At 42.4% G+C, this 115,721-nt stretch overlaps 12 protein-coding genes across 22 annotated transcripts in view; 4 read left to right on the top strand and 8 right to left on the bottom strand.

Annotated features, from left to right (window-relative positions):
• Positions 1–3,462: 3,462 nt before the first annotated feature.
• Positions 3,463–14,467, bottom strand: LOC146669270 (blue-sensitive opsin). Its single transcript, XM_085405788.1, has 7 exons — positions 14,408–14,467; positions 14,270–14,320; positions 5,683–6,095; positions 5,039–5,207; positions 4,748–4,913; positions 4,309–4,548; positions 3,463–3,752 (listed from the first exon to the last, which is right to left on the bottom strand). Exons 3-7 carry the CDS (start codon positions 6,059–6,061, stop codon positions 3,651–3,653), a joined length of 1,056 nt encoding a protein of 351 aa, XP_085261914.1. The 5' UTR covers positions 6,062–6,095; positions 14,270–14,320; positions 14,408–14,467; the 3' UTR covers positions 3,463–3,650.
• On the bottom strand, positions 10,507–14,274 carry LOC146669271 (blue-sensitive opsin-like). The gene is made up of 5 exons (XM_085405790.1): positions 12,343–14,274; positions 12,059–12,227; positions 11,796–11,961; positions 11,289–11,528; positions 10,507–10,731 (listed from the first exon to the last, which is right to left on the bottom strand). The coding sequence occupies exons 1-5, from the start codon at positions 12,719–12,721 to the stop codon at positions 10,630–10,632; spliced, it is 1,056 nt and encodes a 351-aa protein (XP_085261916.1). The 5' UTR covers positions 12,722–14,274; the 3' UTR covers positions 10,507–10,629.
• Positions 14,468–24,384: 9,917 nt separating the features above from the next.
• hcfc1a (host cell factor C1a) lies at positions 24,385–37,615 on the top strand. 7 transcript variants are annotated; one of them, XM_085405780.1, is made up of 28 exons: positions 24,385–24,537; positions 25,680–25,880; positions 26,417–26,565; positions 27,476–27,636; positions 27,745–27,953; positions 28,187–28,271; positions 28,382–28,488; positions 28,591–28,770; positions 28,854–29,096; positions 29,198–29,346; positions 29,441–29,623; positions 29,709–29,933; positions 30,307–30,411; positions 30,524–30,740; positions 30,856–30,992; positions 31,078–31,225; positions 31,310–31,530; positions 31,798–32,890; positions 33,137–33,276; positions 33,824–33,967; positions 34,070–34,277; positions 34,454–34,729; positions 34,829–34,935; positions 35,030–35,164; positions 35,261–35,446; positions 35,556–35,853; positions 35,949–36,012; positions 36,112–37,615. In XM_085405780.1, the coding sequence occupies exons 2-28, from the start codon at positions 25,685–25,687 to the stop codon at positions 36,149–36,151; spliced, it is 5,406 nt and encodes a 1,801-aa protein (XP_085261906.1). In that variant the 5' UTR covers positions 24,385–24,537; positions 25,680–25,684; the 3' UTR covers positions 36,152–37,615. The 7 variants fall into 7 exon arrangements, with proteins under 7 accessions (XP_085261906.1, XP_085261910.1, XP_085261912.1 ...); XM_085405784.1 differs by having other exon boundaries at positions 31,801–32,890; XM_085405785.1 differs by having other exon boundaries at positions 24,386–24,537; positions 33,824–33,958.
• A 613-nt stretch (positions 37,616–38,228) lies between these two features.
• Positions 38,229–41,969, bottom strand: LOC146669273 (ras-related protein rab7). Its single transcript, XM_085405789.1, has 5 exons — positions 41,819–41,969; positions 41,440–41,566; positions 41,111–41,329; positions 38,707–38,832; positions 38,229–38,590 (listed from the first exon to the last, which is right to left on the bottom strand). The coding sequence occupies exons 1-5, from the start codon at positions 41,878–41,880 to the stop codon at positions 38,504–38,506; spliced, it is 621 nt and encodes a 206-aa protein (XP_085261915.1). The 5' UTR covers positions 41,881–41,969; the 3' UTR covers positions 38,229–38,503.
• Positions 41,970–47,910: 5,941 nt separating this feature from the next.
• On the top strand, positions 47,911–52,251 carry gata1a (GATA binding protein 1a). Its single transcript, XM_085405791.1, has 6 exons — positions 47,911–48,047; positions 49,840–50,071; positions 50,160–50,660; positions 51,113–51,258; positions 51,372–51,497; positions 51,594–52,251. The coding sequence occupies exons 2-6, from the start codon at positions 49,858–49,860 to the stop codon at positions 51,879–51,881; spliced, it is 1,275 nt and encodes a 424-aa protein (XP_085261917.1). The 5' UTR covers positions 47,911–48,047; positions 49,840–49,857; the 3' UTR covers positions 51,882–52,251.
• Positions 52,252–55,813: 3,562 nt separating this feature from the next.
• On the bottom strand, positions 55,814–58,388 carry LOC146669275 (bcl-2-like protein 1). 2 transcript variants are annotated; one of them, XM_085405797.1, is made up of 3 exons: positions 58,289–58,388; positions 57,149–57,723; positions 55,814–57,045 (listed from the first exon to the last, which is right to left on the bottom strand). In XM_085405797.1, the coding sequence occupies exons 2-3, from the start codon at positions 57,698–57,700 to the stop codon at positions 56,917–56,919; spliced, it is 681 nt and encodes a 226-aa protein (XP_085261923.1). In that variant the 5' UTR covers positions 57,701–57,723; positions 58,289–58,388; the 3' UTR covers positions 55,814–56,916. The 2 variants fall into 2 exon arrangements, with proteins under 2 accessions (XP_085261923.1, XP_085261922.1); XM_085405796.1 differs by having other exon boundaries at positions 58,193–58,343.
• Positions 58,389–58,840: 452 nt separating this feature from the next.
• adnpa (activity-dependent neuroprotector homeobox a) lies at positions 58,841–63,330 on the bottom strand. The gene is made up of 4 exons (XM_085405792.1): positions 62,958–63,330; positions 62,408–62,521; positions 61,667–61,759; positions 58,841–61,542 (listed from the first exon to the last, which is right to left on the bottom strand). The coding sequence occupies exons 2-4, from the start codon at positions 62,513–62,515 to the stop codon at positions 59,209–59,211; spliced, it is 2,535 nt and encodes an 844-aa protein (XP_085261918.1). The 5' UTR covers positions 62,516–62,521; positions 62,958–63,330; the 3' UTR covers positions 58,841–59,208.
• A 218-nt stretch (positions 63,331–63,548) lies between these two features.
• Positions 63,549–65,931, bottom strand: LOC146669277 (DEP domain-containing mTOR-interacting protein). Of its 2 annotated transcripts, none has more exons than XM_085405793.1 (9): positions 65,845–65,931; positions 65,557–65,735; positions 65,296–65,419; positions 64,962–65,140; positions 64,601–64,810; positions 64,349–64,483; positions 64,154–64,224; positions 63,845–63,949; positions 63,549–63,735 (listed from the first exon to the last, which is right to left on the bottom strand). In XM_085405793.1, exons 1-9 carry the CDS (start codon positions 65,925–65,927, stop codon positions 63,610–63,612), a joined length of 1,212 nt encoding a protein of 403 aa, XP_085261919.1. In that variant the 5' UTR covers positions 65,928–65,931; the 3' UTR covers positions 63,549–63,609. The 2 variants fall into 2 exon arrangements, with proteins under 2 accessions (XP_085261919.1, XP_085261920.1); XM_085405794.1 differs by having other exon boundaries at positions 63,597–63,735; positions 63,845–63,956.
• Positions 65,932–67,948: 2,017 nt separating this feature from the next.
• On the top strand, positions 67,949–69,894 carry mafbb (v-maf avian musculoaponeurotic fibrosarcoma oncogene homolog Bb). The gene has a single exon (XM_085405798.1). The coding sequence runs from the start codon at positions 68,301–68,303 to the stop codon at positions 69,264–69,266; it is 966 nt and encodes a 321-aa protein (XP_085261924.1). The 5' UTR covers positions 67,949–68,300; the 3' UTR covers positions 69,267–69,894.
• A 16,682-nt stretch (positions 69,895–86,576) lies between these two features.
• On the bottom strand, positions 86,577–90,540 carry sack1d (scaffolding CK1 anchoring protein D). Its single transcript, XM_085405799.1, has 4 exons — positions 89,903–90,540; positions 88,255–88,422; positions 88,025–88,149; positions 86,577–87,910 (listed from the first exon to the last, which is right to left on the bottom strand). The coding sequence occupies exons 1-4, from the start codon at positions 90,386–90,388 to the stop codon at positions 87,043–87,045; spliced, it is 1,647 nt and encodes a 548-aa protein (XP_085261925.1). The 5' UTR covers positions 90,389–90,540; the 3' UTR covers positions 86,577–87,042.
• A 1,830-nt stretch (positions 90,541–92,370) lies between these two features.
• On the top strand, positions 92,371–105,985 carry zhx3a (zinc fingers and homeoboxes 3a). Of its 3 annotated transcripts, none has more exons than XM_085405800.1 (3): positions 92,371–92,695; positions 100,964–103,868; positions 104,414–105,985. In XM_085405800.1, exons 2-3 carry the CDS (start codon positions 101,161–101,163, stop codon positions 104,448–104,450), a joined length of 2,745 nt encoding a protein of 914 aa, XP_085261926.1. In that variant the 5' UTR covers positions 92,371–92,695; positions 100,964–101,160; the 3' UTR covers positions 104,451–105,985. The 3 variants fall into 3 exon arrangements, with proteins under 3 accessions (XP_085261926.1, XP_085261928.1, XP_085261927.1); XM_085405802.1 differs by having other exon boundaries at positions 104,417–105,985; XM_085405801.1 differs by having other exon boundaries at positions 92,421–92,507.
• Positions 105,986–106,918: 933 nt separating this feature from the next.
• The window catches only part of top1a (DNA topoisomerase Ia), an 11,446-nt gene continuing 2,643 nt past the window's right edge, over positions 106,919–115,721 (bottom strand). Inside the window, exons 3-21 of the mRNA XM_085405803.1 lie at positions 114,757–114,853; positions 114,538–114,658; positions 113,392–113,444; positions 113,200–113,295; positions 113,014–113,083; positions 112,811–112,899; positions 112,553–112,668; positions 112,352–112,473; positions 112,123–112,245; positions 111,581–111,768; positions 111,347–111,491; positions 110,884–111,027; positions 110,552–110,737; positions 110,404–110,472; positions 110,140–110,254; positions 109,853–109,980; positions 108,742–108,836; positions 108,475–108,624; positions 106,919–108,274 (exon numbers count right to left, since the gene is read on the bottom strand). Coding sequence (XP_085261929.1) covers positions 108,172–108,274; positions 108,475–108,624; positions 108,742–108,836; positions 109,853–109,980; positions 110,140–110,254; positions 110,404–110,472; positions 110,552–110,737; positions 110,884–111,027; positions 111,347–111,491; positions 111,581–111,768; positions 112,123–112,245; positions 112,352–112,473; positions 112,553–112,668; positions 112,811–112,899; positions 113,014–113,083; positions 113,200–113,295; positions 113,392–113,444; positions 114,538–114,658; positions 114,757–114,853 — 2,210 coding nt within the window. The 3' untranslated portion in view covers positions 106,919–108,171. The remainder of the gene's footprint in view (positions 108,275–108,474; positions 108,625–108,741; positions 108,837–109,852; positions 109,981–110,139; positions 110,255–110,403; positions 110,473–110,551; positions 110,738–110,883; positions 111,028–111,346; positions 111,492–111,580; positions 111,769–112,122; positions 112,246–112,351; positions 112,474–112,552; positions 112,669–112,810; positions 112,900–113,013; positions 113,084–113,199; positions 113,296–113,391; positions 113,445–114,537; positions 114,659–114,756; positions 114,854–115,721) is intronic.

Raw genomic sequence — 115,721 nt, forward strand, 5'->3', positions numbered from 1 at the left:
CCTACTTTTAGAGCAGGTTAACTAATGTGATCATTGTTAAATTTGATAAGAATGTTTTGTTTACGACTGCAAAACCAATCCGACGCTTTAAGTGACCCACCGGGTATGCTCCCGAAAGTCCGGATTTGCCACTGACTGAGGAGGATGTGTCAGTATTAACTGTTCCAAAACACAATTGAGGTAACAGGTCAGCGCAGTAGGTTAATAGTTCATTTCTGTTGTTAATGGGCTGTTTAACTTATTTTCCAAAGCCTGTTGTCTCCGAGGGGACTCATTGTAATGCACTAAATATAAGTGTGACTCAGCTCCTTGGCTGTAAATCACAAAGTAGCTGTCAGGTTTCAAATATCTGATTCTGAAAGAAATTCCTCATCTGCACAGTTTCATTGTGGATCTTTCACTGGCTACAAACATTACCATAACTGTAACATTATATGATAGCAGCACTGCACCAGTGTTCCTAGCTGAGGACGTTGCAAGGACAGCAGCTGTGTTGCACCACCTTCTCCTGTCTTAGCCGTGAATGTCTAACCCAGGGGTGCCCAATCCCGGTCCTCGAGAGCTACCGTCCTGCAGCTTTTAGATGCATCCTTGTTCCCACACACCTGAATCAAATGAATGGCTTGTTATCAGGCCTTTGCCAAACATGATGGCATGCTGAAGAGGTAATCAAACCATTTGATTCAGCTGTGTTGGAGTAGGGATGCATCTAAAAGCTGCAGGATAGTAGCTCTTGTGGACTGGGATTGGGCAGCCCTGGTCTAACCTATTTGACACAGTGAAAAGTGAGCGAAGATTTCTCATCTCCAAGCAGGCCAAAGCAGATTATACGGACAACTCAGGTTCCTCCACAAAACAGATTAACACAGAGTAATTACTTTTGGCATGCTCGCTCCGTAAACACTTTAATCTCTCCGGAACAGCGGTTCATTTCAGGGGAAAGCTAAGGGTCCTCAAAGCTGCTGTAGTGGTTTACCTTAATCCCTAACTCTGCAGTTTTGTTGAGTCCACTTCTTGCACAGGTAGCAGACATGCAGATTTGATAAGAACCCTTCCTCGGACAAGGACTTTACACCAGGAAAAGGATGGACCCCAAAACTGGAGGGAGTTGTAAATTTTCTTTATATTTTTCTACTTTTGTATTTCCAACTGTGTCTCTCTTCATGTTAGCACTTGCTAAAATTTTCCACCTTAGATTAGGAAGCAACAGTGGGTTAAACAAAGACATTTCTAAAATGTGAAGTTAAGTAGGGATCTATCTCTTAATGTAAATTTACATATCACCTGAGAGGTAGAGATGATGCTAGGTAAAGGGCTTTTTGGTTTTGTTTTACTCTGGCTGTTTTTCCCACGTCACAGCGAGATGTTTCGAGGGTAGGTCTGGAATTCCGCTAGTTCTGAACTATTCGTGTTTGTCAAAAGTTCACTACTAGCAGAACTCAGATCTGCTCCCGACTATCGACTGGTATCTCCATGACCATAGTCACTAAGAGGTCTGGTTTATTCATTCACTGTCTTAGGTAATTTCCAGTCATTAACTTGCAGTGACAGGAAATGACTGCAAATTGCTCCACTGGTGTGACGTGAACCAGCTCCATCTTTGCCAATCTTTACTTTCTTGTGTTTACTTCACACCAGATAATTCTGATTTATTTCAAATCTGTGTTTGAGGAGGATTTGATGATCAAAGTTTTTACTCCTTCTCTCCTGCTGTACAGATGTGCAAAAAAAGAGATCAATTCCAGAAATATTAGTATGATGTGTGATTGTGTGACTTTCACTTCTTAGCAACAATGTTTCTCAGTAATCTTAGTTTTTAGTATTTTGGCAAGGACTGTTTTTTTTGCAAAGGGTTAACAGAGTTATAGATCCAAAATGTAACTTGCAATTTTCCTTTAGGTTTTTGATTTTTTTTTTTTAAAAAAAGCACCAAAGGAGTAGTTATAGTTCCATTTTTAGATTTGTTTGTGCTTTCAGTTGCAGAAAATCCCTGATATGAGTCACTGTGAGGTCAACAAACCCCCTTACATCAGTTAATATTTTGATTTCAAGCAAGCAAAAACAGAGAATATTTGGCTGCAGCTGCCTGAAAGATTTGACCTTCAACCATCACAATCATCTGGAATATAGAGTTTCTTATATGCATGTGTAGGTACATATAAGAAACTGCATGTTTTGATCTAATCGAACATTTGTTATGATTATGGTATGGAGGTGGATGCCTCAGAGGCACAGTGTCCTCTGATTGCTTCCCCATCAGCATGAATTTGAAGAAATCTACCATTTTATGAGGAAAAGGGCTTTCTCTGCAAGAAAAACCGTTTTGTATTTTTATTTTACAAAGATAAAAGTTGATCTTTTGTGTCTCATCCCCATTCGTTCATAATCAATAAAGACCATCTTACAAGTACACTCTAGGTGAATTGTAAGCCAATAGTGCTGCAATGGGATTAATGGGTTCTCTGTTAATCTCTATTGGGACTGCTGTGAAAGGTCATTAATTATGACACTATCTGTAGGCCAAATGCTGCAGATCCTCACCTTTTGCAGCACAGTAGCAAATTAACAATTATATTTAAATTTAACACACAAAGTGGGTGTTTCCTCAGCAGACTCAATAATATTAAACACTTACTGAAAACTGTAATGTGGCTTTTGCATTATGTTTGAATTGCATACAAATGTCCTGAAAATAAATGTAACCATTTTCTTTACCATATTTAGCTGTGATTGATGCAGGGTTTCAAATATTAACAAGGACTTGGAGATAAATGCTGCTTTCTGAGCATCTATAAATAGAAGCTATGAAACAAATCCATGAGCTGTGAATAAATCAGAAGAGTGAGGTTGGTTTGCATCATTGTTAAAGCTTTTTTCTTTTCTTTTCCCACTTCCATTTCAATGTGAATGTTTACAGGAGTGTGTTTCTGCTGTACTTGTCTTCACTCAATAACTTTTACAGGCTTGCTAGGTGTGTGCATGTGTTTGTGTTTCTGCATAAAGAGTACACCATGAAAGACTAAACTAAAGTGCGAAACTAGAACCATTTCCTTCACTTCAATAACATTGATGTGCATTTGTGGATTTTCCTTTTACCTCAAGTATATCCTGTTGATCCCACGAGCCCATCTATGTGATGAGCTGATCCAGGAGCAGTAAATGTTGTAAATACAAGCAGCAACATTGTGTCCAGTTTATTGGTTTTCTCTTGCACTACACCACTACACATTAAAAAGATAAACAAATATATTATTTCGGGCTTCCTATAATAACTGCAGCACAACTTATCAAACATATTTACACATATTTCTATCATACTGTAAGTATTTCTGAAACCTAATATGGGTTTTCATGACCTGAATGTTATACTGGAAAAAAAAACAACTAAAAACTAAACAAAACAAGATTGTTAAAATAAAATATAATGCTAAAAAGGTATGCTTTAGTATCATGTCCATCATTATGTGCAGTGATGAGCCTTTTAAAGACACAAATAGTTGCTTCATCAATGAAATTTATTTCCTTTTTGTTAAACATTTTTACTGCATAAAACTATGTATCTGTAACAATAGCAAAAATACATTTGTCACATTATTAGCATTTCTGTGCTATGTTCAGTATGCGAGCTGTCCAAATTGGGCACGAGTAACCTATGCAGGTGCAACTTTAGAGACTTCAGTGGTGGATTGACTTGATGACTCTTCATCGTCACCTCCGCTCATTCCCAGCATCTGCCTTATACACGAGCGGAACTAAAAGAGAACAAAGAGAAAGGTTTTGGTCACTTCTTGTTAATCTTTTTAGTAGTCCTTGTAAAAAGCCATCTTAGTCACATTAAAGTGTCTCAGGGGAGATGGAGGGGACTCACAGACCACCACTCAGTGCAGCATTAGCATGTTACCAGCAGTGATGGATAAAAGCAAAAGCTGGCACAACAAAAGTCAGCGTGATTGGAGGGTAGTAACTTATTATTTACTCCCTCTTGATGTTTTTTTTTTTTTTTACATTTTCATGAAAATTGACAATAAATGAGTGTCTTCTTTTTGTTCCATGTTTATTTAGGCTCAACTGTCTGTCAGATTTTGTCTTGGAGGATGGGTCAACCCTTTTGTATTTTCTAACAGCCACCATTAGGGGGCGTCCGTGGCCGACTCAGTCACAAGCTCAAATAAAAACAAAACAAAACACAAAGCTGATGATCCATGTTTGTTACCCTGCTTAAACTAAGCAAAGCTTCAGTTTAGTGAAATGGATTCAAATTTAGGCTAAGTTAAATTTATTTCACTTTGAGCTGCCAAAGATTTTTACCTGCTTATTGAGGAGGATGTAAATGACTGGGTTGTAGACTGTGGAGGCCTTTGAGAAACAGGAAGGAATGGTGGCCAGTCTCAGGTCGAATGGCTGCCCACGGTTATTCACAACCCAGATGGCAAAGGAGGCATATGGCATCCAGCACACCAGAAAGCCCAGCACCATAATCACCACCATCCTGGTCACTTCCTTCTCTGCCTTCTGGGTAGAGGCAGACTCTGCTTGGGCCTTTACTGCCTTTTGAGACAGATCATTTGTCAGAATCAGCATCAGACTGGAAAATTGTAAGTATAAAAATATATTTTTTCCTTCATTCCCACCCCTTCCCTGGTTTGTTTTGCCTTCTAGTATTTCCTTTTAATAAACAAAACTAAACACAACACAATCACCCTAAACATAGGATACGACAATTGCTAACCAATGTCATATTGCCTACCGCTTTCAGCATGAACAGCAGCTGTGAGTAGCAGAAGACGATGGTGGAGAAAGGGACAGCAAAGCAGAAGCAGAAGAGGAACATCACGTAGGTTTCATTGTTAAACTTGTTGCCTGTTGTGTACCAGTCTGGGCCACAGGAACACTGCATGCCCTCTGGGATATACCTAGAAAGAGAAACAATTATTTTCCGCTGTGGTATATGTATACATATGTTATTAGTCCTAAGAGAACCATTTACATCAAGGTTAGAGCAAATTAATTATAAAGTGCTTAATCTATATGTACTCACCTGCTCCATCCAAACAGAGGTGGAAGTGCAGCGCTCAGACCGCAGACCCAAGTCAATCCACAGCATGCTATAGCGTGGCTGGACTTGAAGGCAAAGTTCCCAAGTGGCTTGCACACAACCAACCATCTTTCAAATGCTACCACAGCAAGAGACCACAAGCTAACCATACCTGCAAGAGGACAAAGATAACGATAACTACGTTAATATTTAGAAACAGCAGCTGCTTTTTATATATTGGCTCACATAACCACATAACCAACAACTTCTTTAACAACAACAGTGCCTTATGTGGTATTCTTTGAAAAAAAGAACATTTTGATGTTCAAAATAAAGTTAGCTTTATATAGTACCATACGGTATGCAATGATACTGGCACCAGTACACTGATAGCTCTATTTCTCCTACAAATAAGGACACAATATGTATTTTATGTGTCATGTGAAAAACAAATAGCTTATTATTATTATCATTATTATTATTGCAGTTCAGATTTTTAAAAAAATCCCTATTGAGAGCGCTTTGGTTGACAAAAACTGGCATAGGTCAAATCTCTCACACGCATCATTTTAATTCGAGTGTAATAATATGATGCATGATGTAATCCTTTTTTCTTACTTAACAAAGTCTATAATTATGCTCCTTACCACCAAGAGTTGCTGTAAATCCTTCAATCTTGCATGCAATTGGACCAGGGAACATGTATTTAAAAGCAAAACAGATGAAGCAGGTGAAAGAGCCCACAGAGGAGACGAGGAGGTTCGCAACAGCCAGGTTCACCAGGATGTAGTTTAGATGAGACCGGAGCTTCTTGTATTGGACAGTACATGCGATAGTGAGGACATTGATGATTGTGCCGGCCACCCACAAGAAGAACATAAATGCTGACATGGAATAAAAGATCATCGGGCTTCCTAAATGGTCCTGGGGAACCAGGTATGGGCTGAAGGCTGTGATATTGTTGGTGTCCAGAGGGACGGGGATCCAGAAGTCATCTGGGAACTCAGTGGGACGATTTCCTCTCATTTTCTTAGATGGAGTTTGCGATCAAAATCTATATCTAAAATATAAAAAAAAAAAACAGTTTAAAAGACTTCAAATAAACTGCATCTAATTTCAAATAGTACTCAGAGATTTCATTTTTCCCTCCGTCTTATATCTGAGATGCTCGTCTGTCTGAAGCAGAGTTAACAGCGGCATTTATAGGAACTTTGATGATTGCTGAGGCTCAACATAATTGGCTAAAGGACAGGATTTAAAGCTTTCCTTGCATTCCGGTAACAACATACCCTACCCAATAGCTAATACACAGATTACTATCGCATTACCAGACTTGGCAAGGATCATCTCATTACATCCTAGTGTAAGGGCAGTGTGTTTGTGAACCATATAATCTGATCTACAGGGACTTCCAAGAGGTTAGTGCATGCATCTCACCCTCAGTACTCCTTTTTTCTGGCACAATTATTTTTCACCAAGAAGGAGTAATCAGACTTATGGAAAAGGTTTTTCTATCTGTCTCTTCATCCCTTATCTTGCTAACTACTCATCAGATCTACTTTACAGTTGGTGGTTACAGGTCCTTTGAATGAGTCATTGGTCTCTTTTTGGGGGTCTTCCCTCTATTGATTGGCAACATTATCAAACCTTTAAGATCAAATTTCTTCCCCTGCCGAGGATATCACATTCCTCTGTGACCTCTTAATTATGTCACCACTTCAGACAGCATAGTTTATATAAACTTCCACTGCAGTGAACACCGCTCTAGGCAAAATGTTAAACCACTGACAGGTGAAGTCTGTAACACTGATAATCTTGCCAGAAACTTTCTTGAACCATTGGATTTTGGTGTTTATGTGGATGTTATTTTTGTTTGTTCCAGAACAAGCAGACCCCCCTCCCCCCAGCACTGGAAGCAGTCTGACCCAGCAGGACAATGTCCTGGAGTAGGTACTGTCACAAAAACATCTTAGGATTGGCTTGAGTTACAAAACAAAAAGTTCAAGCTGTTGACCTGGCATCCAAATTCCACAGATCTTAATTGGATGAAGCATCTGCCTGTACTTGACCTATGAGTCAGGACTGTCTTGGTATCCATCCATCCATCCATTGATTTTCCTCCACTTATCCAATTCTAGATTAGGAAGGTGGTGACTGGAGTCTGTCCCAACTACAATAGGGACAGATCACCAGTCTGTGTATTGTATATATTTTATTTTCTGCCTGTAAACTCCATTTTGGCAGTTTGCATTGAGTGACAAACTTACAGACTCACTTTTAGAAGCCATGCAAAAAAAATACTTGCTCATCCTACTCTCAAACCTTTACTTTTACTACATAGTAAATGTTCTCTGTCACACACACTCACACACACACACACACTCTGACTCACTCACTGGCCTGCACCAGTTACCAGTCACTTTGTGGAGCATTGGACTGCCATTACCTCATAAGACTTTGTGTTACACTATCTCATACCGTACATTACCAAATCTCCATTTGCACTATTTGCCTATTTGCACTACTCTGCCTGGTTTGCACTCAATGTCATTTACCCTTATATTGTATATTGTATAGCTTTCTTGTTATATGTAAAATTGTATTATATTATTTAATTTTTTTTACTTTAAAATATTTTACTTGCATTTTTAATCACTCTTATATTTAAATGTTCATTTTCTATTTTATCTAGGGATTGAGAGTAACGAAGTTTCTATTCTCTGTATGTCCTGTACATGTGGCAGAATTGACAATAAAGTTGACTTTGACTTTGACTTGACTTGACTTTCTATACAGCTGATTTCTAGAGGTCATCAGAGGTCAACCAGCCCCCCCACATTAATGGAATCAAACAAAACTGGTGTCAATCAACTGTGCTATGTTTGTGCTGCTTGGTGCTGCTAAAACTGTCGTTTGTGCTGCCTCTGTTTTAACGATATTAATGAAAATGTAAAGGTCAAAAGGTCAACCAGCCCCCCCCCCCCCCCCCCCCCACATTACCCAAATCAAAGAAAAATGATGTCAAACATTTGTGCTACGTTTGTGCTGGTTTGTGCTGCAAAAATTTTCATTTGTGCTGCTATCATTTCAAAAATATTAATAAAATAATGTCTTGATGCGTGCTCAATCATCCAGGTAAGTAAATTCCAAAAGGTTGATTCTGTTCATCTGGACATTTTCAGTGGGAGAAATGTTTTGTCACTCATCCAAGTGACTTCTTCAGTCTCAGCTGACTGCAGGTTTCCCCAACCTTATAAACAGTGCATTTGCACAGCGAATTAAACTAGCACCACTGAATGAACAATGGGCTGGGGGGTTAGTTCCATGATTGTTAGTATGCAAATTCTTATGACCATTGATCAACGACTACTAATCCAATACACAGATTCTCGAATGGCCATGAGTACCATTCACAGAGAGTTGGGGAATGGCTGCAATCACAGCATTGAAAGATGGCGAAAGATGTACCCTTGGGCCCCCCTTCTCGATTCAGAGATGGTCAGCATCTCGACAGCCTGATGGACGAAGCTGTCTCTCAGTCTGGCCCGGAGGCTCTTCAGTGTCCTTCCTGATGGCAGCAAACTGAAGAAGCTGTTGAAGGGATGAGTGGAGTCACCTGTAATGGAGAGGACCTTCCGGATGAGGCACGCGCAGTAGATCTCCTGGGGAGGGAGGCAAGAGAGGTCCCCCCAATCCTCTCCGCTGCTCTCACTACCCGTTGTCATTTTTTTCCTGCAGGACCCAGTGCAGGAGTCATACCACACAGTGATGCAGCTGGTGAGGATACTCTCAACTGTGCCTCTGTAGAAGGTGCTCATAATGGGGGTTGAATCTCTTGTGCTTCTCAGTTTGTAGAGGAAATAGAGTCGCTTCACTCACATTGTTTAGTCTCATTATTCAGACTAATCCTTAATCACCGTGTCTTGTTAAAAACCCACATTCTTCTTAAATTTTTAATGTGAGTTGACATATTTTAAGACTAGCACACGCAGATCCCCCTTAAACATCGAATTCAACCCATTTACAGTGAAGCTGCATTAGCTTGCACACAAAAAACAAGCACTGCTAGCCCTGCTTGCCCCAACTGAAAGACGCTGGTTGTGTCTTTCAGTTTTAGTTCAGTGGTTGTGTGATGACACATAGCTGACTAGGGAATATTAACTAAGCAGGATGGCCCATCAAAAAAAAAAAATCTTCCTCTCGCCCCTTGGGGCGGTCTATCCTATCGGGTCCTCTACCAGAGGCCTGGGAGCTTGAGGGTCCTGCGCAGTATCTTAGCTGTTCCCAGGACTGCGATCTTCTGGACAGAGATCTCCGATGTTGTTCCCGGGATCTGCTTGAGCCACCTAGTGCTCCGATTACCACTGGGACCACAGATACCTTCACCCTCCACATCTTCTCAAGCTCTTCTCTGAGCTCTTGGTATTTCTCAAGTTCCTCGTGTTCCTTCTTCCTGATGTTGCTGTCATTCAGAACCGCTACATCTATCACTGTGGCCATCTTCTTCTATTTGTCTACAACCACTATGTTCGGTTGGAGCCACCATTTTGTCTGTCTGTATCTGGAAGTCCCACTGCTCTGTCATTCTCCACCACCCTTGAGGGCATCTTCCATTTTGACCTTGGGACTTCCAGGCCATATTCTATGTTTGTTTTGGGGTTGTTGTTTTTTTCATTTCCAAACCTATAAGGTGACAATTGATACAGGTGGACAGCTAGTTTTTGCTGCTGGTGACAGAGACCTGGCAGACCCTGTGACCCTGTCTTTGTTTGGATAAGTTGACCAAACATAGTAATTTCACTGACTTCTGGTTGAAAAGTCCTTTTGCATAAAAGTCTTTTGCGAAAAATCCCACAGCTCCCGTGATTGACGCTAGCACTTTTCTGAAGAATTCATGGTCACAGTTGTTTTTCTAGTCTTATGAAAGACAACATGATGTTAGTTAAACTGTGGTCTGAGAGTCAGAGAGGATGACAAACGAGGGTAAGGTTAAGAACAGATCTACCTAACTGAACAGTCACGTTGCAGTTACATGTGTATCCGATGTCCATCAGTGTCTCAGCCATGCCCACTCCTTCACTGATCATGTCCACTTTCAAAATACCAAGATGGCTGAAGGATATGACTATGGCTCATGGTGCTTATGTGAACTACAGATTTTTATGTTATAAAATACCTTTTTGAACGATATAATATTTTGTACTTTGGTTGCATGAGAGTGACCTGAATAAAATAAGTTTAAGACAATAAGACAAAAACATTTTGCTAATAAAAGTGCAAATACATATTAATCACACGCTTAATAAATATCACATTTAAAATGATAACAAAAATACTTTTATATAGCACACTATAATATACTCTCATAGTGCACTTTTTAATAACTTCTAAGTGTTGGAGAAAAACACAGAGCAAGTGAAAACGTGTTTTCAGTCAAGCACAGAGATTCAGTAAAGATTTTGTGTCTGTTTTTTATTTGCATTTTCATTTTGCAGATTATTCCTACTTAAATCATGACATTTTTACATATGATAAAATACATGTACATTCTTTGTAATTTACAGTTCAGAAATCAGCGAGCATTGACGTGTTGCCTAAGCAGGCCCGACTTTGGAAACTTCAGTCACCGATTGTGTTGTTGAGCTCTCCTCCTCACCTCCTCCCATCCCCATCATCGCTAACATACATGTACGGAACTGCAAGGGAAAAACATATTTGTAGATTAAATCTCCTGTGCAAAGTTATAAAGTATCATTTTTTATGCATAAAAACAGCCCAATTATTTATAGCTTTAGGACCACAGCTAAGATATGATACAGCCTATATAAAGTTAAGAAAATAGGTTGGTTAGTAGACTTTTGCACCAAAAACATCTTCAAAGCACGAACATCTTGCCCAAGGACACGTGTATGGACTGGAGTCGCCAGGGATCCAACAACTGACTTGTTGCTCTACCTTCTAACGGAGTCACAGCAAGGGAACTGAGCCATTGACCCCCAGATTACCCCTACCTATAACCCCTTTTATTTACATTCCTTCTAAATGGGACAAAAATTAACCAAACATGTTGTTTAAGTTGGATATAAAAGAGTCACAGTAGTGAGATACACATAGATAAAGTAGAGCATCGATTCAAAGCTCCTGCACATCAGATAACTTTAAAACATGTTGTTTGGTGTATTAAAAACCAGGAGAAGACAACCCATTTGCTTCTAAATAACTTAGTACTTACTCGGCACAGCATGTAACTGACCTGTTTATTAAAGACCACATAGATAACAGGGTTGTAGACTGCTGAAGCCTTTGAGAAACAGGACGGTATAGTCGCAAATCTCAGATCGAATGACTGCCCACGGTTGTTCACAACCCAAAGAGCAAAGGAGGCATATGGCATCCAGCACACCAAGAAGCCGAGCACCATGATCACCACCATCCTGGTCACTTCCCTCTCTGCCTTCTGGGTGGAGGCAGACTCAGCTTGGGCCTTGGCTGCCTGTTAATGTGGGATTGATCAGGGTCATGTTGGAAAGGTTACTTTGAAAAAAACCACAAGTCATGTGAATAAATAGAAGAGTTTACGTTGTGCTTTGATCTTGCAGATATTAATAATACTAAGCGTGTCAGTTTGAATGGTAAGTAGATCTGGCCTGTTAGATTTTGGCTTTGATAGGATATAAGACAGCATTTATTTAAGTATACATGTTTCTCAGTCATCAAGAGAATAATTTCAGTAGACCAAAACCATCTCATTTTGTCTCACCATTTTCAGTGTGATGAGCAGCTGGGAGTAGCAAAAGATAATCGTGGTCAAAGGAACAGCAAAGCAGAAGCAGAACAGGAACATCACATAGGACTCATTGTTGTATTTGTTGTTTGTGGTGTACCAGTCTGGCCCACAGGAGCACTGTAGGCCTTCTGGAATATACCTGCAAGGAAAAGTAGAAGCACGTTGATTGTACAGTTCTACTTAAATGCATTGTGTTGCCAGCTGATTTTCTGAAGTATGTTGTGTCTGTTGCTTACCTGCTCCAGCCGAACAGTGGAGGAGCTGAGGCAAATACTGCAAAAAACCAAGTGAATGCACAGCAGGCTATAGCGTGGTCGGGCTTGAAAATAAAGTTACCGAGCGGCTTGCAAATCACAAGCCATCGCTCGAAAGCTATCACAGCAAGGGACCACAGGCTTACCATACCTGCAATGACAGGAAAACCCTTTAACTCCCTCTAGAAATCAGCATAAATAAGTCTATTAAAAGGGAGATGGGCTACAACGGATTTTTACAGTGTTGTCTGCAGCCAATGACTTACCACCGAGTGTTACCATGAAACCTTCGATCTTGCATGCTAGCGCACCAAAGATGAAATATCTGAATGAAAAAGTGCAGCAGGCAGTGAAGGAGCCCACAGTGGACACAAGAAGGTTTGCTGCTGCCAAGTTCAACAGGATGTAGTTGAGGTGGGATCGAAGTTTCTTGTATTGGATGGTGCATGCAATGGTAAGGGCGTTGATGAAAGTGCCAAAAATAAATATGAATAACATGAGAACTGCCATGGCGTAAAAGGTGGCAGTATCCCCCAAGTGGTCCTGTGGAACCAGAAAAGGGCTAAGTGACGTGATGTTGTTTGTGTCCAGGCTGACGGGTATCCAGAAGTCTTCTGGCAGCTCCATATCACGTTTACCCTTCATTTTGCTTATTTCGAACAACGTACTCCTGCTGATGTTACGGCTCAAATTAGGTATCGCGCAGGCTCTGCCAAATAATAAATTTAAGGAGCAGACATGAACGCTGTGCGGTTAGGAATTCTATCGTCTCTTGTCTTTATTGGCTGTGTGCGTCGTATTGACGTTTATAAAGGGTTTCATGACACTGATCGCTATAAAGTGGTTAATTGATTATTTAATTGACTACGTAATTAAATGACTAATTTAATTGCCTTCATAGCTTTTCATTTTATTAACTGGTGTTGATGCTTCTGTGGTTTCCAGTTCTGTGTTGCGTGCTGTGATGCTAAATTCTGAGATTTGGTTATTTGACAGATATCTGAACTAACAAGTATTTGAATCTGGGAACAAACACAAGCATATTTGGACTTCCAAAAATCTGTGCAAACCTAGATATGTTTTTGGCATCCAAACTTGGTTAAAGAGGTTAATCCCTCTTTCCTAAGGAAGTTCCCTGCCGGTCTTCACCTGCTAATCTGGTTTCCAATCACATTATATTTGATAATCTCTTGTTAAGTGGATTACACCCTATTTTGCATGGGGATTTAACTCAAGCTTTGTGTTACCTTCTTGGCATTTTGCTGCCTTTACTGAGCTTAAGGGAGCGTCTTTGTTGCACTAGCATGCAAGATTGAAGGTTTTATGGTAACACTCTGTGGTACGATTTAAGCTGGCGGGTTAATCGCAGAATTTGCTCATTGTCGTCCCAACGATCCGATACAGAGGAGGATGTGCATAAGCATACTTAAGAGGAAGAAAGTTAGTGGAGGAAAATAGAACTATTAAACTAGCTTGCTCAACACTTTCTTATTTCTAACTTTATTTCATTTTAATGGGCAAAAAAGTTGTAGACTATTTCATACAGGAAAAACAAAATTGCACAACCTCAGCAATTTGGTGTGTATGTGAATATTAACAAAATACAGCTATGATATGCAGCCAGTCAGCAGCAGTTTATAAAAAATCAACCTAATCACATGCATTTCCACTCGAAGCAGGTCCAGCTCATGTTGAGGAGTCTTCATCCTTATTTCTGCTCATCCTCAGCATCTTTATTTAGTTTTTTTTTTAACATTGAAAAAAAGATGTTGATAAAATTTTTTATTTCTATAGTTTATTTATATAAGCTGCTGTTTCCTGATGCATTGCAGCTGCTTTAATAAGACATTTTAATTTAAACCTGTTTGTTAGTTTATATTATTTTTGAGATCTTTTAATTATGGAAAGGATAGGGACTTCTACAGACAGCAAGTTTCCAGAATGTGGAGACACGTGATGTCCATGCTGTTCTTTTGTGCTTGCCAAAAATTGGCAGGAGATCCTAAAGATCTGTTTATCAAGGACAACATGGACAACTAGGTTAAAGACTGCAGGGGATCTTGGAAAAGACAGACACTATAGAAGCAAATCTCAAATCAAAAGACTGATGGTGGTTGTTCACAAGTACAAAAGCAAAGCTGGGATGTATCATGTCAGGAAGCCCAGCACAAAGATCAACACCATCCTGGTCACCTTGTTGTTGGGCTTCAGGGTGGACGCAGATCCAGCTTGGGTCTTTGCTGCCTGTCAAGTAAGAAAACAAGATGACTTACATGGCTTCTGCATGTTCAGCAAGTCACCCATCTGCTTGTTTCATTACAGAAAATTTACCTTTGCATAGTATGTAGTATGTGTGATTTTCTCCACATCCACAGGAATGGGGCAGTTTTTGTGTGATGTTTAGTGCAGCATCTATTGTAGGTGTGCTGGAGTAAAGCAGCAGAGGGAGTGGGAATACATTTACAGGCCTGTCAAACATTTAAATACTTAATTAATTCAATGATTAAACAATTATTTATTCATTAAGTAAGCGACAGCATTAAGAGGGTTGTGGGTTTGAAACTGCATGGGGCCTTCCTCTGTGGAATTGTTCTTACTGTGCATGTGAGGCTTTTCTCAGGAAGTTCACCCCATATAACAAAAACCTATATGACAAGTTAATTAGTAGGTCTTAATTGGAATTTTATGTAACTTTGATCTTGTCACTCTCTGAAGTTGGCAGTCACCCTGTCCAGGCTGTACTCTGCCTCTCACAGTATCAGCTGACTTGACCCCTATGACTGTAACTGGATGTATTGATGGATTTATCCAGAAAAGGAAAAAGCAACTCCTCCAGGAATATCACCAGAAGCAAGAAATATAAAAATGAAAAATTAGAAGCCAATATATGTTTTTAGGGTATGCTCAACATAATGAACATGAAGTAATGGCTATCTACTGACAAACATGTTTCCACAGATAAGCAAACACGTTAGCGAGTGCCAATGCACAAGATGGTTCAATTAGTTCCACTATAGAGGGAAGGACACTGTTTTGGGATCTGCTAATCCAGGTACCAGCGCTATTACGACAGCAAATCACATTCAGTCTGATCTTGATTAACCTGCTTGCTGTTAGTATTAGGATGGATGATCTTGACCTTCATTATCGTATCAGGCTCAAGAAAGGATTATCCGATGTAGAGGATGGATCTCTGCAGACGGCAGAGTTTGGGCATTTTTTTCCACTTCAGAACAAATTACAGCAGGACAGATATAATGTTGATAGTCTCTTCATGACAAGTAGGTGAAGAAAGTGGGGAATATTGTCTTTGTGAGTTCTACTGTGGAAATGCACACTCACTGTAAAAAACAACAACAACAAAGAAACTGTGTAATTTAACAGTGTTTTCCTATTAACTCTCCAGGAATTTAAATATATTAAATATCAACAAAATTACAAATATAGACTGGGAACTTACAAGTCAAACCTGTAACTGTGAATGACGATTTTTTTCCCACATAGAAACACTATAAAAGAAAGACTATTCACAAATTCAGCTCGATTTCAGAAATATATAATTGTTTTAATGCTGTAAATACTGTACATATATGACATTTGATGCAATGAGTGAAAATTAATAGCAAAGGAAGTCAAAGTATAGGTTCTGAAATTTTGCATACATTTGTTTATTATTTAGCAGATATCTTGTGTAATTATAAAGCTTTTAAAGTAAAATAATGCTTTAGGTGTTAAAGCTGTAAGTTCCTAAACAGTAACAAGTAAACCCGCAATCTCATTATTGTAAAAGGACATTTAGACCAACCTTAAATCAGACAACTAATGCCAGAGTTTCACAAAGACTTGACCCAGACTGCTGTCTTTATTTGACAGATGTTGTTGTGAATGTGAATGACACATACAGTACAAGTACATATGAGAATTCTAAGGACTGTCTGCTGTACATGTGTTTATTATAAAGTAGTATATGTATATTTTAAAAAAAATAAAATTAATCAAAAATAGGTCATAAACACATTTAGTGTACACATTGGTGGTTAGCACCCTGCCATCATCTCTGCACATCCTCCACCTGTGCCTTCAACACAAACACCTCTTATGCCCACCCAGCTCAGCCTGCTCTGGCCTGTGACGGTTCAGTTTTGGACCTTAAATAATAAAAGCATTGAGAACATTAAAAAAAAAGTATCCTACTTTGCTCCCTAGACTGCTGTCATTTCCTTATGAGGCATTTTATTTGGGGCAATGCCATTGTAATGAGCTTCTGCCAGCAATAAAGAAATAATATCAGTCTCCACCAGGTGGCATGCCATCCAGCTTCAGACTACCATACAAACCCACCAATTCATCCTCTCGAAATTTAGCGTATGAGAGGTCCAGAATTATTTGCCGTAGATGTCTTCTACCCCTAGATTCTTTACTTGGGACAATAACATGAAGTGAGGTAAATGGTTGTCTGTCTCTCTGTGTTTGCCCTGCAACACATTAGTGATCTGTCCAGAGGGTATTCTACCTTTTCCCCAGTGTGAGCTGGATAGGCTTCAGCCCCTGCAACCTTAAATTCAAACCAAAGAAGATGGATGGGCTATGGGTGGGTGGATGATGGATGGATATTATTGGCAGGTGATAGACGTACATTTAGGCAGTTACCATTCCAAACAGAAGGCACAAAAGTAGCCTGCTAAGAAATAGAATGGATAATTCCTTTGTCCAGACTCTTTCATAAGCAACAAGGTAAACCTAAAAGATGTGTTTTGACTCAAAAGTGGTCCTCAGTCCACTGCATTCCAGTCTGAGATTAACTGATTTTTGTATTTTCCCATAAATAATAATAATGACAAATCTCACCGCCTATTGAAAAGGTGCAAATGGTGCATACAAACTCACCAGACTGCAAGAAATGTAGTGGCTGTAATAAAAGTAACTGGGTTTATTCCACCCCAATACCTAAATGAAACCAGCGCCCATGTTTGCATTTTCTTTGTCACTGTTGTCATTTTTCATCAGGTTAATATGGCTTTGTGTGTGATTAGGAAAGCAATTAAGATAACATCCATTTAGAACAGAGGGTAAATGTAAGACCATCAAGGATGTGACGCTGTTCCTGTCACTGTGTTACTGTGTTTGTACACTGGTGTGACCCTCCGTGCAAGTCCCTAAAATGAAGCATTTGGTAGAAAAAAAAGAAAACAAAAACATTTAGGTACGTGTTCTGAAGATGCTCAGTGAAGATCTGTGGACGATCACAGGATGTGTGAACAAAAAACTAAATGATGTGCAATCTGGTGCATGATGTTTTCTTTTTAAATAACAAAATGCATAGAACTCCTACTTTACAACCTTGCTCATCATTTGTGACAACTCTGTGCTGTGACAAATCAACCCTTTACAAGATTATTTACCTTTAGAATTCCTGAATATAAGTTTATAAAGCCAAACAACCTCACAGATGTGGGCACAATATGAATATGAATGAGTCAGACAGCCTGCTGTAGTGGTGGGAGGGAAAAAAAATCCCTTCTCAAAATCCCGCTCAAAATCCTTGATCCGTGTCACTTGAGTGACATCATGATCTCTTTAGGGTTTGAAAGCTCAGCTCTCCTGCCATTATCTAAGACTCTTAATGAGTGTAAACAATTACTGGCATCTGAGCACCACTGACCTTTCTCAGTCTGCTGTACTCATCCAGGTGAGCACATGTATGAGAAACATGGACAGTATGTCAGTATGTACTACAAAAAATATATATGTGCTGTGTTTTCGTGACCCAATCTGGTTAAAATCTAAACATGACGATAATAATAATGATAATAAAAAATACAGTGACACTGATCAAGATTTTTCACAGTACAGCATGTATAGACATCACTCAGCAAGACGTGAACAAGAGTATTTTTCCAAGTGTTCCGTGATCTCTGCTATTTCCTTTGTTTTCGTTCTTTAGGCAGAGGTCATGCTTGGCTTTCTAGGAAGCTTTCATCCTTTTATCTCATCATTATCGTCATGACGGCCCTAACGAGTTTCCAATCTGTCTGTTGAGACTTCCGAGACATAATCCCTTTTCTGCGGCACGCATGAAATGTCCACTGAAATGGCTTTACCATTGTAGTTTCTTTCTTTCTAGTTCTTTCAAAATAAAAACAATCTTGACCAAACACAATATGAGGAATAGTTATTCTTTAGTTTTTCTGCATCAATGGCAATTTTCTTCATTTTAGGTTTGATCAGAAAAACAAAGGGACCTATTTGAGTGTGCAGCTGTAGTTGGACCTTATAGCCTATTTGATGGTCATTTCCAGCGTTGTGCAAAACTCGTGAATCATCCTTCATTTCTTTATATTCTGATGGGCTTGAAAGTCAATGGTATGACTTTATTTATTCTTCAAAACACTGTGAACTTTCCTAGGCAGGTTTTCTTGTGATTTCTTTAAGAAGTCTTCAGGAATAGTTCTCCAGGCTTCGTGAAGGACATTCAAAGCTTTTCTTTGGATGTTGGCGTCCTTTTGTTCTGTTCAATAATGTTGAGCTCCCCACTCTGGGGAGGCCAATCCATGACTCGTGGTGTTTCACTGTGTTTTTTCTATCCAGGTATGGTTTTACTACGCTGGCAGTACGTTTGGGATCATCATCCTGAAAATAATTCTTTCCAGAGGGTAAGGTCTCTATATTGCATAATGGATCAAAATCTGATGGAACATTTCTTTGTTCATAATTAGATCAGTCTTGACAAATCCCCAACACCACTGGCTGAAATACAGCCCCACACTGTGATAGAGCCTTTTTTCGTTATGCGTAGACACAACATTGCTTCGTTTTTTGAGTTAGGTGCAATTTTTTATGCTTGAATAATTGATAGGTTCGTGTTAAGCGAGTTAACAAACAATCAACTGGCTCCTTGGAAATAAAATACAAGTAAATGGAGGCTGGCTCAAGAGAATCATGTATATAAAAGTGGCTTGGTTTTTAATTTGTTTGTTCTTCCTTTCTTTTTAAAAAAATGTTCTTTATATGACAGCAGTGAGTTAAACGCGTATATAAATCACAGCACTAAAACCTGTGCTGAACAGCTGGCTCCCATCTTTACTCTGACTGAATGACTACAGACCTGTCGCCTTGACATCTGTGGTCATGAAATCCTTTGAACGACTGGTGTTAGCCCATCTGAAAGACATTACAGGCCACCAGCTGGACCCTCTGCAGTTTGCCTACCGGGCAAACAGGTCGGTGGATGATGCAGTGAACATGGGGCTGCATTACATCCTGCAACACCTCGACCGCCCGGGAACTTTTGCCAGGGTCCTGTTTGTGGACTTTAGTTCGGCTTTTAACACCATCGTGCCTGAACTTCTCTCCTCCAAACTCTCCCAGCTCAGCGTGTCACCAGCTACCTGTCAGTGGATCACCAGCTTCCTGACAGATAGAAAGCAACAAGTGAGGCTGGGGGAGATCACCTCTGAAACTCGGTCCCTCAGTATTGGTGCCCCTCAAGGATGTGTCCTCTCACCACTACTGTTCTCCCTCTACACTAATGACTGCACCTCCAAGAACTCGGCTGTTAAACTCCTAAAGTTTGCAGATGACACCACTGTCATTGGCCTCATTCAGGATAGTGATGAGTCTGCATACCGGCAGGAAGTTGAGCGGCTGGTACTCTGGTGCAGTCAGCACAATCTGGAGCTGAACACTCTTAAGACTGTAGAGATGACAGTGGACTTCAGGAAACATCCCTCAACTCTGCTCCCCCTCACCATATCAGACAGCTGTGTGTCGACTGTGAAGACCTTCAAGTTCCTGGGTACCACCATCTCCCAGGACCTGAAGTGGGAGACCAACATCAACTCCATCCTCAAAAAGACCCAGCAGAGGATGTACTTCCTGAGACAACTTGGGGAGTACAGTCGACACAGGAGCTGCTGATCCAGTTCTACACTGCGGTCATTGAGTCTGTCCTGTGCTCCTCCATCACAGTTTGTTATGGTGCAGCCACTAAACAGGACAGGAGCAGACTGCAGCGGACTGTACGGGCAGCAGAAAGGATCATTGGCGCCCCCTGCCCTCCATCCAGGATCTGTACCTCTCAAGAACCAGGAAACGGGCAGGGAAAATCATCACAGACCCCTCACACCCTGGACACAGACTTTTTGATCTGCTGCCCTCTGGCAGACGGTACAGAAGCCTGCAGACCAGGAACAGTTTCTTTCCCCTCGCCATCTCCCTTCTAAACAGTTGACCTGTCACACTGCTCCCACTGCAACTGCACCTTATGTACATTCTGTAGTATTCATTCCACCTCATTTCATTTCTGTATTTTATGTAAATAAGTTTAGATTAGTTATTTATAGTTGGTTTACACAGCTTTGTGTATGTACAGTGGGGCAAAAAAGTATTTAGTCAGCCACCGATTGTGCAAGTTCCCCCACTTAAAATGATGACAGAGGTCAGTAATTTGCACCAGAGGTACACTTCAACTGTGAGAGACAGAATGTGAAAAAAAAAAAAATCCATGAATCCACATGGTAGGATTTGTAAAGAATTTATTCATAAATTAGGGTGGAAAATAAGTATTTGGTCACCTCAAACAAGGAAAATCTCTGGCTCTCACAGACCTGTAACGTCTTCTGTAAGAAGCTTTTCTGTCCCCCACTCGTTACCTGTATGAATGGCACCTGTTTGAACTCATCATCTGTATAAAAGACACCTGTCCACAGCCTCAAACAGTCAGACTCCAAACTCCGCCATGGCCAAGACCAAAGAGCTTTCGAAGGACACCAGGAAAAGTATTGTAGACCTGCACCAGACTGGGAAGAGTGAATCTACAATAGGCAAGCAGCTTGGTGTGAAAAAATCAACTGTGGGAGCAATCATCAGAAAATGGAAGACATACAAGACCACTGATAATCTCCCTCGATCTGGGGCTCCACGCAAGATCTCATCCCGTGGGGTCAAAATGATCATGAGAACGGTGAGCAAAGATCCCAGAACCACACGGGGGGACCTGGTGAATGACCTGCAGAGAGCTGGGACCAAAGTAACAAAGGTCACCATCAGTAACACACTACAACGGCAGGGAATCAAATCCCGCAGTGCCAGACGTGTTCCGCTGCTGAAGCCAGTGCATGTCCAGGCCCGTCTGAAGTTTGCCAGAGAGCACATGGATGATACAGCAGAGGATTGGGAGAATGTCATGTGGTCAGATGAAACCAAAGTAGAACTTTGTGGTATAAACTCAACTCGTCGTGTTTGGAGGAAGAAGAATACTGAGTTACATCCCAAGAACACCATACCTACTGTGAAGCATGGGGGTGGAAACATCATGCTATGGGGCTGTTTTTCTGCCAAGGGGACAGGACGACTGATCCGTGTTAAGGACAGAATGAATGGGGCCATGTATCGTGAGATTTTGAGCCAAAACCACCTTCCATCAGTGAGAACTTTGAAGATGAAACGAGGCTGGGTCTTCCAACATGACAATGATCCAAAACACACCGCCCGGGCAACAAAGGAGTGGCTCCGTAAGAAGCATTTGAAAGTCCTGGAGTGGCCTAGCCAGTCCCCAGACCTCAACCCCATAGAAAATCTGTGGCGGGAGTTGAAAGTCCGTGTTGCTCGGCGACAGCCCCAAAACATCACTGCTCTCGAGAAGATCTGCATGGAGGAATGGGCCAAAATACCAGCTACTGTGTGTGCAAACCTGGTAAAGACCTATAGTAAACGTTTGACCTCTGTTATTGCCAACAAAGGTTATGTTACAAAGTATTGAGTTGTATTTTTGTTATTGACCTAATACTTATTTTCCACCCTGATTTACGAATAAATTCTTTACAAATCCTACCATGTGGATTCATGGATTTTTTTTTCACATTCTGTCTCTCACAGTTGAAGTGTACCTCTGGTGCAAATTACTGACCTCTGTCATCATTTTAGGTGGGGGGACTTGCACAATCGGTGGCTGACTAAATACTTTTTTGCCCCACTGTATGTGTATGCATGTGTAATGTATATATAGACACGTGTGTGTGTGCGTGGGGGGGGGGGGGGTATGTGTGTATTCACATTGTTTATGTTAATGAGAGTGTGGGGAGTGAGTTGGAGGGTGGGGTGGGCTGATTTTAACCATTTAAAGCACTTTGTGCTACATTTTTTTTTGTATGAAAAGTGCTTTATAAATAAAGATTGATTGATTGAGAGCAGCGGAGAGGATTGTGGGGACCTCTCTTGCCTCCCTCCCCAGGAGGGGTGTGTGTGTGTGTGTGTGTGTGTGTGTGTGTGTGTGTGTGTGTGTGTGTGTGTGTGTGATTTACATTGCTGTGCTGAGCCACCATCTACCGGAACCAAATTCCTTGTATGTGTCTGCACATATACTTGGCCAATAAACACGATTCTGATTCTGACAAGCACGCAAACCTCCGTCTTTCTGCCTGTTACAAATAAACATGTACACATACAAACACAGTTTGCATGTGTACATGTTTATTTGTACATGTACATGTGTACAGTTTTGTTTAATGTTGTACACAGACAGACAAAAGGCACTGAAAAGTCACCTCACCTCAAAAGTCACCTTTGATGGAGGAAGAAAATCAGTAGTGTAAGTCTGCCATCTAATGGACTAACATAGTGCTGCAACAAAGGGCAGCTACTTTTCATATCATGAAATATGTTTTTTTTCTTTATTATTGGCCTTCTTTAGGAAGAAGGTCAGAGGTCAGGTTCAGGTACTCAGAACCTAAGGTCTTTAAGGTGCATGTAAGCACCCCACATGCAGCAGAAATAAAGCTGTAGTGTAAAAAGAGACGGATTGAATTACTGCCAACCAGCTAATGGATGATAAAGTAGTCTGGCAATAATAATTTTAAAAAATGTTTGCGCAGACTTTTTGAAGAAGAAGAAAAAGAAGAAGAAGTCCTGGCCTACTGCTGAGGATAGCTTTGCAGTCCATCAGAACATGCAATGACTGTTTAAGCCACATTAACTTATCATCTTCGCAGCAACGAATTCAACCTGCAAAAAGTCAGAATTATGCTAATACTCGCTCACCTTTTTCTCTTGCTGGTTACCCGGACATCTGGCACTAGTCTGCCAAACTAAAATGCTTGAACCACACTTATTGCTTTATATTTTGCTTCCAAGTAGCCAGACTTTCTACATCTGGCAGTGACTTTTTTGTCACACTGCCAGCACAGTAAAAGCACACCTGGATAGATAAACACAGAATACAACACTATCAGTTATTGAAGCAATGTGTGGTTATTAAAAGAGAACAAAGGGCAGCCATGGTCCAAAAAAGGAGCTTTGAATGTTCTTCAAATAGCCTGGAAGTACTATTCCTGAAGGCTACGCAATGAAATGACAGGAAAGCTTGCCTAAGAGAGTTAAGGCTGTGTTAAATAATAAAGCTTGTCATCTGAAATATTGACTTTTAAGCTTGGTACAATTGAAAAAACTTTTTTTGCCTTTTAAAAAAAAATAGTATTTCCAAAAATACATGTTTCTGTATGGATTTACCATTTTCCTAACAAGATATAAATAAATGAATAGTATCTCAAGACTTTGACAAAGTACTGTGTATATATGTTGTGTTTTAAATCTGAGTTGCTCTAAATATGATGTGATCTGTTTTGCAGTATTGGTCATAATGTACAATCATTTCTTTATTTGTTGTCTCGGTCATAAACCGAAATACTTTTTAACTATATGTTTTATTTCGCTACCTGGAGCGTACATTTACTTGTCTTTTAGGTTGACATCAAAGAATATGGCTGAACATCCATCCGTCCATCATCCATCCATTGTCTTCCGCCTATCCTACGGCTGAACATATTGATGTCAAAACCAGGGACGCTTTTTTTTTAATGTTGAAGCCATTGTAGTAGAGTATTTGTATCAGTGGAGGGCGCGCTAAAGGGGGGCGTGGGCGTGTCAACATTAATATATGCGAGCGCAAAGTCTGTAAATTGTTGCTCGTGCGGTGTTGTCGAGAATTTGTGGGCATATACAAGTAGGTTTAGAGGGGAATAAAATCAGAATTGCATACAAAATTAAAATAAAAGGAGATTCGGTACGGGTGTCGCCATCTTTAGTAAGGGACAATAACCCAACTCCTATAACACAACTTGTTGTAATTCGCGCAAAGTCGTAACGTGTTTACTTTAAATCGATTTGCAGTGTTCCTAAAAGTACACTGGTACTTACTGCACGATTCGCACACACAGATTGACAAAAATAAAAAAAAATGTATATACCTTTACCTCCGAAACGGTTCGCAAGTGGGTCCTTGTCGCCATGTTTACTTTGGGTGACGCCAACTCTCTTCCATTTTCCTCCGCCTCTGGTTGTCAAGAAGATGGCAGCTTCCAGGCAGGCATGAGAGGAAATACTTCTTCACAAATCGAATGAATTTGGATTATTGCCGCAAGATTAGAGCACATATCTGTGTTTTTGCAATAACTGCATCGAAATAAGTGAGTAAAATTCTGAAGCGTCTGTGCCCTTTTCGCTCTGTTGTGTTTTGTTGTAGCAAACCGCCCGGCCATTTTTCTTGTGGGAGCTGTAGACTTAGGCCGATTGTTGAAAAGATGGCTGCTTCCAGAGACGGCATGAAACATAATAACATTGTGTTTATGCTGTTTAACTCAATTTAGCTCAGTTTTAAGACCGTTGCCGAGCTTGCCTTTGTATCAGGTAAATTATGCACGACAGAGAAACTTTAAATTGCGTTGAATTTAATTGAGAAATTCGGCAGCGCTTTGACAGATGCCAGCTAACGCCGTTAGCTCGAGCAAATTAGGTTGAGTAACTAGCCGCTAGAGCTAACGGGGTACGGCTAACATGAGAATTTGAATGCCGCGATTGCAACTTTAAATTTTTTGTAAATCTGGGTAAAAGGTCTCATAGTTGTTTGGCCCTTTAGTCCCATAATATTTGCAACTGTTAACACAAACTTTGGATTTTTTATAACGTTGATAATTGCGGTAAAGCGGTTGCAAAGAATGCTAAAGTTGTTAGCTACAATATGGCGACTCCCAGAGAGGCATGAAAATAGCCGACTGTTGCTAACGATTGCAGTAGTGGATAAATTAGTGGTACGACTGTGTATCGTTTTGTGAACACGGGCTTATAATCACCTGTTGGATTTGTATTCATCCTGCCTTGTTTTTTGTTGATGTAGTGGGTTAGTTGTCATGTATTTTTATTTTTCGTTTGCTTCCGCCATTTTTCCGACGGGCAGTAGCGTTAGCGGGTTTGTTTGGTTGCAAGATGGCGGCTTCCATGGATTGAATTCAATGGTTAGAAACAACTAATAATAAACTTGGATAATGGCAAGATTTACTATGATTCTTAACAGAAGTACGACGTCATAACTGCGTAAGAGACCATAAAGCAGAAGTTGCTCGAAAGGTTTTGTACAAATATAGTTTATTGCTGTTATTGTTTTTTCTTGTCTTTTTTTTGACCAAAGCTAACCGCTAACTGTAAAGCCTGCTTTAAAGTTAGCTATATTGCACGGTTAGATGCTATTTTTGTATTGCATAGGTTTTATGGAAAGATAACAGAACTATTCAAGCACACATGACTAATGCGTCTTTATTATTTATTTCGGTAGAAGTCATGTCTGCCCCTGGCTCCGCGGTATCTGGGACCACGGCGTCGGTTCTGCAGCCGCGATGGAAACGGGTCCTCGGGTGGTCTGGTCCTGTTCCCCGGCCCAGACATGGACACAGAGCTGTGGCTATAAAGGAGCTTATGGTTGTTTTCGGCGGTGGAAACGAAGGGATTGTGGATGAGCTGCATGTATACAACACCGGTAAGCGCAACTTTGCATAAGGAACTTTATCAATTGTTTCTGCAGAAAGCATCATTTCTTACAAATAAAATTCAGATATTTAGAAGGCTAACTCAAAGTACTTCTACATCTAAAATAGTACAGTTCATTTCAGTATATGTTTATAATGCGCAAAACTAAATAGCCTTGCAGGCCCCAGTAGGCCAAACAGAAGTTAGCCCCCCCTGTCGGAGAAGGATTTTAATACACGTTAAAAAAGGCGGGCTAAAATAAAATGGATGATGCTGGTTGGTTTAAGCATATCCCCTGCCCCAGTTTCCTGCTTATAAACCAATAAGGGCAGGCAGACTCAGCAGTTGTGTTTGTGTTCCCATTCTTTAATGTAGATTTTAAGTTTATGTTTCCAAAAATAAATAGAGGGTTATTTTTTGCTTCTACTTTTAAGCATTTTAAAGCCTTAGTGGGTGTGATAGCATGTCTTTACTTATTAATTACAATTTGCCACAGGAAAGCCTCCAGAAATAACCCCTTTATTGTTATTGTGTTTTAATTTTTAGCAACAAACCAGTGGTTTATCCCAGCAGTCCGTGGTGATATCCCTCCTGGTTGTGCTGCATATGGTTTTGTCTGTGATGGCACACGGTTGCTGGTATTTGGTGGAATGGTGGAGTATGGAAAGTACAGCAACGATCTTTATGAACTACAGGTAAACCTTTATGGAAAAATAACCCCAGTTTTCGTACTAAGTTTGCTTGTCAGTATAATGAAGGCTTGTAAAGTATTTATAGCAACAAAATATAGCTGGCATCTAAGTCAGATTTTCCAGAGATATTTACAAAGCAATGTTCATATGTAGGCCATCGTACTGCAAAGTGTCTTTATCAGCTGCATGCGAAATTTTGTCTTGTCTGCATCAGAGATGACTGATACAGGAAAAAATTGAGAAAGTTGATTGCAAAGTTATGTTTCACCCCTGTTACAGTTAAAATATTTACTAGAACAGGCAAATTATTACAATTAAAATCAAGGTCACTTGTAAGTTTCATCACTATACGTGTTACTGAGTGTTCAATGCTCAGCTGTACAGCATTATAGTAAGGTTGTGTCATTGAAACTATGATGACTTGTGAAATCACACAACTGTGTTGCAAAGTTTATGGTTTCATTGGTTGTGCTAGTCTTGAGAAAATACATTAAAGGAGTAATGTGTCTTTATTCTTAAAACTGTAGTAGAAAGGTTACAATTTACGTTGTTCTGCTCTTCTAGTATGTTTGGGTTTGCCAAATTTCATTAACCGATCCTGAGAAGTTCTCAAATGTTACGTTTCTGATTAAAGGATGTAAGGAAGCAGTGTGCCAAAAGTCTTTGTCACCAGATCCCAGGTGGATTTTTAATCATTGGGAAATGGAGTAGCTCTGTAAACAAACACTAAATAAATGTGGATTTGATGAGGGGGGGAAAGTATGTAAGGGTTCAGTCACAATTGTGATACTAAATCTGTCCTTATTTTTATGTTGTCAGAACAAGGAATGTGGTCAGCTTAAGACTTGTTAGTTACAACTTATGCTGCCATCCATCGACTGATCGTTTTTTTCCACTGTGGTTTTTGCTACAGGCCAGCAGATGGGAATGGAAAAAATTAAAAGCAAAAAACCCGAAGAATGGCCCCCCTCCTTGCCCTCGTCTTGGCCACAGCTTTTCACTGGTTGGCAACAAATGCTACCTGTTTGGTGGACTCGCCAATGACAGCGAAGACCCAAAAAACAACATTCCCAGGTACAGAGGTTTTCTGAACAGTCATCAGGGGAGCACTGTTTTGCAGGACTGCAAATGTTTTTCTGTTTCAGCCACCGACGTGAGTGTCACTGTGTTTTTATTCATCAGATACCTGAATGATCTGTACACACTCGAGCTTCGTGCAGGTTCCAGTGTGGTTGGATGGGATATTCCAATCACATACGGAGTCCTGCCTCCTCCTCGTGAGAGCCACACTGCTGTGGTATACACAGAGAAGGCAACCAGGAAGTCGCGCTTAATAATCTATGGAGGAATGAGCGGTTGCCGTCTTGGAGATCTATGGACACTTGACATTGGTATGTTTTATAAAGTGTAAATGGAGAAATAACAACACTAAAATTGAAATGCCCTGCCATCAGCCCTCTGAGACATGATGCGATTCACAGAGTATCAGAACAAATGGAACTGAGCATTTCACTGTTAGAGAAGCAATATAGGAAATTGTGAGTTTTCTGTACACAAGCTGCCTTATCTTTTTGCATTTAAGAATAGATAACCTTTTATTGATTTTATTTTTTTTAATCTCCAGATACCCTGACATGGAACAAACCATCAGTAAGCGGCACAGCGCCACTTCCTCGAAGTCTTCACTCTGCTACCACCATCACAAACAAGTGAGATGACTGCTGCACATTTCCAACAGCAAACTTAATTTTTATTTTACTCATTTTTGAAATTCTGTGCTTGTTAAATGGTCTAAGTGCGAATTCATTTCTCTGTGCAGGATGTATGTTTTCGGAGGATGGGTACCTTTGGTGATGGATGATGTCAAAGTGGCCACACACGAAAAAGAGTGGAAATGCACAAACACTCTTGCGTGCTTGAACCTCGGTTTGTCTATCTCTGTTTTTATTGAAATCATATTTTTTTTGTTTGTTTTTTAAATAGCAAATGTGCAGTGCCACTCTTAACTTTTGTGTAATTCTTCGTTAGACACCATGTGTTGGGAAACAGTGTTGATGGATACTCTTGAAGACAACATCCCCAGGGCCCGTGCTGGTCACTGTGCTGTGGCTATCAATTCCAGGCTTTATGTATGGAGTGGCCGTGACGGTTATCGTAAAGCTTGGAACAACCAAGTCTGTTGTAAAGATCTGTGGTACCTGGAAACAGGTAGGTGTGTTGTAACATGAGTGCTGTTGGAGACAACAGCTCGTTATTAGATAGTATTGAAAATTCTGCTCTCCCCCCCCCAGAGCGACCGCATGCCCCTGCCAGGGTGCAGTTAGTCCGTGCCAACACAAACTCTCTGGAGGTGAGTTGGGGTGCAGTCTCCACAGCTGACACATACTTGCTGCAGCTGCAGAAGTATGACATTCCTGCAACTCCAGCTGCAGCCTCTCCAGCTATGAGCGCAACCCCATCGCAGCCGCTTAACTCTCCAAAGAGCCCAGTGCCAGCTGCTGCAGCACCGTCGGCTCAGAGCTTACCACAGACAGGTATTACAATTTTGCATTTTTGTTACCACACCAGGAAGCTCGGCAACTGCAACAACCCAAATTCTACAAGGTGTGAATAATTTGGTTCATTTGTTTTACAGCAGTTTTAAAGGTTGCAGCTCAGCAGTCTGCAACAGGCGCATCTGTTGTCACAGTTCGTCCCAGCCAGCCGGGGAAATCCCCCGTCACTGTGACATCCCTTCCTCCAGGTGTTCGAATGGTAGTTCCAGCCCAGACTACCCAGGGATCGGTATGAGCAGTTTCATACAATTGTGTTCTTTCGCTGTGAACTGCACTGCCAGATCAGCAAATAATGTCAACATTTATTTCTTTTTAACTTTTAGCCAATTGGAAGTAGCCCTCAGATGAGTGGCATGGCAGCTTTAGCTGCTGCTGCAGCAGCAACCCAGAAGATCCCGCCCTCTTCGGCAGGAACTGTCCTCAATGTTCCTGCAGGTGCTACCATTCTCAAAACAGTGGCAGTTTCTCCCAGCACAACCACAGTGAAAGTGGCTTCTCCAGTCATGGTACACGTTGCAGTAAACGCTCTCATTTCCAACATTATGCTCGTCCTATCACAAGCCATTTGTGATAATAAATATGTGCTTGTAGGTCAGTAACCCGGCCACCCGGATGTTGAAGACTGCCGCTGCCCAAGTGGGCACAGCAACTGCATCCTCTCCCACCACTACCACCAGACCCATCATCACTGTGCACAAGTCTGGTGCAGTCACAGTGGCCCAGCAGGCCCAGGTGGTGACCACTGTGGTGGGAGGAGTCACCAAGACCATCACCCTGGTCAAGAGCCCCCTGACCATGGGCAGCAGTGGCACTCTGGTAAGAAAACATGGATTCTTTAGCATAATGTAATACTGCAACTCTACTTGAGAGCACCCTTTGGTGCTTTCACAGGCATGCTTTAAACCATGGATTCTGTAAAATGCTTCCTCGCACTCTGCATCTTTGTATCGATTGGTCACTCAATGGTGGCGTCTTTTTGAACCAGTAGGGAGGGTGTAAAAGTTGGCCTACAGTGACTATTGGAAAAGACAGGGAGCATGATGTCAGTGATCTGCATGACTGTCGGTCAGTTAGGGCTAGAATGATTCTAGAGCCACAAGTTTGGTGGTCGAGCATCCGGCTGACCTCCCCGTAATATCCGATGTTTTCTGGTGACTCATGAATTTGAGTCTCTCTCCTATGTCGGCAGATCTCCAACCTTGGCAAGATGATGTCTGTGGTACAAACCAAGCCAGTGCAGACATCAGCTGTCACAGGCCAGGCTTCCACTAACCCTCTCACACAGATCATACAGGTCAGCTATCTGCATGAGTGCAGGAAAAAACAGGAGGTAGCTTAAAACTCCTGAGACAGGCACCACGTGTCTTTCCCTGAATAGTTTTCATAACATGCACCTTTCTTTCCAGACGAAGGGTCCACTCCCAGCTGGCACAATCCTGAAGCTGGTGACCTCTGCAGATGGCAAACCCACAACCATCATCACCACCTCCCAGGCTGGAGGCACAGGAAACAAGCCCACTATCCTCAACATCAGCGGAGTCTCTCCTACTACCACTAAGCAGGGTACCACCATCATTAAGACTATCCCCATGTCAGCCATCATGACCCAGCCTGGAGCTACAGGTTTGTTCTCATTCAAGTTTGCACACTTTTTGGCATTTGCTGTGTAAATTAACCTTTAGATTTAGGATTAGTGATTGATCAGTGATTATATTCATGCTTGTGTTTGTCCTTGCAGGTGTAACAAGCAGTGCAGGTATGAAAACGCCCATTACAATCCTTACCACAAAGGTGATGACCACAGGAACTCCTGGGAAAATCATCACTGCGGTGCCCAAACTTGCCACGGCAGCTGGCCAGCAGGGACTGACACAGGTAAATTGTCTCTTTTTGCTCAGCAGTGTTTGGTACATATTGTGTTTGTTGTGCTGCCTGTTTATCCTAAATCTTCTGTTTCTAGGTGGTTTTGAAGGGTGCTCCCGGGCAACCTGGCACTATTTTACGCACTGTTCCCATGAGCACAGTGGGTGGCGTTCGTCTGGTTACACCAGTGACTGTGTCTGCTGTTAAGCCGACTGTCACAACTCTGGTTGTCAAGGGGACTACAGGTACGAAAAAATTACTAAGTAATGATTATGTAAATTAACAGTTTTGTTTCTCTGGTTTCATTTTTCAAACCACATTTCTTCCAGGTGTCACCACTCTCGGCACAGTCACTGGTACCGTTTCTTCTAGCTTGGCGGGAGGCACAGTTGATAGTTCAACTTCCTCTCTCGTTACTCCCATCACCACACTGGGAACCATTGCTACCCTGTCCAGCCAGGTCATCAACCCAACTGCCATTACAGTTTCAGCTGCTCAGACTAGCCTGACTTCTTCCTCCGCACTGCCCTCTTCTACTATGACAGTGCAGGTAATACTCAGCAGCTCCACTTTGTAATATTTGTATTTTAGTCATTAGGCTTTGAAGCTCTTGCAGTAGCATGTGTCATAAGCTTTAAGTAGTATATCACAACATGCTGAAAAAGACCATATGTGAAGATGTTGCTACCTCTTCTTGTAAACACAGACTAATGGAGAGCTGCTCCTCAGAAATTTTCAGACAGTCAATGAAGTTCTTCTGTTTTAGACCATGTATAACATACTATTTGCCTTAGAGCTGACATCTCTTTCCTCTCAGCAGAACCAGCCCACCCAGGTGACTCTGATCACAACTCCCAGTGGTGTTGAGGCTCAGCCAGTACAAGATCTACCAGTATCCATCCTGGCTTCACCAACCTCTGAGCAACCCACTTCCACTGAGGCTGGAGCTGCTGGAGAGAGCTCTGGAACTGTCACTCTGGTCTGCTCTAATCCGCCCTGTGAGACCCACGAAACGGGAACTACCAACACAGCCACCACTTCTTCCGCAACAATTGGTGCAGGACAGGTCTGCTCTAACCCACCATGTGAGACCCACGAAACCGGAACCACCAACACAGCCACCACTTCGTCTGCAACAATTGGAGCAGGGCAGGTCTGCTCTAACCCACCATGTGAAACCCATGAAACAGGAACCACCAACACGGCCACCACTTCCTCAGCTACAATCGGTGCAGGACAGGTCTGCTCGAATCCGCCCTGCGAGACCCATGAGACCGGAACTACCAACACAGCCACAACTGCTTCTTCAAACATGTCTGCGCTACGCATGTGCTCCAACCCACCATGTGAGACCCATGAAACCGGAACAACAAACACTGCTACCACAGCAACGTCGAACATGGGAGGAGTGCAGCAGGCGTGCTCCAACCCGCCCTGCGAGACCCATGAGACCGGAACTACCAACACAGCCACAACTGCTTCTTCAAACATGTCTGCGCTACGCATGTGCTCCAACCCACCATGTGAGACCCATGAAACCGGAACAACAAACACGGCTACCACAGCAACATCGAACATGGGAGCAGTGCAGCAGGCGTGCTCCAACCCGCCCTGTGAGACCCATGTGACGGGCACCACCAACTCCACCACACAAGCTTCATCTAGCATGAATGCAAACCAGACAGACACGGTGCAGAGCGTGTGCTCTAATCCACCCTGCGAAACCCATGAGACGGGGACCACCAATTCTCCGTCCACAGCCACCTCCAGCATGGGAGGAGACCAGACCAGCACAACAACAGCCCTGGTCCAAAGGGTTTGCTCCAACCCTCCCTGTGAAACACACGAGACAGGGACCACCAACACAGCCACAACTGCCACTTGTAGCATGGAGACAGGTGAAGGCACTGGTATGTAAACATACTGTGTACATTTTACCTGAATAATCTTATTTCTTTTCTTTTTCTTTTATAATTAACAGCAAGTTAGGTTTCCGTACACTGTGTGGTGACTCTCAATCTTTCTTCTTTTTTTAATTACACTTGTCTTGATATTTCTTAAAATAACATCTAGATCTCACATGACGGATGATTGTTTTTCTCTAAGCAGTAAAAGTAGTTTGTTTAGAAATCAGCTATGTTACTATGTCTCATTAGCAACCCAGCAGACAGAAGAAGGAGCAGAAGGTACCAGCAGCACAGAAGAGGCATCCACCACAGCAACAACTGGCACCACCCAGGGCAGGGCTATCACTACTGTCACTCAGTCTACACCAGCCCCTGGACCCTCTGTGCCTGTAAGAATACCACATCATTCCTGTCAAAATAAGATCCTTTTCTAAAAACCATCCAGTATGACTAGGTGATGGTGGTAAAACTAATCCTAGTAGATGTCCACGTTGGGGCTGCATTTCTGAATTTGATATGCTGTACAGACAAAAGTACCAGGCCACCTACACATTACACTTAAAGGATCTGCTTGACCATGGAAACTGAAGTTGTGAAACTCCTGGTGCACAGTACTTGTGCTGACGAGAAAGCCAGAGCAAGTTTATAATCCTGTAGGTATTGAGTCAGCAGAGTGTTGATAGAGTGTTGGCGTCCTATTACATTACTGCGCTGAATATCTATGAACAAAACATTCAGAAATGTTTGTAAAGGCAGACTGTATTGGTAGGTGCCAGAATTTAAACACCGGTGGCCATAGGACTGAAAACGCCTGACTTTGCAGATTAAGAAGTGTGGCCTAATACTTTTGTCAATATGTGTGTACGAATATGTAAGAAGAATGTCATTTCCAGAGTTTTTCTCATTGTGGGGTATGATTTCTTTGTTTCCCTCTAGTCGATCTCATCCATCACAGAGGGAGTAAGCACTGCAGCTAGCTCCACAGAGGAACCCATGCAGACTGATGAGCCAGCATCAGCAGAAGCTGCACCTGTTGAGGAAGGAACCGCAGCAATGGAGACGCAAGCAGAGGTGAATAAAGTATGAAGGCAAAAAAGTCTGTTTGGCCTTTGATTTTGAAATTCTTTGCAGTCATGCATTTTCCATGTTTTTTTGATGGGACTGCTTTAATGTGTTCCCCAGGGAGAAGCAGCAGCAGCGACAGCCTTGAACCTTCCTTCAGAGCTGATGTCTGAGGGCCAGGGAGCCACACTAATGGTGACGGGGCTGTCGGACGAGGAACTGGCTGTCACTGCAGCAGCAGAGGCGGCTGCACAAGCAGCAGCCACAGAGGAAGCCCAGGCCCTCGCTATCCAGGCGGTCCTCCAGGCAGCTCAGCAAGCCGTAATGAGTGAGTAGAATCAAAGCTTTTTGTTCACAGACTTTCGAATTTTGAACCATAGCATAGCCTAAGTTCAAGGGCTGGCTCTAGTTAACAGGACACTTGTCAGTAAAACTATTCCTCTAGATGTGAAACTCCTGAATTCTCTGTGATCTTGCTATTCATAAAAAATGTATAACTTACAGATGAAGGCGATGCTGCTGGAGAGAACCAGCAACCCACCAACATCCCCATCATGCTGACCCAGCAAGATCTTGCAGCACTGGTCCAACAGCAGCAACAATTGCAGGAGGCTCAGGCCGCAGCTCAGCAGGCCACGGTGGACACAAGCTTGCCCACCGAGGGTCTTGCTCCTGCCGACAGCCTCAATGATCCGTCTGTTGAGAGCAATGGGCACAACGAAATGGCCGCTGCAGTCACAAGTGCTGTGGCTTCTCTCCTGCCACGCACCACAGCTGAGAGTATGTTTGTGTTGTGTTTGGTTTTTTTATAGTTACTTTGAATGTTACTGTTTGTTACAGCAGACTGATTATTTTTGTATTGCTCTTGACATTGTACAGCGCTTGCGCCATCAAGTACGTTTGCACCCTCTGTATCTGTGGCAAGTCCAGCTAAACTTCAAGCAGCAGCCACTCTAGCAGAGGTCGCCAATGGCATTGAGGGAGAGGTGAGTCATTTTGGTGCTGCTGCACTTCTGATTATGTCAGTTGAGGTGAAGAGAGGAAAGGAGGAATTTGCTGACCGTTTTTGTTCCCATGCAGAAGCAAGCCCCTCAGCCAGCTCCAGTGAAGCCTGTCGTGAAAAAGGAGAACCAGTGGTTTGATGTTGGGATTGTTAAAGTGACAAATATGGTTGTCACTCACTACTATGTGCCAGGAGATGATTCTCAAGGAGATGTAAGTTGTCTCAGGGAGCCTTTTCTTGTTCAGAATGATATTGATGTGCGTTACAAGAATCCATCTTTATCTAACTTGTATTTATGTGTTTGGTAGGATGACTCTGGCATTATACCAGACTACAGCCAGATGAAGAAAATGGAGCTGCAGCCTGGAACAGCTTACAAGTTCCGTGTTGCTGGAATCAACGCCTGCGGTCGTGGAGCTTTCTCTGAGATTTCAGCTTTCAAGACTTGCCTACCAGGCTTCCCGGGGGCACCTTGTGCCATCAAAATCAGCAAGGTAAACAAACCCTGTTGCATTATAGATTTTACTCACAGGTGTGCCATACGTGATCACGTGAGCCATGGTTTTGGCACCAAGTAGCATCTTTTCACTGTATCCCCCCCAGAGCCCAGATGGTGCCCACCTAACCTGGGAGCCACCCTCGGTGACGTCAGGAAAGATCATTGAGTACTCTGTGTACCTGGCCATCCAGAGCAACCAAACAGCTGAAGCCAAGGCTTCCACCCCAGCCCAGCTAGCCTTCATGCGTGTGTATTGTGGACCCAACCCATCTTGCTTGGTTCAGTCGTCCAGCCTCTCTAACGCACACATCGACTACACCACCAAGCCAGCGATCATCTTCCGCATTGCCGCCCGTAACGAGAAGGGCTATGGTCCTGCCACACAAGTTCGATGGCTGCAAGGTGAGTTCACAAATAAGTTCTTTAAAATATTAAAAATACTTAATTACTGAGGCTGCTGTTGATGGATTGAATCTCTCCACTTTAATGCCCTGTAGAATCTGGCAAAGATGCCTCCTCTGCAAAACCGGCCCCCAAAAGACCAGGCACCTCTCCTGATACGTAAGTACAGTATTCATGTTTCATATCGTGCACACAGGAACATTTCATCGATGAATAAAACATCCAGCACTTATTCTGGTTTTGTGTGTTCTCCTGCAGTAAGTCTACTGGTCCAAAGAAAGCAAGGACGGACCAGTGAGGTGGCCTGGAGATCCCTCCCAGTCTTTTCTTTTGGTCTTTTTTTTACCCCACTCGCTGTCTTTTTATCAAGAAGACTGACCTTCACCCTTTCTCCTCTTCATCCTCATCCTAACCTCATCCTCCATCCACTTCCCCAAATGTCTCAGACAGAGACGGCAATGGAGGCAGAACAACCATATGAAGCAGAGACGAAAGTTGATCTGAGAGATGTTTCTGTAGATAAAACCCTCCTTCCTCCTCGTTCTGTTGGTCGTACTATTTTTAGAGCAAACCTAGAAGCACATTATCTTTTTCAGTCACATCCCCTTCCATCCTTTTAACACCTATTTTTGACTTATTTCAATAGTTGGAACAGTATAGAGAAGCATTTACATCTTTCACAAACTGGGAGCCAGCCTGAGCGCAATGTTACCCTTTTTCTTTTTCCTGTGTTTTTGGGGAATTCTGGGGGGGATGTAGAGAGAGACTACATGGAATGATGTACAGTGTTGAAAAGGGCTGTGGAAGCATTAGTATAGATGAGAGGAAAAAAAATCGGTATGGAATCAAATAAAGCACTTGTCCTCTGTGAAGGAGGACTTTTTTTTTTTTTAATTATTATTATTATTATTTTGCTCAAAACTAATTTGCTTCATTGAGAACCAAGTCTGTACAGTCATCGTACTGGACTCCAGTCTCCTGGTAATGTCATCACTGTGCGCTTTTTACCCCAAGATGAGGACTGGTGGCCAACATGTTGGAAGAATGGCAAAAGGAAGAGATTTGTAGAGAACGAATGACTTTGCTAGGACTGAGACTTGCAGCACACATGGAAAAAAAAAATCTTCCCAAAAAATTAGCAAGCAATGACGCAGAAGATCTTTTGTGTAGTTTATTTTTGTATTTTTTAAGCTTTTTTCCTTCTGTGTGTATGTGTATGTTGTGTGCATTTTTAAGAGAAAAAAAAATACATCAGTTTTTTTTAACTGTTGTTCATCCCAATAATTTGTGTTCATGGGAAGATGTTGTGGCTAATGTTGAGGTTGCCACTCTATTTTAAAAAAAGAAATCTTCAGTTGGTTGTATGTTCTTGTTAACAGATGGCAATGAAAGTGAGAAAGACTTTTTGTATTTGTTCCAAGTAGAAACCGCAGAGGTTATAGGACTGAAGGGAACTTTTGATGTGGACCCAGGGAGAGGAGTTTTTACTTTGTTTACTACTCGATACTTGTGTTGCTTCATTTGCCAAACATGGAAACACAAGGGGGAGGAGAGGCTTAGAAAAGACCAACATCAGATCTTTTCCATCCTTTCCCCTCCCCCTCCATGATATCCCGATCAGTTGTCCTATGCTTTTTACGCTTATGAATGTGCTGTCCTCACGTCTAAGTTTTAGAATGGCAAATTATCAGTAGAATTATTTTCCCTTCCCCTATTTGATGTATGTAAATCCATTTAATAAATCTTTTGTTCCTTTCCACGGCTCTGTATTCCAGACTACAGATGGTGTGCGAGCTAACTGTGACATGTAAAACCCATATGTCTTTTGAACGGCGATGTCTTGGGAAGAAAGCTTACATAGCTGGAGTGTACTCACTTGTAAATTAGTTCATTCATAGAGCAAGAATGAAAAAAAAAAAAAAAGACAAAACAAAAAAAGGAAACATCTTGGCCTTTTATATAATTACCTGTAACAAACTGTTTTTACATGTTGGTCATCTCTTGATTGCCTTTTGTGTCTTTGCTTATAAAAGAAACGTATATATATATATATATATATATATAAATATATATAGTCTCCCTAATTTGCTTCTGTCAAGCTGATTCACTGTAGGAGTCCGAATCACTGCTAGGTTCGTTACAATACAAAACTTGTACAGGGAGGAGGTTTCTGACTGGACATGAGTGTATATCTACTTTGTAAGAGTGGATTCAGTTGTGATGGTAACGACGGCCACGAAGATGAGAGCCCGGGTTTGCCGCTTTTTCTCTGGCCCGTGCCTCGGGTTCTGTTTGTGATTTCTCCCGATTACTTTCTAGAAATGAAAACTTTCTCTTCATATGCATTCATAATTTTGTGCGTGTCGGTGTGTCTGTTGAACAAAACTAGACATGCATGCAAAAAAGCAGTGTATTTTAGTAGTGATGCCTTAAGTTAGACCATAAGCTGAAGGTTCTCAGAAAAAAAAGAAAAAAAGAAGAAAAAACATTTAATGAGTTTGTTCCTCTCTCCATGTGGTATACAATTGTGTCCTTTCCTTCCACAGTACCTTTGCTGGGTCACTATTTTTGCACCCTCGTTAGATAGGTCCTCATCAGCAGTGCCGAGGTCTCTGAACTTTCCCCTTCCACACTGGGACGAGTGCGCCTCTCAGCACTCACAGGTGTTGCGAGTTTCTCTCGGCTGTTTGCAGGTTATCTGGAAATGTCCTGTATTTTCCAATGTGTGTTTTTTGTACTGTAGGGAGTAATGTATCTTTTATCATCAAAAAATAAACATGTTAAACATAAAAAAAAAATAGGCTTTTGTGCGTGTGTGTTTATTAAAAGTAAACACAAGACAAGTTGAGTCACCTGCTGTAAGCCACGCTGAGCCGCTCTCAAAAACGGCTTCTCTACATCCAGATCTTCTTTGGCACTTCCTTCAAAGTATTCAGCTCTAATTTCCTCGCACCACTGCCGGGACAGCTTGTCAGACACCTGAGAGGAAACAAAATGTTACTCACATGATGGATCAGAGTAATGTGTGGAATAAAACACACAAATCTAAAGGATGGGCCTCTTGGCAAACTGAGTTTCACGAGCAGCGGGCTTGGAAAGCCTGTGGTGACCAGAACACGTCAAACTAAACAATGGTCACTTTTGTCATGCTGAGAGCCATCCTGAGATGGCATCTGATTTGTAAGAGTTAATAAACATGGATTATACAGATTAAAGGCTTAGCATTAAGAATATAAAGGACAAACACAGCCCTGATTTCTTTATATTTGCTCCTAGTGAGCCAGTGATCTTGACCAATAGTTCTTCAGGCTTTCTGAAGGTCTTTCAAAGTTTTTCTTTCTACACTGACTGCATTTCCCTCTGTTCAATCCAGTCATAGACACTAATCTACAAATCATTCAAGCATTAAATAAATCCACCTAACTCAACGCATGAAGTCTTCACATAACCGAAAACATAGCAAACCCATTTCAAATGATATTGTTAGGTGCTCCGTTACTAGCAGCCTGTCATTAAAAACATTTGTTCACATTTCTTGACTAGAATCTACTAAAAATCCCAAAGACAACACTTTGACAGGCATAAAATATTTTTGCAAAGGGATTTCCATTCGCATCTCTACAAAGTGTGCAGTGACTACTATACGTAATGTAGTAGTCACTGTTAACTGTTATTCTGTCAGACTTCAGCTTGTGTTTTTGTATTTTATTTTAATTCAAATGTCCCAACTCTGCCTAACCAAATAAAATAAGCACAAAGGAAAGCTAAATATCGTTTAGACAGTTTCTCTTTCTATCCCAATAACACTTAAATGGGTACACTGTTATTTCAGCTGCTGGCTTCTTCGTCAATCATTTTTAGGTCCGAGTCGGGATGTGGCTATAGATAGTCACATCTGATTTTGAGCTGCCACTTCCTTGTGAGAGTCACATGCAGTGTGTCACTTTGCATCAGCTTTCTTCATTCTGCAAAACTGAATAATAATCAAAATAATATCAACTGACAATTTTCTTCCACCGACTTCAAGTAGTTTTCAGGCTTTCTTGTAGATTCATTGCATTTTCTCTTTGTGGTAGTTTCCATCCAATTCCAGTAAAATCTGCACTGATTGTGATTTACAGTTTTCCTCCTTGGGTAGGCAGTAGAACAGTGAGGTTAACCTGCACTTGACCCATGCTTTCTTCACGTATCTTTCCTGCAGTGTTGACTTTTGAATACCAGAACCAATCAAAATGTGAGACTGAGGGACAAGAGATAAAAAAAAAAAAAAATGCTGTGCAGCCTCCACATAAAGTAGGACACCTGGTTACCCTGGACGCAGCTTACTTTACTGTGCGCTCACACCAAAAATAGAACAGAAGAATACAAAATGTTAATAGAGACTTCACTTTTGATCTAACACTCACTGTGACTTGCATTTCCTTTGCAAGAGTGTAATTTACAAGTGTATTTCAGAAAGAAAAGAGAAATCTCTTGGTGTAAACAACATGAAAGCATGGCTCCATTCTACCAACAGTTCAGGCTGATGGTCGTGGTGTTGGTGGTGTAATGGTGAGAGGGCACATTTTCTTGGCACACTGGGCATCTTAGTACCAACTGAGAATGGTTTAAATACCGCAGCCTACCCGAGAACTGTTGCTGACCACGTCTATACCTTAATGACCGTCTTCAGATGGCTGCTTCCAGCAGGATAATGCCACAGAGCTCAAAAATATCAAAGTGGCTTCTTGAGCTTAACAATGAGTTTGCTTTACTCAAGTGGTCTCCACAGTCACCAGACTGGAATCCTACAGAGCACCTCGGGGATGTGGTCAAACGGGAGATTCACATCATGGATCTGGAGAAGCTGTGTGAGGCTGTGGATCAAAATCTCAGAGGAATCTTTTCCCACCACCTGGGGAGTCTACACCATGAAGAATTAAGGCAGTTCTAAAGGCAAAACTAAGCTAAGGTGTACATTTAAAAGTGCCCAGTGACTGCATACACACAGAATGGCAAAATTGAAGCAATTTGATAACAAACCCGATAACAAGGTAGCTCAATATAGACTAAAGGTCCTAAACCTAAGTGATCACACTTAGGTTTAGTAGGTTCCCACTACAGCACCAGGCCGGAAAGCAGGTAAGACAAAAATGATGTTATAGTTCAGTCGTGGTTCCAACAAATCTGCATTTAATAAAACTGTACTGAGCCACGTGTGTGGTAAACCTGGAGATGCCTCACTGAGACCGACTGAAAGAAGAGGACTTTGACTAACCTCTCGGTCGCTCAGATCCGTTTTGTTGCCCAGTACAATAAAAGGGAAATCAGAAGGATCCTTGGGTTCCCCTTGGATCAAAAACTCCTTCCTCCACCCATCCAGAGCAGAGAAGCTGGCCTTGGATGTGACATCAAACACCAGCATGCAGCAGTGAGCTCCCCTGTACAGAGGTGTACCCAGAGACTGGAACCTCTCTGTGCCTGCTGTGTCCCAGATCTGACATACACACAGTGGGAAACATGGGATTAATCATCCTATATGACATGAATGTCTTGTTCCTGGGTGTGCGGGGGCTTGTTTCACTGCCAAATGCACAGGTGAATTACCTGCAGCGTGACTGTGTCCCCATCTATGCTGATTGTTTTAGAGAGGAAGTCGGTCCCCACAGTGGCCCGGTACATGTTGGTGAAGCGGTGATTCACGTATCTGTTCATGACGGAGGATTTTCCCACCCTAAGTAAACACTCACATGTTTAGTGGAAATCGACAAAATGAAGACCTCTCGCTCTTTTACCGGAGACAGGCGCATTATTCTTCTTGCATCGCACTGCGCCGTTAAATACAAGCCCACACTTTCACACTTTTGAGAATTTGGAATTATGTCTTAAACTATGAACAGAAAGAGAGCCGGAGTAAATGAAAGTGAAACAAGTATCGGTGGAACTGCGGAATTAATAAGAACCTTTAAATGCCCCTTTAACTCACCCAGAGTTTCCTATGAGGATTATTTTCAGTGTAATAGGACCCTTTTTGTCACTCATATCCATGTCTGATTGTTTGGCCCAGCCGGTATGAACCCACGAGAGCTCACGCTGCCGATGCCTTCACGGGTCCCTAGAAATATGCGCCTTCAATGACTGGACGTGTCACACGCCTATAGCCAGATTTAGAAATTAAAATAAAATAACTAAAATACTAATATTATTATTATTGTTTTAAAGTTTTCAAGTGATTTCCTCCGTGTGTTAAATATATTCTTTCTTTTTTTCTTTTCTTTTGTTCTTACCACACTGCTGGCAAGTTGCAACTAAATGTCCAAAATTCCAATTAAGTGGCTGTGCTTTGAAGGCACCGCATCATGACAGGTGATTGGCACACAGCCGCGTTCTCCTCATTCCTGTATGAAAGGTCCACAGACTCAGCAACAGGGCTCTACTCCAGGAACAACTCTGAGTTTGTTAACCCTGAGCTGAGGAAACTCCGGATCTTCTTGTTCCAGAAAAACAGTCAACTTCAACTCTGAGTCAGTAACTGGGGTCAGATAACCTGCTCGCTGGCAGGTTTTAATTAGCGAACTGAGTTTCTCTCTGACTCCTCCCCTCTTGCTGCACCTGAATCACCTGGCTGACACCTCGAATCATTTCCTCATTTATAAAATCGCAGTCATTGTGTAGGGGAGTGAACTAATCTGCAGAAGTTGACGTTTTTACAAGCACTGAAATCCCAGTTAGACGCTAATTTGTTCTATTTTTGTACTTAACATTAAACAGGCATTTACTCCTCGATATACAGGTATATACAGCCATGACGTTGCATATTTCTAATCAACCCAGTATAAGATCCACAGTCTCCATCTCTGTGGCTCTGTGGAGAGTAGCTGTCAGACTGTCAGTCAGCTCTTCTGAAACATTTACTGTAGCAATGACTGTTTCAGTCAAACTCGTCTGTGTAAAACTTTAGACGCACCACATACTGATGGTGATGGAAAAATGTCTGTCACAGCTCGATCTTGGATATGATGGGAATATTTGAGTGAAGGTGAGACTAATCTTCACAGATTGTTCACAGATTCAGTCACTGAATAATCTGAAACAATTTAAAGCAACTGAACCTCAAAATATTTTCCACTGAAGATCACCTGAGTGACTCTATCAGTGACTCCAAACTGGATCAGCCCTAAGGTAGCCTATAGGCTCTGTAATGGATCAGTGTTTTTGATCACTGTTCGGCTTTACTAATAAAACTTTACATTCTACTTTACATTCTACATTTGGAAAGCGGCCCTTCATTTATTATTATTATTATTATTATTATTATTATTATTATTATTATTATTATTATTATTATTATTATTATTATTATTATTGTTGTTGTTTTAAATATTTTTATTTATTTATTTATTTTTAGATCAAACTATAATGATTACACTGGTGAACAGTAAAGATTTATTTTTCTATAAATCTCAAAAATGGGATTGTTACAGCCCATCAGTACATCAAATGTTCACTAAACAAATTAAAATACATAAAAATAAAAATGAAATGCTCAAAACTGTAAAAAAAAAAAGCCCCCCCAAAAAAACCCCTTCCTTTATTCCCCATTAGAGGGCAGTATAGACCTCAGGTGGTTTATTTTTCTTCTCGGACAGATATGCTTAGAGCCATGAGGTAGGGTTGCTTTGAATAATCATTAAATGACCAGTTTAGTGTTTTTAACTAATTGTGAGGTTAAAGTTATTAATGAAAGTTAAAATATCATCAATATTTTAATTAAATGTAAAAAAAAAAGGCTAAAAGAAGAAGGAGACATATCAGAAAGGCTAAAATGCTGACATTTACTCACACTTTGTACTATGATGTTTCAGAGTTTCCTTTTATTGGAGTAATCAAATTCTGCCATCTTTTATTACGTTTCACTTTTGAGTGTTCAGGTTAGTGTAAGAAAAGAACCTTACAGTAACCAGAGGACAGGTTCATATATATCTATCTATATATACATCAATCATACAATCATCATAAGAATATGTTGAATTCACTGCCAAAAGCCAACGGAAAATCTCATGATTCATGAGGTTAATGAGGTGAAATAATTACCATAACTCAGTATACAGTTAGTGTCATTGTTGGGTCTTACAGAATGAAAAATAACACTTTAAAAATAATGGTTCTTGAAATAAAATGGCCAAGAATGTGGGAATTTCGTCATCTAAACAGCATCATTAAACGATTCAGTAAATCTCTGCGTAAAGAAGAACAAAAAACAATGCTGATCTTAAACATGATGCTGAAGTGGAAATCCCATCTTAGTATTATTCAGAAAGTCACAGTCAGTAAACTTTTTTTGCTGCATCCACAAATGTGAGGTGAAATTCCACCATACAGAGACATAGAGGCATACATGAACATGATCCAGAAACTCTGAGCTCTCCTCTGGACTGACCTCATATAAGATGGACTGAGGCAAAGTGTAAACTCTTTGGTCTCTCTTTGCTGATATTGTGTTTGAAAATCATGGACTTTGTGTCCTTGCTGTTGGAGAGTAGAGGAATCATTTGGCTTGTTATCAGAGCACGGTTAAAGGCAGTACCCGTGATAGTATGGGGCACATCAGCGCACACTGGATGTATAAACTGCCTCTGTGAAGGCCTTGATTGTTTTCAGTGAGGCCATGCAATCAGTCACAATCCCTCATCTACCCACTGAAAACATCTGGTGCACTATTTTTAGAACTCAATACAATTGATCAGTTTCAACATCTAACATGTTGTGTTTTCAAACCAATACTATCACACTTTTTTTTACTTGATGCCTGCCTTTAGAAATGAGATTCTAGATTAATGACAGATGAGGTAGAGTTCAATTTTTCTTTGTCTAGTATCAAAGTTACTTATTTATCCTAATGTATGAGCTAAATTGGAAGCTGGTTATCAAGAGGTTAACATAAAAGCATATATAAAATATAAACAATAATAAGTAGGAAGTAGTACTTACTACTGAAACACACGGACACAGAAAATATAAACAATGCAGAATTTATATTTGTGATCATAAGAGGGGTAAAAAAAAAATTGTGCAATCGTCAGTTAAAAACAGAATATAAAACCTATAAGAAAAGAAAAACTCAACTACTTGACACAATGCTGAGATTCCTTCATATCTATGTCCTGTAGTGACTGTCAGAGGTGCAGCAGAACACTGAGATTGCAAAAAACAGCAACAGAAAAACTAGCGTATCTCTGTGAGTGGCACTCGTGAGTTCCCGCCTAACTTTATTAGACAATGGATGGAGACACACTCATAACGCTGTGCTGCTGCACAAAGTCCACGCTTGTTTGGGTGCCAAGAAAGCGCCTAAACATTTATTTCAATCACAGTGAAAGTAATGGAGATGTGTACAACCATGGAGTGAAGACTTTTTGAAAAAGTGAGGACCTTCTGGATGTGACCCCGGTCTGCTCCTCCTTTCTTTCACACCTTTTAGAAAGAAGAAAGAAACAGAAGGTGTGTGAGTGTCAAGATTCAGGTTTATGGGTGTTGGTCAGAAACAGCTTTAGGCTATTCACTTAGTTAAGTCTGTATTGAGGACCTAGAGAAACCATCATGTCAATAAATGTCCTCAGAAACAGACTGTATGAACATTTGTGTGTGTGTGTGTGTGTGTGTGTGTGTGTGTGTGTGTGTGTGTGTGTGTGTGTGTGTGTGTGTGTGTGTGAGAGAGAGAGGGGGGGGGGGGGGAGAAAGAGAGAGCGCTATCCTCCTGGGTATAGCAGTGGTGCTGCAGCCCTGCATTGCAGAGATAAGACCACCGCCTTCACAGAAGCCTGTTTCTTGGGAATTTGAAAGTTGTCCTCATACTCCACTGTTGACACACAATGTCATCTGTCATCCAGCTACGAAGGCCCTGAGCAACCTCCTAACTGTCCGACAAGACACTCCAGCGTTAGTTCAAACTGTCTCTGTCGAGATACTGTCAACAGAAGAAGAAAACTGTGTCCGTGTGTGTGTGTTTGCCTTGCGTGATTTATGTAGTACAGCCACTTACACGCTGTAGGGCCTTGTAACCCTGACAGTATGCCTGTACCGCTTTATGACAGTAAGCGGCGGGCCTGTAATTCCTGGCCTCCTCCTTTCATCTTGATAACCTCTTATCAGAGCAGAGCAGCACACTCGCACTGTGGCGGCAGCCACATCCCTGCCCGGCTGTCCACGCTGCCACAGAGACCTCATCTCACTCTGGTACTACTGCTCTCATTCACCCAGGCTACAGTGTTTCACATCCAGCACATTCACATTTAACTGTGCCATAACTGCCATTAAAAAGGAAAACCTAGAGGGGACAAACCTAAGTTGTCAACACAATAAATTGATAGCACAAGCTGGAGCCTATCCAGCTTTGCCTGAAGTGGGCTTACACTGCACAAATTATCATACCTTGATTACACGATGATGTCAGACAAACTTTAAGCTTTGTATAACAGAATCCTGAATCGAATTTTAAAGTTTTACCTGGTACTCTATTGCATTGCAGAACAATAAGTAGTATTTGCAAATAGTATTACCAACAGCCTTAGTGTAAATGTTCCTGGAAGAATCTGAATTGGTCTTATACGGTAGATGAAGAGCAGATAATAACTCAGACAGTATTCACCGCTTGTGTGTGTGTATTGCTTGGTTATTTATTTAGTATAATCACTTGCTCTTAGTCTTATTATTGAACCAACAGCAGCCTTTTGACAAATCTCATAAAATGAAAAAAAACAAAAAAAACACTGACAGGTGCGAACAGAGCAGGTTTCTTCTTCACTTATCTACGTGACAACAAAGAAAACATGACACAGGTGTCATCAGAAGTTATACGGAGGTGATGAGGAGGACATTTTATTACAGCTCTGCTTTTTCCTGATATCCAACTGTTTATGGGTCCCCGGGACATTGACTTCACTGACTTTTACTACTTTAACAGTTTATTTCTGTTGTTCCAGGATACTAATTTCACAGCAACCGGTGATACTGTGTGTGGAACGTTTAGGGAAATGAAAGGCTTAGTTAGAATTTTTGTGTAACAGTTGCCATGACCTATATATTGATTTGCATCTGGCCTAACTGATACCACTTATTAGCCATCGCTACCTTGTCGGACGCATTTCAACTTATCTGCCTCATTCCTAAAAAAAACCCAGTGTGGTTTTTTGTTTTTTTTTTTCAAAAAGGAAAAAAAGAAAGGCATCAATTCTTCCCAACTGTTTTTCTCCCCTGATTTCCCTGAAAACTGTAAATGAACAAAGAGAGAGGAAAGTTGGGGAGCTGCTTTGACTATCAAATGACTTTGACAGTGTCGGGTTTGTGCGCAGCCAGGCCGTGCTCAGACCATATCTCTCCCTATGATTGCAGCGTCTTCGCCGATTTGCATTACTGTGTTCCATTCTAAGCTTTGCTGGACCACAAAGAAATTGTGTCTTTGCATTTTATATTTGCTTTGTTCAAATGTCTGTCAAACTCTTTTCCATGTGGGCTTGGTCTTATCAGGGGCTGTATGCACATTTCATCAACAGACAAAAAAAGTGTCCATCCTGCATGCACACCGCAGGAAGCGGAGTTTATTTTATATTGCATTAGTATATGCATTTCTTTTAAGATCTGGAAAAAGACAATATAACACACAAAATATGATGTGCAATGGATCTGATGATTCCTATCGACTACGTGTAGTTGTTTCATACTGGCCTTGGTTTTGGTCCTGATATGCTTTTTATATACGGTGCTTCCTCTGTGGAAATCATCAGAGATACAAACACGTTATCAATACTACACAAGCAGCACACACAGCCATAAAGGAAGAGCAGAGGAACTAAGATTTAAAGCACCTTCACCTTTCGCTCCAGATGCCACAAATATTTATTACATTATTTATATCTGTAGATGACACGCTTAAATGTGATTTTAAACTCATGCCTGTACATATGTAACATCTAAGCCCCACACAAGCTCGTTCTCTCTGGACCAAAGAGGTGTGTCTTTTAAAAAAATGTTTGTCCCCAACCCCTCCCACGGACTGTCTCGTAGCCCTAAACTTTGCTGGTAGTTAGAGAAGTTTTTTAGTTGTAGCCATCAGCCTACAGTGAGGTCCAGCTGTGCACCACCTCCCACCTGGCTGCATATATTTTTCGGCTCTAAAGGCTCACTGCACCCATCAGTCGTCGGTGGCGTCCACTCAGGTAGGTGACCAGTCGGGACTTTGCCTTCTGTTCTCATATTTCCACCCCAAACACCTGGTGTAACCAGCTTGATTCGTTAAATACAGCTGGCTAGTTTTGTTGGTTAAGAATAATTGTGCATGTGAAACTTTCACTGGCGAGAATTACGATCATCTGAGGCAATTTATTGCTTGGCAGACTGTGAATTGTGGAGATACGAGAGGCGAGAACTTTGCATGAGGGCAACAGAGAATCTGTTTCCTTCTCTGTGAAAGTGACACTTTTTGTTTTCCGTTCATTATTTTCAATTGAATTTTCAATAATTACCACAAGTATATGTAACGGTAGAGATGAATTATAATATTAATTTAATTCGCCCACTGCACGAGTTCAGCTTGAAGTTGCTTACATCCATATCAAAAACAAGTCGACTGCTTTACACGGTAGATATATGTTCAGTGTGTTTTAATGCAAGTAGCATAATGTCAATCTATTAACATTGGAGTTTAGGGGCATAACACTCAAAGTAATTAATTGTGTTGTGATATGAGCAGCTGGGTGTGAGTTTCAAATTATTTCATCTATCCCTCTGGGGTTGTTTCTTTTTTAGTTTTGTCTCTTTTGATCAGTCCTCCACAACGTGCCGCCTCACCCCGCTGTGTCACTGCGCTTGTTGCGTTTCTCATCAAACAGATTTCTATTAATCAGATGAGATTAGTTTCATGTAGTATCAGTGGGGCTGGATATATTTAGCATTATAATAATGCTGTCTATCAGATTTTCTCAGAGTTTATCAGCCAGTATCAGTCTCTTCTCTTTCCTCTTCTCTTCCCTCTAAAGATACGGCGCGGGGAGAGGCCTCGTCCGCTGTTGTTATAATGCACATTATGATGCTGTGGGACGTCGTTGCTGGTATTTTGGAGCAGAATTTGTTTTTGATTCGACTTTTAAAGCAGTTTTCAGAAAGGGGCCTTCATCTCAAGCTCTAAAAATCTGCTCGAAATTTGCGTTTTTCTTTGATAAAAATTGAATCGCCCCCAAAAAAACAAAAACAGAAAGGGTTATTAATCACACAAATAAGTGAGAGTGTGACAGAGACTGCTGTTAACACTCTGACTTGAAAAGAAAAAAAATCTGCCAGCAAACACCATTACACTTTGTGTGCGCTGCTGTGTTGTTTGTCCACACGGCCAGTCATCCCTATGGGCACATCTTTTGCATTCCTCTAACTGGCACACCTATTGTAGTGGGGCCACTTGGTAACCGTTTGGTCACTGGCTGTGTCGCTACATTTATAGACTCGTTTATTTTTAGTTTTTACTTTCAGCCGCAGTCAAATGAGGATCCTAGAAAAGGAAGTTTGAAAAAGCATGCTGTCGAGAGATCTTGTCCCTGATAACTTCAAGTTGCACTGGTTGTTGTGAAGAGAGAAGCTCGGTGATAATGCATCGACTTCAATCAAAGTCACGGCCTCTCTCGTTCTCATCTGAATTAAGAGAGTCGCAAACCTCCAGTGTGCGAGGAGTTTGGTGGTGTCTCTGTCAAGACCTTTTGACAACATGTCTCCATAAAGACTGAGAGCCACACACCTAAAAACAAAGTCAATCGATGCTCGTGTCCTTATATTCATTTTAAACTGTGCTAACTGTAAAGACAAATGCATTAGTGTAAGGGTGTAGAGTGCAAAGAGTACATGAATGAATAATAAATGACTCGTGTAAAATGAGGCTTGTGCACAGCTTAGATCTTTTCATCCTGGGTTGGTGCATTTGACAGCAAAAACAATTTAGATTTCTCACTATACTCGCCACAGGCTGTTTTACCTGCCAACATGGAAGATTCATCAGAGCAGTCCCACTGGGTGTCTCCATCCCTGCTCAGCTCAGACCCCCTGGCCGCTTTCTCCTCTGATTCTGGCCTGTTGCCTCCGGGAGAAGAGGGTGAGACGTTCTTCACCGGCCAGGACACTGACTACACCAGCCTGCCCTCTTTCTTCTCCACCCCAAGCCTCAGTCGAGCGCCAGCTCCTTACCGACACGGCTCTGGTCAGTGCTTCCAAGCCGTCACCCAACAAATCCATCCTCTAGTTCGCCTTCTAAATTGTGATTTGACTCTTATTTCTTCTTTCCACAGTTCGACCAATGTTCAACTCACCGAGCCTGCTCAGCAACCTTCAGCTGCTGGATGGGCTGCCCAGCCACTCTCTGAGCTCGCCCTACAACCCCCCAGTCTCCACCTGGAGCAGCAGCCCTCTCACTAAGACGCCATTGCATTCGCACACCCCGACCTCCCTCTACACCCCTGGAGTGACCTCCTCTTTCACCACTTCCAGAGATGGATACTCGTCTCCGGGCAGAGAGGGCAGGGAGAGTCCCCATTTTCAGGAGGCCCTCAAGGCAGAGCGCCTGAGCCCACTTGGGGGGTCTGGGGCCAGCAGCAGCTTTCTCAACCTGACTCCTGCAGCTGGCAGCGTGTACACTCCATCATCCCACCCACACATGCTAAGCCCCTACAGCTCATACATGAGTGGCCCACAGGACTACAGCTCCGCTGCCCTCTACTCCAGCCCCGGAGCCTGGATCAACCCCTCGTACTCCCCTAAACTCCGTAACAAGATGAGGATATCCACTCCAGGTGAGGATATATTGACAGGTGCCTCTTTTTCTTTTCCCTGGGTGGACCATTTTGGCACAATATTCTATAAAATGAAAATGCTCTGAAAGTTCAGCCTTGACGGTTGGTGGCTGTTTTGGAAATTATCAGATTTTTCTCAGCAGATGCAGATTTCATGGAACTGTAGATGGTTACATTTACAAGAAATTTGAATAAACTTTCAACCCTTGTAGCTCTCCCAAAATAGAAATTCGAACATCTGTACTTCAACAACAACTGAGCATCTGCAAGTTCCAAAAACAAGAGAGAGAGAGAGAGAGTTGTGAAACTAAAACATTTTGTTCTATGTTGAGTATAACAGTCTGCCCATTATATAATGTGTCACTGAGATCTTTGCACATGAAATAATATATTAAGAAACATTCATCCGTCATATGTTACACTCTGTAAACTGTCATTATTTCTCTGAACAGAGGCCAGAGAGTGTGTCAACTGTGGAGCCACAGCTACCCCTCTGTGGCGCCGGGATGGTACAGGCCACTACCTGTGCAATGCCTGTGGACTGTACCACAAGATGAATGGCCAAAATAGACCTCTAATCCGACCCAAGAAGAGACTGGTATGACAGGCTGATACGGGCCTCGTTTGCCTCCTTTGTAAACCATCGAACAAATAATCCGTCGTTACCAGGGTAGTTTGAAAAGCTCGACTATATCCTTTTCTGTGTCTCAGATTGTCAGCAAGCGCGCAGGTACCCTCTGTGCCAACTGTCACACAAGCACAACAACGCTGTGGAGACGCAACGCCAACGGGGAACCTGTGTGTAATGCCTGCGGACTCTACTTTAAACTGCATAACGTGAGTCAGTCATTTCAGATGAATCCACAAACACCTGGTAAATATTAAAAAAAAATTAATTAATTAAAAAAAATTCTCCTTCATTCCTCACTACAGGTTAACCGGCCTCTCACCATGAAGAAGGATGGAATTCAAACACGTAACAGAAAAGTCTCCAGCAAGAACAAGAAGAGCAAGAAGGCCGCCTTGTTGGAGCCGTACATGGAGGTGACTCAGCCGCCCTCCCTGGACGACAACGGTGGGCCCTTCTCCCTCGGCCCCGGGACTCTCCTCACCTACAGTCACTCGCCTCACCTCATGCCTACACCGTCCCCGATCCATCCCTCTGCCAGCTTACCCTACACACACCACCTCAACTCTGGCATGGTGCCCACACTAGTGTGACATAACAGGACGGGCACCTGTGAATACTCAGACACGAGCCCGCTTCCTTGTATTGCCAGTTATTTGTACATATGTGTTGTTGGCTGTCATGCGAATGGAGTTTCCTGTGTATTTTACCTGCGTTTCATCCACATGTTGTGTTACTGTGCTGACTGGGCACTTGTGTGAAGTCCGATAAAATCACTCAGGTTTTGGCATATGTAAACACCCTAATAAGGGAATTCTCCCAGCTGTAAATACAAACACAAATCTGATTTACGGTATCTGTGTGACAATTCTTCTTTTATTATTCTTAAAGTAAAGCTATACCTTAGTTTTGTGCTTCAGGGGTCTGTTTTGTATTTGCATAATTCTTATTACCATATTAAAACTCTAAAGAAAAAAATGCGTGACTTATTCTGTTTGACTTATGAAGGCTTTTGTTTTAAGTCATTTGAATCCTCAGCTCTCTGAGCTAACCACAGCAAGGCCTGCTGTGGGAGGTTATTGTACTCCCCTGCCCTGGTATAATGGTGTCTTTGTGCTGGCAGTTCTCCACTTTGACAGTGTAATAGTACATAGCGGGTATGCAAATCGTCTTTTCCGCATAAGTGACAAACATTCAACTAAAGTGCACCACTTATGGCTGCTTTTATATTTAGACGAGCTACAGCACAACTGGACACACGAGGTCACGTTTGTACTTTTCATTACTCATCTCTGTTTGAATGTGCAGAAGGGGATTTTTGTTTCAATTTTACAGTTTTCCACTTTCATGTCAAAGGTCTCAAACAACAGAGAACGTGTTTAGAAATCAGAAGACAACAATACGTTTCATGACGTCGCTGCCCTTTGCGTGTTTTAGTTTTGCCCATGTAGGCCAAAGAAAGCCGAGCACATGTAGATTGTGAGGTGAATTCTGCCTTTAGTGAAGTAGAAGAAAAAAATGCACACATGCACATTTTCCTCACCAACATTGAAACTCTTACTTCAGTAAATGGATCAGGCTATTACCAGTCAAATTTACTTTAACAAAGTAAAGACGAGATCACGGCTAGATTGACAAAATTGTAAAAATATATTACAAAGGAATTAAGAGGGACTTGTGAACATTTAATAAACAAGGGCTAGTTTGACTTTTACTTTTTCACTTTAAGCTCTAACAGTGCGTGACATATTAAGGTGCCATTATGTTTTATTTTGAAAAACCCTAGAGGGACAGCATTCAAAGACGTGCTGTGTAAGAACGTCTGTGATTGTGTTAACCAGCTGAATGCATTGTCATCTGAACAAACGCAAAGCACTTAACAATCTAGGTGCACTGACTCCTCAGCCTCGTTTTTGGCTTACCTCTCTGTAGTTTCTGACCTTTGTGCTACAGCAAGTGGAGAAGCAGGAAATAAAAAAAAGAAATCCAGATAAACTAAAATTTAAATGCCTAAAATTATTTATAAGTACAAGGGTACATGCATTTACTTAAAACAGACTTAAAGAATGATTTTTTTAAGTTGATATAATATTAATATTTTAATATTCAGACACTTGGAGCTGATTTGATTGTTTTTCTAGAGGAATATGGCTTTAAAAAACAAACAGGGCAGGCTGTTTGATAATGGACACATTGCCCAGCAGCATTGCCCTATTAGGGTTAAATTAGTACACACAGGCAAAGCTCTCTGGCACAATTTTATGACAAAACGCAAGATGCCGGTTCGAGCCCCGGCTTGGACAGTCTCGGTCGTTGTGTCCTTGGGCAAGACACTTCACCCGTTGCCTACTGGTGGTGGTCAGAGAGCCCGGTGGCGCCAGTGTCCGGCAGCCTCTGTCAGTGCGCCCCAGGGTGGCTGTGGCTACAATGTAGCTTGCCATCACCAGTGTGTGAATGGGTGGATGACTGGTTGTGTAAAGTGCTTTGGAGTCCTTAGGGACTAGAAAAGCACTATACAAATACAGGCCATTTACCATTTATGTAAGAAACGCCTAATACTAGTGTATACATGTCTGTGTACTTTTTATGCTGAGCAGCAGGGCTGGGGTTGCTCGCTCAGTACTGGGGGGTGGCTGATAAGTTATCACTGAGGCCACAGACCCCAAACCATCCACTTGCTGCTGGCACCGCCACTCTAACACTCCCTGTCAGTTAGTCATTGAGGGCCACAGTGTCTCTTTAGGTGTCAAAGACAAACACACATATCACTGGAATCATCTGAAGGACCGGTAACTGGGTGCTGTATGTGAATAGGCGCTGGGGTGTAGAAGAACAGTTTGGTTACAAAACCAGTGTGTCATGTTTGGGCCAAGTGAATCCTGTCATGTTTCATAATCTGCGAGTACGCTCACAGAATGCTTCCCTCGAGACAAATCTATAAATTATCACCCACGTCGCCCACTGATTCGTGCACGCTTCACTGCAGACCTCGAGGAGAAATAAGATTTTCTTTTATGCATTTGGTTTCATCTCGGCGAGTACGGCCCTGTGAACATCTGGGCAAGTCACCTACTCATAACGCTGCATGACACGCACCACTGGGTGTATTGGTGATAAACCAAGTCTTTGACAGAATTTATCAATAGAAGCGTTTTTTGCTTGTTTTTTGTTCAACTCGCTTAACAAATCCACAGTAGAAAAAATAATATGAAAAATGTTTCCTCCTAGTGCAGCTTCATTCATTAGCAGCCAACCGTTACAATACATAACCCAACTGATTCCCCAAAGACCTTGATTATGGGAATAATTTGTGATAGTGCCCTGTGAAATTACGGAGCGAGATGAGGGTGGGTTTCTATTTGAATCCGTTTACAGCATCTACTCAAAGTTGACTCTAAACCACACTAAAGTGGACCAATCCGCAGTGCTCACCTCTGCAGGAGTTATCGTGAGCAAAACAAACACGAGACAAGTGCGGGGGGGAGGGGGAGACATGATCTTTTTCTTTTTAAAGGAATAAGATGATTTGGCAAGCACATCCATAATTTATACTCTTTTCCTCAACTGTCTGTATCTGCTGTTTATCTGCTGCAGCTGTCAGCTCTGCTCTGGGGAAATGGCAACAAATGACGGGGATAGATTAGCAACCACAGGCCTTCTCCAGTTCACTCACAAGGCCATCCGTTAGAGCCTTCTCTCTCCCGCTGCCTCACTGCTTGTCTCCTTTCCCATTCGTACTATCATTATATCATCCAGAGCTCGCAGAATAATCTTGTGAAAAGCTGTTCTAGCGTGGAAAGTGGGTGATTTAACTACTTGTTGTGGTGTGTGATCAGACAGATTAAACCCATTACTGGGAGAATTCACGTTCTCTGTGTCTTATTTGACTTTCTTGTGGGAAAAATACAAAAGGAAAAAACTGTGATGGAAGAGCTTGCAAACACTACAGCTGTCATGTCTGAAATTACTTGTAACTGAAAGCAGAGTAGCACAGCTTAGTTTTAAGAATGCTCCTTTTGGAATATGTGGTACATTAGCACCCCCATGTGGAGAAAGTGCAACACTGCTGTTAAGCGAGGCTGTGCAGGATGTAAAACTGTACACATCTTTACACTTCAAACTAGGACACAAAGACCTCCTTCCCCTGGGCCATTTGGACTGTAAAGCAATTCCACCCAACACCCCACCCACGCCACTGAATAACCCTCATCACTCAGGCCACTCACACATGGATTCTATACTCAGACATAGTCCATTGCACTACTTCCAAGCACTTTGCAACCCGTCCTCTAATGTGTCTTTTTAATGTGTGCCTTCCTCCTGTTTTGTTTAAACTCCTCTTGTCTGTTATTTATTCTTGTTGCCCTATTTTTATTCCATGCACAGTTGGTGTGGAGCACCCACTGACTCAATAACTGCCCAGAAGCATTAGCAGAATATCTTCCTTGCATGTATATCAGACCTTGGTATATATCTTTGTGTACATGTTGATATGGTGACAAAGACATGTGGATTTTATATTTTCAAGAAGATTTTAATGCACATTGTGTAAAAGAATACATCTCATTTAATTCCAGCTTTTAAGATACTTCATATGGAGTCACTTCATTTGATTTGTGGCAGAACAATAGCAGCACAAGTGAAAGGGGAGGTTTACAAGACAGTAGCGAGCACTGCTACGATGTATGGTTTATAGACGGTGGCACTGACACGAGAACAAGAACAAGGTGAAAGTGGCAGAGCTGGAGAAGTTAATGTCACAGTGACAGCTCAGTTAGTGGACTTGGTGAACAAAGTATGGTTAATATGGAGCTGCCAAGCAGAGGAAAAGAGGCAGACCACAGATGTAGTGAAGGGGGCTTGCATGGGGTTGATGTGACAAGACTGTGCTAAGAGTAGGGCAAAATGGCAGCAGATGATCCAATCTGATCCCTTAGAGGAACAGCCAAAAAACAAAACAAAAAAAAAAAAAAAAAAAACACTGAATACAATCATGGATATGTAGCCTGTTGCACATGGATAATTTTAGATACTAGTGAGAGATGGAAAAAGTCAATTTCACATGCATGTCTCTGGACTGTTGGAGGAAGAGAACTCACAGGCCTCTGCTAGAGCATAGATTTGATTTTTTTGGATAGCCTCTGCACTCCATACAGTTTACTCAGCAAAACCTTTCAAAACAGACTTAAAAACTCAAGAACAGTCAAAAGAAACTGAGAATTACACATTAAAGGGGGGAATACAACATAGTCTCAGTCATACACGTTGTTCCCTGAATAATACAGGATAAAAAGAGAGAGAGAGAGCTTAGACTAGCTGAATCACTTTCACTGCCTTTTTAATTAGGTTCATTTAAAGCATTTGCCCTCTGAACAGGCAAATCAGCTACTAAACTGTTGTGCGTTTAAAAATAAAATAAAAACACATTGGTCAAAGCAAGGCGAGCAGGTGGTCTGCAACAGCTCACCAAGTTACACATTATGAAGCTTCTCACAGAATGACTTTGCCCACCCACTATGGTCACTGCACATGTGGACTGGGCTTCCATGTAAACATTAACCGCTTCCCTCCCTCGGTTTAGCATTCCACAGGGTGTTCAGTGACGGCAGAGAAGTAGCACCTTCACTGTTAATCTGTCATGAGCATGCCAACCAGCAGCCCTGTTACTAATGCCACTCCAACAAACAGCCATCTCTTCAGAGACTCCCCAGAGCTCCTAGTAGACATCCCTTTCCCAAATATCTCTGTAAAGCGGTCCTGGAAAAAAAAAGATTAGACAGTGTTTTAAATGACTTTTTCCCTCCCTTTAAAAGCACAAAAGTTGCACACCTCATGTCAACTTCATCCCCTGCCGACTTACCCATCCTCCATTTCGTTGGATCCACAGACTAATGTGATCATCTAGATACGCAGTCATCCAGTCTGCAATGTTGGGTACCAGCTCACCCATATTGCTGTCAATACAGTCCAGACACATTGCAGAACCAAAGACAAACAGACCAATTATACGCCCCCAATTGATTCCATCCCTGAACAACTCATCCATCACACTATCGAAGAATTGTTGGGCTGTGTCTGGCGTGATGTTGAGGTGCGAAGCAACGTCCCTAAAAGACTGTGTGAACAGAAAACCAAACTGCTCTCCTGAGTCTAGAAGAGCTGATTTTAAAGCCTCTATGCCATCGTACGCAGGCAGGGATTTGGCCAGGTCTCTCTCAGTCCTTTGGCCCACATTGGTTGGCCTCAGAAGGGAAGTTGGGTGATTCTTCTGAGACAGTTTATAGCTTATAAAGAACTCCACCAGCTCTCGGTTCCTGCACTGCATCTCCACTCTGGACCTCCTCTGCAGGGCCAGGCTAATCAAATGCCACGATCTCTCCTGCCAGTCATACCAGTGTATCATCTGGCACATTAGGCTTCACTTGGAGTGGTCACCTGGAAGCACAGACGGATATTGCAGTTAGCTTCATTCTTTTAAAAATTTAGCAACTCGTGCAACTGTGTTTTAGCATCCATCTCTATTGATCATGGTCTTTACTCTTCAACAATTGTAAAAAAGGTAAACTTATGTATGAGGACTGCAACTGTGGCAGAAATTTGGAAAATAACGTTTTATGCGAGCTAACCGCAGCTAACTAGTAGTTTTTCAAGCTTAGCCCTGAACTGTTCACCAGCATTACTTCTATACCAGAGCCTCTGAATGCCAGCTAACCATCGTTGACAGCTCCAGCTAGGAAGTCGCACGCTTGGATTCTACCAGTTTTAGCTTCACGTGCTAACCAGCTGCCACACACTCCGCATGAAACGCAGCAAAATTCGAAAAAAAACTAAATCAATAAATAAATAAATAAATAAACAACTAAAAATTCTATTTAAGCCGTGAACATGCGGCGCCTCCACTCACCATTATACCTAGAGCTGCCAAAACCTTGTTCTCCGTTTGAGAAAGTAGCTATGAAGTTTTATAAACTACTGCTGCGAATACTCCAGATAAACGCACCTTTCTGAAGCGTCACACTTTGTGGCCTGGGTAGCGATGCACGCTGGCGGTTGGACAGTTGTACGGTAGCAGCAGCCAGGAGTCCCACCCACTCATACAAAGCGACCAATCAAATAAGGAGACATTCCGGAAATTAGGAAGTCGCTGAAATTTCATTTAAAAACATGCAGCTGCATCTGTTGTGACACTGACACTCAGTAAATTATACGGAGTGGCACTTTACCTGGTGAGTTAAATGTTCGTGTTTAATGAATAGGGGCCTCTTATTGTAAAGTCTTCTCATTTTGGAGCACTGGGCAACTTATAAACAAATGTGTCATGTTAGAAAAAAAACAGTATGCCCTAACGCCCTAACGCTATCATGGAAGAGAAAGTGCGACTTCTGGTTGCCCAAAATGCCTTAAATTTACATTTATATACATACCTGTGCTCTCACTCTTAGAAACTGTTATTAAGTTAAAAAAAAAAAAACATTTTCTGCAGAAATACCTTTAGGCAGCTAATTTCACCTGGTCCAAAAGCTTAATAGCACAGAAAGAGCGGCAATAAACTTTCTTATTAATCAAACACCTTTATTAAAATGTGTCCATAAGGAATTAACATATCCTACATTTTCTAAATGTTAAACAGTATGGTGCAGTTCTTTGTCACAGTTGGGGGAAAAATATGCAAATAGTTCAGTTTACATATTTCTTATATGGTGTGACAGCAAACCAGTGAGTGATACAGATGTGCATGAAGAAACTAACAAGGAGCAATGGCTAAAAATATATACACAACACTACCTACATATTGCTGTTTATTTCGTTTCAACACTGTTCAGAAAAAAAAAAATCAGCTGCTGATTTAGTGACCCACACATTCTGGTCTACTATTTGTAACTGTTGAGTCATCTTTGTTTTAATACACCCCTTTACTACTCAACCAAGGCACACTGCAAGGCTTGCATTCCCATCTTGCAAAGAAATCTCCGTCTCTCTAGAAGCATTATCTGCAGGTTTTGTTTCTTCAGTCATGTTTAATGGTTCCTTGGATTGGAAACTCTCGTGCGCATTTACATCGATATCTCCATTCTCAGTGGGTCTGTCATCTGTGTTTGTTTCACTGTCAGAGTCTATGGAAATAGTCTCTGTGCACGTACTAAGTTTTAAGGTACAATTTAGTGTCTCACTGTGTTTGTTTTGGTCCGTCTTTGGAGTACGACAACTGATGCCTACGGCCTTCTTAGCAGAGGTACCAACAATTTTGCTTTCCTCAAAATTCAAGTTATGCTTAACTTTCTTTAGAGCTTGCATGTCAAAGCCGAGCAGCACCGACACCTTCTTGGTCTTGCAGTTTCTCACGCACGTGCTTTGCTTGGTTGCAAAGTGTGTAGCGATGTCGGATTTCCACAGCCACAGACTCGCCGACAGCTTGTCCTCTTCAGAAGAAGAAAGGTACGGTCGCCGGTTGAAGTAGGCAGTCAGGAAATTTTTCCTGGCCTCATAAGTCTTGTGTTCATAGCTTCTAGGATCCAGAGCAAGCCCATCAGATTCAGCCTTCTTTCCAAAGATGGTGGAAGTCGTCTTAGCATCCTTGGCCAGCTTTATCCTCTTGGAGTTAGACATAGCCTGTGTTGATGGCTGCCTCTTAAGATAGCCAGCCCCAGAGGAGTTAAGTGTCAAGCCAGGTTTAAAGTTTTGGGTTGCTTGGTTCCTACCAACAGCCCTGCACTGCACAAGATGCAACGTAATTGTGGAAGCCACCATGTTGCTGGTGTACACCCCTAAGCAATGAATGCACTTGTACGTCATCTTTTTCTCAACTGGATGTATTGTTTGAAGGACTTGATGCCGTTCTCTCAGATGCATGGCCAAAGCATCGGAGATAGGCCCTTTGAGAATGGTGAAACACAGCGGACACACAGTCTTCCCAATCTCACTTGTTTGCATTAGTGAAGGGATACTTCCTGCAAGATGTTCACTTTTCTTATCGGTCCCTCTAGGATCAGGTAGTTTGACAAGATGTGGAAGACTATTCTGAACAGGCGTTGACTGATCTTGACCATTGATGGGTTCCTTCATGTTAAAAGTAAGAACAGCAAGCTGTACATTACTGGACTTCTCTTGTTTAATGGTGAGGTCAAAGGTTAGAGGCGATGCACCAGGGGGTCCAATAAACTCCTCAGGGTGTGCCTGAGCTGTATGCTCCATAATTTTCTCAACATTGTGGAAAGCAGAGTGACACTGTGGACAGGTTAAGCCATGGATTAGCATGTGATTTAGCAGTGTATCACTGGGCAGGTAGCGGTTACAAAGCAAACATTTGCTGGTAAAGTTGTGGATTTTCATGATGTACTTGGCAAGCGCCCACACTTTTTTCGCCTTGTGTGCATTCTCAAAATGAGCACTGTATAAGTTTTCAGGAAAAAGCTCATTGCAAACTGTACATATCTTCCACTTCTGTGTTTGGGCTGTGTTTACACCAGTACCAGCATTTTCAACTGCTGTACTGTTCCTCTGTACTGGAACAGTGGCACGCACCTGACTGCCTATAATGGGAGACTGACTTTTAATAACCGGGCCTACTGGCTTTAAATAGCCAATTACTTGCTGTGCATTTGGTTCAGGTCTAAGTGTTTGAGGTCTACTGACAACTAGAGGAGGCTTCTGTGACATGACTGGTAAAGACTGAGGCTTGGAGACGATAATGTTAGCATGTCCAATCATGGTTGTTACTTGGGCACCAATGCGCTCATGGTACTCAATAACATGCTGGACCAGAGCCTCATAGGTACGAGTGGTAAACTGGCATCTTTTACAGAGGATGTTATTGCCAACAACAGAACTAGCACCATTTTTCACAGATGACTCAGAAACCATACCAAGATATGGTGAGACAATATGCTGAAAATGTTCCCTGTAGATGTGCCTTCTCACCACATTGTATAGCGTGTCCCGAAATGTGCATTTTTTGCAGAAATACATTGCTTTCTCCACACCGTTTCCCTGTTTGTATCTATCAAGATAAGCTTTCCCCAGCGCAGCTCCCTGTGAGCTTCCATAATTGTGCCGAGTTGAATTGGGTATGTGGAATATTTTAACATGCGTCTCCAAAGTTCTCTTGCTTGCAGTAAACGTGCAGTATGGACAGTTGAGCAGGATTTTACTGTCCAAGAGTTTCCTGTGCACATTACGGAAGTGATTCTTGTAGCCTGAGTAGAATTTGGAAGAAAATGGACACTCTGTGCAGCAAAATGGCTTTGATCTGTATTCCTAAAAAAAAATGTAAAAAAAATGATCAAAAAAAAAAACAACAACAAAAACTTTGCATTAAGAAAAATATGCACATTAGTGCATGATAATGTGAGCAAGTCTTTCAGATAGGATAAAATCTTACCTGTGTTTTAGAGTATGATGGATCCCAGGCGCAGATATCAAGGCAAAGCGTGCCCTTCACAAACTGCTCATTAGGGCAAAACTCTTTGAACTCCTGCAAAAAATTTTAAATATTAAAGACCAACTCCAATGGAAATAAGTTTTTAACATTGTTACCATGTCTGTATAGTATTTGTATATGCAAGTCTTGGTTTTAAATTTGTATGCGTCCCCTCTAATCCCCCTTTTTTGTTTGGGTTTGATAAAGGGTAATATGTTTCTGATTTTTCCCCCCCCCCCTTTATTCTTATGGGGACTGGTACTGAATTTCCCTTTGTCAAGCCAGAGCACTAGTGAGTGTATTTGTGAAAGGCAAACACAAAGAGGTTAGGGATTAGACTGCAAATTCATTCTCTGCAAACTACACTAGGCAAAGCTGTGGAAATGTATCCACACCTTTGGAGTCTGTCATTTTAAAGCTTGATGAGGCTGTTTCTAAAGACACACACACACACACACACACACACACACACATATACGTATAGAGAGAGAGAGAACAAATTTGTTATCCTTATTACGTCCACCGATGATTAGGTGCCAATCAAAACTGCCTTAAAATCGTCACGTTGGTTTAAAACAAACACACTTACACCTTACTGAAAACCATCTTTGGGCAAGTGAGTGGTCTTTGGTCCATCAATGCTACCTTTATGTTATTCAAAGTTCTTATCCATCACATGCAGCTCAAAACACACTTGCTCACCTCTGCTGCCTCCTTGCAGAACTCAAGTCCAATGTCACCGAGTGCTTTTTTCACTTGTTTCCTGGCTCTCCTGATTCTTGTAAGATTGTTCACCGGGAGCTGATACATTATCTCCTAGCAGACAGATATGAATTCTTCATTATAACCTCAGGTACATTTATAACCTGTATCACATTATCCGGACTCACTAAGAGACAACACGCCCTTTCAGCACGTGTCTCCCTCTAGTACAGCGTGTTTATTATGATGGCATTGTGTGTTTCAGAGCTTCAGGGGTCCGGCACTGTTTCTATGGTGACGCTTCACTACAACCTTGTTTCTGATTGAGTGGTGGGTTTGATCAGAAAGCCTAACAACAGAACAGGTCCACGGCTTCTATTGTTCACCATGCACAGAGCTTTCGGGAATTACAGTTTTACAATACGTGTTAGCTTTGTGGGCTAGCGTTACAGTGTTAGCCAGATTTAGCAATGCCTACTGAGCACAAACACTAGCGTTGCATAGCTGCTTTCTTTCCACTTTCATTGACTATATTTAAAGTTTTACTCACCTTGCAATAAGCCAGAAGAGTAACTTTACAGGGGTTATCTCACGACATTAATGGCTAAAATAAAAAACAGAGGGGCTGGCGGGACATGCAGATTGGCGGTGATGCTCCCCTCAACGCCGGTGCTCAGCAGCTCCACAGTTAGCTAGCCAAGCTATCTAGTTAGCTCGTTCATCTGCACCGCAGAGCTGCTAGCTGGGGGACGAGTGACAAAACACAGCGGTAGAATTGTGCACAGCTCATGAAAATAGTACACTTCGAAAATGGGAACCTCCAGGGCCACCTATACTCCTCCAGTTCTCTGATTTTCTTGCACCGGAGGTCAGGCCAGCTTGCTGGCTAACGCGTTGATCAACTCTCAAACCAAAATGGCGACTACAAAAAGACGGAAGTCGTAGTCGCTGGGCTGGATTGACTGACCTGATTGTGCCGATTTCCCCCCTCAAATTCATAAAAACAATCTAGGCAGTTTAGAACACTTTCCATGATGCAAGTCAGATAAACAGTTTAACAAGTGCATTTTTTAAGTTCCCCCCAAAATGAGCACATATCAAACGTAATTGCTGATTTTTTTTATTATTATTATTTTATATTTTTTTGCAGATGCAGTATTTCTATTCAAAGAGAGAGCCAGACTTTGAAAATATAGCTACTGTCATTCCAGTGGTTCCATAACTTCCAGTACAACAGTGCGAGGTCCTGTCATCACCAGTCTGGTTACTGTCCTGTAGTCCAGGTAAAGAACACACTGTCCATTTACCTGGCACACAAACTGCCGCACCTAAAAATAAATAAATAAATACATAAAATATATATATATATATATATATATTTTTTAAAGTTATGGATCCAAGATAAGTATCTTTTTCAGTTTGTTTCAGCTATTTAACCTTAACTCCAGCAGCTGCTGCAGGGCTTCCAGGGTCAACAGCCTGCATATAACAAGGAGCCATGCCTCTGACAACAAAGCCCCAGCCCAGGGCGTCTCCTATCACCTGCAATCTCAATCAGATAAAATACACCTTAGACTTTAATCTAAGAAGAAGAAGAAAAACACAACTTTATTAATGTGTTAAGCTTGTTTTGACTTTTTGACTTTTAGCCTTTAGGGGACTGTTGCTCAGGTATGCTAAATTGGTGCTATTAAATCCAATCAGAAATCTAAGTAATAATTTATACGTATAATTTTCATAACTCACCGTCAACACTTTCTTGATAAAGGGTGCACCAGGTTCCAATAATTCTTCACAAGTAACTTTTCTTTTAAGGACTGTGAAACCAATTAAAAGATTATGTCTATGTGCTTTCACAAACAAGCCTCATTACAGTAATATTTAAACTTTGATGATACTATGAAACATTTAACAGTTGAATATAAATAACAAAACACTCGCCTGATTTAGGATTGCATCGTACTGCTGAGTGTGACAACAGCTGAAGAGGTGGAAATCCAGCAGAGTGAAACTGAAGGGAACTCAAGCTACTTCGACGAACACCGGTAATCTGTTTGGAGTCTTTGTTTGAGCTCACTATTAGATATTAGTGGCGATGTCAGAATTCATAAAAAAAAAACAAGGTGTATGTTGTGAAAATTGCAAGAGTTTCCTTTTATTTCATGTTTACTCAGTAATTAATTAATTTATTACCACTGAATGCACGGTTGCATTCCTTGGATGAGTTTCTGCGTAGAAGAAAGGGACTCTCAGAATTGTTGTCCTCTTGTGTTGATGCCATCACAGCTTCATCATTAACCTGCTCATTTTCAGTTAACAGCTCAGACAGGCGCCGACGCCGGCGGAAATTGATGCAGAACTGGTAGAGTAGCCCACTGTCAAAGAAATCATGCTTTTGTCCCACTGCGGGAGTTGGGGAGAGAGCAAAAAGCAGCAGTCTTAGTATAAATGGTATCTATGCAGTGTGTATTTTTACTTTTGATTGCAAGAGTCCCAGATGGCAAGCCCACCACTGACAGCTGTACATCAAAGGGCAAATGAAAACTCCCCTCACCGTGCTGAATGATGCCATGCTCCTGCAATGCACGGCACAACTCCAGTCCCTGTCGCCGGCTATCTGCCTCTCCATTCTGAATGAGATAGTCAATCAACTGGCAGCCAGGAAAGGAGCGCTTATAAGTAACACCATGCTCCTCTCTCAGCTGCAGAATGGAGTTCTTGTCTGCTATAAGTCTATAAGAGAAAACAAAACAGAATCAGATTTAAAATAGCATGCAGTGGAGGAAAAACCTGGATGAGATACACCTTTATTGAGGTCTTTCAATTCTAAGATTAAGCTGATCTGTCTCAGACCAGAAAACTTGAAGCACAAACAGACCAGCTCTTACTGCTCATATAGTTGTTGTCCTCGCATGAAGATTTTCACCTCTGTGTTAAAGGGAAATGTGCCATCATCCTTGCGGAAACGGTACAGCAGTTTGGCATCCTTGAATTCTGCCCTCTTGTCACAGACTGAGAGAAAGGCAGTTTTAAATATAAGTCGTGAAAGCAACATGAGGACTTAGCTTCAGGTAAAGAAGAGGAATTAATTTCAGCTAAAGAAGGGAGAGCTTCTTTAGCTGAAGCGCTTGCTGGTGCTTCCTTCTTACCGTGGTGTAAAATGTCATGGTCCATGAGGTGCTGCATGAGGCTGGCAGCTGTTGCTCGATCTGCAGCTTCCTTGTGGCTCACAAGCCAGTCTATAAGCTCGTGTGCCACAAAGCAGTTAGGGTAGGTGCGAAAGTGGTAGCGTCGATCCTTAATCAGTTTTCCATCGTGAAGTCTGAGCCTTAAAGTGGCGTTTAAATCAGCCGTGAGCCTTAAAACTGACATCAGTCATCTACCTGACCTGCAGAGTAGAATTTGCCGACATCGTCAGCGAATCTGTTTCGTCTTACCTGAGCTGTTCTCCTGCGATCATGACTTCAGCCTTGTGTTGCCTGGCCATGGCCTTTAACCTAATGCTGCTCGTTCGCTCCATGCTTCTTATAACTGGACACAAGAATGAGTGAATCTGACTTTTAGAAATGGCCGTCATGTTTACCGAAACACACAGAACCCCATTGTCATGTGGGAGCAATGTTGTGTATACAGAAATGACAAAGACGTTTGTTTTTTTTCTGTTTTGTTTCATTCAGTGCTACAGATATTAGTTTTTCATTTGGGTGTTTGGGTAAAACATCCTGCTCCAATTCTGAAGTACTTGAATTTAAATTATTTTCAGAGAAACACGGGGCTGTTTGCTTGAGTGATGCTTGATGTGTCCACCTAGGTTGTGTTTTCTATAACTGAAATCAAATTGTGTTGTTGTTTTTGTTTTAGTGTGTCATTCCTGAAATACTGGTAACATAAAACTGAAAAATACATCTATAAGTTACAGTTTCTTGAGCAACATTGTTCTTTTAGAGGTCACCTTACAGTTATCTCACAAAACAGGAAACTAGAAAAACACGCTTCGTATGTTGGTATATAGCCTAGCCTTCATCTCAAATAAAACAGCTGTTTTTAAAGATTCAGGTCAATATCAATGTATGCATCAAAATATGTGTTCTCAGATACAGATAAAGTGGAGTTTCTAGGGCTATGATATTGTGTTGAAGTGTAAACTTGATGTTGCAGTGCCTAGAAATTCTGCTTTTTCTTTGACTTGACTGTTTTGATACATGCTTGTTATGGCAAAAGAACCGAAGTGCCAGCTTGTGACGTGCACTTAGGCTGTGAGCATCCTATCATTAGCACAAGCTATACCACAAAGCATCACCCCGGTCTTCTGGCGTGAATCCTGTTATGTGTCCCTGAGAAATTTTTGCTCAGTCACACTGTCTCCTCTCTTCCTCTCTTCCCAGCAAGTCGAACTCGCTGAAACAATGCCTGGCCGTTCTCAGGCAGCAATTTCTATTGGTTTTGGCTTGAGTCTTTTTACCTTGTCAGTAAAGCATTCACTATCATTGGAGTAAGCGCTGCCTGAGAGGGTCAGCTCAGGGCAGGAACATTACTTAACCCTTCGATATCCTGTGCGTTTGTGCTTTAACTCTGGTTAGCCTGGTATCTGTTATGTCAGAGCTGCTGCTGAGCTGCTGACTTCTGGTGGGATCCCTCAGGAACTTCTTTGTGATGAGGCTTTGCATCTGTAATACAGTCATATTCCCTAAAGATGTAGTTTGGTTAATTAAAATGGAAAATATATATGTATATATTTTAAAGTAGCAGTACCATTGTTTTATGCATCTAAAATGTATTTGGCCTTAAAAAATAAGCGGTGAAGACTGAACAAATATATATTTGTACATTAAAATGTGAGCTTCACAATTTAAATCTAATAACAGGAAAAGCAACAAAGCAGTGAATATACCATATCCCTATGAAAGCCACTGCAGTGTAGGCAGTTGGCCACAAGATATCAGTATTCACCTGGGTATACCAAGGAGCACAGCAATCACAGTAGGGTCAAATGAATTTTCTAACAGCATCCTGTTGTTTTCTTAATGAATAATGACGTATAAATAACCATAAATTCCTAAATTACCACAAACCAATTTGCAGCAAATTGTGACTGATGGAAAATAAATGTATGGTTCTATTATAGTTCACAACCAATATTAGTTTTTAATAGACAAATTCATTGCCGTATATTTATTCAAAATCCTTGAAATCATATCCTTATCGTTCAGACGATTATGTTTTGTTTTTATGGGTTTTTGTTTTTTTGTTCTCATGGCTCCAATTCACTTTGGTGCATAATTTTTCCTGTGGGGTGAATTGGCAATATGCGAAATAGAGGGCGGATAAAACAATAAAAATAAAGAAATTAAACACAAAAGACACTACAGAATGGAGTTTGCGCCTCTGAGCAGACCTTTATAGGCTTTGGTCAAGTGACAATCACGAACAGATCGTGTGGACTCGCTCGTAGAAGCTTTTATGCAAATCTTCCCTTTTTCATTGGAGAGCAGGGTGGAGGTGTAGACTGAAAGCCGTGACATCACACAATGCAGCTTTATGAAGAAAGTGCGCTTCTCCTGAAAAGGCAGAGTTGCGTCCAGTCTGTTGGCATCACCGGACTTTTAAGTTCCTAAAGCCAAACAAGCTGCGCGGTGCGACGTCGCAATTCAACGTAAAGTTGAAAAAGGCGCTCTCCTGTTTTTTGCTGTGATTTATTTTTCACGAGTGGTGTTTTCCCCCTTTGTGATCGAAAGTTTGGAAATACTTCATTTTTAAAAAAAATTATTATTCGGGTTTTATTTTTGGGCTGTTTTTGTTTTTGTTTTTTTTACAAGTGACTGCGATTTCACTGGCTGCATGAAATATCAGTGGACATTTGGAGCTCTTTAAAGAGACCGGCTTTCCATTTACCATGACGACTGAGGCGCATTCACACTTGGGACTGCAGAAATCACCCATGGATTTCGTCAGCGACTATGACTTGATGAAGTTCGGCGTGAAGAAGGAGACGATGCAGGGGCTGGATCGCTCTTTCCATAGACCAGACTCCGTCTCCTCCACTCCTGGCAGCACACCTTGCAACTCTGTGCCTTCATCGCCAAATCTCAATCCTAACGACCACAGAAACAACGTCGAAAACAGCCAGTTCTGGATACCCAACAACGGGGGTTATCCTCAGCAAATGTACCCTCAGGCTTTTGGCCTGACACCCGAAGACGCGATGGAGGCCCTCATCGGAGCCACAGCGCAGCAGGGACACCCATCTGCGCCCCACGGCCACAATCCGCCACCTTTCCCGGCTGATTACGATGGCTACGGCCACCTAAACGAGCCTGTCCAGCACTACCCGGGTCTTCCGGGTCACTCGGACATGCAAGGTATGCCCAACAGCCACTGCCAAGACCCATATCTCAAAGATGACATGGGGTGCGCATCCCCTGAGTCGCCGGAGGCCCAGCAGGTCCTCGGTGCGCACCACCATCTCCAGCAGCAACACAACCGCCACGACAGGCGATCCAACGCCGAGATGCACTTCTCAGACGATCAGCTGGTGTCCATGTCAGTCAGAGAGCTCAATCGGCTTCTCAGAGGCCTAAGCAAGGACGAGGTGATGCGTCTGAAGCAGAAACGCCGGACCCTGAAAAACAGGGGTTACGCGCAGTCCTGCCGCTACAAGCGCGTGCAACAGAAACACATTCTGGAGCACGAGAAGACGAACCTGCTGTCGCAGGTCGAGCAGCTGAAACATGAACTCAACAGGCTGATCCGCGAGAGGGACGCATATAAACTTAAATGTGAAAAACTGTCCGGTGCAAACTGTTACCACGAAACAGGGTCTACCAGCGACAACCCATCCTCACCAGAGTATTTAATGTGAGTTTGTAGATTTTCTGCAGAACTGAATCTTTTCCATGTATGAGGGGTGGCATGTTGGCCACCTGGTCGCCTTGCTCCTTACCAAATAATTCCACGGATTTATCAAGTTTAAAAAAAAATCTCGGGCATAAAGGACACGACTCAACTTATTGTAATAGATGCAACTAGGCAACAAGTAATGAATGGAAATTTGCGAATAAGCATGCATGCAGGACATGTATGAGATGTCTTTATTTTATACAGACATATCTGTATTTTGTCTCAGAGGACGTACTTGAAATCAGAGGATATTTGCTTTGAATAATTATGCAACCATATTGTTTTGCTTCACTTATTGTTTGATCTTCATTTTGGTGATTTTGCTTTGCTTTGCTTTTTGTAGCCAGGATTATATTTCGTGTTCATCCTTTCTTTATATAGAAAACATCTAATGTTAGAAAGCACACGTCTATTGTTTTTATGAAGCTGATTCTGCTGGACAGATGTGTTCCTTATTTGCTTTTCTTTTCAATGTAATACACAGTTATGCAAATAATTATGCAGATTTTCATTTTTTTCATCTACAATGTTTGTTTGTTGGGTTTTTTTTAAATTCATCTACTATGGATCAATAAACCTATTGTGACATTTTAAAATCGTGTCTCATCTTCTCACGAGTAAATGTTTTACCCGCGTGAAACATTTACTTCCACTTGCACATTTGTCATCGTGGCTTGCTGTAGTTTTTGGAGACATCCAAACACATTAATAATCATATACACAACATAAAAGAAAAAAAGAAAAAAAAAAAAGAAGATAAATACTAGAAAAAAAAACCAAAGTCTACTATTTGTACATGCTACATAAAATAAGGGTATCACAGTATTTCAGCTAGTGCATAGTGTGTATAAATATGAAAGTAATTTGGTTCATTTGCAACTGAAAGACTATAAGCACATAAACAAAAATCTAAATTAGAGCAAAGTTCACTTTCCTCATCATAATATTCCTATTTTCTTATTCTTCCAAAAAACAAATAAGAACAAAGTGTATTAGTTAGTTTCGGCGGATGAAATGAGGAGTGGCTTTCTCTCGTTCCCTGACCTTTGCCCATCATGGAGTACTGCTTCCTGTGGGACCCCAGCATGTGAAAGCACAGGGCGCTAACTAGCCGGGGCTGTGGGGCACAGATAAAATGGAGTGGAAATCAGGCTTCCCTTCTCCTCTCTTCCTCGGACAAACACCTCTGCATTCATTAACAGAGGAAAAGAGAAACAACAACCACGGCACACTGCTCCGCGCTCTCTTGGCCAGCTTCAACAACTTGGTGTTTTGTTTTGTTTTAAATTTAAATCATTAGGAGAATTTCCTAATGAGGAATTTCCTAATCTTAAACTGATCATTCTCAGTTTAAGATTACAACAATATTTGAATGAGCGTGTAGTTCCAAGGCCAGGGTAATAATCTGTGATAAGTGGTTACATTGTAAATTGAGTTTATAACCTCTGTGATTACCTCTGCACAGAATATCTTGGAGAGTGTTTCAGTGTCAGACGAGACTTTGTTACCGTCCTCCCTTTCAGTGAGAGTTTGGACTGGCAGGTGGCTCACTTTAGTCTGGAAACCAGATTGTCTTTTCATGTGTGACCCCCACCAACAGTTTTGACCTCACCCCTCTGTTAAAGCAAAGCAGGCCTGAAGTCACAGCACAGGTGCAAAAGCACTTTCTATCTGAAAACAGGCCTAATCACAAGAGCTCAGGATATCTAGACGGCTGCGGTGTTGAATCCTAATAAAAAGGGTTAATCTGTGGCTGTCATTTGTAAAAATGAGCCTCTATTTGTGAACAATAAACAAACATGTATGCATGAACACTTCACCTATTCAGATAGCTGCTCTCGAAAAACAGAGAAAATAAAATAATTGAATGAGTTGATTTGTTTCAAATCACTGATCAAGTAAGTGATTAAAATCACATAAAAATTATTTTAAAAATTATATAAAATTTAGATTTTTCAGTGTGTAACTGCATAGTTGCGGTAGTGGAGATTTTTTTTTTTTTTTTGGTGCAATGCTCTTGTGATAATGTACACTTGCATGTTCTTCACACTGCGCACACTTATGCCTCTCACAAAAATGTGGTTTTTAGAGGAGAGTGCTTTGTTATCGGTTGTGTGTTTGCGCACTTGCGTACATCACACGTGGATTTCCAAGCAACAGTGGAATAATACAGTAGAAGTGTTGGTGAGGAAAGCGGTTTGTGGTACTGTGTGACAGTGCGCAGGGTGCCATTGTAGAAACGATTAGCCAGCTCTTTTCCCTCGCATGTGATAGGCTGTTGGGGCCTGATGTGGGAGCCTCGCGCTCCACCACCACCACCGCCGCCGCCGCCGCCACCCCCTCCTCTCCCCTCCACTCACCCCTCCCTGCCACCAACACCCTGAGCCCACAGCGCCTGAGGCTGGCTACTGAGTCAGCAGGAGGGAAAGGTGTCTGCACGGCTGTGGCATCAGAACAAGAGAGAAAGCAAATAGCAAGAGAATGATGAAGAGCAGTGAAAACGGCTTAGAACAGACATGCTTGCATTTTTTAAAAACAGCGAGAAGGAATGGCTGCAAGATGAATGATAAAGCATGCTAAAGAGGAAGCATAATCATGCCTATAATTTAAAAAAAAATCTCTACTGCAGAGGGCTTAGTTTTTACACACACACGTTATTTCATAGAGTTTAATGAGACGCTCTGTCTTAATTTAACCAGAACACACTTTTACACACACACAGAGAACCTGAAGGAATGGTGTGCAGTGGAAACACTCGGACGGATTCATCATAAGCAGTTGAATGTGGTGCCAACCTCTTGCCTGAGTGCTAGGGTTTGCCAAGACTTGGCTGTGTCTCAGACAGCGGACACAGACAGTGGAATGCTGCAGCTACTCACCATTGTGTGCATGGGAGAGGCACAGGAATGCAGGCTGCCAGGCTTCATACACTAACACAGCCAGAGGCCTCGAGCCATGAGGGAAGACCCAGCCAAAAAGACCCCACAGTTGAACATCACTTATCACTTCCATCTGTGATATTATACCCATTCTCCTCTTGACAGTGTTACTTTGATCCAGCTCAACTGATTCTGGTGCAGCGTGACTCTTTCAACACTCAGTATCTTGTCGGGGTGGCTTCTGACTTAATGCAACAAAGCCGCTCAGAGATTAGATACCAAATGGATGTTTTGCTCAAATCAAGTCACAATCATTTGATCAACTGAGCAAATGTTTAAACACTGTTGATCAATCAGTGAATTCTACCTTTACAGTAATGATTTTCGCTAATCTTCCGTAGCTAAATGTCAGCTGGCCAGACGCTTGACCTCTGACCCCTCACCCCCAAATAACAAACCAGTTCCAGCCTGAGCCAGTTTTTTCACGGTTGTTTTGCAATAGCAAAGCCTCATACTGAGCGATCGTCGCTAAGAGCGACTTCACGTGAAGTGCAGAGCAAAGGCTGGGATGGAGGACAGGATGGACGACGGGCTTCCTCTTTCACTTCCTATATGAGGGTCCAGTCAAGTGACTCTCTGTGAGAGTGTTAGCCTGTGTGTCTCAGGAAAACGCAACTTCGATGGCTGTGGTTTCCGCTCAGGATGTCCAGTCGTTACTGCGCACAGTTGTGACACTGTGAATCATGCAGCGATCACACACGCACACAGGCATCTCCATGGACATAGCACACATAGAGACATGCGTATGCAAATCCAGGACTTTGCGTGTGCGTGCGCCTTCTTGCTCTCTCACACACACTTTTTTAAAATAAAATCATGTGATTGTGACGATCTTTTTTTTTTTTTTTGGTCAGAAGTATATTGTCGTGGCTGCTGATTACAACAGCAGTTTCACCCCCCCCCCCCCCGTTGCCACATCCTGAATGATTCCAGTGTAATTATGATTGTACTACTGGTAATGACTAAAGTTATCACATGATGGCCTCTGAAGGATTCAACAGAGTGGATTAATATGTAGCCCCAGGAACATAATAAAGCGGTCTTATTGGCGTAATAAGGAATCTGGCTTCCTGGGGACGTTGTGTCCAACGTGTTTGTGCATGAACTCTTGGGGATCTGATAGGAAGGCCCTCTGATAAAGTGCTTGTCACGTTCCAGTGGACACCACTGAGAGAAGTCAGACAAAGTCCTGTCACATTACAGACGGTGGACTTTGGTTACAGAGCAAAGGTGATGCACTGTATGTAATAATTATACAGGTTCCTCCCAGCATGACAGAACCATTATAAAACAGCCTGAGCTTGAGGGTTCACTGTAGTGCACAACAGGGGGGGTAAATTAACTCTGCAGTTGATGTTAAAATTACTAATCATTTTACTTGCATGGTTAGAATTCCACATGTTAACTTTCCTTCCTTTCATGGATACGCATGGTTTCATGAAGGTCGAAGAGAAGAGAAGAGAAGAGAAGAGAAGAGAAGAGAAGAGAAGAGAAGAGAAGAGAAGAGAAGAGTCTTTCCCTTTCAATCCCTGCAAGGATTTCCTGTTCTGTTTTATGGGGGTCATACAGCTGGCAGGCGCCCTCCTGTTTCTGTCCATAATGATGACAGGCATCCATTAGTGCACAGTAGAAACACGAGTCACCGAGGTTAAGTCAGCCCCCCCCCCCCCCACGACAGCCTCTTCCCTTTCCACTGCGCCTGGACCCCAGTACACTACCTACCTATCTAGGGAAGATAATTGTAGCTCACAGTTGCTGTTGACAAAGCTTTGCTGATTAAGGGTCAACTGTTGCTCAGACACCAGTATGTTTAGCACAACCTGGAAAGCGGGTCCAGCCCCTGGGGACGTTATTGGGTCTCTGGTCTATAACATACTTGCATCCGGGAAAAGTAAAGGGGTCACTCTGGTTTTTGGGAAGAGCCCAGCAGATGAGAAAATAAACACTTCTGGCTGTTGTTAGGAAATGAAAGACAAGAAACTGCTTTTTTTTTTTAGTGGGGGTGTTAAAGAGAGCAGGAGTTTCATGGTCTTGACCTCATATTTTACATTGTGCTTAGAGGAATGAGATGAAGAAAAATAAACAGTGTGGCTGTAGTGTCATACATTTGGTGAAGTCTAAGAGGCCTCCCTGGAATTGGGTGTGTCACTCTCCCACTAATGTGTCACGTTATCATCTCCCTTGTGTCAAAACTCTTCCTTCGTGTTTCACAGAAGGCCTTTGGCTGAGCTTAAAGTCATATTGTTTCCCCCTCTGGCTGATTTTAGCACCGCTGTCTGCATTATATGCAGCTGGAGGACTTGGCAGAGAACTGTTCACACACCCACTCTTTGATTCTTTGGCCATCTTTGTCATCATGTTCGATGTGACGCCTCAGCTAAAATAACTGAGGAACAACCAACTGTGTGCTGTGGTTGGAGTGTCAAGGAGAAAAGCTTGTTATTGGGCAACCCAGAGCTTATAAGGGATCTATTTAAGGGGCTGCAGGCCTTTATCCTACAGTGAACCCATGTACTTGTTTGCTCTGTTTGTGGCCAAGATACAGGAAGTACTTTGTTCTGGCTTCTGTAATAGCAGAGAGAGAAAACCCAACTTCTCAAAAAGAAAAGAAAGAAAGAAAGGTTACAAGAAAACAAAGTCGACTGGGTGTGTGATAACAATTCCCACTGAATTTAAGATATATTGCACTCGCAATAAAGCGTTCGAGGCTGCCAGCAGTCACGTCAGTCTAACAAATCTGGTTGTCTTTCACCGCGATGGCTGCAAGCAGAAGTAAAAATTGCATGATGAAAAGTAATGAATGCAGACAATGCATGCAAAAAATATAACTTTATGGCGTTAAACCTCCAGTAACAGTTTTTGTTGGTGTTTTTGCACCAAAGCACAGTGTGAAAACAGCAGGGCCACGTTACCTGCTTTAGATCAACATATCAAACTTATTAGTTAACAGATCCAACTGATACAGGGCTTCATTTGGAGCTTTGGGTTTTACAATCAAGCATATATTCACTCACTATGTTTGTTTCTACAAAATATACACCTGAGAATAGTTGACGTGTTTAAGTTTGGACCAAAGTGGTGGTCTGACTTTGAGATACTTTAAGAAAAAATATTGATTACAGCAGCCTTAAGAGCTTTTGTGAAACTGTCCAAGGGGCATGTGTATTCAAAACTTTCTCAAGCTATATCTCTTATTATTGATTATTATGAAATGCAACTGATTTCCACTGCCTTTAAAAGGCAAACAAGAGCTTGGAAGGCACTGACGTATAGTCGCAAATCATTTTTAGAAACGCAGCAAACCAGCGAAAAAGAATCGAATGCGATTAGTGTAAAGGAACACACCGCCCACACGTGGCTGCACAGTATCCTGCAGCACCTCCGAGCTGTAGACAGTGGGAGTTTGTGCCCTCTGACATGTAAACCCTGAAAACCTCAGCCTGCGCTGGCTGAGAAACACTGAACTGTCCAATTTTTCTGGGCATCCCCCCACCTGCCAGCCTCACATAAGCTTACGCCGTCTTCTTGAGAACAGATCTAACATCACAAAATCAGACAAATGAGTGAAAACGATACTGCTGCAGATAATCAGGCTGAAAACTTCAAAGCCAAGAGAGACAAAAAAAAAAGTGTTTCTGTGTCTCTGTGCTGCACTGCATCTGGAGTGAGTGTGTCAGCATGAAGTCTCTTTTTTTACAGGCAAGGTCAAAAGGTCATCGTAAGTCTGTGAGTGACAGCAGTAATGGTGAGTGGGGCTATATTTAAATCCCGTGGAGAGGGACAGCCTTGACTTACGCGTGGACCCTGCTCATCATTTTTTTCCACACAAATCTGAAACTGCTTCTTTTATGTCAAGCTGGCTTAAATGAAACCATCAACATTGTCGCAATGACAAATATTTTGAGATGTTGACTGTGTAATCATTCTCAGAACTATTACTGGTTGCCTCTGAATTAAAGGGGAACCAAATGTTACAAAATGTTCAAAGTAAATTCGTTTTTAGGTCCACTGATTTTCAGAGTAGGTTGAGAAATAGCTGTCTCACTATGGATTTTACTGGCCTGTGTGTGACAAAGTGGACTCTGCCTTTAAAGATTTATTTGTAATGCCCTGCTGAGGAGTCCGGTAGCTTTGTTGTCTCAATGGATCTGAAGGCTGAATGTGTTGATTTGTTTTGGTGAAGACAAACTGTGGTTGAACAGTAGAAGCAGTGGAAAACACGGGCATTGGGCTTTCCCACAGAATTGGCGGAGAAGACTTTGAAATAGGAGTGGCTTCTTGAAGCTTTGACAAACCCTGATTACCTGATAAATCTGTCAGAAGCCGCAGCCCCTCTATAAGAACCTGTTTTTTTAAATTATGTGCTAGTAAAACAGATCTTTAAAGGACTAATCCTTCAATCCAGAGTCAGTGTTTCATCAGCAGAATACACCTCGAGTGGTTGAATCAACGAGTGCTTCCCAAATGTGTCACATAAATGAGATTAATGAAAAACGTGTGCAGAACGACGGCGTGTTGTTGCCCTTTCAGACTAGTTTACCCCCCGGGGCTACGTTGACACGCACACGCATAGCTATCTGTGCTGCTATCTCTTTACAGTACATCTGTGTCAGCAGTGGGCTGAGGCAGGAGCATGAGAAATGGAGGCGAGCTCAGTCCTCAGTCCCACAGATAGGGGTTGTGTACTTAACTGTAAACAGTTTCTGTGTGTGTGTGTGTGTTTGTCTCTGTTTCTATCTGTTTTCATCACCTCTGGAAAGGTGGCATGACAAGTCTTCCCACAGGAGCAGCAACAGCCGAGAGTTGCCACCCCGCACCTTCCTCCTATCTCCACCTCACTTGATGACATGGGCTTTATCACATCTGCATCTGCTGGGCCAGTTAGTCTTTCCCCTTTGTTTAAGGATTAAGAGATGTTGCTGAACCCAGCATAGAAAGACAAATTGGGAGCTTTCTGACATCCAAGTGGCACCGATGTTTTCCTCTGTGAATAGGCTGGATTTTAGAGTCCAGCAATTATTCAGAATCTAGTTAACAGTGTGCAGAAGATCTCTCTCTTCTCTTGACTGAATCACCTCTTTGATGGCTGCGATGGACTCCCTCTCAGTCCTCAATATGGAAATGTCTTCTTTTACTCTTTAACTGCATTAAATGATGTGTCCTGTATGGCCTCTAGCTGCTGGGGAATGAAGTGGTTTGTTAGATCAACATTGAGAAAGCTGCTGAAATTTTAACTCTTAGCATAATAAACAAGAGCACGAGTCCTCCGTGATATTTCCTGCCAACTTAAAGCCAGGATGGAATAAATCTGATCCTGTTTTACTTTAGCAAAACTCCAAAACTATTTCACAAAAGCACCGACAGCATCAAAGAGGTGACGCCTTCGCTCCATATTGAGCCACTGTTACACAGAGAAGTTGACCTTGCCTTTGGCCTTTTGGCTGTCTGACAAAGCAGTCCCCATGCTGTAGTGCAGTACGGCTGTCCTCTAAATGAAAGTAGCTGAGAGGCGAAGGGCAAAGAGGCCTATGGAATATCAATGTGCGATGCTCTCAATTAAGATTAAAGCTTCGAATGGAATCCTATGGAGCCGCTTCCCTAAGAAATGCTTGACATTTTACCCTTGCTGACTCGGGATAAAAAAAAAAGAAAAAAAAAGTGTCCTGCGCCACCAGTACCACCACCACCGCTAACTAGCTGCCCCTCCTCGGATACGGCGCGCCTTTTGCTGAATTCATTCTGTAGATATTGACTTAGGCTGCAGTCACACTTCTGAGAAATAAGTGAAATGGATCATCTTACTGCCAGTGGATGATAAGAATACTGAAATATGAAAAAGCGTCTGGATCAGCAAAATGACAAACCACGGGGGGAAATATGAGGCAGTCATGATAAACCCTTAGAGACAAATTCCCTACAGCTAGACGTGGAAATGAGGCAAGGAAAGAGCGGGGCAGCGAGGGGAAAGGAGAAAAGAAAATATACATATCCAACATTTTAATGGATGTTCAAAACAGAGCTTCATTAATTTAAAATACATATATCCTCTCTGCCAAAAGCACGGGCAGGCTGCACGTAGATGGCTTTTATCCACACAAAACGGCAGCTGTAAGATTTGCTCAGTAAGATCTGACCTCAGTCTGATTTATTACAGGAGAAACTCGCCCAGTGAAAAAAATACATCACACTGTCTTCATTTTGCATATTTTTAGCCACTAAATATTCCTTATTTACAGGAAGCGGTGCATTGAGAAGAGCTGTGTCCCTTTTTCATTAATGCAACGTTTGAGATTGACTTTGCATTTTATTAAGATTCAGCAGATGCCTTTTCTGGGCTTCTTAGAACGTGCTGCACATTTCCGGGTAATTTACAGAGCATGATGTGTGTTGTTTGCATCTGATCTTGTAGATTTATGCTGATTACCATGATGTTTACGGTGCGCGGATCTGCCAGTATCATTACATCCGAGCTATGTAAGCATTTGTGTTTCTGTTTGATGACACTGGAAAAATACAGCGCCTTACATGGCCGTCAAATCCGAGACTTTGAATGAATAAGAGATACGTATCGGCTAAATTTTTTGGGACATATTTTTAGAACTCCTGGTGGATCTAAGCTATTGTGCATGTGTGTATAAGGTTGATCTAATATTTTAGAGCTGAAACTAAGAGAACGGGGACTGATTATGAATACAGTGTATAAAATATGATCAAAATAGAGCCTATCTTGTAAACTCCACCCTTGATAAACAGAATTCCACATCACGCTCCAACTCTGCAGTTAACTGAATCAATGCAATTCCACTTGTGCTGATCTTGCAGACTGAGGCCCTTCCCCCATCCCCCCTCTCTCTCTCTCTTTCCCTCTCTTGCTCAGTCTCTCTCTCTCTCTCTATCTCTCTCTCACACACACACACACACACTTCTGTCTCCCTCCCCACGCAGGTCTACCCATCGTAACACATTAGCAGCAGAAGCCATCACACAATCAAGACAAGGCAGCGCATGAGACGTCAGGCCAATTTGTTTCCTTCTCAGAGCTACATCACATTAGGAGGGTGGCTATACCCTTGAGCTAAATCCAAGTTCACACAGAGGGAGCGTGCTGCCGGACAGGAGGGCAGCGATGTCAGCACTTTTCAGACGGCTGCTGACATGTATCCAGCAGACTGACATGTATGAGGGGAAAAAAAGCTTGATAGTTTGAAATATGGCCTTTTGGATGTTTCTCTGTTTTTTTGTAAGCTTTTGGTGGTGTTTCCTGAGGCCTGGGAGAGAAGGAGTGCACAGTCAGAATATTTCAACAAAATAAAAATTGCCTTTAGCCAGAGGTCAGGGTGTCAAATGAAGCTGTCAGGTGAGTAAAAGGAGATGATATCAGGACATCACAGGCCTAAACACATCTGATTGGACTTCGTTCTTCGTGCTCTCGCTGGATCAGAAGACAAATGTAACTCGGAGAGGCCAGTCAATAGTTCAATTATCTGCTGTCTGTATTGGTTAATTAAACATATAACGGGCCACCTAAGGACTAATGATAGCCATCCCATTACCCATAAAGCTGAAGGATTGGGTAGAACCACCACTTGACCCCGGGCTGGATTGACTGGCCTCGGGTACGGGGTCAGAGTGTATCTAACCGTTACTGCTGTGACACTCCTTTGCCTCACTCGGTCCCCATCATATGTCTCAGGAAGTGGCTCACAGCTCTGCCAAAAAACAGTTGGAAGGGGAAAAAATGCAATTACTGCAAGATTATCATACTGCTTCCGTTTGACTTTTCTGACTGAATTCATGAATATATATGAATCCATCTTGCATCTCAATCTGAACCCACCACCCCCCCACATACACACACACACACACTCACATCCATGTTTGGCTGGTGGCATTTTCTTTGTTTCTTCAAAGTATGTTTTTGCAGGAAGATTAAAGAGTTACCTTGAAAAAAGAAAGTAGGAACCGTCAAAACTCTCAGCAGGCTGTTCTTGGTGTAAAAGAATAATCCCCCTAAAATTACATTACATTTCTGGGAACTTTAATGCAGAGTGCTTTGGGAAAGATGTGTTTTTCCCCAAATATTGCTGTTGTCAGGCGAAAACATGTCATTAAAAAATAAACAGCTTGTTTTTGGTTTTGCCCAACTGAAATCTTTTTTTTTATCGCTAAACTTTTTTTTAAATTTATTTAATTATCTAATTTAGTAATTATCTAATTATTGGTAATCTTTGTTCAAAGTGTGGTGCAGTCAAATATTATTACAGCTGAGCAACAGATCATTGCAACTAATATCCTGTAAAACAAATCAACATATATGACAAAATATACAAAAATGTGTTATTTGTCAGATAATGAACATCTGGATGCTTAAAAGCATATCTATCAATACAATTACTGATTCAAAAATGGAGCATTTTGGACATTTTTCACCTGCCGTCTTAGAAGCAATATATTCCCTGTGCTTTTTAATCATGACACTCTTTTGTTATATTTCTAATTTGCATTTTAAAACATTTTTTCAACTGGCTTTTATACCTGTGTTAAATAAGCAGCTATATGATGAAGAACAAGCCAATCAGCTCCAATCAGATAGGTGAAGTGAAAAGGATTATCTATTTATCAAAGCTGTAAATATACATAAATGTTAGACAGACACATGAAGTTCAAAAATAATAAATTCTTGAATAAATTCATGGAAGCAGCAAGAAGTGGCTTTAAATGGGCCAAAATGAGACTAAGGACGCTGAGTTATATGTTGGCATACAGACGCAGTACCTGCTAACGGTGTACCCATGGGGTCTGATCATACACAAGCACGAATCATGCTGATCATACTGTAGCACAAATAACTCTCAAAGCCAATGCTGGCTTTGAGAGCAAAGCTTCAGAGCAGACGGCACACTGCAGCTTGCTGTTTGTGAGCATGTGTTGTTGCAGGCCACTCGGACTGTCCATGCTGAACCCTGAGCGTCAGAACTGTACAACACAGCAATGAAAGAAGGTGGTCTGGTCTAACAGTTTCTTTTAAACCAATTGGACAGTACGCTGTACTCCTTGGGAGGAGATGTTACTTTGACATGCTACCACCTGCCTAAGCATACACCCTGTTCTCTTCTTCGTGGCAGCTGTGAGGACAGCGGGTATATTATTCTTTCAGCAAGATTATGAGCTCTGCTACAAAGTGAAAACATTCAGGAATAGTTTGAAGAACAACATAAAGTGAAAGTGATTTACTTAGCTTCTAAAATCTACCATCTGGAGGATCTGCTGCAAGAAAAGATCCACGGAAACCCCAGCTTGCACCTCGCCAGACTTAAAGACTCTGCTCTAACATCTCATTACCTCAGGACACCTTGTAAAGTCCTTATTGAATCCACATTGATAAAAACATTTAAACATTTCTTCAATTTTACTTTTTGATAAAATGGTAATTCTTGAACATTTTGTCAAATAACACAAGGACAATAGAACTGAAGAAAACCAACTTAGTAGTTCTTAAAGCTCTGCTTCTGACGTTCACGCTGAGTCCTGTACTTGTGAGACCACCTGTACCCACCCCCAGTTACACTCACACATACAAGGAACCTGTCTCTCCTTGAAGGTATCACTAACCTTTAGACTTCACCCACTGTTCTCCTTAATAGCTCAATCTGATGGATCATTTAAAAGCCCGCTGAAACAGACAGATGGGTAATGGATTGCATGGCAAATCAATGCTGGGATCAATGGAAGACATGCATCAATAAATGGATAGAGAGCTACTGAAATAGACACCGCAGTTAATGGGGGACAGCGTAGAACATCATTGTGTGGAGCACGCAGTGTAGGCAGGCTAACACGAGTCGCCCCCGGCTGATAAAGTGTCCTTTTGAATAATGCAGACAACAAACTGACAGTGGTAAGCTAAACTTAAGCTTGGCTGTTAGAGTGCGGCTGTGTTTTTTAGTCTCTACCCCCCAACGAACACACACACTGGCACTCAATCCATACACACTCTCTAAAGCTATAGGTGGCCAACGCTTGCCCAATTTCTTTGCCCGAAAGACCGGAAACATATGACTCTCATGGCACGGAAAACATACAAAAGGACACATCTGTGTTTTCTGTGCAAAAACACAGAGTCCCAGGAATCGTTTCTTTACGCACACATGAAGCATGCGAGGAAACACCAGGCCACTTTCAGTAGGAACAGGAAGTATTTTCCTCTGATAAACAAAGTGTGTTGTTATTTTTCCTATTGGAAGACAGTGTTCTGATCTGACGGGCCAGGACACATGATGATGTGGGGGAGCGGCACACCACAAGTGTTGAACTTGTGTTGGTCTCAGGTGGCACTCTGACTGTACACTGACTCATCCCCGCAGTACCGGACGCTCCAGTCTTGTGGTTTAAATGCCTAGCAGTGTGATGCATCCCACTAACTGATAACTGCATTTAACAGTGATGTCAGCTAAATTGAAAAAGACATTGTAATAAACAAATATAATTCTGGATAAACCTCAGCTTCTGCACAACCAAGTGGTAAAACGCTACAGCTGTTTCTCATGGGCTAGAGTTATAAATCTCTGGTGAATGGCTGGTTTAAGGGTGGGTGCTGAGAAGCAGCTGTACCTGTCTAAAAATAGCTCCAAGGCTGCTGCCGGACAGCGTGTTTTAAGCTCATCATGCAGTTTAGCACAAAAGTCCTATCAACAATACCTTCCACCTGCATTAGCCCGAGCGTGGCCCCGAATCAGCATTACAACACAGGAAGTGTTGTGCAAACTGAGCGTCCGCGCATGTCCCTGCGCCTGACTCATACACCCAAACAACGGCCAAATCCTGACCACATAATTCAGACACACTTCATTTTCCAATGAGCTGAGCATTCATTATCAGCGTGCGGTGGCCTGAGGCAGAACAATCCCTCCTCGGTGTAGTGACAGCCACCGGCCGCCCTGATGGAAAACAAAACACAAGGTGGCACTGAGAACACGAAACCGTTATGACAGGCCGGATTACACCGAGTAGTAAGCACATTTTATCAGTCTTTTCTTTTAGTCAGAACAGACTGAAACTCCTACATGCAGCCTGTTTTGTTAGGAATGCAGGTGCATGTGCACGCAGAGCACACGCTGTTTGTGTGAGCTGCGTGCTCACACCTGTTCGGGTGTACAGTAGGGTCAACGTAATTGCTTAATGCAGAGCCTGGCAGCGTTTATGGATGCCAAACTGCGCCTGTGGGAGTCACTATAGCCCACAATCTGACTAATGAAGGCCAAGTAATCAAGCTTCAGACTCATCAACCATGTTTGCAGTAATTAAAAGGTTTATGTTCAGGATCAGGAGAGCTGTTTGAGTCAGTGTCAGAAGCCAGATTGGATGTTTATTATTTCCGGAAGCCGAAGCCAAAATCGAAATATTTGACACAAACTCCACTGATCTAATTGTTCATTTAGTTTATATAATAACACAATCTGATCATAAACGCAGCGAGCTACAGTCTTTGCATTGACATTCGGGCACGGAGGGAGCACGCGTAAATGTACACCATGATGGATATAAATCCAATAATCAATTGTGTGCTGACTGCTGTCTGTCTGCATCATCCTAATCTATTCTGTCCTGTGGGACTGTGTGGGGCTGTGAAGAGGACAGTAGGTTAAAAACTACACGCATCCTGGTGAGAATCCCACAGAGAAATAAACACTAAATGTTGCACATAATCAAATTTTACCAGAGCAATTCACGTAACGGTTATTTTACATCTGTGATCTCTGATGATTCCCAATAATAGAGTCAATAACTGAATGAGAGCTGAACACAGTGTTTGTGTTAGGATATAATGTTACACCTTGTCTCAGACATGCTGATATCCACAAGGATTTCCTAGCAGAAGTTCGGCCTCTGCGGGTCTCCGGGGATCATGACTGACCTCATAAGGACATCAGATGCTGGCTGTTTGCTCACCATAATCTGGAAATGAACACAGTATTACAGGATCACCAGGACAAAACCAAACAAAAATATCTAAAATGAATAACCATAAGCATCATAGTTGATCAAAGTCTTCTCAGAAAGCGATGATTTATTTCAATTTAAGAAATACGTCTTTGGTGTTTCCAGAGTGTCACCTCTTCTCTGTAACAGAAGCAGAACATACAACAGACCAGTGAGCGTGCTTTAGTTAGGGACAGGGCTCTCTCTGGTGGCAGAGTTTTGCTAGTGTTACAGTTAATGTTCATCGTAAGAGGGATTCTGGTAAATGTGTTAAGCTATGCACTCTCAATTAAGAAGAAAAAAATCAATTAAAAAGCAAATCATAGCTATAGTTTTTTTTTTTATTCGTCCCATGTGATGAGGAATACGGGAGCTTTTCTGTTTACCAGTGAGCCGAGCCTAATGCTGTGGGTGCGCACTGCTGTGTTGTGGATCCCCCACTGCTTCCTTGATTACAGCCAGTGGTTGCTTTGCAGCAGCCAATTAAAATCAAATACCATTCTCTCACATATTACCACCATTGTATTTACTTGTAGATCAATTCCCTTCAGCTGCGCCATTTTACATAATGAATGCAGAGGCTTTTGATGTGTTTGCCTGGTAGGGGATGAACGCACCACGGGAGGAGCCGATGGAGGGCCTGCTGTTCTTACCTTTTTGCCATTTGATAGTCAGAAGGGTAGGCTTTATTAAGACTGAATGGTAATAATGTGGCGTGCTGTAAATGGCAGACCTTTGCTACCTTGATGAATCTTTTGAAATTCATCAGAAAAGTTGCATTTATCCAGGATATGTTCATTGTTATTGTGACATTTCAGTGCATTTCTCTGTAAATCCCACCTAAAGCTAATTTAGGATTTTCTCACACAACTGTTGGAACAATACCAATTTCTATTAATCTGCTAATTAGTTCATTCATTATCTGGTATTAGATGAACCATCTCAGGGGCCTTTCACAGGAACAAACAGGTACATTGCTGAATTAATAAAACAGCATGAAAAAAACCCCACACAGTACAGCCCTTTAGTAAAAAATTACAAATCCAGAGTATCTAGAGTACTTATTATAGAGGAAGAAGTCTTCAGTTTATTTGTATATTAAAAGCTGGATTATTGTTACCTGAAAACAGAGAGCATATTAATGATGCAGATGATTTCGAAGGAGCTTCAGGTAACTGATCTGCATACAGGAGAGTAGTTTCTTTTGTCGTGTTTGCCTTGAGGCAAATTGAATTGAATTTCTGTAAAGCAATGCCTCGTACAGCCCAGTAGTTAAGTAGATACTGATTAAACAAATGATCACCAGATCTCAGTCCAAGTGTATACAATCAGCAGTGCTACTTTTATTGTTATAGTGTAATTTGTCAAGTGGACTAATGTGTCTATAAAACTCTACTGCGCAATGAATAGTAAACACTGAGTTTTGCTTTAAAACATGCCACAAAAGGTTTAGTTCCTCACATTTAATCCAAGTGCATAAAGAAATGTAGTTAAACCTAAGAAGATCTCATGGCGCACACAATCATTTCATTCTCCCCTTTGTGTATTAAAATCACACGCTCCTATCTCTTCTCGGTTAAGCCATCTGCACACGTTGTTGTGGAGCAGTTGCACCTTGACTTCTCGGTGTAGTTGAACATTAGTCACATAAAGCATGGTGTGAGTAACACATTTATAACAGAGCGCACTTTCAGACCACAGCCAAGACACTGGTGTGTTTTGGGCATTTTACAGTGGGACCTTTGTGCTTAACCTTTGTGCTATACGAAGACTGAAACACTGTTTGTGCCCAGCTTAGCGACACATTAAACAAATAAACAGCCGTGATTCAATTTTTAGAGCTCTGCCCAGATGACAGCCGAGTTCTTTCTTTTTTGTGACTAAAGCATAAAAAGCTGTTGTTTCAGTTAAACTGTTACTTGTTGAGAAAAATCTCTGTGAAAAATGAATCTAAAATGGAACAGAGGAGTAAGAAGTTATATATATTTTTTAAATTCCATCTGTGTGTAAAGAAGCGTTTACTTATGATTCAACCTAATCTACACTTGTGTTCTGCGGTGCTGTTCGTTCTCCAGATCCACCCTGGACAGAAACCGTGATTGCCAGCGTAATCAGCAAAAGGTGCCAGTATCACAGATGCTGTCTCTCAGCTAATTGCATGAAGACACGGCGGTGCACGAGGCGCAGGTGCTCGCTCTTTTCGTGAAGTCACTTAAGTGCGGTTTGTCTCCTTGTGTATGCTGGAACTTCTGAGCAAATATTTTCCGAGCTCTGTTGTCTCCCATTTAAACAGCATCGAGGATAAAAGAGACAACAACAAAAAAAAAAAAGGAAATGTGGAAGCAAAGCAGCAATACAGCAAAATACTACTTTATTTATCTGCAAGGCACAGCTGCTCCTCGGGATCATGTTCCAATGTAACTACAGCAGACAAATTCGAGTTTAAAAAACAAAACAAAAAAAATAAAAAACCGTGCTTAGATTCGTTTTATCTCACACTTCAGCAGATATGACTCCATTTTAACCAGCTTAGGGATATAATATTCACAGTAAGACACACTTATTACGTTGTCTTTGGTTAGAATTTCTGCCACGTCGATGTCAGTTGCAGGTCTGTTACCTCTTTGGAAAGGATTGTTTCAACATCGGAAGGACAAAGGATGAAAAGAAGGAGGGAAAAAAAACGGGCACTGCAGAAAATTAGACAAAGAGAATAAAGCTGAAATTCTCCTACATAAGCCAACATGATTTATTTAGCACAGAGAAACTTTGTAACATTTCCCTCCACTACCCACCACCACTAAAATCCCCGAAGACAAACTAGTGTACACATCTGGCTCTTGGCCATGTTCCCATGCCCGCACTGTCAGCAGGCATTCTGGGATTGGGTTCCTGCACACAGTCTTTGTGTATCCTCTGACTGCCACGAGCGCCAAGCCCCTGAGTCACGTTGGTGACGTCCACCAGTTCCCGCCTCTCGGACAGGGCGGTCACCATGTGTTCCAGCTTGGAGCGGATGGTTGTGTAGTGGTGCTGGCGCTCTTTGGTCAGCTTGCGGAAGCAATCCTTTAAAGTGGTGTCTGGAGCTGCCTGGGTGGGCACGGGCTGTCTGGAAGACACCAAGTGGGGAGAGGTGTCCTGGCTCGGCCCTCTGCTTATTTGAGTAATGATGCTAAGATGCTGCGGGAGCTGCAGGTCGGTCTGGCTTTCAGCCTCCGTCACCGACCGCCTCGTCTGAGTCGACACGTGGCAGGTGCTGGGGGTCTCCGTCTCTTTTTCTGCTTGCTGCTCTGCAGAGAAATGTGGAGTCGTGCTGCCAGCAAGGATCTCCTCCTGAACGTGCTGCCGCTCCATCCACTCGTCGTTTAGAGTCGAAGTGTCAGACTCTGGGCTGGCTTTATGTGGAGATGCGGGGTCACAAGGTAGCTGCAATGCTAGCGTTTGTGGCTTACGGCTGGGCGTGCTTGTCAGACACGCTGGCCTCTCACTACGCAGGTGAGGGGAGGAAGCAACTGAGTGTTTGAGGTGCTCAAAGATGCCGCTGTTGCGGACACTTGGAGGTCCGTGAGTGTTTATGGGTAGAGACTGGGCATATAGGATACGAAACTCCTCGTCAAATTTCTCAGTTATCTGACCAGAAAGCTCAATCAGGTTGCTGCTGTTTAGTTTGCCATCAGTCCAGTTGAACCTGAATTGAATTTTAAGCACATATAGCTGAAGGTAAGAAGCAGACCCAGCAAGACGGATGCATAACTTTACAGTCTAATAAATCAGGAGGGCACGATGGCTAGCGGGCTCTTACCTGTAGGAACCTGTAGCCACTCTGTTTCCATCAACCAGCATGAACCTCTCGTGAACTTTACCCGTAATCCTCGCTCCAGATCTCATGTAATAAGTTGTGCCGGTTATAGTTCGCACCTTCATTTGCTGCAAAGGATTAGAGACATGTTTTGGGGAGGTTTTTGGGATGCCATCTGATGCTCATGTTGTGCACACAGAGCCATGCTTGTCTTAAACGAACCAGCTACATACCCGAAGGTCATCCAGGCGAACGTTGACATTTTTGCACATCTTGAGGAAAGCGGGCACGCACGACTGGTCCAGCAGGATGTAGACAGGGACTCTGCGCTGGGAGCAGGCCTCCTGAAGGTCCTTAAAGATATCCAGGTCTGTCAGGGAGTCTGTAACTATGGCAATCACCTGCAGTGGAAAATGACAGAGGTAATATAATAGAATTCTCTTTTCGGGGGGCCGCAGCCGTGCTCTCGCAGATGTAACACATGATTGTGTTTTCATTATTATCAAATACAAGGCCCTATTCAAACAGAGCCGTGAATCTCTGTCTGACACACTCCCTGTAATGTGTGTGCTGATGAGCTTTCTATTGACTGTGGTCTGTTACCATGGCAATCGGCAGTAACGCTTGGTCAGCAAACAAATGACTTTTATACAGGAGACAAGTAGGTGCACTGTAGGGTTTGCCTCATTTTTCCCCAGCTTTGTTTTGCACCCAGATTTCTCCTTTTTCACGAGGAGGAATGGAATTTGACACGCTGCGGTAAAGGTTGCATGTCGAGGATTAGACACGGACGTTTACATATCTTAGATTTATCGCTTCAAACTGGTGTTTTATCCACACGCAGCTTTGTCATTTGTACCACGCCTTATTTGGATGATGTTTGTGCGCGTGTGTGTGTGCTTTGGGTTGGGGGATGCTTGTTTTCAAGAGGCAGCATAAAAGCAGAGTTAAAATTCATAGAAACTCAGGAATGGGGCCGTTCCTTTGAGATGACCACCAGCAGTGCATGCTCAGTGTGTGCCGTTACAGTCAGTGGCCTTCTTTGTACAATAAAGACATTGTGCAGTGAGTGGTGTAACATTACAAAAGAACAAACAATCTTACAGCTCGACCAGGATTAGAATATTTTTAGAAGGATTGGCCCGGCTGTCGGCACATAACATGCACAACACCACCGTTAAGCTCTAAACCTGGGAGAAAATCCAGTGTTTGAAAACATTTCTAGCGAAAGAGGGAATGGAGATGAGCGAAGCAAGTCGAGGCACATCTGGTACGCAGGTTCTACACAGGCCTGAGGTGCTACAAACTCCCTCTCTCCTCGTGCAGGAATGTCTCTTTTCAAAACCAGAGGCTGTACTGACAGCTCCCGTCAGGAACATCACATTAAATATTCATGCTTTGTTTTTGTTTGTTGCATTTTTTCCCCCCGTCCTTTTAAGGTTGGTGATTTCTTCTAATACAGATTTCAAAGCACGAACTTCTAAAATTCTAAGTGATCAAGGGAGTTTCATGTGGACAATGGAGACTTTTTTTTACGTTTTCCCTCCACAAATGATGCAAAAAAGTGTCTGCATATACTGGCTTACTGACTGTGTGGTTGTTGTGGTGGTGATGGGGGGAGATAAAGCCCAGGTGATAAATGTCACCTGACAAAACCAAAATAAAAGTCCTGTTTCAGGATAATAACGCACAAATAAGAGATACTGTAGGAGGACTACTACAAAGGACTGTTTTTTTACACCATTATTTTTGCACAAACTTCAAGTGAATATCACATTTCAGTGTGATACAGGACACGCATTAAAGGACAGTTTATTTTAAGGGCATGCAAAATAGAATGAATGACAGCAGATATGTGCGTGTGCGCGGGCCTGTGCGTACCTCTCTGGCGCTTTTAATCATGCGCCTTGCAGCCTCCTTGCAGCTGTAAATGCATTCGCCGTAGCTGGGCTGGAAGTGCGCCACGGCCCGCGTCACTCCCCGGTAGGAGCCCGCTGTGAAGGCGGGCCATCCGAGCTCCAGGAGCGGCGGCTCCACGTCTGACACTTCTGGGAAATAAGTGACCGAGGAGCAGTCCAGGGTGCTACTGAGCGACCGCTCGAGCGCCTGTTCCTCCCCGTGGAAAGACGAGCACCGCGGTGACACGGCGGCGCTCCTGATCTGTTGGATCTCATCGTCCGACAGAAAGTTGGGGATCCTCTCTCTCACGAGAAAGTCCAGAAAGTTATCAAGACCCCCGGACAGCAGCTCCTCCAGAGCCAGCCGGTGCCTCTCATTGTACACTTCCTGTAGGTTCAGCTCGTCTGTCCCGCGAGGTTTTGGACCAAACCTCAGAGGTGAGTCGTCCAGGCACTGAGACAGGGCCATCGCCGCGTCTCCCGCTTCCTTTTACCTGAATCACACAGCAGCGGGCAGGTAACGCTTTGACCTGCAGGAAGGAAATTTGTATTTTGTTGCTTCCCTCCGTTCGTGCTCGACGTGGATCCGCATTGGCTGCGGGGTGGTTGTCAAACCAGAGCGGCGTCACCAGACTCGCCGAGCCAGGCTGTCAGTGTAATGTAAAGGTTGTCTCATTGGCTCATTTGGAGGAAAACAAGCCTCCTGTACGTCCCTCTGCTACCCTGATCCGGTTACACCGCAGATAGCAGGGATCACCAGAGGTCCCACTCCTACGCTTTTTCGTGATATCGTGTCTCTGAGGATTCATTTAGCTCGTAGTTCAACGTTTGTTTGTTTTTGTTTTTTTATAAAAACACAGTTTATTAAGAAAATAAAAATGCAGACTCTCTGACTTTAGATGGAAGTAAAAACACAGGAAGCAGTTTACTCATCTGTCACAGTGAAACTCAAGATTAGGACAATATACCACAATCTATTGAATTATAGTAATATTTCACATAAACTTTAAAGTCTACATATTTATGGAGTGATGCAGTTAAGGGAAAATAATTGCAGAATATATATATTTTTTAACCTGACAAGCCGGTATAACCAGAAGAGAAGCAGATCCACTAAGTTCCACCAGATCACAAACCGTCCACTAAAGCAAACAAATACTCTACAGCTCTGAACTCTAAATCAACATGTGTCTTTTAACCTTACAGCACAGCATGCACAAGTTCCTGCACACCGGACCTGCTGGTTGAGTTGTCTTACTTTTTTTTTTTTTTGCGATTCATCTTCTTGATAGATTATCTTTGTTTTTCCTGACTGTAGGCAACGTCTAAACCCAGTGAGGACAAACTGGGAGGGGATAGCTAATCCATGTTCCGTAAATACTGGAGGCACGCATTTGTCCTATATGTTCTGACGCTGTTTTTGTATATACTGTGGGCATCCGGCTGCAGGCACTCCACTTGTTTCATATACACATAACCTAGTTTACACATGCCTAAGAAGTTAGGCTACTGCTATACTTTTAAGTAGACATGTGTCCATATTGTTTGTCCAGTGGATTAGTGGATTTAGAGTGACCTTATCATACTTAATATTACCATGTAAACATGTCCTCATGTATCTTTGATGCCGCTTGTTGATATGCTTTCCATTTTAAGTCACGATTGCTCCCTTTTAGGTATGCTGTTTTACCATGAGCCCTTAAATTCACAGGTTTTCTGTTTAACGGTCGTCCGATTTTTTTCCTGTGCGCTTTTACGCGCATGAGGCCAACAAGGTCACAAGGGTCACAGCCCAAACCCTTTTCCCTTTACATTGCGAATAACTACCACTCCTAGTTTGAATAAAGGGAAATGTGTTCTTCTGTTTCAAGTTAAATGCAGACAAGTCCAATTAGGCTACAGTTACTGTGCGTCTGCGTAAATTGGTGTTATCACTATTATGCTTGTGCGTAACTGTCTATTTTAAGCCGGTGGTCTAATAGGCCTGTGCTTTAAATGACAATTCCCACAACGATTAATATTCATAGTAGCTCTTCAAGAGTATTTTTTTTTCTAAAGATGACAGCCATGTATTGAAAAAAGCATGTGACCTAATTAGGGTTATCTTTTGGGTGATGAAGCTCAGTGAAACGGGAGATGAATGAACTGTCAAATTCCAAATATACACAATACAAAACATCTGATCGGCCTGCTTTGTATTGTAGCTACTTATGCCATTGCAGCTACTTATAACCCGCGTGTGTTGAATGCACTGCCTTACCCCTATAACGATATACCCAAATGTGCGCTGGGCTCAGTATACGTACCCTCCTCCCCCTTACACACACACACACACACACACACACACACACACACACACACACACACACACACACACACACACACACACACACACACACACATCCCCATCTCATCCCCGCCCCTCTCCAAAATTTTAGATGAAAGGGCTTTTGGATTTTGGATGACGCTCTGTATCACGTGTTCATAGGAAATACACTCGCTTTAATTTTTTTTGGAGCAGCCTCGTCCTGCACCGCCGACCATAGTTGTTTTGCAGTCTTCATACAGTGTAGCGGAGGGGTGGAAAGGTAATGTAATGTAATGTACCTTGCCGTGGTCACTGACGGGTTCACGCCAGTTCACCGGGTTCACTTGAGGAGAGCTCCCACCCCCAGCTCGCCTCCTCTTCTTCGCAAAGCGCAGCGATCGGAGCTAATCCAATATTATTCATTTATATATTAATGTCGGATTCCATTTTTTACCACCGACGGCTGAGGTAAGGACACATCTTATTCATCCGTAACACGAATACGTCTCACTGGGTGACGAGGTGCGATCTCCAAAGTTGTTTACTGGAATTATGTGTCGCTATTGAATATTGAATTTTCATCTGGTGCTGTAGTGGAGGCAGTTTATATGAAGTCGCCAATGTATAAAATGGCGACAGTAGGTGGAGGAGGGGGGTGGAGGATTTTTTTTGGGAATATTCATAAGGTTATATAGAGTGGCAGATCGCCTTTGGCAAGTCGGCTCCGAGGCGGTGTGTTGCCCCACAGCCTCGTGAATGGAGCGAAACGGGTTAACTCGTCAGTTTGTTACAGTTACAACCACGGATCCTCCGTCGGGCTCAAATTGCGCTCCTTCTCGCGCTATACAATGTGGCGTATGTGCTTATTTTATTGCACAACGCGCTCTGTTTCCCCCACTGTGCTGCGAGTGTGAGTGCTTTTACTTGTGAAAGACTTCTGAACACAGTAGTGTAGCAGGCTTGTCGACTGATATTTTTTTTTATAAAAAAGAAAAAGAAAACAGCCTCCGAGTTCATAGATGTTCAAACTGTACGCCAAGTATCAATTTTCACCTATTGATCGCTCACTCGCTGCAAATTTATTTCTGTTGCCAGAGCAGAAAGGTAGGCCTGTATCTCTGTGCAAAGGACTCTTTTTCATTTCCTTCTCTTCCTCCTACCAACATGTGCTGGTGCCCTACACACACTCTCCCTCTCTCTCTCCCTCTCTCGCTCGGTCTCTCTCGCACACACACGATACATGTACAGTAGAGTAAGTAGAGCTTCTCTTTTGGCAGATATTTCGCAAATTGTGCACTATTAATGATCCATTGAAATATATACATATATATATATATATATATATATATATATATATATATATATATATATATATATATGTATATGTGTGTGTGTGTGTGTGTGTGTGTGTGTGTGTGTGTTAGTGTTCGCTCCTGTAGGGCACATTGTCATTTATCTGCACATAAATATTGACCCAGCTTTGAATGCCATGTGTCTGTCTCTGGCTTTAGGGGAGGGACCTCTGCGCTGACTAATGTTGCCTCTGTGAATCATTTGTGGGTCCAGTGTCCATAGCACAGGAGACAACCCCAAATTATTCAAGCAGTCAGCTAGACAGGCATGGTTCACGGGTAATTTTTGGAATGTATTTTAATTGTTTAACCATGCGAGCTTATTAGAAATGACGTTGGGTCATGGAAATGACTGCGCAACTCTTCTGCCACAGAGGTTTTCCTCAGACAGGAGGTGTTTTTGGGGGCTGTGTGGGGCGCAGTCCAGTCTCCAGTGAACGTTTCTGCACTCCAATAGTTAATTTGCAGGCTGTGTGATGACCAGCAAAAACAAAGGTAAATGAGCTCTCGCTGTGCTGCTCCGGCAGACCGGGTTCAGCTTTGGCCCGGTGAGTTGAGTATGTGTGGAGGTTTTCACTCTAGCAGGACACTTACACCGGGGGAATGTCAATTCCCTTTTGTGGATCCCTGGGAACGGTCTTCCATCTCCCTTCTCGGAACTGCTCTAATGAGGCCAGGCATATTGCCTTTCATCCCGCACTCCCTGCAATTAGGCACAGCTCATAGTTTTCGTCATGGCCACAGCGGAGTGTTTGTATACACAGACACAATGTAGTGGGCCAAGAGTGCCTACTCCCCTCCAAAAAATACAGCATCTCTGCCCATGCCATCCCTCCATATACCTGGCATACTGTACTTTTAAGGATGTGGTGTTCTGAGTTCCAATAGCAGTCGCTGTGGATGTTATGTTTGTGTGTGTGCCTCCCACAGCTTAAAACGAATCCCGTGCAAGAGAATACCAAGGAAGGTCATATGGTCATGATTTGCAGATTTAGCTGACATGGAGTGTATAACATTCCTTGGGTTCGGAGAAGAAAATCAACTATCTAATGCCAACCAGATCTATTTCCAGCCGTTTTATATAAACAAGCATTCATGACAGCGGCATACCTCATGATCCTCACAGAGAATTCTCCAACACACAACGGCGAGTCCTATTTCTCCCACCAAAAAGGTCGGCGTTCAAAGCAGGTTCACTTTTATTTGGGTCTTTCATCCTTTTTGGTTTTGCTTTTGTCAGCGGACCAATGCCGTATCGAAGCCCGGACCGCTCAAAAGGCTCACTAAAACAGCATGTTTGCACAGTTCCAACCAAAAGAAACGTCCGTGCACTGATGGGTGGGAAAAAACCTTGGGGCTAGTGGGGAAAAAGAGCCCCTGCCACTTTTTCTGTCCCATCCAAGAAAGGTTTGGTCAGCAGGAGCTGGCATCTACCAGGCTTTGGCAGTTAGAAGAGGCTGTGATGTCAGCCATTTTAGGATGGACAGTACAATGTGCGGTATGCCGCCATCTTTCTTCCTTTTCTTCTTAAGTTGCCAAATGAATGCCTGTAGTCTTGGCTACAAAACTGAAGAACTTATTCATGAAAAGTGATTTTTAAAAAGATGCATGACTCAGATTTTTTTTATTTATTTATTTTTTATTCTCAGCGCACCACCGTTTACTCGTCTGTCATTCATTTGGGTCACGGGTAGAAGGGTTGGCAGAACAATGTAGACATTTCAACAGCGAGCGGTCATATTAACACAAAACAGGGCCGCCCGAAAAAGATGCCGGCAGACAGGCAGAGCGCGTAGGTATGTACTGTCCGCCTCGGTCACCGGGCCTCCGCGCAGATTTAGCAAGATAAAAACAGTGACGGGAGGTCATTTGTGTCCCGTTCAGCTGTGATATTCCTTTCATCGGCCCGTCACACGCATGAGAACAGTGCGGCAGAGTTTCTTTTTTTCCCCACAATGTGATTGAGAGGGGGGGGAAAAAGCAAAGTTGTTGCTGCAGACCTCACCCAAAGTTGACTGAAAGAGACTTGAACCATGAATGGAGTTTTCAAAGATGGCTGGCGGGGCATGTGGATTAAGTTTGTCCTGCACCGGATGCAGTCCAAGGAATTCAGCACGCACGCACGCGTGTGTGTGTGTGTCTTGAGGTTGGGTGGGTGTGGATGAGTGACTCTGCTCTGTGTGTGTGTGTGGCATGGTGGGCAAGGGGAAGAGAGGGGTTGCCATGGCGATGTTAACACATGAGTGGCACCACCGACTGGTCTCCCAGTGGACGAGGCTGCAGTCATGGAGGTAAGAGGGGGGGCGGCGTGCGTGAGGAGGAGGAGAAGGACGTGGACGAGCTGGCTGACAACACCTGCGTCTCAGACATTCAGACACTAATACGCACACAAACACACCCATGGAAAGGAAATAATCAGAGCCCACAATGGAGACTGAGACCACACACTGAAACCTCTTCATATGTCTTCGGCTGGACGGGCTGTGGAGAGACCTGTGCGCTCTGTCAGCGTAGTTCTAATGACCCTGATGTCTCTGAATTGTTTTTCAGCACACGTAACGCTGGAGCACGACACTCACGCTGGCACGCACGCACAAAGGTGTCCCCAAAACTGAAAGCTGCCCCTCATTAGATGTCAGGAAGGAGCAGCGCGTCATGACGGACACAAGATACGAGCAGAGGCGGCAGAAACTGAACAATTCCACAGTCGGCCGCGTAAAGGCTCCCAGCACTGGGTCACGTTTCCCTTATAAATGAGGCGCCATTGTTCCCCATCTCTTCTCTGTGCAAGACAGTAATTGCTCTCTGTCTCTGGCTTATATTTGGGTGTCCAGCTGATCCACTCACATGGCGTTAATCTATTTAATGGACGTTTGGCAGGAAAGATTCCTGCTAAACAGATTTTTTTTGATCATTCAAATGTATCTGTCAGGAGCCCCCCTCCCCCCAAATCCACCCCAACCCCCAGCAGACAGAAAGTCTTTTTTTTTTTTTTTTTTAACAGATTTTTTTTTTGAAGGAGTCTCTCAAGACAGCCGTGGATCACTGTCACAGCAAATTACACACAAAATAAATGTTGTCATAAGTGCGAGAATTTATTCCTTTTCTTTTTCCTTTTTTTTTTAGCTCTTCTGTGACTGTCACACCGAGAGACTCCTTGCCAGTTATTCAGTTCAAAGAGAAAGATTTTTCAGAACGGTGCAGGTGCTAAATGTTGCGGAGGTGAGGTGGGAGTGTGTGAGGACCAAGCGTAGAGAGTTGCGTGCCTACAAGCGTGTCAGCGGGGAGGAATATTGAAACAGCACAGCCTGTCATCATCGTCAGTCATCCTCACACTTCACTCCCAAATGTCTGAGTTCTGTCTTCCTTTGTCCTTCTCCCTCCTCCAGCCTTCGCGTTCTCATTCATGTGAACGGGCGGCACAACACAAACACCAATCTCTGTTCGTGTCAACTGTAGGTGACCCAACAATCTGGGAGTGTTTGAATCAGTCATCAGACTGTTTTGAATTAAATTTTAATGTCTAGCAACCACTTTGCAGCCTCGCCTCCCTCTTCCACTGGCAGCAGCTCGCTGTATATTTGGCATGTTTTTTTTGTTTGTTTTTTTTTCCCCCTTTTTTTTCGTGTTGTAATATTGTAATTACTGCAGCAGTTTATGAGGTGATGGATGGGAATACATGCTGCTCTCTTTCAACTGTCTTTTTTTTTTGGCATGGAAAAAAAAAGGTGGTAGCACTCACGTGGTTGCTATTTAAAAGTAGACGGGGATATAATTAAATATTAATGAGATGTAAATATAATATTGTTATGGAAATGATGGTGTAAGAGCACATGAGGCTGTAAATCTTTATGCTGCTATTAAATCGGGCGGAACGTATAAACCCCATCAGAATTTAAACCTGGCCTAATCCCATTTGTTTTTTTGGGGGGAGGAAAGAAAAAAAAAAGTGTAACGGTGTAAACATGGTTTTAGTCCAGTGAGCGAGGACTCTCCGTTTCTCCCCCTTTGGAGCGTGGGTGTTCGGAAAAACACGTCTGAGAGCTCTGCCACTTTCCCTCACTTCAGATACAACTCCTCTGGTCAAATGAGATGAAAAGAGTTTCCTCCTCGTGTGCCCCCCCACCCCCACAGAGACGGTGCCACTGCGAGGACATACAACACACCGAGGACAGTGATCGTCTGAGCGTTGTCTACCTCGTCGCTGAAACACAAGGCCGGGCTTTTCAGAGGGAACCATTCAATGGCTCCCTGTCTGGGAAGCCCTTGTCTTGTGTCTGCTCGCACGTCTCGCTCGCCAGATAAAGCAGCCCATTCTTTAGATAGGTGACCTGATTCTTTATGTAACCTTTCTCAACTTTTGGCTTGTTTCAGGTTTTCTCATACAGGAAGTGAAGTGTTTCTCTCGGGGAGGGGAGAGCGTCTGTACTGGGCCGGCGTCTGTCTCGTCACAGACCGGCATCCCTTGCAGGGGCTGCTACGCCAGTCGCAGCCCACAGCCAAAATTACAGTACCCTCTCCGTGAGTTTAGTTTCAAACACATCCTGGCACATAATGTGCTCTCTGTTGGATCAGCGCAGCGATTGGGGCAGCTCAGACAAACGGAGCCAGCGCTGATTTTTCGCTGAGTTCTATAGCATAGGAACATCTCTCGCACACATGTTTCGGATGTGCATGACTACATCCCTCTGCTGCATGAAAGCTGACGTCTAAATCCCTCGTTCCGTGGAACAGCCTCAGTGAACCCCTTGTCCTCACCAGGGGTTAATCGAGTGTGCCGTCAGAGAATATCATGACCTCTCTGGCGTCAAAACATACAGCACATGCCCGCGTCTGGATCCAGTGAACCGGGATTACTGCATAAGATGCTGGTGACCTAGTTTTTTTTTGTTGTTGTTGTTTGTTTGTTTTGTTTTAATTTTAGTTTTTTCCCTCCTGTCAGAAAGCAGCAGCCATCAGTAGGAATGAAAAAGAGGCAGTTATAAGGAGGACGTCACAGCCTGTCTGGGATCAGTGTGTACTGTTGAGCAGTCATTTGAGGGTTTTAATTCTGGAACAGGTTCATCTTTTATTTACCATCCACCAGCTGCGGTGAACGCGCACGTGGATGCAGTAAAATGAAAAGTCTGTGAAAGTGCTCTTCAGTTAGCGCGAGCGCAGCGTGCCAAAAAAATATGTGCTGGAAGTATGTGAAACGATTTCCTTTGTAAGCAGCAAACGGCAGCACGCCGTGCTTGAGGTATGCCGGATTTGAAAGGAAAGCAGGTTTAGGGGGAAATTAATGCGGCTGATGTCGTTCGCAGGGCAATAAGCCTGTGGTAGAAGGTAAAGCTTAAGTGATATAGAAAGATGGTGATTGGATGAGACCCGTTTTCAGCAGCATATCACACATCAGTGCCTCTCCAGTCTCAGAAAAGAAGACAGGAGTGAAATACAGAGGCTCTGCGCGTGTGTCAGAAGTTCATTCAGAGGGCAGAGGCTGCGGAGCTGCGCCTCTACTTTGATATTTTTTCATTGGGGTTTTTTTTTGTGTTTAGCACTTACGGCTGGTAAAATGACTCTCAAAACCTCTCTACTGCAAATGCGGACTGCAGTGTGTCTGTCATCTTGTCCTACAAACTTTGTTAAATATTTGCGAGAGAACAGGCACGTTTTATAAAAACGCGAAGAAGGAAGAGGGGAAATGTTGAAGACTGAAGTGACAATCCATATCCATCCATATAATTGGAGTGTAATAGAAAGGGAAAGCCTGTGGAAGTGTTTTGCTAATGGATTTGTGCACTCAGTGATGTGTGTATCGTGTTTGTATGCATGCACGCATCGCCATGCTGCTGGCTGAACAAATGCAGGATGAGACGGATTGAGCCACCAGCTTGTATCTAGCTTTGTTTGTAGTAACCTTATGAGAATATTTCAAGTCCTCAACAGTACTGTTGTCAGCTGGCTGCTGCAACACACACCAGACACGCGAGTCACCTAATTTCCATTTCCACATTACATTATGCCCGGAAGGTACGCCGTAACGTGCAATGTAAAACAAATGGCTCACATCCAAGAGTGGACTAATATTGTTCGCTGAATTTAACCTTCATATGTTTGCTGTATAGTAACAAACCAAAGAGGAACAGGGCGGGACGACCTGCGCATGTGACAGTGCCGAAATATAGTGCGGCTCTCCCCTTAAAAAAAAAAAAAATTAAAATCAAAAATCAGCTTTTTAAAAGAATTCTCATTTCTAATCGCACACGCACAATGACAAGGGAATATTTCTGTAAGACACAAATCTGTGCGCATATTTTGCATATTTGTGGTTGCTGAGACAATGTGAAAGAGTCTGTGGGGTTAGATACAGTGAGCACTATCAATTTGCAGTGGAGTGCAGCTCGCTCAGTGGAGTGCAGCTCGCTCAGCGGGTGCGAAAATCACCAGGGACAATATTTATTTAATGATATTAACCCTTTCCCGAATGCAGGAAACGGAGATCTCAGGACTGAAAGGAACCCAGCACCATTATGTTAACACACTACCTTTATCTTTATTTTACCAGCAAGCATCATTTTGATGATGTTTTGTCAATATGGCAAAGCTTTACTAAATACATTTCAGAAGTGTTATCAGCTACAAGAAGGGACGATCGTAAGGCAGCTGTGGGGGGAAAAAACAAATATCAGTGAGATTAGTCATTTCTGACTGCGTGTATTCAAAGTGCGCGTGTGTGTGTTTTACTGTCTGTTAGTGAAGCTCTAAATTCTATTAATATACTCGTTGATGGAATGCTTTCTCATATTTCCTATGCCTTTCGCCTTGATATATTTCATGCTAAATATTTTTCGGCATTTATGAAATCAGCCTAAAATCATTTTAAAAGATGAATAATAACCAATAATTTGTGCATGATCTCTGATCACTTTTAAACAATCTGCCTAGCGAGCGAGATTCATGTTACCTCGTTCTGTACGGCAATTTAAGGTGATCTTCCTCTTTGATTATGATCATAATAAAAAAAATATTTTACAAAAAAAAAGCTCTTGACTCTTTTACTTTGGTGCTGTAATTGCTGATAAATACACTTATCACACTGAATTTCCACCTACACGTATTACCCTGTGTGGAGCTGTTAGCGTCCTCCGCACTGCGCTCACTGTAATATGTAAAAATGTTTCATTCTTTTCATTTGGAAGCATAGACCATATACCTGCTTTTCATCTTTGTCAGGTCTTTATCTTTGATTTGCATGACATTCAAGTTTAATGAATAAATGTAATTATCTCACATTATATTCCTCCGCTTTGCCTCCTCTCGTTGCTTCTTACTCGCTGTTTTTTGCACTTTTTAAAGATGAACGAATCACACCTCTCTCTTCTTTTGTACTCTTTCCTCACAGGTCCCCCGGGAGCTGTTAAACTTGTCCATGTGGCAGGAGTCCTAAAGTGGCAGAAGGCATGAAGCAACACTGTGATATCATAGTGGCTGGTCCATGACACTAAATTCCATTCAACCCTCTCCACTATCCACCCGCCCTCTGTTCTCATCACACCGGACAACCAATCACTCACGCTCCCATTTACACAAAGCTGCACCATGGCCAGCAAGAGGAAATCCACTGTACCCTGCATGATACCATCCAAATCCAAACATGTGCGTGAGGAAATCATACTGGGCTCGCTACCAGAACTCCTACCAACAATCCCAGAAGATAGCATACTCAGCATCTCTGGAGAAGAATCTGGGCATTTCTCTCACAGCTCCTCCAAATCTGAAAGTGGCAGTGAGATGCAGAAAGGAGGCACGTACAGCTGTCTGACTTGCCGTTTTGAGTCCAGAGATCTCAACTACTTTTTGGATCACATGCACAACTGCCACTTAGACTTCAGGGCCCAGCCCACCTTCTACTGCCTGAACTGCGGGGTGTCAGTAGTCCGCTTCGAGGCTCTCGCTCTGCACAACGCCAAGGCCCACCCGAAGATAATGCAGGGCCTCGCTACTGCCTCTCTAGCCGTCAACAAGAGGGATGGCGTAACGACTGTGGAGCAAAGCCTTTTCACGGACAGCGGAGAAGACCACAGAGAATCTGGGATCTCCCTCACCAAAACACCAATTGCAAAGATGATGAAAGCCAAGGGGGAGCACAAAAAGATTGTGGTTTCTCACACTGTGGAGGTACGGAAGATTGACACTGGAAAGGATGTAGACCCCAGCATGCTGACAAATGTGCCTGAACTCCAAAACGGGGCTCTCAGTATTTCTGGTGCCCCAGCTATGCCGAGGACCACTGTCACTCACGTGATTGCGACGACAGTGTCCAACCAAGTCTTTCACCAGCACACTCCCTCCCTTTACTCTCCCCTCTCCTCTGATTCCAATAAAGACCTTCCAAAGGTAATGATCCCCCTCAGCAGCATCCCCACCTACGATGCCGCCATGGACACCAGCAGCTTTCTCAAGACATCCTTTGGCAAGTTTCCCTACCCGACCAAAGCAGAGCTCTGCTACCTAACAGTGGTGTCAGAGTTCCCCGAAGAGCAGATCAAACTGTGGTTTACTGCCCAACGACTCAAGCAGGGCATAAGCTGGTCTCCTGAAGAGATCGAAGAGGCCAGAAGGAAGATGTTCAACACCGTGTTCCAAGGTGGAGCACCCAAGAAGCAACCGACCACACCACGGCACGTCAATCACATCGTAACCCACCACACTGTAACTGCCCATCCAGGCTCAAAAGGACCAAACTTTCAGATGGCCAAAGTTCCATACAGTGGTGTAAAGGCCAGATCTGTCGGAGTCATAGCCACACAGGCCAGCATGTCAACCAACCCCCACATTACCCGGGTCTCGTATTCTACTCCGGTTGTCCCCCCAAAGTTCCCCTCTGTAGTCAGAACTACACAGGTACTGACCAAGAATACTGAACCCACTGTGGAGCCGGAAAAGAGCAACGGCCTGGACATGGCGGGGAGCAGCGGTTGCGTCAGTAGCACCAGCAACATTCGAAGCAGCAGTAGCAGCAGCAGTTGCAGCAGTAGCAGCAGCATCAGCAGCTATTCCAGCAGTAGTAATGGTGTTGACAGTTTCACCAGGAAACCGGTGCACAACAGCGGCCCAGCCAACGGCATCAACAGCATTGCCACTTGCTCTGCCAACATTAGCAATAATGATGAGCACTGTGTTGCTGACACCAACGGCAAACCAAATGTCAAAAGCAACAGTTTACCAATCGGATCGGAAGGTTCAAACAGTAACAAGTGTGAAAAGTCCATTGACAACACCAGCAAATCTAACATCACTTGTAACAATCATGACAGCAGCATCATCAGTGCACAAGAGCCAGCCCACGCCTCGAAGCCCGACGATGATCAAAACAATTACATCCACGTGACCAACAACAGCAGTATTAGCAGTGAATATCCCAGTACTACCTGTAATGACAGTGTCCCTAACCTGAATCATGCCAGCAAATCCCCAACGGAAAGCACCAGCACCACTGTCATTGCAAAAAGCAGCTCATCCATTATTGAAGAAGGTAAAAGCAACAAAGACTTTCCCATCAAAGGCATGTCAATCTTACAGCAGCTCATTAAGGAGGAGGACGCATTTGCCGGGGACAAAAGCTGCCCCGAGCTCAAGCTTGACCCCATCAAGATCAACTTCAAGAGGCTGAAGATGACTGAACCAGAGGCTACATCAGAGAATGCGCATCAAGAACACAAGTCCGAAACTGCGGAGGGGTCGGCTTGTCAGGCGTCTTTTTCTCCCCCCTGGGGCCACAAGACCCCGCAGCAGTTGCACATCCTCCGGCAGGTTTTCTCCAACACCCGCTGGCCCAGCAGCCAGCAGTACGAGGAGCTAAGCATCCAGACGGGCCTTCCCAAGTCAGAGGTGGTGCGCTGGTTCAGCGACAGCCGGTACAGCCACAAGAACGGGCAGCTGAAGTGGTTGGAGAATTACCAGCGGCCGCCCGCGGAGTCGGAGGATGCGAGGGGTCGCAGAGATGCAGAGCTCGAGCCACCCAAGGACGCTCCGGCGGCCAAAAAGAAACTTGCTGAGCAAGACATGAACAAGCACCTTGAAGGAGAAGCAGGACTGAACTCAGGTCAGCGGGTTGTGTGGCAGGATTCATACTCACCGCTGATGGGCCTGATGGGATCCGAGGGGAGCGGCGAGCGAGGCCAGCGCGACAAATTGGGGCAGCCGGGAGCTTTGCAGGATCTCTGGTCAGAGCGAGCGGAGGACCACCAGCAGCCAGTGGCTAGTCAGTCACTCATTGAACAACAGACTGATTCCAATCAGGCCAGGTATTTGAGTCACAGCAATCCTTTTTGCACACCACTGAAACACACATTTCACTCACAGTGCCTTGTGATATTTTACAAGCTCGATGCTATTTATCAATCAAGAAAACAAAAACAACGTAAGGCAGGTGGAGTGATGAAAGGGTGACAGCTTGTTGTTTGTAGTGACTGCTGCGTGATGTACAGTAAAAAGAAAGCAGGAGAAGCGGGTACAAGTACTCATGCTGTGTAGCTTATTCAGGCAATCAAAGGTCTGTGTTTAAGAAGCTATTTTTAGATAAGTAGGAGTCTGGCCCGCTGAATTATAGATTGAGAGCGCATGCTAACATATGTGAATAAATCATGACAATTGCCTTTGGTGAGTTAGATTTCCGAGAGGCAAGACAAGCCATACGCAGGCGTCTTTTTACTGTGCTACCCCCCACCCCAAAAAAAGCCCTTCAATTTTACAACACACTGCAGCAGTGCCATGCAACCAGAATGATCCAATCGCATCCTCACAGTTTGTGTATGTTTTGTTTGCCTGTCTGTCTGCGTGTGCTGCTTAGCAGGGATCGCCTGAGGATGGAGATGCTGGAGGTGTGATAAAGCAGGCCTGCTCTCGCCAGAGGACCATGATGTTCAAAAGCTGGCTCGCTCCCCTGGCCGTGGTCTTAACACAAAAGAAAAAAAAAAGAGAAAAAAAGAGTGTTCATAATGACAGCAGATGTGATTGTAGCTGGACCGTTGGACTCTGACTGTAACTGTGAATACCCCCCACCCCTCCTTCTCCTCCGCCTCCTCCTCCTCTTCTTCTTCTTCCATCTGCCATCACTTCCTGCCATCGTCAAAAGAAAGAACTTCTCACCTTTGAGTCCTGTGATGTTTAAGCCTTTCATGCTTCTTTGTGGTTGTGTGGGGAGGGTGCACAATGAGGTCAGTACGAGGGATCAAAGACAAGAAAGAGAAAAGACGCACACTGACTGGAAAACTGACTTGAATGAGCGAAGATAGGGTAGGATAGGGCCGAGAGATATTGTTCTGGGGTCAGAGGGAGAAATATATATATATGATTGAAACTGCACTATAAAAGAGGGTTTGTACTGACTGGACAAACAAATGATGTGTCAAGGATATGTTATTGTTGGCTTTGTGATATTTTTTACTTTTTTAGCAACCAGTACTTCTGCACTGCCTTGAATTTTACTTTTTTTCTCCTTTATTTGGTTTTTCAATTCTATTTACTCTTCTATAGTCACTGTAAGTCCAGATGCAATCAAACATGTTTTATTTAGATCTGTATAAATGTTGGTGATCACTTTTGCAGTTCAGCTACACGCAAGAGACTATATACAATGCACTAATGAAGACAGCAATGCTAAAAAAAAAAAAAAGAATCACACTGCTCCACAGTAAAGGTATTGACTGCTCCGTCAAGATCAATACACTACACTGCCCTGCAAACTGAACAGAGAGAAGCCTGTCACGCTAACGTTGCCTTACTCAGCTCTGTCCATGTGTTTATATGACCTGTCTGTCCATCACCTTGCTTTCCAGCTACTGTGCTGTCCAGAAGAGAAGAAGAAAAAAGATTTAAAAAAAAAAAAAAGATAAAACATGCCAGTGCATTGATGGTCACTGTTGGTCTATATCTGTGAAACAATCTTGTGCTGCTTTCTGTACACTTGGAGATGTTTAACTTTAAGCTGTAATTGTATCAAATATTGTTACTGGCAAAATGTTGTTTAAAGCAAAATTATCAATTTGATCCCTAGACACTGACAGAGTGAGATATTGTGCTAGCTAGAGAGCCAAATGAGGAGATCTTTGCTCTCCTCTGAATTTTCTTGTTTATATGAACATACAGTCACTACATGAATCCTACTAAGCTGCATCTTTGTCAAGCTGCTAATAGCTAAGAACGGTGCTATACCATCCAAAGTGAAATTGGAGGTTCATCTCCTACCAGCAGTGTATGCACTTGTGTCGAATGTTACAAATTTATTTTGGTTTGAGATAAATGGAATCTGGACTTACGGTGTTATGATGACTTAAACTTTTATGAAATAGTCTGATCATAAAGCACTGTTGTATCATCCTTTCTACACTTCTGAATCTTTACAGAATAAACTGAATACTCACCAAGCAGAACAGGCTCCTTTTTTCCCCCCACCTCTTTTGTTCGGCACCTTGTGTTAGGGGTGAATATGAATCATGTGGTGTTAGTCAAATTATTCAGTGTGATGAATGTTCAAGCAGCATGCAATGTGCTAGGACTGGAGAAATGCACACAGCCTCACCTGCTGGCGAGCAGCTGACAATACAGTTTGTGCCAGAGATAAGGGGGCGGCAGGCAACACCCAAACATCTCTATATCTGTAGTGTAGTCCTCCTACATCACATTCAGGGGGAAGCCTTCCAGTTTTTATTTTTGTAACCCTTTTTTTGCCCACATGAATTTAATAACACCAGCTTGTTTTCCAGCTTAAAGTATTTCAGAGCTCTGTTGATTCAGTTCTCAGGGCTGTTCATGGATATAGGAATAAAATTTAGAGCTCATGCTTGCTCTCCCATTACAGGAAATAAAGTTGTGTTTAAGAATGCTGTAAATCAGGCAAGAGAGCCACGGTGGCTAAAGCTCCAAACCCAACAGGCATCCGTTAAGCTGGGGGGGGGCCTCTGATCAGGGAGGGGGAAAATATATGCATCCATCCAGCCACTGTCTTTAGTTTATCCTTGTCAGGGTTGCAGGGGAAGGCTGGACCCCATCCCAGCTGTCTTAGGGCGAGAGGCAGGGTACACCCCGGACAGGTCACTAGTCTGTTGCAGGGCTACACTTAGAGACAGGCAACCAGTCGCACTCACAGGCAATTTAGTTACCACTTAACCCATCTCCACTAACTGCATGTCTTTGGAATGTGGGAGGAAGCCGGAGTACCCAGAGAGAACCCACACAAACACAGGGAGAACATGCAAACACACAGAAAGACCCTGGCCTGATGGGGCAATTGAACTCAGGTGGTGTTGCCATTTCAGTGGCGTAAGAGACAGAACGAGAAAACACACAAAGCCAATGAGTTACCTGTAATGTTTTAATCATTTTTCAATCTACAATGAGCTTAAAACATGATCAAAAGGCTATGACAAAAAAGGTAAAACAGGAATAAAATGTTGACTTTACAGCTACTTACATCAACTTTTCTATAAGAGTGGAACAGAGTGGAGTAAAATGAACTGAATTCACATTAAATGTTACAATACTCAATCATTACACAATTAAAAACCTGCCTAAAATTGTAACAGTTTGGTGAAGTTTTTTTTCCTTTTTGGCAAAAGTTGATATCCCTCACACACACACACACACACACACACACACACGCTCTCCATTTTCTGACTTTATACATTATCATAGCATCTTCAAGTAACAGATATGGGAGGTTTTTTGGAACAATTGTTTAAATTAAGTTAAAAATCAGATGTAGACAGGGCTATGCAGCGAGAGAGTCCGAGGGTGCTAGCAACAAAAGGATAAAATTGATTGGTTCACATTTACAATGAGAAAAAAAAAAAGTCCCTGATAGAAGCTGTAAAACAAAATATTCACATTCTGCTTGTTTAAGTAAATATTGACATGGTTGCAGTATTTTCCCCTTTGCCTGCCCAGACATCCCCTTCCATGCTCAACAATTCAACATAGTCCAGTTTAAAATATTCACCCAAACAGACAGCTTCTACGATTGAGCCCTAACACACACAAGCACGCGCACGCACACACGCAAACACACATTTTCATTTCCTCAAAAGGCGCGTGGGTGTAGTTAAGGAATTCATTCAATTTTTTTACTTTGTCTATCAAAATATAGAATTCATTAATAATACATGGGATGGCTAAAATACAAAGTGAGTGAACAAAGAAAATAAAATGATACAAAGCATTGTTTTTGCTTGATACAGTAGCTAAAAGGACCACAGAGTTCAGAGTTCAGGCATTGTCAGGTTTTTGTCCCAGAGTGTGGACAATCACAGAAGGTAAAAGGGTCTTTAAATTACAAGTAATAAGCCTTGAATCCTAGTCGTGGGTAAAGTTCAGTCTTGTTGCCCGATCTCAGATCAGATGTTTAGACTATCCACAACTCCCCCCTAACCCTTCATAATGGCCTCACATCATTTCATCTTGTCGCCCTTTTTGTTTTTCGCTCAAAAGTTCTGAAATTCCTTGTCAGGTCTGGCCACGGAGCAAAATTCAGTAAAGCTAAAAAACAAGTATCCAATTTTTTTTTTGGAAAAAAAAAAAAAAAAAAAAAAGTATCATAGTTAAAACCACAAACTAAAATTCATAGTCGTCTTCTGCCATGTCAATGGCCCAGGCAAACTTCTCACGCTGGGTTTTGTTGTAGATCTTTTCCACGGGAATGCCCCACTTCTTACACCTACACCACAATGTCATAAAATAAAGGACAGGTTTTATTGCAGTAGTGCTTTTCATACTACATGTTACTACAAAAAGTAACAGGACACCTCTTAAATTGGAGTTGGTGCCTTGTCAGTGACCTTTGACCACCAAAATTAATTTGTTCATTTAGTACCTTTACTTTGTGACCATAAGGTAGAAAATTTAATAATCTCTTACCAAGCCACAGAAATGCGAGGATCCAGATAGTTGAGTTTGGAAGTACCGAGTGCAATCTGTTTATTCTCTTCTCGATCAGTTGCCTGCACTTCCAGCTTCATCAGTTGCTCTTCTATCCTCTGTACCGCTTTCTTCTTGCTCTCCACTGCCCTACAGAGAAAGCAGACAATGCAATACAAGCATGTAAACAAGATTCACAACAAGAGGGGAGAGAAAGAAAGAAAAAAAAAAAAACAAAACACTTTATTAAAACCTCTGACTACTTACTTTTTGGATTTTTCATCTTTTCGTACTTTGGCGTCTGCCTTGGCGCTCTTCAGTTCTCTCTTGGCATCAGCAAGCTGGTCCCTTTTAGCGTCAATCTAAGGATGACAGTAATCATTTCAGATGAGTTTGATCAATTTTATTTTTGATCAACTGGACCTTTTTATATTTTGGAGATTACATTTTACTGTCTAGACACTTCCATGCTCAGATTGTTTTTAACTTGAGACTATAGTTTAGTGTACCCCTACAGGGTGGCCAAAAATCAGAAGAAACATGATTCACATGGTGTAGCTCCGTCAGCTGGCTAGTGGCTATAAATCCCAAGGAAGCAAATGCCTAATGAAAAACTGTACTATAACCCCAAGTTGTACTGTGAATACTGCAATATCATTTAGAGGTCCCCCCCCCCCTAAATTAGCAGGGATGACACCCAAAGTGCCTGAGTCAGGGAGTTTGAGTGCTCTGCATGGCACAACAGGAGAGCACTGCTTGATGGACACATCTCCAAGCATGGGTAAATCTGTCATGCATAAAAATAAAAGAACACAGCTGTAGGGATTTTTAAAAGTCAATTTAGATGACGGACAAAGTTAATTTTTTTTGTCTTCAAGTTGGAAAGAGAGGAGACAAAACTCATGGAACAATGTTCTGCAGTGCATGTTGGTCAGGCGGTCTTTAATTATTGTTTACAAAAACGCTTCAACCTTGTCAGCAAAGCCATTTAGTAAGTCATCTAATCCAAATGTGCCCACATGCTTGCCTTTTTGTTTAGGAGATAAACTACATAATTGCTTTAGTATGTGTGCACAAGGCCCTCACTACCCAGTTCCACCTTTTTGGTTCTGTAATCGTGTTAACATATTTCCTCAATACTCTGCATTTGAATGACTTCAGAGTTTTGATTTCTATGTAAAGTGGTGTGAAACTCCTCTTATGTTAGCAGCATTGTTGGTTGAGTTTAGAGTGAAAAGTCAAAAAACAAATATAAAAACTAAACTAAACAGAGCAATCTCCACACCAGGACTGGCAAAAGGAAACAAAATAAATAAAATAATAATTTTTAAAAAAAAGGACCATTTTCAGTTCACTGGAGTATGAAAAAAGTTTTTACCTTTGACTGCAAGTTCTGCATAGACTTCTCAAATGTCTTCGGTGGAGCCCTCTGATGGTTACACAGAATGGCCACTGCCCTGTTGGCCCTGTTATAGGACAGGATTTTGGCCGGAATGTTCTCCTCCGCTAAGATTATGAACAAAATAAATAAATAAAGTTATCACCACCCTGTTAGCTATACAACAGCAGACAAACCTACATAAAAAGCTTGCCAATAACAACAAAACCAGAACACAGTTTGCCGTCTCCCCTTGTTATTTCTACACAATTTACGTGGAAACACACCAGTCGTGAGCTCCTTCAGCTGCTGCTGCAGGGTGATAGAGGCGTTGTATGTACGGAAAACTTTGGCTGTCAGACCATCCATCAGCTCCTGAAGGTGCTTGTTCAGGATTGATGTCTGAGGAAGACATGCAATTAAGAAACCAAGTTTTAAAAAGGCAGATGGCGGTGCTATGAAAGTCATTTCAAATAAGGATTTATGTTGTGAATTCTCAAGTCATAAATTAAAGGGGATTTGTTTTCTTTAACTGGGTATATTTTACTTACATTCAGCCGATCAAATAGGTCATCATCAGGCTCTTTGTTCTCCATAAACAACTGTAGATTCTTAAATACCTGGAAAAGGCAAATCACACATAAATAAAGAAGCAGAGTTTACACAAAAGTACTGCATTTCAGTAAGAATGGTGCTCACCCTCTTCTCCACAGGGACTCTGTTGTAGTAGCGGATCGAGTCTTTACCCAGGAAATCAAACTCAACTACGTACTCTTGACCCTCGTTCTCTGGATAGAGTTTGATGTGTTCAACTCTCAGTGAGCAGCAGCCCACAGTGTCTGCAGTCTCTCCTTCTTCCTTCTCATTACCCGCTCTCAGAGCCAGCTAGTGTACACCAGACAAAGACAGTACCTTAAATGAGGTAGTGTTCAAGAACGCACCAACCCTCACATGCAATGTGAAGTCATTACACCATAAAACCTTCAAAATGCACCCACTCGATAATGCAAATAGCAGTAACAGGACCTCACCTTATCAATGAAATAGAGAGCCACAGCCCTCTGTCTGATCCTCATCTCCTTGGACTTCCAGTCTTCGCGGTACTGGGCTCTGATGCGGTCCACACATTTCTTCAGTCGACGTGCCGTTTCATACTTCTGCCAATCCTTCTCTCCCTGCAGGCAAAAAGATGAGACAGGAGTAACAAATTAGGCAAAGGTCTACATAAACAAGCATGCCCAATTTGATTTATGTGACAGCCAATTAAATTAGGTTTTTCCACAGGACAGGAGTATGTTGTGTCACTTTTTAAAAAAAATAAATAAAATAATAAAATCTGCTCTTGAAAGGTCTCAATTTTTACATTCCAGTGGAGCAAGCAACACAAAAGAGTCAGGAAAGTTTTAAGGAGACCACTGGACCATACAGCATCATTTCAACTTTGACTGGAGACAAAAAAAAAGTCGTTGTGCATGTGCCAGCTATGGTGCCTACCTTGATTCGAGAGCTCGGGTTCAGCATAATGTACTTGATGGAGCCTTGAATGTTTTCTGTCCACGACACCAGCCAAGTCACCTTATTGTCATGACGAACTTCTTTCCATTTGGTGCCAGGAGGAGGCTCAGGAACCTTGGAATCCCTATTATGGAACAGTGAATATTTAGTTATCACATTCTGCATTAAAAGCTGGTAATCAGCACGAGGAGAAAATAAAACTACTTTACACACTTGCTGCAGTTGATGATAATGTCTTGGGGCCTGATTCGGCGTTTGAGCATCCCCATTTTAGGATGGTCTCCACGACCACGAAACAGGCCTGGGGGCTCAATGCGGAAGTTAGCAATACGTTCCTTGTGGTTGTCCATGAGGCAAAAGCCATATTGCTGCAAGATGCGTTCATTCTCTTCCTTTATTTTCTACAAAAGGCATAAAAATTAAAAAAATTAAAAAATAAATAAAAAAGCTTCATTTTGCAGAGGTCCTTTAGGTACTCACTGTTCACTGGAACCATTTAAGTGCCAATTTTAATCAAATCACAGCAGCCTAACATTATGAATTTCTTCCTGACTAACTGATCAAGTTTCACAAGATGTGTGATATCAGTGGGGAAATACAGAATTAAAGCCAAGGAGAACTGAAACACACTTTTGTTATTAGGTACATGACATCCAGCATGGCAGAAAACTCTAGAGCCCTCTACAGGAATCAATGAATGTAAGGGTTTAAGGTTAATATGCTGTGTGCCCCACTACACGTAGGCAGCAGCTTACTTGTTTTTCCTCCTTAGACATGGCTTTCCTTGCTTCAGATTGTGCCTTGAAGTAGTTGCTCATTTCACCGAAGTCACACTTTTTCAGGTCTGTGAGCTTAGCCCTTTCTTCTGAAGTCATTTCCTGTGTCCAGAAAATTTTGAAAAAAACTAAAGTAAATCAAAGAACAGATTTTTTGATATATATATTTTTTTTATTTTATTGACAGGAGCAGAGATTTTAGGCTTACCTTCCTCCAATCTTTAAAGAAATTTTTACGGAAGATATCCTTGGTGGTATATTCATGATCCAGCATTTTGGCAAAGAAGGTCGCTACCTCCTCCGCTTCTGGGCTGAGCTTCATATGTTTACCTGAAATGTAAAAGTCAGACATTTATAATCACCTCAGAGTCCTTCACTAGCGTACAAGATGAACTGTGCAAAGCCTTACCATCATAGTAAAATTTGACATGGCTAGGAAGAGGTTCATACGCTGGTGCAAACACTGGCCCTTTGTGTTCAAGGAACTTCCATTTGACACCATCTGTGTATCTCTCCTCTTCCCACCTAGAATCAAGCAAATAAATCATTTTTACATAATGACAGTGAAAATAACAAAAACAAAACCAGCAACAATACATCCAGCTGTCCTGTCACCACACTGATAAGCATGTATGATTGGTACAGCTGGCTAACCCAATTAACTCACCATTTCCACTTCTCCTCAGGCTCTTTCTTTGCTTTCTTTTTTCCATCGGTTACTTCTTTTTTGTGTTTTGTTTTTTTGGACTTAATGTCCTGGGAAAAGGAAGTGAAAGTATTTAGTTCTTTCTGACAACGTAGGGATTAACATTTAACACAAAAGATATGGCAGCAAAACAATTCTGCCCTCTACTAAAGTCTCTTACTTACCTCGTCTTGTTTCCTTTTCTTGGCCTTCTTGTCATTTTCAGTTTTTATTTTTTTAGGTTTGAATTCAGCGCTGAAACAAAAACACTCTTTGTTATCAGGCCTCAGCGATACAACTTTACTTGCATGGATGACTACAGATGCTCTAACCTAGTGAAACAGACTACAGTCTATGAACAGAGAACTTACTCGTTATCATCATCATCTCGTTCTCTTTTTAGAGACCTCTCGTGTTTTGGAGAGTGGTAAAAATCATCCTCAGGCTCAGACTTCATATACGGTGGGCTGCCAAAGAAAACGCATTAAAAACAGAAGTTAGATAGCTTCATATGAATGCTGCATCCTGACAGCACTTAAGAGCAAAGTATAGTGCTGACATACCTGGCAAAGCCATTCTCCTTTTCCTTTTTTATTTTCTCATCAAAGGACTTCATCTGAAATGTTTACACAATGGCAGTAAGACAGAAGAGCCTGAAGTGCAAATAACAACTATGCCCACATACACGCAAAATTATAAACTCATACTTCCATTATAAAACCTCTCTACAGGGTTCAAAACTAATCTGAGAGCACCAAATCTAAGTAGATAAACACTGATATCAAGAGCAGTTTGACAATACAATACATTATTATTTTAAGTAGACAACCCCATTAAGACTGTGCAATATGAAATATACCATAATGACATTATGTCAGTTATACTGCAAACCAGTCCCTGCCACAGACACAAACCTCTTCTTACAAACCTATGCAAGAATCCCGTGAAAGAATATGGAAAGAGTTTACGAATGAGAAGCAAAAGGAGTTTAAGTGCTCAAGCTAGAGCAAAGTCTAATGTTAGAACAGGCTTTCGCATTGGATGCCATAGAAAGACTCATGAAGATAACAGCATCCATTACAACATATCTATAGGGTTTTGTGACTTTAAAGCACTCTATTTAAGGTACACGACGCCCCGCTGAAAACACTTCACCTAAGTTGAACTGCCTCATTTATATTACGAGTGTCGAGCCAAAGTAGTGGAGGAAATCCACAACGTAGCATACTACGCTGCAACAGCAGATGTATGGACGACTTGAACAACGTATCCCTGCACGAGCTCAATGGTGCACTTCAGAGACTGGACACTCAGCATCCAGCAGTAAGGATAGCTGGAAACATCAGGAAAGCTCTGGGGAAACCTTGGGACTGTGTGGGGGTCATCTAGCATTTATCATTATGGATGTCGCCACACAAGTCCAATATGTTTTTAGTTTTTGAATTTAAATATTAAAGAGCAACAGCACTCTTTCCATATAGTGATTGTGATTTTGTTAGTGGGATAAGAAATGACTAACAGGAAATGAAATTCTGGTCATATCACACAGCTCTCCCCCTCCCATTTATCACATCTTTAAAAAAAAAAAAAAAAAACAACTATTTTAATCCATAATACCAGTGTATGATTTAGACAACATAATTGCCTAATGTAGCATCACTAAAATTAATTTGTAAATGTTACAATCATGTAGTTCCTTGGCAAGTCACCTTCTCTTCTTTCCTCTTCTCCTTGTGCTTTTCCTTATACTTGTCTGTGCTGCCATCTTTGTGCTTCATCTTTTCCTTCTCCTTATCTCGGTGCTTTTTATCAGAGGAATCCTTGTGATCACTATAGTGTTAGAAATTCACAACTTAATTTAACCTCATTCAGTTTCCACTATTTAAAGCAATCAAGCATGTCTAGCGAAGCACAAACACACACTATACCTGTTTCCATATTTTGATTTCTCCCGCTCCTTATCCTTCTTGTGGTCCTTATGTTTGTGTTCCTTCTCTTTATATTTGTCTTTATGCTTGTGAGAGTCTGAAAATAAAAACTGTATTAAATTTCAAAATAAACAAGACAATGATACAATGACGCACTGAATTAAAAACAACCGTCTGCTCACACTGAGGACTAATATGCAAACATGTGAAAGTGTGTTTTAATGCATAAGTAGCAAAAACAGAGTCCTCTCAAGCAGCCAAGATTGATAATGTCCAGAAAACTAGTCTTAAATGACAACTTTAACAGTCCACCTGTGTCTATTCTCTTAGTAGAAACAAATTACTCAGTACAAAAAGGTCTGTCCCAAATGAATGTCATGCAGGCTGCAAATAGATAATGTATTACACAGCAGCACAGCACCTCCTACTGCCACTATAAGCCGCATGCTTTGGACAATATGAAGCAACTAGCATGTTAAAACATGCAAGAGAACCAAATAGCCTTTTGAGTTTCTTTAATGTGCAAGCCAAGACTGGAACGTAATCCTAAAAGAGAGAGTTCTCAAAATTAAAGAGCTAACACCCCAACATTGTCATTAACAAATGCCAAATTAAATCTGGTTCTTTTACAGAAACTGTCCTTAGGTCTAAGGCAAAAGGAGATCTGAGAGCTTCTAGCCCATCTAACCAATGTGAATGTCTACATTTCCTAGAGTACAAGACAAAAATGGCACACATGTACCAATCATGAGAAGTTTAATCAGCGACCAAGCCCGTCTCAGAACAGATTCAGATCTTGCTCATTTAGTTCCTTTTAATTCGGATGTCTTTGTTCAGCCATTAATCCAAAGATGAGTTTTATTCTACTCCGATTTATGCCAGACTGCTTAGTGAAATTAAAAGCACTGTTACTAATAAACTACAAAGTTGTGCCAATTTAGCCAAGCCTGAAAGTAAAGACCGTG

The sequence above is a fragment of the Rhamphochromis longiceps genome, linkage group LG5, assembly GCF_057381845.1.
Source record: "Rhamphochromis longiceps isolate RC_006_pf linkage group LG5, R_longiceps_female_GT1.1, whole genome shotgun sequence".
NCBI classification, from domain to species: domain Eukaryota; kingdom Metazoa; phylum Chordata; class Actinopteri; order Cichliformes; family Cichlidae; genus Rhamphochromis; species Rhamphochromis longiceps.

Coding starts and splice junctions, on each gene's coding strand:
- LOC146669270 (XM_085405788.1), bottom strand. CDS start 6,061: ATGAGAGGAAATCGTCCCACTGAGTTCCCAGATGACTTCTGGATCCCC. Junction 5,208..5,682: donor ATTTACAGCAACTCTTGGTG/GTAAGGAGCATA, acceptor GTCCTCTTGCAG/GTATGGTTAGCTTGTGGTCT. Junction 4,914..5,038: donor CCTCTGTTTGGATGGAGCAG/GTGAGTACATAT, acceptor TTCTCTTTCTAG/GTATATCCCAGAGGGCATGC.
- LOC146669271 (XM_085405790.1), bottom strand. CDS start 12,721: ATGAAGGGTAAACGTGATATGGAGCTGCCAGAAGACTTCTGGATACCC. Junction 12,228..12,342: donor TTTCATGGTAACACTCGGTG/GTAAGTCATTGG, acceptor CTGTCATTGCAG/GTATGGTAAGCCTGTGGTCC. Junction 11,962..12,058: donor CCACTGTTCGGCTGGAGCAG/GTAAGCAACAGA, acceptor TTTTCCTTGCAG/GTATATTCCAGAAGGCCTAC.
- hcfc1a (XM_085405780.1), top strand. CDS start 25,685: ATGTCTGCCCCTGGCTCCGCGGTATCTGGGACCACGGCGTCGGTTCTG. Junction 25,881..26,416: donor GCTGCATGTATACAACACCG/GTAAGCGCAACT, acceptor TTTAATTTTTAG/CAACAAACCAGTGGTTTATC. Junction 28,489..28,590: donor TCTTGCGTGCTTGAACCTCG/GTTTGTCTATCT, acceptor ATTCTTCGTTAG/ACACCATGTGTTGGGAAACA.
- LOC146669273 (XM_085405789.1), bottom strand. CDS start 41,880: ATGGATATGAGTGACAAAAAGGGTCCTATTACACTGAAAATAATCCTC. Junction 38,833..41,110: donor CGGATCTGAGCGACCGAGAG/GTTAGTCAAAGT, acceptor GTTTCCTCTCAG/GTGTCTGACAAGCTGTCCCG. Junction 38,591..38,706: donor CTCAGCGTGGCTTACAGCAG/GTGACTCAACTT, acceptor TACTCCCTACAG/TACAAAAAACACACATTGGA.
- gata1a (XM_085405791.1), top strand. CDS start 49,858: ATGGAAGATTCATCAGAGCAGTCCCACTGGGTGTCTCCATCCCTGCTC. Junction 50,661..51,112: donor GATGAGGATATCCACTCCAG/GTGAGGATATAT, acceptor TTCTCTGAACAG/AGGCCAGAGAGTGTGTCAAC. Junction 51,498..51,593: donor TCTACTTTAAACTGCATAAC/GTGAGTCAGTCA, acceptor TCCTCACTACAG/GTTAACCGGCCTCTCACCAT.
- LOC146669275 (XM_085405797.1), bottom strand. CDS start 57,700: ATGTGCCAGATGATACACTGGTATGACTGGCAGGAGAGATCGTGGCAT. Junction 57,046..57,148: donor TCCAACGAAATGGAGGATGG/GTAAGTCGGCAG, acceptor TTTTTTTTCCAG/GACCGCTTTACAGAGATATT.
- adnpa (XM_085405792.1), bottom strand. CDS start 62,515: ATGTATCAGCTCCCGGTGAACAATCTTACAAGAATCAGGAGAGCCAGG. Junction 61,760..62,407: donor TCTGCAAGGAGGCAGCAGAG/GTGAGCAAGTGT, acceptor AATTTTTTGCAG/GAGTTCAAAGAGTTTTGCCC. Junction 61,543..61,666: donor CATCATACTCTAAAACACAG/GTAAGATTTTAT, acceptor ATTTTTTTTTAG/GAATACAGATCAAAGCCATT.
- LOC146669277 (XM_085405793.1), bottom strand. CDS start 65,927: ATGGAGCGAACGAGCAGCATTAGGTTAAAGGCCATGGCCAGGCAACAC. Junction 65,736..65,844: donor ATCGCAGGAGAACAGCTCAG/GTAAGACGAAAC, acceptor CGCCACTTTAAG/GCTCAGACTTCACGATGGAA. Junction 65,420..65,556: donor CCATGACATTTTACACCACG/GTAAGAAGGAAG, acceptor CCTTTCTCTCAG/TCTGTGACAAGAGGGCAGAA.
- mafbb (XM_085405798.1), top strand. CDS start 68,301: ATGACGACTGAGGCGCATTCACACTTGGGACTGCAGAAATCACCCATG.
- sack1d (XM_085405799.1), bottom strand. CDS start 90,388: ATGGCCCTGTCTCAGTGCCTGGACGACTCACCTCTGAGGTTTGGTCCA. Junction 88,150..88,254: donor TTCGCCTGGATGACCTTCGG/GTATGTAGCTGG, acceptor AATCCTTTGCAG/CAAATGAAGGTGCGAACTAT. Junction 87,911..88,024: donor GTGGCTACAGGTTCCTACAG/GTAAGAGCCCGC, acceptor AATTCAATTCAG/GTTCAACTGGACTGATGGCA.
- zhx3a (XM_085405800.1), top strand. CDS start 101,161: ATGGCCAGCAAGAGGAAATCCACTGTACCCTGCATGATACCATCCAAA. Junction 103,869..104,413: donor ACTGATTCCAATCAGGCCAG/GTATTTGAGTCA, acceptor TGTGCTGCTTAG/CAGGGATCGCCTGAGGATGG.